Here is a 111,397-nt window from a genome sequence, read left to right on the forward strand (position 1 = left end):
TATTTATGTCAATCATACATGAGTCCTATACTTATTTTCACTGCAAGTGCCACATGATTTTGCAAAATTAACATTCTCAAAAGAAATTATGGTTCATTCACTAATTCAAGGTTAGACAAATACTTTTTACATTATTATCTCGTGCGTATAAAAAATATAAGTACCAAATGATAGGGTTTCACGCATATTATGGTTATTATGGATTTCATGTATATCACCATTTTTTTCACTATAAACCTTACACTTGTTTTTATATTAAATTAAAAAATACCATTCATCTCATTATAGATTAACAATGGGAAAAATACTATATTATACAAATAAAAAATATAAATATCAAATGCTAAAGTCTCGCTTTTTTTTTTATCACGGGTTTTACATTTACCGCTGTTTTTTAATCACAAACATCACACTTATTTTTATATTGTGAGTTGTAACATTCTAGATTCTAATATTTAAGTAATAAATAAATTACAGGCGATTTAGAAGTATAGGAAAGGAATTTTGAAATAGAGAAAATTACTGAACAAATATTGAAGATCGAAAAGTTAGAAATTAAGTAAAATAATTTAAAAATTATCTTGAATGGAATAAATTATATGAATCTAACTTATTAAAATAATAGTGACTAAAAGAAAGAAATTTAATTATTTTTAAATTTATAAATTTAAATATATACACATATACATATACGTGCGCGCGCGCGCGCGCGCGCGATTCTCATTTTAGCTCTCTCTCGTTTAGTTTCATTCATTCCTGTCGCTACTAATGGCTCTCCTTTTTAGTTAATGTCCTCTTCTATTGTAATTGTTTTCATCCTTTATAATTCCTCCTTTCATGGATAGTACTAAATGTGTGTGAGCGGTGAAATATCTCATCGATTCCCTGCACTGCATGTAGATTGATTAGAGGTCATTGCTGCTCTGAAAAATTAATTCGAACTATTCTACGAATGTTAATTATGCCTTAGCTTTGGATATATGAATATAAATTTATACTGAAACTCGAGAGTTACGAATCTAGAAATTTTATAACTTAGAATTCAACATGAAATTTAACTACTCTAATAAACTAATTAAATTATAAAGAGATGGAGTTAAAAGAGATTTTTTTGGCTCTTTGAGATAGCTTTAAGGTCCTAAAGTAATTTTAAAATAACTTTATGATAGCTCTAGGCTAATTTTTAATAACTTTAAAGCAGTGTTTTGAAAATGGGACCAGACCAAATAGTTAAATCGGTCTAGTTTCTGATCTGATTCATAGGAAAAAATTATTTTATAGGTTGAGCCGTTTCGAACCGGCGGTCGGACTGGGAACTGGATCCAGTTTCAAAAACTGAACTGTTAAAATTATGACTAATTTTTTTAATCATTTGATATTATATTATATCATATGGCTTGTTAAGTTATGATAAACTTAAAATATTTAATTTTTTAAGTTAAATAGAAATTTCATGTGTATTTCTTATATTTAGATTATTATTATTATATATATATATAATTTTTTTAATTTAATTATCATGTCACCGGTTGAACCCGATTGAACCATACAAACCGTGAACCGCTGACTTTTCCGGTTTAATGTCCAATTCGATTATGAAAATATTGCTTTAAAGTTTATATTAATATTTTTTTATATGTTTATGATTTATGTAAACTCTTACTGAAAGTTCTTCTTGCTTGGTCTAGCCATGTGATTGTTTATTAGCTTAAGGAGAACAAGTAATTAAAAATTTTTTCATGTATGTGCAAACTATAATTGATGTGATGATTTATATAAGTTTGCTCGTGTGTAAATTTATCTAATTGAGCATGACACGTGCATATAGATTAAATGATAGATTATTGAGAAACTGTAAAAACTGCCAAGAATGTGATTGTGAATGATTTAATGATGTATTATTTTTCCTTTAAAGCTTGTTTGTAAGTAGTGATTGTTGCACATGCATGATATGCATTGGTGACTGGTTGGGGAGATGATTTGATGCTAACATTTATTCATGTGATTGTTGACTACATGGTTTACCTTCATTACGCGCACAGTAGTTGGCCTTTTTTTTTCAACTTCATTCTTCAATACTTACCTGACCATGTTTGTAAAGGAGGAATGCAAAGTAGTGATACCTTATGATTGGGTTCTTTAAAAAGGGAATCCATAGTCTAGAGCTATGGCTTTATACCTTTAACTGGGTATATCTCAACAGTTTAGCTTATGGGCCAAATTGTGAAAAAGTCTATGATTCCGTTTAGCATTTTAAGATTGGTCAAAGTGATAAGGGGATATTTCTATTATTGCATATTATTATGTGTTGCATATAACTGTCATGAATAATGACCCATAAATTGTTATGCTCATAATGGAATGATGATGGTGAAATTACCTTTAGTATTATTTGTGCATGGTTATTTGTACATATGTGGTAGAGTTATAGGTCACTGAGATTTAGTGCTCACCCTTTCCTATAACATTTTTAGATGAATTTAATGGAGCAAATGGGAAACTTGAGGCTTGGCTTGAAAAAAAAAAACCTCAAGACCATTTGTGTAATTTGAAGAATAATATTACCTGCCAGTTTAGGATTAATCTTTATTATTGAGATTTATTTAATGTATTTAATTGCTCATCTATGAGATCTTGTTGAGTCTTTGATTTAAAAATAAATAATTAAGCGATTCATCGGAGTCATGGCACGGGCATCTAAGAGTTTGGCTAAGCTCAAATTTTATGAAATTGATAATTATTTTCTAGTTCATATCTATCTATCATAATAAACTTTTTTCTACCATGTTTATCTCTTTAAATGAAAAGAAATTTGGTCTTAAAATTTTATATCATGGTAACTTTTATTGGTTTAAACATACTTGCTACTGTGGTATTTGGTTAAATTTCTTGTTAGTAAGATTACAGTGTTCCATGGGCCTGACGTCTGATATAATCTCCGGAGACATTAAAAAATAAATATCACCATTAAGCCCAATTCCCAAAGTAGATTTATTGTGAAACAAACACATTTCACGTTGTTGTGTTTTGTATATAAAAGTATAAATACTAAATTATAAGTTTCACACATATTATCTTCACCATAAATCTCATATTTATCACTATATATTCATTATAAATTTTACAAGTATTTTGTATTCCAGATTCCACATAATCTCAAAAAATATTAAAAAAATTAGAAAAAGTTATTGTTCATCTCACTATAGCTCTACAATAAGATGATGCAACATTAGAGTTAGTGATTCGAGTCGACCAGGCTCAATTTGAGCCAGAATTAAGGTATCATATTCTTTTAAAAAATTTATATAATTAAGCCTGACTTTAACTTTTTTTCAATTAGGTTCAGCCTAGGTCAAAATTACAAATTTTACATACATACACAGTTGAAAATTTCAATAATTAGGTTTATTCAGGTCAGGCTCAATCTGAGTCGAGTTTAAAGTATCATACCCTCTTAAAAAAGTTAATATAACTAAACCCGACCTTAATTTTTTTCAAACAAGTTCAAGTTTGCACGAATTACTAACTTTATGTAGCACTTTACAATATAGCATGACAAACAAAGATATGAGATGTTTATGCATTTGGTGCTCATAACTTGCGACAAGTATCACATACTCATCATGTGCGGCTTAATCTGGGCCTTTCATTTCACTTTAAAATGATATCTGCTGCTCATTTAAATTAATTCTTAAGTATTTTTATATTATATCTGTTAATATAGTAATTATAAACAAATTTAAAATTTTTTATTTTTATTTTACATATATTAATATATAAATTTATAAAAAATACAAAAAATTAATAAATGTGTTTATTACCAACCTAACCACTACAAATTTTATTTGAATGATCAAATTTAATATTAAAATTTTTTGAGATTTTATAATTTAAATATCCAGACGTATTCTAGACAATTCAATTATAATATGAATGACTCAATTTAATATTATATAAATTGACTATCTAAATATGCTCTAGATGGTCTAGATTTAATATTATTTTTTTTCTAATTTTTATATTAATAAATATAATATTAAAAATAATTTAATTTAAACGAATGGCGATGATCATTCTAGAGTGAAATGGAAGGCCTAGATTAAGCCATGTATGTTGAGCACGTGGTGATGCGAATGCGATATAAGATAAAGAGAATGACAATTAGGTTTTAAAAAATTAGATCAATAATAGTTAGGTTCTTGATAAAATTTTCTAAAAAATAAATTGCACATGTCAATTCAAATAGTTTTAAATAAAAATTTATGTTACAATGCACGAGTTGCATTTAATATTTAAATATTTATCTGCAATTAAAACTAATGAATTTATAATTATCTAAATCATTATTTTTAACTTATTTTTAAAAAAATTATGAAAGATTTGATTGTCATTAATTTAATATTATGAGATTTAATTATTATTCTTCATAAAAAATACAAATAGCAATTGACATAAAAAAATGCACAAATGGCAAGGGCATTAATGTAAAATAATATTGGAAAAATAAACTGTAGAACTGCATTAATTAGCTATTATGCTTTAGAATACAAGCTGATTGATTAACGTGAGGCGTCGAATATTTTCATATCACTTGAATAGCTATATCACTATTAATGTACTGTATAGGAATAGATTGAGTTTGATTTGCCCACAATTAATTTCAATCTAATTTTAATTGGGCTTTGCCTCTCTGTGTATCAAAAAATGAAATTAAATTAGATAAGTGAAATTACAAGTGGAACCCAAAATTTTACACGTTTGATATGTTTGATCTAGCTTTCATGTGAAAGCCGATGAAACTCACTTTCCCACCCAACCCCATGAAAACCGGTACTTCTTCCATATCAAAGTTTCGATTCTTACCATTTTACCCAGTCACCATCTCTCCTGTTATCAACGCCAAGGATGTGGAAATGACTCTGGCAAGGGCGATGAGCGGCGATGACTGCCGAGCAACGATGGTAAACCAGTTGTTACTGTCCTTGATTTTCCTCTTCAATTTATGGTTCGAATTCCTCTTCAAAAATTTTCTTTGATCTCTATTAACATGCAAAAGAAACCAAAAAGGGTTGCCACCCACCTCGAAGGCTTTTTTCTTCAATTTCTATCGGCCAACTCCATCTCAAAGGATTTCTATTGGCATGTAAAATCTCAGGTTAAGATTTTTGTCAACATAGAAAAGAGACCACAAAGACATTGACCTGTGCCTTCAATTTCCTTTGATACTTATGGATTCATGTCTTCATTTTCTATCTTCGATTTCCAGTTGTTACTGTGGTGGCTATAATTGATAAGAGTGGTGGGGAGGGTCTTTCAGGCAAGGCATTGAAGTCTTTTTACATTATAAATGAATTTATTGATTATAAATTATATCTCACCTCCATCACCATATCAAACGTGATTTTAAATTTAGTTTCACTTTCAATTCCATTTTCAACTCTACTTTCACTTTCACTATATTGTACCAAGTGAGGCATTAAAGTTTCATAGTTCAGAAATGCCATAGCAAAATAAAATTGAAAAACATAATATTAAGATAATTTTAAATCTCGGCGATGACAAGATGTTGTCAATGATAAATGCGGTTGAAATAATTTTGAATTGAAATGCTGGTATACATCAAGTTGTATAAAATTTGGAACAAATGTATAGTTCGCTTGATTTCTCAGGTTGCTCTTGTGTCACATACTACAAACAAAATCAACGTTAAAAATGAATTAATTATCTTTTATCTGTTCTAACTAAAACATTATAAAATTATTCTTATGTTAAATTAACTAGTAAGTATCCCGTGCACGTATGAAAGAAATTTTTATTAGTATTTGTTATAAATAAATAATTTTTATTAACACATGAAATGGTACAACATAGTTTAATGTATTTTTTGGATTAATTAGATTGTTGGAATATATATTTAATTTTTATTTATCCTTTTTTATAGAAATAGATCAATTATTGGGTATACTACAAGACAGTGTTATTTAAATTTGAAAGGCAAAAAGGCTGCTCTCATTGATAGAAAATTCTTTATTTTAGTTATCTTTTATTACACTTCGTTACGTATGTCAAACCTGACTTTGAATACGATTATTCGAAAGTAAAATTATTTTGTTAAGATTTTAATTTTTGAAACCCGATTTATTTGAATAAAAAAGAATTACATATTAATATTTTCAAGTAAAATATATCGATTCCTTCATAATTTACCTTGATCTTTTATTCTATTTATAAAAGTTATACTAGCTTTTCTAAGGATTTTATTTTCATTTACTCAACTATTAATTAACAATTAACTACATATGTTTAACTAAAATACTCATTTTTAAGCATAGATGTTGTGCAAAATTCATTTAAGCTACCCAGAAAATAAATTTTAACTCGCACATATTTTTATTTTTAAATTCATATTTTAATTTTTTTCAGTTATATAAAATTATTTATTTAATAATTTATAAAATTAATACAATTCAGTGATATAAGTGTAAGCGGGAGAATTGAACTTAACAAAAAATTAATTAATTAATGTAAAATAAAAGATATCACTGAAGAGTACCAATAGAAGTGGGGCTATGTAAAGACTGGGCTGAGTGTCAACCTGATGCCTCGCCTGAAAAAGTGAAAATACTCCAGACTAGATTTTGTTGTCTAAAGTCGGGTCTAACCCCAGAGTAAACTAGGCTGAACCGGACTTGGTCTGCCGACTGGCAGATCAATCTATCGGACTATGTTCACCCCGTTTTTTTAATGGTTGATAAGCAGAGTTACAGAGGAGGGAGAAAAGGCATTCAATAACATATCAAGGATCGTTGAGGAAGAAGAAGCTCAGATCGACGTCCAGGATGAAGGTAATCGTAAGTTGATGGTGGGGAGGAGGAGGAAGCGTAGATCAATGGCAATCTCTCACTTATAACAGAATCAATAGACTTGATCAACGGAATCACTGGATGTGGATGATCGAAGCCCATCTTCGCCCTTCGATTCCTCCTCACACCATCTTCATCATCTTTTTCCTACTCGTGGCTCTTCATCTTCAAAGTGAAGGAAAAGGTCAGAGGATGATGAGTCGAGAAGCAGAGAGCCAAGAAGGAAAATGATTAAAGATGTAGATGATAGGCAATGGATGAGTCTGAACTCTAAACTTGATGATGCAATCCCACCATGAGGAAGTCGAAATAGGAGAAGAGAAGGCGAGTAGAGACGGCGGCTGAAGATGAATGGAGACGAGTGAAGTGGCAAGAGGATGATGCGTTTGGATAAGGATCATGTGCAGTGCAGTGCAGTGGGGAAGGGTGCATGGGAGGTGAAAGATCTTGATCATTAATACTTATCTAATTACTAATAATAAATAGGTATATAAAAAAATTTTTCATTTATAAAAATACAATCACATTTTATTTAAAATAAAATATATAGAAATATAATATTTTTGATAAATTTATTAATAATTAATTTAGACAATATAAATTTTAAGTTTAATTTAATATTATTTTTTTTATTTTTCATAAATTAATTATCTAGATGTACTCTGAATAGTTTAAATTTAATTTTAGTTCATATTTAAATTTTTTAATTTATAATTTTTTTAAAAAAATATTTTTTGAAAAGAACTGGAAATATTATCTTTATTTTTAATATTATATTTATCAAAATAAAAAATTATAATGATTATAAAAATTTTTAATATTAACTATAAAATGTCCAGACTCTAAAGTACGTTTTTATAAACATAAAAAATAATATTAAGTTGGACCATTTGGATAAAATTTTTATGGTCCAAATTAGTTATTAATAGATTTATTAAAAATAATATATTTTTCATAAATTTTTATTTTAGATAAAATGTAATTGTGTGTTTGTAAATGAGAAACTTTTTATACGCTTATTTGTTACTAGCTATTAGATAAGAATTAATGGTCAAGATCTTCCACTTCACATCCCCTGCACCCTTTTTTCACTGCACATGATCCATATCATGATGTGTTTAGATCTTTAGAACTTTTGATATAATAATATTAAAATTAAGGGGAAAGCAAAGCAACATTATGAAAAAAATAGAGCACAGACTCTGACCAAATCATGTAGTTTGAAAGTCCAAAATGAAACCTAGTCTAACCCAGTCTAGTTTGATCTTATTTTGCTTCGGGTTTTTTTATTTATTTATTTAGAGTAGACTTGGTTATGCTAGACTAAACTAGACTAATCAAGTTTTAAAACTTTTGCACAGCTCTGGAGAGAAGGCAAGGAAGCTTGCACAAATCAATTATTATTGGTCGGTTCCAACTAGTCAAGCCTATTTTTAGTTTCCAATCATGCTTGACAATTATCCACTCACTCCATAAAGATTAATATGAGCTTTCAATTGTCATAGTACAATCACAAGCTTTTTATGCAAATTTGAGTCTCTCCTGCTTATAAAGATGATAAATTTTTCAATATGATAAGAGATTTAATATAATAAAGTTTTTATTCAAATTATTAATCATTAGAAATAGCATTTACATCAAACCTAAACATCTATTACCTACTCTTAAATGAACAAGAAACTAACAATCAAATCAAAATAGATGCAATAGAACACATAAGAAGATTGATGAATAGCAAATCAATAATCAAATATACTTTGGTAGATATTTCAAGAGATGCTCATGTAAAGATTTGCTTGAAGTTGCCGCACTCTTTCTCTCTTCACCTCTCTGCAATACAAGACCATATTCAGAACTAAATTCACACGAGCTAAAAAGTTTTAAAGTTAAAACCAGCTATAATTAATTAATATTATTTTTTATTTTGTATAAAAAGGGAAGGAGCAACTAAACTCTTGCACAAAATAATGTCACTGGTGGCTAAGAAATTTCAATCACTACAGCCAAAACGGTGCCCACAATCATTTGCTTGATGCAAAAACCAGTTTCCTAATAAAGTTGCCTATGATAAATGGCTTCCTCCTCCTCCGCTTTTTTCAATCTCAATCAAATCATGAGGCATCACCACGAGAATTTCAGCAATTGACTGCTTCTTGGAGCATGCTTTCCGAAACTGCTTTCTGAGTATGGGCTCATGGACGTTATATTATTTCCTATTGGGACCCAGTTTTTGTCTGGAAAAAAAATATATAAATGAAAACAAATCGTACTTTGTTTCATGAAATTGAAGATCGTGGGTCTTCATTAAAATATATTTCAAAATTCCTAATTGGATTTCCAAAGACCATAAAAAAAAATAACAATAAAGAGAGGCGAGTGTTGTAGATGTGAAACTTGAAAGTGAGAGGTGAGAAGTTCACCGTCGTCTTGGTGCGAGCACCTGAATGTCATTAAAGTGAGGTTACCCTTGCGATGCCTTTGATGTCATTGACTCCAGCAACATCTTGTTACTTATTGGGCTTTCGAATCTACATTGGTGACCACCTTCGAGAATTGACATTTCCTTTGACTCCATTCGAAACTGAACAGCCACCACATCTTACTCATCGGCTTTCAAGGTAGCTCTGCGGAGAAGTGAAAAGAGAAAAACAAAAATGACACTGCGGATGAAGGAAGAACTATGACCTGTGGTGAAGAAATCAATGGCGGGCAATTTGAATTCTAAAATATCAATCTAATTCCACAAACAATAATGGAATGATTTTCGGCATCACTGGACGGCACGTTCGGTTAGAAAACTAAAATATCCATCTTCGACTCTTCCAAAGCATGAAGTAAGAAAAAGAGACAGAGTCGATCGTGGTAACTTCTTCATTATAAATTTTCAAACTAAATCAATATATCTAATTCATAAATAACCCATTCATATTGCGCATTTTGATTATAATTAATAATTAAAGTTAATCTCGCAAACAGGATGTGGACGAGGAAGTTATGACACTTGGAGTTTGTTTAAGCTTTTTAAAATTAAAATTTAAAATTGTGAGTTAGTTGACAGCTACAAATAACCAATTCACATTGCAAATTTAAATTATAATTTATAATTAAGATTAATTTCACAAATAGGGTTTGGGGTGAGGAAGTTATGATACTTAAAATTTGTTAAGATAAAATTTAAAATTTTGAATTAGTTAGGAAGTCATGGACTTATGGTTGAGATCATGGGAGGGAATATTTTAGGATAAGAAAAAGCAGTTGTTGTCAATTTTATTAGGGATAATGATGATATTATTTTTGAAAAATGATCTTAGAAATTAACGACGATTAGGATAACTTTTTTTTTCCCCACAAAATGATGAGGATGATTTAGAATCGCATTATTTTAACAAATGTATACATGACAAGCTTAGAAGAGGGCTCGTTATTTTTCTATTATATATATAGAGTTTTGGAGAATACTTATAGTCATTGATAATTACAAAGCCAACATATAACCTCAAATTAAGCAATGCAGCTAAATTACATTGATATTTTAAATGTTTTAACTTAAACTATGATTTTTTTTTGGTCGAAATCATTTGATATCTTCGGATATGTTGGGTTATTTGTCCGTTCCAAACTAATTCAGATTTTTGTAAACTGTGGACTTTATGATGGTAGATGGATGCTGCTGGGTAATCTTTTTAAGGTTGTGTTAATTATTATGGCTTTAAGTCGCTGGTATATCTGGTAACGCCTGTATTTTCCTAAATCAAAAGCCCTCAATCCAAATTTAAGACGGGCCCAGAAGACGTGGCCCAAAGGAAGAACAACCAACACCCACGTCTTCCACTTCCGCAGGATGTCAATGAATGCATTTCCTCCCAAATGAAGAAGCCGGAAACGTAGATTAGTCGAAACTCCCCAGCCCTAAATCCCGCCAACACGGAAGCCCGCCGATAACACCGAGGAAATAAATCATTTAAAAAGGAACCCGCGCGTTTTTTTCGATTGTCATCGAAGTTTTAGATATACAATTGAATTGAAGAATTGACGATGATTTCAAGTCCGAAAGACTTTGATGCCCCTTATTAGAGCTTCGTGCTCGCTCAGTCTGCTCTCCCTCCCGCCATTCCTCGCTACTGAAGTGGCGCGTGGTGCACTCTCGTCGGTCGATTCCTCCGTCTTCTGCCGGCGATCGGCTTATTCCCGGGTACTTACTTCGAACTTTATTTCTTGCTGGTGCTTCACTCGTCTGTGTATTAGTCCGTATCCACTGCGTCTTTGCGCTGGTCTGATGTTCACCTTTTATTTGTGAATAGTCGTAACAAAATTGGAATAGTCGCTGGTCTGATGCTCGCTTTTCACCGTCCTCGTCTAAGTTAGGGAGGTTTCCTGCCATCGCTGTTTGTTTTCTCGTAACATTGATTAGGTTTTCTCCATCCGTGTATCTGGGGCAAAGCTTTTCCCATTGATGCTTCTTCTACTTCTCTCACATCCACCACTCGTCCACATAGCAAGGTTTGTATTTCTCGACTAAACCCCGTCGGGTTTTGTTCTCCCCCTTCTTCGTAGGTATCATTGCGCACAATTAACAGGGTTCCCCTTGCTCCTTAGGTATAGCTGCATTCTACTCAGCACTTCTCTACGGCGGATGTCGGATGAGGATGGTTCAAAAATTTGATTGATTTTGTTTAAACTGGCTTCGTGAATTTTGCTGTTAACCCCTCTCCCTGAAGTAAATCATGGGGAGTGGAGATAATTTTAGCGATGGGATTGCGGAAACCCGTACTGCTCTGGCTGACTGCACGAATCGGCCCCAGAAGAGGGCGTTTTCATCGATTTCGGTTGACCCGGCTCCTGAATCTGGACATGGGTGTTGTAAGATTGATAACATTGGTGGGGATTTACATTTCTCAAAGAAAGCTTGTATCGAAGGCAGACACGCTGCGGGCGATTCGCAAGAATTGGCAAATCATGACTCAGCAAATGAAGAAAGGGACCGAAGTCTTCCCAAACTGGCCTCCTCCAAATGTGGGGCAACTGAATGTTCGAAAATCTCTGGTTCACTGGATTCCAAATTTCCTGGGCTGGAAAGATGTGTTGGACTTAAGGGCGGTGGCAGTGAAAAATCAACCGAGGACGAGGATCCTCTCAAAGCTTGCTCTTGTTTTTTCTGCTCTACTGGTAGTTTCAATTTCTCTTTATGGTTTCTGATCTTTTACAAATTGGAATATATTTTATTTGAGTACCTAAACATAGCGTTTTATGTTGATAAATAGCTGCTTATATGTGGTCGGACCTCCATTACCAGGATATCAAAGGTAGATTAAGCGGTGAGTGCTTATGGAATTTCTAAATTCCGTGTCTAGCCAACTAGCTCGGCCACATTCAATACCACAATCAATTTAACCATCGTACACTTTCCTTAATGTTCTTCCTAAAAAGAATTGTTTTGGCTAGCTTTGAAGAAGAGCCAGAAAGAAGCAGCAAAGCTGGTTCAGAAAATTTCTGGAGCGAAGGATAATGCTGTGTACAGTCAACGAACTTCTGCGGACTCATCAAAACTAGAATTGGACCTAATGGATCAGTGGAGGTCACTGTTTGGTCATATGGAGAATACCCTGGCTGACGAAAGTCGCCAGCTCGTAAGTTCCCTAACTTTTGCCCGTTTTGAGTTTCGCATGGTTTACAATCTTCAATTTTTAGTCTGGAGTGCTCATTCGCTCTTCTGTAGTTCACTATGCTGCAAGAAAATATTGAATTCGTTTGTTGGTCAAGGGTAAGAAAGTCGTATGTCAAATGGGCGCTGGGTTTGCCCGAGCCATGTTCTAATTTTAACGTCTGCCGGATCAGTAATTGGTATATACTTCTATCAATATAATTGTAGATATTCTGCTTTCTTGACAAAACTTGACTTCTATTGTTTGATTTACAATTTATAAATTTTATTTTCTTTCCCCTGATGTTTGATAATATTGTTATATATTTCAGGAATCAAGTTTTGAAAAACTTAAAGATCTGAGGGAGAGCTTCAAGAATGATCAAGAGGTGATTGACAAGAGGCGTTCTCAAAGTCGCTAGTGATGAAATGTTTCTTATGTTGTAAGATTGATATATATATATATATATATATATGTTTGTGCGCGCGCGCCCTTATGTTAGTTTGTATTCACTCACCAGTGTTTATGGGTTGTTACAACGGACAAGGTACCTGTAGAGTACTTTAAAATCATATATCGAAACGTGTCGTTTCCTTCGTCAGACGTGAAACAAATCTGCCTCTGGGATTGCTGGCATATATCTGAAGCCTTTGGAATTGGGGAATCATTGATGGTTCTGCTTCCACTTTGGTTCCATTTGGTTGTAAGATGATTAAAAAAGATATGTAAATTACATTTATTAGGAGAGGAATTATTAGTTTATGAATTGAAAATTGTGATTTATAAAATTTTTAAAGAGTATAATGATTTTCACATTTATATCATATATTAATAAATTTTATTATGCGTATCATAAAAAAATAGTGATTTAATTTATTTTTATTTTAATTTTTTTAATTCATTTTATTTTATGCTTTTTTAATAATCAAATGGGACGTTGGATATTAATAAATTGTACTTGCTGAAATTTGTTTTCATAGGTCATCACGATCAAATGACTGTCTGGTGGTTATATTACCAAGGTTATAGAAGTTGAAATTGTTTGTGATAGTACTTTATGATGGCAACTAAAGTTTGTTTTTTTTTCAAAGTTAGAGTTAGGAAATGAGTGCACTTTCTTTACAAGAGCTTCGTTTTTATAAGCTCAAGTTTTGAGGTTCAGTTTTTTTGTAAAATTATTCTTTTTGTGAAGCGTAACTTTTATTCAAATAACTCAAAGTCAAATTCATAAGCCTTTTTTAAAAAAATAAATAAATTAAGCATTGCAAATTAAAATCCAAAAATCCAAAATCAATGTACCCAATGGAAAATTCTTAATATGATCACATAGAATTAGAAAATCTACATTATAACCTAACTTCATGTTTTAAAATCAACTCAAAATATCAATTTACAAAATAATGTTATGAACATCAAACGAGAGTAGCAATATAGAACACATAACAAGAATCAAAAATTGAAACCCAACATTTATTAAAATTGATCAAAGAAAAATACATAACTATAAAATCCTTAACAACTTGGCAAAACCCTAATATCATCAACCTCAGATACATGACAAGAAAATGAAGAGGAGTGAGGAGATCGATTGAGCAATGTTACTTGAAGTCAAGATCAAGAATTAGAGGAGTGAGGGGAGCTACTAAACAACAAGCACCATGACTAGAAGTTGAGTTCGAGATCAAGCTATTGACTTAGCGTCATGATGCCATGAGCTACCGTTGTTGAGATTGAGACTGAGAGGAGTTGGGAGAGGGGAGCTAGCAATTGAGATCAAGGGGTGAGAGCACCTTAGCATCATGAATTCGTGACTACGTGAGGAGAGCACCATGATTGAGCACCCATAGCAACACTTGCAATTGAAAATTAGAGATTGCTAGGAGAGGGAGGAGAGGTGGAGATCGTGAGGAGAGGTCGAGAAGGAGAGTAGCTTCGTTGGGTCAAAGAGTGTCGTATGAGCTTAGGGTTGAAATGAGAAAGAACAGTGCACTTAGGGTTGAAATGGAAGAAGAGTGTATCATGCTAAGCCAAAATAATGTGTTTGAAATGGGGGAAGACAGAGAAATTGGGTTTGAAAGGCTATCCAAGCTAGGCCTATATTTTAAGGTTTATAAGGGTTGGCTTTGAAGCACAGTTTTTTAAGAAATTATTAATTTTTTAAATATAAATTTTTATAAAAACAGACTTAAATGAATGGCTTTTGAAGTCCAAAAGTTGTTATTTACCAACTTTATTGTGGGCTAACTAGGAAAAAGGCCCATAAATTTGAATTAGATGATGTGGTCGATCTACCTCAGCTGGTTTGTGATCTGTGAAAAAGGGAAAATGAATTCGTGAGGCAAGTTTATGGACCACTCATTGATATCGTGGCCCAGCCCCCTGGTATTGATAGATTTGAAATAGAATATCCAAAAATGAACAAGGATGCTCAGTATAAGTATGGATGAAACTGTAGCTGCTGAGCAATGCATTAACTGGAGTGCACCGTTGTTTGTGTGGTCAACGCATTTCCAATAGAGCATGAATAGGGGGGTATATTTTGTGCAACTGAGCTTAGAGACGCACATGGCGGCACATGGAACAAGAGGTGCCTCTTGACCATGCCATTATTAAAAGAATGAAGCACTCAGTTGTTGAGTTTGGATTAATTTAGGTAAGGACTTACTTTTGTCTACACGTGGAGTCACAGCCTTTTGCTCCTATTATTTTATTTTTGCTAAATACTGCATGTGATGAGTTCATTAATTAATTGCGGAATACTTCAAGAATTGGGTTGGATTGATGGAATGCCCCATGTGATTGATTGAATCCAGCGTTAGCGAAGCTTATCATGAACGGCTAACACCAAATTTTAGCAGGGGAATGACTGTTAATTCTCAAGGAATTAATTAATTTAAACTAAATTTCAATCAATTTTAAAGTGTCAAAAAGTCTCTTGGTCTTTTAATGGTAACAAATTTAATATTTTTAAAAATTCATAAATTCAACTCTAAATTTTATAACTTTGTTGTGATACTTTTCAATTTGATTTTCTAATTTTAAAAAGGTTGAAAAATAAGCAATAGACAATGAAGAATCTATTTATTTTATTGACAAACAAGCAATAGGCAAATAATAAACAATAGACTTAATATTTTTTAATATTAAATTTAAACCCTTGTATTTTCTATTAAAATTTAAAAAATAAATTATAAAATTTATCACAATAAAATTATAGAATTGGGAACCCAACTTGTAAATTCTCAAATCTGTTAGACTTAAAAATTTTTAATATTAAAGATGAATATTTGTATTTTCTGTTACAAATAAGAAAACAAGTTACAAATGTATTACAATTAAGTTGCAAAACAAGGAACAGAACTTGCAAATTCTTAAAAAACTATTAGATTTAATACTTATAAATATTAAAGATAAACATTTATATTTTCTATTAAAATTTAAAAAAAAAAGTTACAAAATTAGTAGTTAAATTTGTAAATCCTTGTCAGATTTATTATCACTGAAGAATAAGAGACGTTATTGGTGTTTTAAATTTAGTTGAAGCTTAAATCAATTGGTCCTTTAAAATTTAACTATCATTCTCCCAATTTTAACCCCTCCTTATGGCTGCTGTGGTTGACCTTAAACATTCTTAAGGCATTCCACCTAGACAATTCACTCACTCCGAGAAAAGTTTAAAAAGTTTAAATGGGAAGTGCCTTTGAGTCAGAAAAGTTTAAAAAGGAAATAAATTCAAAAGTCTGAATGGGGTTTGCGTGGCTTGAAAGTGATGCCATGTCCCACCTTTCCGTTGTGAGAAGGAATCGCGTCCAATGAAAGCGCACCCTCTCCGCTCAGCGCTCACGTTCACGTTTCTTCCACGCCACGCTTCTCGTCGTCAACCTTTTGACTTTGCCTCCACTTCCTTTATTTCAAAATTCAAATTATAACATACTTTTAAAAAAATTCACATTTTATAATAAAAATAAAATTTTATCAATATTACTTTTTAAATATTATCATCTAACAAGGATGAATCCATAAATTATAGTATGGAGTTAAAACTGAAATTTCATCTGAATGTAGGAGTCAAGCATTGATTTTTACATTTTTCACAAACAAAATTAAACTTGTTTTTAAATAAAATTTGAAGTATGGGAGGGCCACTGCCCCTTGCTGCCACCCTTTTAAATTTTTTATTATTATATATTTTTTTATATTCCTTTATAAATAAAATATTAAAAAATAAATTTGTAAAATATATTTAATAAATTTTATTTATATATATAATTTTATCTAAAAGTGTTTTAATATTTGAGACATAGATAATGTTATTCATTTTCTTATTTATTTTTAAAGAATACAAATAAATTATGTAAACTATTCTCATTTTTAAAAAAAGGGGCTTCCATCAACCTCTACTCTTTGGATATTCAATCTCTGTTAACATTTTTTTAATCCTGCAATCTTTGGTATCTTTGATGATGATTACTTCTTTTTTTATTTTTAATCTTTTTTAATTGTTTAACTTTAAAATTATATCTTTGCAATATTTTACTCTTTCCTGTCTAAAATATAAATATTTTTTATTAATTAATTTTGATCCAAAATATAAATAATTTAGTATTTGTAAATAATTTTTTATTTTACTTCTTATATTTATTTATTAATTTTGATTATTGTGTTTGTGAATTTATTTCTTCTTTCTCTCTCATTATAAAATGAAACTAAGAATAAAAGAATATTATACTCCCTCCATTAAAAAATGTAAGGTATTTTTAACCGAACTTCATCCTCAATAAAATAGTTGCCTATTTTTAAACTAATCATATTTTTCTATATTTACTTCTATTAATATTATTATCTCTATCAATAGGAGCACTTAAAAAAAATAATGATTACACTTTAAAAAATTTAAAATACTTTATATTTTTAAATATCTGATTTTTTTAAAAAATATTTTATATTTTTAAATAAAAGGAAATATTTTCATGGGAATAAAAATTCGAAGAACATATTCGTCATGGTTTTATTCGCGCTATTTAGATGTGGGCGCACCCTTCAAAGATCCCATTCCCCGTCTTTCGTCCACTGGGCAACCCCTAGGGTCCGATTTGTTTGCGGCATCTTGATTTCCTTTTAAAACAATGGCTCCTGATTTTTATTTCTAGAGAAAATTAGGGGACGTGATAATTATAAAATAATTATTCTGGTGTGACGACGCTGGCAGTGACGCATGAGTGGGCCCCAATCTTTTCAGCTTAAACTGGAAAATACTTGTATATAACATGTTGATACTTTTATTTTTAAAATATAGAATACAATATATTTTTGATATATGTAAATAAATTTATAAAAATATTATACAAATATTAAAAATATGATTTTAATTTAGAAAATATCCAACCTAACATATATATATATATATATATAATTATTTATAGTAATTCAAACAAAACATAATCATTAATTATATTTGAAAAAAATATAATTTTGAGTTCCTGTATTTTGTTCAAATACTCTTCATTTGTTATGTAAGATATTAGTTGTTTATTTTTTTACTTCACTTATTAATTTATAAATATGAGTTATAAATTATATGAGTTGACATGTCAATAATTATATAAGATTTAACATTAATTTTTTAATTATAAGTAGCAACATTAATTGTTAAATTATAAATTTTACTTATTAATTTACTAACATCAGTTGTAAATTACTGATAGATCTTGTAACTTACAAATATCAATTGTAAATTATTAAAAATTTTTATAATTTATAATTAATATTAATAAATTAACAATTAATGTTATTGATTGCTTGACAAATTTATGTAATTTACAGGGTAAATAAACAAGTGTAGTAAAAAAATTAATAACTAATAATTCTACGTAATAAGTGAAAAATATTTTATTTTTTTTTTGATAAAAATTTTTTAACTTTTCTTCTTTAAATTGAATTAAAATTTTAAAATAGTTTTAAACTTACTTGAAATTAAGTTTCAAATTTTTCCCTTAAAGTATCTGAAGCTGCGCTTCATTGGGCTTGAGTAACCACTCCACGTGGTTGCACTTACCGCTTCCAGAGCTCTCTTCCACCACATTCACACTCATCTCTATCAAAACTCACCCCACCATTTTATTTCCTGATTTCCTCTCCAATCCTTCCCTAGTCCCTACTATAGATTACAATATTTTTAATGTATAAAACATGGCATGCCAGGCGAAGACAAAAACGCATTAAGTACCAAAAGTTTGACAACTATAGAGGGTAGCCCGCCGCGGCTGTTGTCAGCAGTATTTAACCCAATTCAACGACGACACGTGTACCCCACTTCTTAGGGTGTGGCACCCCATCACGCATGTCGTTTTCCTATAGGCGGTCCGTCATCCAATAGGGGCATCCGTATCCTTGAAGTTGACGAGGCAACAGATTGGTTCGAGTAAACAAGGCTGATGCTTCTTTCCTGGCCCTGGAATCTCATCAGCACCGGGCTATATAAATCGAGGAAGTGACCCATACACTGCAGGATAGGAGCTACCAAAGTGAGGCCACCACCCAAAAAACCACGAGTGATTTAGATTTCTCATCTTCTTTCTTCACTAACCCTTTCCCTTTCTCTGATCTCCCGCTTCTGGGATCCCTCTCTGTCATCGTCTGTCCTTGAAACTGAACTTTCGAGTTTCTATAAACGTGCTCATGGTCTCGTACACATACTTTCAAAGTCCGGCGTTTCAGGTGGAGATTCAGGTTTTCTAAAACTTTCTGTTTTTCCCTTCTGTTGCAGCTTTCTTCAGCCTGTGCTCTGATTTTGAAATTGAGACAGGTCTTCTTGTATATTTGGTTTTAGATTCCTATTTTCTTTCCCTGTGATTTTCTCATCTGGTGTAGTATGGCGACAATTATTGGTATGTATACTAATAGCAGCAGCCTGGCATCAGATTTGTTAGATCCGTGTAGTGAAGATGTGATAAAATCGCTCGAACCTTTTGTGTCAATGGATTCATCTGCGTCTCCTCTCTCTTCCCTCTCTTTCCCATCTTCGCCTTCCCGCTCGATTGCTTCACCCACTTCTATGCCCAGCTATTTTCCCGACCTACTCACAACATCGAGCTCCCCCGTATTTTCTTCGGGGTTCTCGAGTAGCATAGGGCTTAACCAACTTACCCCATCTCAAATTCTTCAGATTCAGGCTCAATTCCAGGTCCGACACCAACAATCCGTCGGTCTCCTCAGCCCAAAACCCGTCCCCATGAAACGTGTCCGTAATGCTCCGAAACCCACGAAACTGTACCGAGGAGTGAGGCAGAGGCATTGGGGCAAATGGGTGGCTGAGATCAGACTCCCAAAGAATCGAACCCGTCTCTGGCTCGGCACTTTTGACACTGCCGAAGAGGCTGCTCTGGCTTATGACAGTGCTGCTTATAAGCTCAGGGGTGAGTTTGCTCGCCTTAATTTCCCTCATCTGCGACACCAAGGAGTTCACGTGTTTGGTGAATTTGGGAATTACAAACCTCTGCATTCCTCCGTCGAAGCCAAGCTTCGAGCTATTTGTGAAAGCTTGGCCCAGAAACAGGGAAGTGCAGGGGAGGCTTGTTCCGTCGCCGATTCAAAGGCTAAGGTGGTGCCGGATGACTCAGAATCGAAAAGTGATGTAGAGGATTGTAAGGTGGAGAACGCGGCTTCGTCGCCTTCGTCTGATGAATCCTGGACCGGTTCGTCTTCCCCTGAATCCGACATCACTTTCTTGGATTTCTCGGATTCCAATGATGAGACCATCGACTTTGGGCTGGAGAAGTTTCCTTCCGTGGAGATTGATTGGTCTGCTATTTGAGATGTCATCAATCTTTCTTGTTATGTGGCGTTATTCTGTTTTAGATCGAGCATGCATGCACTTGTATGTTGTTGTTCTGGACGTCATGGGCAGCAATCTGCAATGAAATTTTTGGAATTTGCAGAGGTGTTGTCCAAGACAGTGTGCAAAATTAGCGTAGAAAATAAAGAGTTCAGGAGCTCGTGTTGCTTGTTGTGCGGGTGCTTTTTAATCCATGCACGACCAAGGGAGCTTCCTCTTTAGGTCTAGGTTGTACTTGTACCAGAATCAATGTAATTAAAACCTTCCAGCATATGAATCTCATGCTAGTCTGTTTAATCTTAGGATATGAGCACATATGGTTCTGTTCCGTAATTACAGGCAGCAGTTTCGGTTATGCCAGTTACCACAAGCTCCCCAACTAGATAATTTACCGTGTTTTACTACCTGTGTCAATGGAGATGGGATCATTGCACGCAAATTCATTTGAACTCAAGGCTGAGAGGATGGCTTCAACGCCTCCTTCCTAGTCATTTCAATTAAATTGATCGACTCTGCACCACTTCCTGATTTTGGAGCATATAATAAGCAGTAACTGACATACAAAATTAAATGTTCTAATATTAACAATCGACAAAAGAGATTGGGACAATCACAGGGCTAGGGAAAAAAGATATTCACAAGCAATGATTACTAAAAATTTTCATTTGAGAAAAATAAATATTTTAATATTAACAATAATTCATTCTATATTCATCCTTTTTATAAATAATTTTTTGCCAGGCCTTTGTATATGATTCTTCCAAAAAAGATAAGTATTTAATCACCAATGTATTATTATTTTTTAAGTTGACAATATGATCATTTATTTTTTAAATAAGGAATCAGTCGCACTCTCGTGAAGCATACTTCGCGCCCAAAAAAACCAAGATAACAAACTCATAACAGATGCACGACTATTTTTTCATTGGAATGCAAAATGGAATAAAAGGAAAGATAAATAATATATATTTTGATTTGTATACGTTAAAATGACAAAAAACTTCAAACTCATGCACCCAAGTGAAAATAGAAAGGAAAACAAAAAAGATGTTTTTAATCTCTTCATATTTATTAATCGAAGTCTTGTCGTTGTTAATGGAGGGAGAGTTATGTTTGGAAAATTGTGTTATGTGGTAAAGGTAAAGAGGATTAGCGAGTAAAAGGCGTTGGTAAAAGATTAGGAGGAGAAAAATCTGAGGATGGAGGAGGAAAGAAGCATCAAAATCAAAAGGGAAGGGCTGAAGGAGTCCACTAACCATCATGAAATGATGAAAGAGGGCCGTCCCTTCCTCACGAAACCACACAACATGAATGCCACCTTCGTCCCTGTAACTGTTCCTGCATTCTTATTCTCTACTCCGAGTCAGTCTCGGCCTTAGCTTGTGGCCACAAAAATATCTTTCCCACAGTGGCGTTCACGAGCCTGAATTGATTAGAGTCAGCAACAAAAAAGGAGAGTGAAGGATGGAGATAGATGCCCAAACTTTGCGTACAAGTGTGGGTTGTGGTTGCCGAGGGGGATCAAAACAAGTTGTTCCTTCGCACCTTGCAGGTTCTGTTGACATGCCGACTCAAGAATCCATCTCATGTGCTGTTAAGATTGGATGAAGAGCATCGCGTGCTGTGAAGATCGTGTAAAGATAACATCTTTACGTCTATTCCTTACAGTATGCGCTGTCTCGTAGTGATGCCCCCTTTTTTACTGAAAAATACATTCATAATTTAAAACAATTATAGCAAATCCAAGTCAGCACAGCCCTTTCATCATCTGCAGCTTTTTGGGCAAAAAGATGGAGATAATCAAAGAGACAATAAGTTGCATATACATAGAATGAGATGATGCCCACCTCAAATCATTTTTCCCGTCCTTTCTTATCTTTTCCATTTTCATTTATATTTAACATCAACTTCTTCACGTTTTTAGTTTCCGAGATTTCTCCCCCCTGCAAATGTGGCATGTGTAAATAGCACCTTGAGCATTTGGCTTTAAGTTATAAATATTCGAAATGCAATATGAACAATTCTTAAACCATTTCTTTTTAATATAATTTAAAATTCGTAAGAACTATTGTTCGGAAGGATTAAGGCATAGACATACACCATTACGGCTCTCCCTTTAACTCCTCTGACTCCAGTTGTTTATAAAAGCAATCATGTCATCAAATCGACCCTAATTTCCATCTCAGGCCTTTTTATATGCTACAATGGGCCCCAAAATATTTACCCAAAGCCATGTACACATCAGCCCGTTTTGCATTCGACTGGATTCTTAATTCCCCTTCCTGTTTCCCCAGTCCCTACTCTTTTATTCACGTTCCTCGTGCACCTCGAAACGATTTTCATCTGGCTCAAATTTTCATCTTATTTCTCTTCACGTTAGTATGGAACGTTCAAAATTACATAATTTCATATACTTATGACGTTTATGGAAGCCCACTGAACGGGGCATTGGGGCAATATATTCATACATGACTGAGACTCATAATAAAATAAAATGATATGTTGGTGACTTTTAAGCATGTCTTGAAATCCCACGTTGGATCCAGGGGATAGAAAATAAATCTCATGAGCTTAAATAAACATATAATAAAAATATAAAATCAAATCATAAACTCATAAAAATTTATCTTTATTAATAAATAATTATTAAAATATATGAGTAAATAATTTATATATAACAAATAATCATAATCTGATTTAAATATAATACAAAATATAAAAATTTTAGAATAGGCTAACTTAGGGCCTATTTGATTTCTATTTTTAATTTTTTATTTTTAAAAATTATTTTATAATACAGTTTTTAGAAGAATTTAAAAAAAATAAAATAAAAATATGTTTGGTTATATTAATTTAAAAATAATTTTAAAATTAAAAAATAAGTTGATAGTGATGATTATAGGTGATTTATGATAAAAATTAATCAGCATAATTATAATTTTTAATAATTAAATATACTATATTTTAAAAGTAAGAAAAATAAAATGAAAATAACGTAAAGTTGTTTCTATTTTTTGTTTTTCAAAACAAAAAAAAATAAAAACAGTTTTGCAAACAAATAAATAGAAAACACTTAACCAAATAAGTTTTTAAAAATTTTTTATTTTCAAAAATAAAAAATAGTTTTTGAAAATATAAAACAAACAGGATCTTATTTCTTATATTTTTTTGTTTTCTTTTTTATTAATATTAGTTTTTCTTTTTAAGCTTTTCTCTCTCTCTTTGAACTAGTTCCCATCACTTTTATGAATTTTTATATATAATTATAATTTGATTTAAATATAATACAAAATATAAAAATTTTAGAGTAGGCCAACTTAGGTTTGTTTGGTTTCTATTTTTATTTTTTATTTTTAAAAATTATTTTATAATACAGTTTTTAGAATTTTTTTCAAAACAAAATAAAATGAAAATGCATTTGGTTACATTCATTTAAAAGCATTTTTAAAATTAAAAAAATAAATTGATAGTGATGATTATAGGTGATTAATGATAAAAATTAATCAGCATAATATAATTTTTAATAATCAAATATATTATATTTTAAAAATAAGGAAAATAAAATAAAAATAATTTAAAGTTGTTTTTATTTTTTGTTTTCAAAAACAAAAAAAAACAGTTTTGCAAACAAATAAATAGAAAACATTTAACAAAACAAGTTTTTTAATTTTTTTTATTTTCAAAAACAAGAACAGTTTTTGAAAATAGAAAACAAATAGGATCTTATTTTTTATATTTTTTGTTTTCCTTTTCTATTAATATTAGTTTTTCTTTTTAAGCTTTTTTCTCTCTCTTTGAACTAGTTTCCATCACTTTTATGAATTGAGTTCTACATGATTAACTTGCCCAACTTGATAAAAAATAAATGAACTTAATAAGTTTAATTAAATTTACATCTAGTCTAAATTTATGAATTAGTTGATACGATTTTGTAAGGTAAAAATATAAAAATAATATATTTGAAGGTAAACTTATAAAATTAATCAAGTTTATATTTAATTTGAATTTATAAATAAGTTAATATAATTTTATAAATTAAAAAAATAAAAATATTAAATTTAAAGAGCCAAATTTAAAGTTTGACAACGAGGGTCCGGGATCAAACGTTTTTGTCAGTCGAGTTGTAAATCTGACGGCATTGAATGATTTGGGCTATCAGACGAGTTGGGCCCAAATATTTATGGGTCCACTGCGGGCCTTTTATTTGGTTGACTGGAGTCTACTGGAGCCCGTTGAAATAGCTGGCTAGATGACTCTGGAAATTGTGATAGAATGTTAGAATCATGGCCGTTGACGCCATACACACGCCATTGGAGAAGCTGACATTCGTAGTTCCAATAATTGTGAGCTAGTTTATGTGACAATTTAATTTCTTTTCAAATAAAATATATTAGACTCTTGCTTAGAAATAAATAAAATAAAAGAAGATACATCAAACTTGTCGCCTCACGCACATGCCAGCAGGCGATGGGTTAAAAATAGCACGCCGGAAAAGGTGAATAGTCTCTCAGATTAACATTTGAAAATGTTGAATTTACCTAAATAAACCGATTTTCTCAATCATTATGTTTCTTGACTTTATAAAAAGTCTTTGACCAGACAATACTTACACTAGTTAGTTAGCTCCTGTGCAGTGTGTCGTAATGATAGGTGAGTGTTACGCTCTTCATCATCCTCATCAATAATTTGGAGACTGTCATGTCACTTCAGAAGAACCATGTAAATATTTTTTCATGCTTGAGTTAAGTATCATCATGTTGCAAACACGAGCCTAAAAAGAGTGCAGATATCATCTGCAGCTCTACTCCGCAACACTTTACTCAATCCTTGATTAATTAAAATTATCTACAGACCCAATATTATAAATACTAGTTCAAAAAATAGCTCATCTTAAAAAATTAATTTATTAAATAAAAGAGTTTCTCATACTTTTAAATGCTACTTAACTAATGAGGCTTTTTAATATGAGACATAGCGCTCTTCATGCTTCGTGTTACAGGCTGGTAGACATTGCATATTATTCCTCTTAAAATTTCTCTGAACCTTTCAGAAGAACTAATTAATCAAAGAACACATGCTAAACTCTTAAAAATTGTTATGCTTTGAAATTGTAATATACATATATAGGATGTGCATAATCCTGCTTAATTAATGCTGGCGATGATCCTGTGAATCGTTAAGATTTTATGCGCCAAAGATCCCTTACATATAATTAAAAAAAAAAAAGAGATGAAAATCCTTGCAAAGGGATGAGGGATTTACCAGAGAGAAAAGGGGCATATCTTGAGAATCCTGGGGATCCACATGGCACCCATAAAAGAAATAAACAAACATAGGAATTACGGGCGATCGAGTTCGAGGTAAAGGAGTTGGAGTAAACTAAGAATCAGAATCAGCATGAGCGCGCGATATATTATTAACGACCTGCAAAACAAGGAATCGTTGCTAGCTCTAACATCATCAAATCTCTTCTAATCTTTTTGAGCACGCGGATTCAACATTGTGGCATGTATTATTTGTAAAACTGTGGTCGTGCCAGATTGTGAATTATTCTCCGGAATTTAATATAAATGTTACTCTGGGGATTAATGCAGTGCACCTAGGCTCCTAATTTGCTTTTTACGAAGAACATATCATAGAAAGGGGAAAAGGACAAGAAAAACATAAAAAGTAAATGAAGCTTGTGATCCAAGACGCAGACATGGATGGCATGACGAGTGCGCCAATATTAATATGGGCAAGTTGTCAATTAAGCGCACGTGGGGTTTTTTTTTTTTTTTCGCGGTTGTTCATATGATGACGATGGAAGTATCCTAGTTTTAATAGGGGATGCTGGCTAGTCCGTGTTCACACGGAGATATCCGTGAAATTGAAAGGTAAAAAAAGAAGTATATATGGTCTAAAACAGAGAATCAGGCTGCGTGTAATGTATATAATTCGGCCTCCAAACACTTGTGTGGTCGGGACAAATATGATTCGGGGGCGAGACATATGGATGCATGTATATGTTAGTTAGGAGGGTGGAAATGATATGATTCGAATTTAATGAAGGGATAAATGGAGTTGGGGAATTAATCACCAAGGGATTTAATTTGGACCATCCCATATGGAATTGGAATCTGGAGCCTCGAATAACACACTTTTTGAAATTAATGGAACAGTGGCCCTCTCCCTGCAACCCAACCCAACCCCAAAACAATGGACCTGTTTGGCAACCTATTCTGGAAACAGTTTTCTGTTCTCCAAAACAAAAAAAAAAACAAAAAAACTTGTTTGGTAACGTGTTTTCAAAATGTGTTTTAGAAAAAAATAAAATATTATACTGAAGAACAAAAAAATAAAAACAACTTTCAGATGTTTTGGGATTATTGTTCTGAAAAATAAGGAAGAATAAGAAAAATATTGATTTTTATTATTTTTTTATTCTCAAAGCATATTTTACAAAACACCAGTTCTCAGAACAATAAAATAAAAACAGTTTCAAACAACCCTAATTTCCCTGCAATTTCCCCCTTTCCAGGGAGAGGATTTGTTCAATATATATAATATTCTGTATTATTTATAATGATTTCCTTTTTACTTAAATATTAAATGCATGTGGTGGAGTTACGTTGGTAATGGGGAAGTCTGAGCAGAAAGAGGGAAAGGGCATAATTTGCAGAGCGAAGATTAGGTCATTTTACTTTTAATTATCTTAGGAGTAAGGTCTTCTAACTTTGGTATAAGATTTTTGACTAGGAGTGCAAGGCTCCTGACAAGTAGTCTTTCTTTTTTTTTAATTTCGTTCGTTTAATTGGAGGAATATTTTGATCATTTGTTCATATTATTTAGTAAATAAAATATTAATTTTGCTCCTTCAATTGCATTTGGTCTTTGAGATCAATTTTCTTTTCAACAAGATTCTTTTCACCAATTTTTTTAATTTTGTATCTATGACTATTAATATAGAATTGAAGTGATTGTGGTAAAATTTGTGGCTCACATTGCATTCCCCCTTTTCAATTATTTTCCTTCGCGATCAACGAATTCCCCTCCTAGTCCCCTCATCTATTTCTAGCTAAAACTACATCCTTCGTTCCCTCCCTCTCCCCCCAACATTCATTTTCCCTGCATTTCATTCACTATATCATCCCCTCCAACACATGCACGCCATTCCCACAAAAATTTGGAAATGATTTGTCAGTTTGTGTGAAAAATGCCCATCTATGACTATTATATGCACAGTCACACGTGTCACCAAGTCATTTCCTTTTATTTAATATGTTTCAATACATCCACACAGATGTCAGCATTAATTTCACAGAAACAATACTTCACAACACACCCTAAACCTATTACTAAATGAATTAAGTGCATCGTAATCAATAATGATACGTATCACACACACACACACACACACACACGCATTTTCAATTCCATGTTTACGTGATTATGTGACTATACTTGATTTTGTAGTACTTGTATTAATTGTTTGATGGATTGGTACAGTCCCTTCACATATATTTTCTTGAAATTAAAGAAGAAAATATATTGAATAATTGAACGGTGATGACAACTACAGTTATTTGGAAATACCATTGGGTCTCTTTTGCACCATCGTATGTTTCTTAGGGTTTGTAAAGTTAATTAGTTGGTCGAAAAAGTAAAAGATCCAATAAAAAAAATAATGTGGAAAAGAATGAAATGCCAGATGGAATGTCGGTTTAGAAAGAGTGGGGGAGGCGTGGTTTTAGCTTTTGAAGTAGCAAGTGAAGTGATTTGATTTTCCGGCCTTAAAAAATGGCATGAGAGAAAAGAGAGAAGAGCGGCGTGGACACTGGACAGTGGGAAGTCCACCATGCCGACCTGGGGCTTCGTAGGAACGTCCCTTTCTGTCACATCCTCCAACTGTTTCCGTTGCGATACAGTTAGATCGTGTCAAATTAAGTGCCCCCCCTCAAGCTTTTTGCTTGTTGTAAAAGCCACCAAGTTTAAAAATAAATGAAGAAAGAGATATATTATCAGTTAAAGTGCGGATTTTTATCTCTTATCCATTCTCATCCCATCCCCATCCTTTTCTTCTTTATTCCTTTTTTAATTCTTAACTCAATCCTCGTTATTTACTCTAAAGTACAAACCCAAAGATAACGAGTGTGTGTGTGTGTGTGAAGACTCCACCAGCTAAAATGATATAGGTAATTGACGCAGAAGCATGCGGACGCGTCTAGAATTAAAACCCTTATTTCCGTTTCTCAAACACGAAACTGCTGTGGCTCTGTAGGTGAGAGAATAAAAATGGGGCCCACTTGCAGGACATGCTTTGATTGAATAGTTTGAGAAAAGACAGATGCTATGTTATGTTAATCGTGAATTACTATGTAAATAAATCCTATTATTATTTCGGCAACAGAATGAATGGCGCGTGGTGGACAGTGATAGGGATCGGGGACGGGGATGATCGACGTTGTGTCAAAAATAATTAAAAGATTGAGGACGACCATCAAGCTGTATCCTTTTGATCGAGTTAATTTACTGCCGCGAATTTGTTTACACATGCACAGATGGTGGGGATTCATGAACTCATGAAAGTAGTACTTTCTGTTGTTAATTCTTCTTCTTCTATAAGGTGTGCCGCTCAGAAAGAAAACGAAATCCCAGCTGATGGATGTGCGTGATAAGGAAAACCTCTCTCTCCTTGGAAGTAATATCTTGGATTATTCAACCTCATTGATGCCATTCTTTTCGATGATAAAGGGCGGGTTTAATCCTCACTCATTCACTCCACACATTATGATAATAAATTAAAGCAGTAGCTTTTTAACTAGTACCCTCCTCGTGTCAAACTCTCAACCACTTTTATCACGTATTTGTCTCTCCCTCAATAAATTTTAACGTTCTTGCATTCATTTGCCAAGGAGTGAACTTAAGTTACGTAGAAATTAAATATCATACCATAGATCCTTTTTTCTTTTTTTTGGGGCCAAAGGATGAGAGCGTAGATCATTGGGATGATTTAATTTTAACAAAATTACGAGATGAACCAAGCATCTGTTCATAAAACTGAATTATTTGGTTCTGCTCAGCTTTGAGTGGTGGACAATTCAGCATTATAACTGGCTATATTAGTCCTAATCATGTACATGAGAAGATGCGGGGTATGGTGGACTAAAGTACGTTATAATATGTTCATGCCTTCTCTTTGTTTTTCAATCTTCCCTCCTTCGAAAGGGACCATAAACGGATAGCCAGCGGAGGAAAGTAACATGTATATTTTATGAGGCGAAATAATTTATCGTAGTTTTGTACTCATTTTTGTGTAAACAGGTTTTTTCTTCCCACGATATTTCCCAATCATTGAACCCTGGGAAGAAAAGAAAACTTGCAAGATAAAACCAACAAAGCAAAAGTGTGTCAAGACAAGAGGGTGCGTACGCATCAAATAAATGACTAGACGCGCCACAATGGAAACAGGAGAGAAAACAATAGATAAATAATTATTATTGTTATTTTATGAAAAAAAGGGGATTGATTAAAAATGAAATTGATACCTACTTTATCTTTTTGTTTACATAGACCGGTGACTCCGAGTCAAGTAAATATTTTTAGAAGTAAGATGTGAGAAAGTTGGGGATTGAATGTCTATTATAGATGCAAAATAGAAAGTGATTTAATTTTATACATATACCCAGTTAAAATTAATTGCTTTCCAAAGGACCAAAAAGCCGGGGATATCTGCCATTGCTAGGTAGTAGATACCATGGCATATGCATGGTGACTGAACAAATACATTTGCACCTGCAATTAACACATGGGAGTTATGTTTTATTGAAGGAATCCACATACTCCCTTCATCTTTACATATAAAGTATTTTTAGAGACAAAATAAACTTTTAAAAAATATCCTATATATAGGAACCAAGAGAGTAGTGGCCATTGTTTTACAAATAGAATTGAACTGAACAATCAGACCGGTTGAACAATCGATCAGAGCCGTTAATAGCTTGATTTGGACAAAAAAAAAACTACTTTCATAATTGAACCATATAAGATCAAAGTTAAGTCACTATAGAGTTAGGAATCAAAGTTAAATTAAAAACTAAAATAGTTTTTAGAAAACTGATCAGTTTTAAACATAATATTAAAAAAGTTTAAAAATTTTTAAAAATTAAATCCTATTAAAAACCAAAATTATTTTTGAATAATTTACATATATAAAATATTATCTGAGACCATTTTTTTATCAAGATGTTGATCGTTATAAATGCAAATATAAATACTTTTGAATCTACTTATATCTAATTTAACCAAGATTTATTTATATTTGATAAATTATAAAATTATAATTTATAATATTGTCAATTTACGATCATGTTATCATGTTATGATACTTTATGAATATACTATCTATTTTTTTAATATTTATTTTATATATATATTTGATATTTTTTTATTTAATTATTACACTATCGGTCCAAGCGTTAGTCTAACCAATTGAATCATAAAAATCAAGAACTATTGATTTTTTTAATTCAATGTCTCGTGTAGCTTTTAAAACATTGATATCAATAATATTAAGGAGTTATATAATTAACAAGTGATAGACAATGAGGTGGAGGTTGGGGGAAAGGATATTTAAGTAAGGACAAAACATAAGCTCCTTTAATTTGTTGTACACAGAACCAACTGGGCTGTCAAGCATTAGAGGATGCGTGTATTAATTGGCACCCCGATGAACACATAGCTGGACCCTGCCGGGACATCCTTAATTAATGTGTTTATATGAATTTCAGGCTTCAAACAAACAAGAAAACCCCCGGTGTCTGATTATGCCCTGGATTCCAAGGATTTACGTAGCATTTATGTCGTTATTTATTTATTTATTTTTTTTTGTTTTGCGTGGCCGAGGAATTTAAGTGTGCATTTCTCATTGAAGAGATTTTTATATTCCCTTTGTCTCAAATTAAAATATATGTTTAGACAAAATTATATATATCAATAAAACTCATTAAATATATTTTACAATTTTATTTTTTTTAAAAAAATATCAACTTTTAAAATGCCCTATATATAATACTTCATTTATAAAAAAAATATTAAAGAAGGATAATATAATGTGAAGGTAATATTAAAACAATAATTATTAATAAAATTTTATTTTTATTAAAGCATCTTGCATTTTAAAATATTAAATCTTTCTTAAAAGTAAGGTGAGATGAAAGGAGTATAAAATAAAGTGGGATAACTATTTGTAATTGAGAGCAATGGTGATGGTGGAGCGTGTTATGTAGCCTTCAACTCCTCGAGACTGACATCCTTAGATGTGGTTGCCCTCTTTTGTTAGGACTTGGCTTCCCTCCTCTGAGGGAAGCGTCCGCCACGTCTCCTTCGCAGGATGAGAAAGTCCATAGATTCGATCCTTTTATTTTAAATTTTATTTTATATTTATTAAAAAAATGAATTATAAAAATTATAAGAAAGATTAATAAATCTGTTTATCAGAATGGACAGTTCAGATTTAATATATATAGTCCAAAGTTAAATTCTAAAAAATTGATATTTAATTTACATTATCCATGATATATCCAGGTGTGAGATTTGTCATTGCCATTTAATCTAAGCAATTGTAAGATTTGTCTACATGTATATGTGCAGGAGATATTCTGTTCGGAAAGCCAAGTTCCATAAAGTTGAAATGAAGTGTTGCTTGAGAAAGCATTTTGAGCAGATTATATTCACAACCTTTTGTTTTCTTATATTTTGACTGGGTTGCATAATTTAGGGAATGTTGTCGATCGATTGGGAATTTCTTTCTGATTTGCATAGTTGACAATTATTAAACGATTATTTGATAAAGAAACCATAGTTCGTGCATAGCTCATCTTCATCCTAGTTCCTCTACAAACGCTTTTTTTTTTTAAAAAAAATAAATATTAAACGATTATTTTCAAATAACCAATAAACAAGCCCCAGTTACTTAACAATTATTTGATAAAATTGTTAAATAGATCTCCCTTATTCAACAGTTATTTGCGAAAAACCGTTTTATGTATCCCTTTATTAAACAATTAAAAGCCATTGAGTAAAAGCTTAGAAAATATACAATACCACTTCATTCAACAATTAAAAATTATTTAATATAGATAAAAATAACTGTTTAATAAATCTTTTTTTGTGATAGCGCATCCATCATCATCAACAACTGTCATTAGTCATTGCTAGCCAGCAAATTGTCTTGATCCATCGCCAACTTAACAACCATTGGTCATTGTCATCACACCAATGATCATCAATAATCGCCTACTGCAGCCACCATCTTCCAATGATGGCAATCAGTAAACAATGGTGGTTGAATGTGGCTAATAATGGTGATCGTTGATAATAGGTAGACAATAGAAGGCAACGATGGCCAATGGTAATCAATAGCAGGCTATAAGTGATGGCAAAAGATACATTTTCAATACAATTGTTATAAAAGACAACTTTTCAATATTTATAACTAGCAATAAGCCCGTGCAATGCACAGGATATTCTTAATTTTTATATAAATTAATATTAAATGAAAATTTAAATATTGTGCAATATATATAATAATTAAATAGTGAATTTAGTGTAAATATATTATATAATTGGGATATTAAAACTTATCAATTGTCAATAACAGATATTGGTCCAAGTGAAATGAGTTATATTGTCGGTTAAGTATAGGGCCTTGAGTTCAAATTTATATGAATGCGCAAAATGTGTTTGTGAGAGTTACTTGGCCCTAATCAGCCTGACAATAAATCTAATAGAATCAAATAGTCATATAAAAAAACTTGCAATATAATTGTCACTTATCATCATCTAATCTATTTATAGTGCAACATATAAACACATTAAAACATATCTCCCATTTTTACCTTTTTCCCCCCTTTTAAGTATAATATTTGCTTGATATAAGTAGTGGTTTGAATATTACGAGATGGGATTATAACAACCATATCCTGTATCCAGTCATGAAAAAGGATAAGGATTGAATTTTTATCCCATTTGTCCCATTCAAGATCGAGATAAGATAGGAAAATCTCATAAAAAAATTAGACTTAAATTTGAAGATATAATGAAAACACTTTAGACATTGTTAATTTGTTTTGCAATAAATGTAATTTTTGTTAACTCATCTCACAAATCAACAAGCTTTTTCATTAGTTAAATTAACATGTCCCACGTGTTTCATCATTCATGCCATCTATATGTTTCAATTGAATGCCATATGGGATACTAAAATTTATACATTATTATTAATTAAGAGCAAGTTCTCTATTTTAAAGCTAGCAACATAGGTTGATTCTATCAACCAGTCAAAAAGTGGTAGGTTTGAGTTGGATGAATGGGGTTGCTTAGGAGTGGGGCATTTTAACCCCCTACAATTAATTTGCCAACTTATAGGTTAGCTTGTATTTCTTTCTTTATTTTTTTGCTTAAAATTTCAATCTACTCCCATGAGTTTTCCCTTCTTCGGTTACTCCTCCTAAAAGTCTAAAATCAATACCTTATCCCTCTTCTTTCTTCTAGATATGTGTTTTATAAATAATTAATGTTTTTTTTTACACAATCCATTGTTTTTTAAATTATAAGAACAATAAGAAAACCATTTTTATTTGAAACTTTGAATAAAAACCACATTTTTTTTAAATATGATATTATTTTTCAAGTCATTATCATAATAAATTTCCTCAACATTGTCTCCTCTGCCATAATGGCTAACTTCATTTACAAATCCCACATTGGTCAAGTTAAAAATAAACAAAGTAATTTTATTAAATATAATTAATTTAAAAAGTATTTTTTGATTTACAAAATATTTTATTAATATTTAGGTAATTAATTTTAAAAAATAGATTCCATTCATTTTAAAAAAATTGAATTAAAAAAGAAAGTAAAGAAAAAAAAAAGAATGACTGGCAAGTTGGCAACCTGCCAATCCATTTTTAGTGGTGTGGAGTGAAAAATTTCAACTCATGATTTGCCATAAGCGAACCTACAATCCCCAAGTTGATCTGTTTTCCTAACTTTATCCTTTTTTGGTGTCGGAATGTCTCATCCCATCCTAATTTGTACACAAATTAATATTTAATAAATATCAATATATTATATAATAATCAAATCATGAAATTAATTCATTGCATATATAAATATTTTATTTTATTGAAAAATTATTCAGCCTGGATATCCATGTGTCACTCTGGGAGAAAAATGTGGAGTTAAAGTGGCTTACTAATGCGTTGACACATGTGCTTGGGAGTCCTACTTATATATATATATTAAACAATTTTTTATTTTGTTTTTAAAAACAAACAAGCCCGAAAAACAGCAGATGTTCTTACTTTCTTTTCCTTCTTGTTTGCAGGCAAAGCCAAGTAAATGAAGTCTTTTCTGTCAAAGGCCTATAATATGCCAGAATAATGTAGAAATCAGAGAATTGATTCAACGGAGAACAAAGCTGGGTCGCTTTTGGGTTAGGAAAGGGTATATTTAGCCTAATTTTTTGCCATGCTGGTTCTTTAAATGTGCGCGCGAACGCCCCTTCGGACCCCTCTGAATATATTTATTTATATACATATATATATTCTTCCTTCATTTAAAAATATAAAATATTTTTAATTGAATCTTATTTTCTAATAAAATAGTTACCTACTTTTAAACTAATCATATATTTTCTTATTTATCCCTATTAAATACCTTACAATAAATATAAAGTCATTATCAATAAGAACACTTAAAAAAAAAACAATGATTACATTTCAAAAGATTAAAAATATAAAATATTTTTAAACATATAATTTTTTAAAAAATGATTTACATTTTTTAAGGGAGATATTATATATATATAGGGAGTATTTTTACTAGTTCTTAAATGGAATGGTTTTTACGGTAACAACTATAGATCTTGATGCACTCAGTGCACAGCTTCGTCGAGAAGTTTGAGGCCTCGTGGTTTGAATAGAAAGAACAATAATTTGGGGGTGGGAGAAGATGCCCTAGAAGAATGGATCCTCTAAAAGCTAAGTTGAAGTTGAATGTAAAATATTAATTGAAAAATGAAGAGAATGCAATATATAGTTAGGTGCCTGAAAGAAAGAATTAATGCTAGAAGAACGGAAAGATGCTCAGACGGAGTGCATATGTGAACACTGTGTTCAAAATTCGAGGGAAAGCTGACCCCATACTGCGCATGTGAATAAAACTGAACACGACGGCCATCTGGTAACTCCTCTCTTGTGGCCAAGTTAATAATATTTCACGAGATTCGGAAACTTGGGCGGCAAGTAACTCTGTCACATTCCCACTTGTCAACAAATTCTCACGTGCAAAATGACTTTACTTTCTGGTACCACGCTGAATTAGCTTCGCTGTCTCTCTCTCTCCGACTCTTTGAATTTCGTCACCCTTGACAGACTCGGAACACGCGAGAATGACGAAGATCCGAAATACAAGTAATATAATATTCAGGTTCTTTTTGACAAAGCAGTAATGCCAACAAGGAAATGAATCGGAAAAAAAGGGAACCAACGAATTTTAGGGGCTATTCCACTCTCGGGGAACAGTTTGGGGTGACCCAATGAAATTAAACCAAGCACCGCAAAAACTGTGGATAATTGCTACAGGTCATTTTTTAATTACCTCATTAGAGCATGCAGTAGTTAAATTATTAACTTGCTTTAAGACTGGAATATTTTTATAATTTTACCCCTATTTAAAAGCATAAACTGTGGGAGGTTGTAAATAGGAGTAATTTTGAAGATGCTCGCGATCTTTGCCTACGCAATATGACTAATATATAGAACCATTTTAATAATCCGTATTAAACTAAACTACAATGGTTCTGTACTACCACTTCGTATTGGTCGGGGGGAGAAGAATGTCACCTGGTCACCAAAATATTTATGATACAGCACATTTTTTATAATTTAAACTATTTTATAAGATGCATGTTTTAACAAATAAAGTTATTTGGTTATCGTTATCTTCGCTTAAAGGGAATCAGAATTAATTTCATGTTAGGATCTAAATTAAATCTTGCTTTTCTTTATTTCTGCATTAAAACTATAACGAGAAAATATAATTATATCGTAAATGTATAAATTGACATATTGATGACGTGGAAGCTTGAGTATATCAAGGAGAACCCCGTCTCAGGCGGATGGCCGGGTAGAAGAAGAAAGGGGTGGGGGTGGCAACATGTTGGCTCAAGTTATTAGTCTGACAGGCATGCAGGGGATCGCTTTATTTGATTGTTCAGGATTGAAGAATGAGCGAAGCAATGAAACGAAGTAGCAGGCCAGGTGGCTGACCCCTACTTGCTTTTGCCTTTAATTTCCAAGCTTTAATTTGTTCGGCTTCTTCGACACCTGTGTGGCTGTGTTTGTGTCTCCTGTGTTCATCCCCAACTCTCCTTTGAACAAGCCACCCTCATCCCTCTCATGCTTTTATGCGGTGTGCATTATTGGTTCATTCAGTATTTGTACCTTCTCCCAGCTGTGATACTCGTTCGGATGGCAAATTATTAGGGACAATATCCGAAAGGCCAAGGCAATAATGTTTCACATGAGGATCAGAGTATATGTATAGTACGGTGTCTTTTCTAGCTAGTTTTGTTTCAACAGGAAAAAGAGATTCTAAAATATCAATGTACGACCTTGACCAATTTAATAGATTTGTGAGTAATTTTAAGAAATTTCAGCGTTGGGAGTGGACTTGAAACTCGAGACCCCAGGGTATTGCTGGTAATTCAATAATCACTCCAAGGACCCAAATTGTTAGGATTTTTTTTAAAAGACTATCTCTATTTTTACCTTAAAAAATAAAATCTCCAAGTTAACTCATCCTTTGAAAAATATATTATTTAATATATTTTTGTTTAATTTGTAATTTTAAAAATATTTTTAATCTGTTAATATATTCTCTAAAAATATTTGCATTTTTTAAAAATGAAAGATAAGTTTTTATTCTGTCCATTAAGTGACTCACTTCCCCTTGAGTCTCTTCTTTCACTTTTTTTTTTTTTTTGTCGTCTTCTTTTTGTAACCCCATCTCTCCACCATAAAAAATAAATATTTGCGGGTATTTGGGCCAGCCTCAGCCGAAACGGGTTTAGCTTTAAGTGGCAATTACAGCTTATTAAAAAAAAGCCAATTATAAAAAAACACGTAATTTTCCAAAGCCTGATTTAATATTTTTTGGACTTATCAAATTGATTGGTCAAGGTTGATGGTGGAACTGTGGGAGGAAGAAAATTTCAGTGGGCGGGGCGGGAGCACATCAAATGTTGAAAACTAAAAAGGCCTACTGAACTGAAAGCCCAAGTATGGGAATAGGCTCCGCCCTGAAAACAAAAGAAAAACAAAAAGAAAAGCACGAGCGGCATAGCCATTAACATATCAACAGAAGACGGCGGGGGCAATCACTGCAATTGACGAGGGGCCAATCCCATCCCACTTTTTCAATCTTGCTTAACATGACCTTGACGCTCCGCCGGGCGGATATCGGTTCCTTCCGAAAGCCAGTAACTCAGACGGTTAGTCTATTTAAATCGGGCTCAATTTAAATTAAATTTAAAATATTTTATTTTTTTAAAAAATATTAAATATCTAAACCTGATTTTAATATTTTTAAATTTATTCAAGTCGGCCTGAATGTTTGAAATTTTTTAAAAATATTTTTTTATTTTTTAAATAATTTTATTAAACATAAAATGTTATTTTAACTTTAAAAAAATAAAATAAAAATAATTTATCAACTTTATATTTAAGTAACTTTGTTACTATTTTATTTTATTATATGTAATTTATTTATAAATATTTTTTTATTTATAAATTGATGTCTTAATTTTTTAAATATTACTCTTATCATAATCATATATAAATATTTTATATTTTACTTAAATTATATTATTTTAATTATGATTACGTTAATCTTAACTCAATTATGGTTAGATAACTGATTTAAAATTATTGTCCCGACTAGTTCAAAGTCTTTAATAACTTTTGGATAAATTATACTTTTTATTTGTATGAATATAAGAAAAATAGACATTATTATATTATATAAAAAATATTTAATTATAAGTAAAATATTATTTTTTAAGCTTTTTTCTTTACTTTTTTATATTATTTAACTCTCACATATGAAAAATTTTTATTTTAATTTATTCTTAATTTTTAAACAAGTCTAACATAAATAATAACTAAATAATTATTCAAGAATGTTATTTTATTTATTATATTTATTTAATAGTAGAGTCAAGAATTTATTCATATCTAAATTTTATTTTTATTTTAAAATTAATTATCTTATTTATAAAAACATAAAATTAATTTTTTTAAAAAATTACGTCTTAAAATATAAAAATTAATATTAAAATATATTTTAAATATTATTTTAAGATATTTATTGATTAAAAAAATATAAATATTTTTAATTTTTTTAAAAAATACCTATAATAATATACTCATATATATACAGAGAGAGTATTTTAATATAAAATGATGTAAAATTTTAAAAATTAATTAATATTTATCCTATTTTATATATATTTTTAAAATTTATTTTTTAAATTTAAATATTTAGAATAAGTCCAAACTTAATTGAATTTAATCTGAATTTTTTCAGACTCAAATATTAAAATATTAATTTTTTTTAGTTTGGTCTTAAAATTTTTTAATGAATTTGGACTGATCGACTTGACTTGAATTATCTCCCAAAGTTGTGGGCCCTGTCCTCCCAACCTCCTCCTTGCTATAAATCCACCCCACCATCCATTTCTCTCCAGCATCCTCCCCAGAACTCTCCACCCTTCTCCTCTCTGCAATCTTCCTATATACCATTCTACTGTTACTTCCTCTTCTCTCTTTCCTTCAATACCCCTCTGCCTCTCTCGTTCTTCTCTTCCCCTGGTCCCTCTTCGCTCGTTGCTTTCGTGTTACTTGCACCCGCAGCCATCATGACTCAGCAGAATGTGATGGTTTCAGACGCAAATCCTGGACTCAACATGGCTATTACTGCCGCTGTTTCCAACTCCTCCATTTCCACGGCCTCGGCTCACAAACCCCCCGCCGTTCCCTCCGGTTATATTTCCATTCCCAGGAGAAAGGTTCTCAAGAACCTTGAAATCAATGCCTGCTGGGTTGACTCCATGAGAGCCTCTTCTCCCACCCATTCCAAATCCACTTCTCCTCTCGCCGAAGAACATCGCTCTTGGATTGTGAGTTTCCCCCTCCCCCCTCCCCTCACATCACCTCACGCCTTCCTCCCTCTTTGAAAATGCTGGACTGATTTTCTTTTTATATACCCTTCCTTGTTTATTATGAAACAGCTTTGCCACCCCTCCGCATTAGACATGTTCGAGCAAATCGTCGATGCCTCCAAGGGCAAGCAGATCGTCGTGTTCCTGGATTACGATGGTACTCTCTCGCCTATCGTCAACGACCCTGATCGTGCTTTCATGTCCGATGAGGTGAGTTGTTCGCTCAAAACTACTATGTCCTCCTATTCCTACCCCCCCCCGGGGGGTCCCCTGTTGGATTTCCTGCTAATATCAGCTTTTATGATATTCCCATCAGATGAGAAAAACAGTACGAAAAGTCGCGAGGTGTTTTCCCACTGCCATAGTGAGCGGCAGATGCAGAGACAAGGTACTCTTGAGAGGCTGCTTCACATGACTTCACGGTTTCCATTTTTTTCCCATGTCTTGGCCCTCCACTAACTTGTCACCTTTTTCTTCTCCAATCATAGGTATATAATTTCGTTCGCCTGGCCGAGCTATATTATGCGGGAAGCCATGGCATGGACATCAAAGGCCCGACGAGATGCTCCCAATACAATAAAGTGAGCAACTTCTAGAATACCGTAATGTATCGTATTCTAATTTTCTAATCAAGAAGAGTTGTGATTTACATAAAATTATGATCAGCAGGGAAGCAAAGCAGAGGCCATTCTTTTTCAGCCTGCCAGTGAGTTTCTTCCCATGATAGATGAGGTTCGTATTTTCTTATTCTACTTGGTTCAATATATGTCAATTTACAAGGTTCCGAGTTAAAATTGTTTGTGGAATCGATTTTCAGGTGTACCGAGCGTTAGTTGAAGAAACCAAATCAACACCTGGCGCGATGGTGGAGAACAACAAGTTCTGCGTCTCTGTTCACTATCGTTGTGTTGACGAGAAGGTATAGTTGTAAGCCCCTACGTGGTGAAAATTCTCATGTGGGTATTGCTCAGTTCTAGACAAAGTCTAAACTTGTGCACGATACACAGAAATGGAGCGAACTGGCTCACCAAGTGAAATCGGTGCTTAAGGAGTACCCGAAGCTTCGTCTCACCCAAGGAAGGAAGGTGGGCCATAATTCTGTTTTCTTGTTTTACTCGTCTACTTTTCCCGGATTTGATTTATTTTAAAACTGCGTATCAGGGCAAAAGTTAACAGGAAAAATGCCTCACTTTCACACCTGATTTGTTTAATACAGGTATTTGAGATTCGTCCCTCTATTAAATGGGACAAAGGGAAAGCCCTGGAATTTCTGCTAGAGTCACTAGGTGAGTTCAGGTTTGCTGGCAACAACGAGCGCCATATTAAATAATCTGCACTGCAATCTGAATATAATGAATTATTTTCAACAGGATTTGCCAATTGTGCTGATGTCTTCCCCGTCTACATTGGTGATGATCGAACGGACGAAGATGCCTTTAAGGTATCCAATAAATGTTGATTTGTTGTCTCTGAGGTCTATAAAAAGAATACTAATAATTTCCTAAACCTTGGATATTCACCCTAAATTCTGTAAACTGTTTAACGATGAGCAGAAATTGAGAGACAGGGGACAAGGTTTAGGCATTCTCGTGTCAAAATTTCCAAGGGACACTATCGCATCTTACTCTTTACAGGAGCCGGAGGAGGCAAGTACAAGTGTACAACTTATCATTTGTTACTTCTTTTTTTAATACTCCCCGAGCATGCTTAAAATATAGTTCTTTTTTTTTTTTTTTGGTTTATTGACAATCATTAATGTGCATGCAGGTGAAGGACTTTCTTGGACATTTAGTGGAGTGGAAACAAGCATCTCAGCGTGCATGCTCCAAAGTGTAAATGTGTACTCTAGATGACTTGTACATATCCATACCCTGCCAATTATATTAAGCTCGGGGTAGGATATATACGTATATTTTATATAGGGCCTTTTGTAATTTTTGTTCGGTTTCGGAAGGAAAACACCAAAAATGCAAGGAAAAAGAATGACAAAAGTGTCGTTCTTATTTCCCCAAACTCTGACTGCATTGATGTAACCAGTCGACCACAGAGCAAATTTCTGTAGCTTCTGATCAGGCGCATGTAAATGCATTCAACTACTTCTGTTTTCCCTCTCCTATCACTAATTCCAATCATATACATTCTTAATAATAATTATCTTGTTTTCGGCCCCCCAAACTCAGTAAAGATTCATTATTTTATTGTATAGAATTGAACATCGATCTTCGTCGACCCAATGCGCAATTACGAGTTGAGATTAAATAATGCGGTTGACATCGTTGGACCGTGAATTTCTTAAACTGTATATGAACCAACTCAGAGATCTTAATTTCACTCATACCAGTGCCAATAATTAATCGTCAATTATTGGTTACCTTTTCTCAAAGTTTTTAGGTGCTTTGAGGGGGACAGACGAGTACTGTTAATTAATGGACATTATTCTATGGTAAGGAGAACCCAATATCAAGTCAGTGACGCTGGGAAATAGAATATTTTGGTGACAGATCGGTCATACTGTAAATAATGGATTCGGAATCTATTTTAACACGGTAATGAATTGAATACATGCAACAAGCTTGTATGCTGCACCGGAACCACGTTTTGCTTCATTATTGGCTAAAATGCCGAACCATGAATCCGGTGATGGTGCTCGCTGCTTGGGACCGCAGTTAAGTGAGGACACGTGCATTAACCAGGAGTTATACTGAATACAGCGGCAGGATAATAACTTTCCCGTCTCAGTAAGATATCCTTAAGGCGCAAATAAGATAATCATAGGCATTAATAATTGGATTTTGGGAGATTCAGGTAATGCGAGAGGACCCCTTATCAACTGTCTTGTAAGGTTTTCTATCTTGTTTCTGTAGATGACTAAAGTGGCAGTCGTGACTTGTGATAAAGACTTTTGGTGCTCTAACAAGGTTGTACTACATGCCACATTATTCAACGCTTGTATTATTGTTCCCTCGTCCGTGTCTTGACACACTGCCATTTATGGCTTTCCCTGCTCTTTGATTTCTTTCAGTGATCATTGGCACTATATATTGGATTCCGAACTCCGCGTCTATGCTACCCATGTAGGCTTTTTTCAACCTTTTTGTTATCACCACCAAAAAATCAGTATAGATACACGCACATATATAGTATAAGCTGCCCGGTTATAGATGGATCAATTATTGGTGCCCAAGGAAGAAGAATACCGAAGTAACGATTATTTTGTCAGAGCCTTTGAGGTGTTGATCTTTTTTTTTTTTTTATTTGAAATCAGTACTGGTCAACATGCATGTAAACTGGTTTTGTCTGTTGTTAAAAAATTGAGCGTAAGAACAAGGCCCGAATAATATCGAGATACTGATTGAGTTGGATGGGTAGGTCGTGTGATCACATGCAGGTAGGTTGGCCATAAAATAAAGGACGGAAAACAATTCATGTCTCATTTAAAAGGTTCTTCATTTTACATGTTTATAACAGATCCCGCTGGTAGTCCTCTTTGGGAGAAAAGCTAAGCAGAAAGATCGGGTATAATTACAATACAGGGTATGCTTTGTTGTCAGACTTCATATATACGAACCAAAGCCGCCCTGCTTTATCGGTCATAGTGGAAAGCCGAGGTGGCACCACAGAATTTATATATGAAACAATTGGAACGATGAGAAGGCACGAGAATTGACCACAATATAAGACACATGCGGAAAGCCGTGCCCTGGTGACAATGTTGTGGAAGCATGAAACAATGCACATTATTGACGCGAAGAGGGCTTATGATGGAAAAGGCGCCACGTCCAAGAGCTTTGATTATTTAAAAGAAGAAGAGGATGATGGAAAATGGAGCGGCACTAGATACTTTATTGAAGGGGGGAGTGCAGAGAAGCAAAGAGGGAGGCGATAAGATGCTTAGGAGGGAAGGAATGGAGGGGAATCTAATAAAAGGAGGAGAGTTGATAGTTAGAGTTTGTCAGGTAGGGAGGGAAGGGGTTAAAGGTGAAAGGTTAGGTGAGTGAAAGTGAAACAGAAGACAGAGGGGTTAAGGGAATCTAATGGTTGAAAGAGGAGTTGGAATCCACTTAAAAGTAGGGGTTTGATGTGAAGAGTGAAGAATATGAGCATAGATATTTGGAGTCCCGCTGCTGCTGCGTGTTGGACGTGGAAGGATGGAGGCCACCGGATCCAGATGCCACTGTTGAATTTAACTAGGCCCTTTTCAGTTTCAATTATTGGCCATATGGAAAAGTCGAAACTTGAAACTTGAAAGTGAAACCCCCCCCCCACTTCTCCCTCTCTCTCTCTTCTCTCTCTGTGTGTCAACTACCTTTCAGGTCTGTAATATCCAAGTTCTTGGCTCTTGGTTGACCTGAAGAGAATAGAAATAGTAGTATTTAGGAGCATGTCATGCGAGGGAAGAACAAGCACCTAAACTAAACCAAGCACACCAGAGAGGAGAGTTGAGAGCCCAAAGGAGGGAGATGGAGGTGTCAGAATCTATGCTGTCTGGGGACGGGGAATGGTCCTCAGAGTACACGTGTCTGAAGAGAGGGGCGAACAGGGACACGTGTAAGCCATCAGGGAATCGGTCCCCGCATTGAGGGTCGAGCCCAGGGAGGAGATCAGCGTCGAGATTAATAATTGCTCGGTTAGGTTGAGGGGCGTGTGAGTGGGTGAGTGATAGTGTGGGGAGAAATGAGAGAGGCCAAGTGGTGGTCACATGGGGGTACAGATGCCCAGCCCAAGGGGAGCAAAGTACTCGGTGCTTCTTTTATGTGAATGCTTATATTTTATATTATTATGTACTCTGCTATATGCCTATGTACTGCATCTCTCAAATCAAAGCTCTCTCCTCTCTCCTCTCTCCTTGCCTACGGATTGCCTGTCAGATAACCGCATTGATTGAGTTTGGTCCTCTCCCTCTTCATTCTTCATTGCATTACGATCACCTTATTAATTATGACTCCCAGTGTATGGTAGTAAAGTGAATTTGCTTAGAAAGAAGACGCATTTTCAACAAAGTGTGTACGGAGTAGTGATTGTGAAGCAAGTTGTTACTACGAAGAAGGCGTCCAATTGCAAGAAGATGAGTGTCCTTGGGTCATGGGTGATGTGGAGAAATTGTGGAGTTGTGTGTTGCGAAACATTAGGGCGATAATTTAAGAAGTAGCTAATTAATGTAGGAATAATTATAAGCAAGATAAAGAAAAGAAGCGAGAGGCGGGTGAATATAAAAAAGGAAAAGGCAAGATGGAGGAAAGGGACATGAATGAACCCCGAAAAGAGGGCGAGACAGCGAGACAGGGGAGTTAGGAATAGGGGGTGAAAAGGAAATGGAAGAAAAAAGAAAACAATGTTCGTGGCAAAGAGGACATGTGAGGGCAGAGAGAAAGGGTAGTTGCCATTCCCAGCCAAGCATGTGGTGAGTAGGTTAGGCATAGCTCTGGTTGAGATGATATTACAGAAAAGTTTGAGAGCAGTGGGAAGGCCAAAGCCCCTCTGGCATGAAGAAAGTGGATAGCTACCTGACTCCTGAACTTGACAATAATACTCCCTCCTTTAAAGCTTTCCTCCTTTAATTCCAACATTCTTTTCCTACCTTTTCCTTTCCTAACCCTCAAGCATATTGCATTACCACTTGAACTTGGCTCCTCTTCTCCTCTCTCACCACTCTTTCCTCCCTTGACCTTACTTTTCCTGTATATTGCATCCACTTGATGATACAGTAGTGCATCGTAAACGCAAGCATTCTCATTCACTTTACGTCATTTTTCACCTATTCTTGTTCTTACGTATATATAACCCCATTTCATGACAATTCATGTTATGTGTCTTATGATAAACTCTCATTTCATTAATTACCCGGAAACAACGGCCAATAACAACGTCTAAACATGAATTTTCGTATACTGTACGTCTTATTAAAAGAAATATGTATATCAAACCCAAGTAACCATGGGAGCAGCCTTCAATTAAAAAAAAAAAACATGTTGACAATATATATTATGTTTGAAAGGCAAAGGATATGTTTGCATTCTTCTTTATAATTAAACTGCGTTAGAAACAATACTGTAGTGCTCATTTAATTTTTTTTATTGGCCAAAATTTCAATTATTATAACAAATTTTTTATTTGAATACATTTGATCAAAACTTGGCTTAATAAATTGAAAGATCGATACAAAAATTCTCGATTTTTCTGTTGAGTGAAAGCACATTTCTGATATTCTGAAATGGACTTTTAGATTTGATTTTTTTGGGGGAGATCAAGTCAAAACAACATCTGAATTTTATTTCGTTTCAAAGTGACTCATTTATATCTAAATGTGAATATCAAACAGGCGCATGATATTTTTTAAAAAAAAAATGGTTACTGTCATATTTAATTGGAGCGAGATTACTGGGTTGGTATTCTTTAATTTGTATGTGTAGTATATCTATATATCTATGGGTAAATGTTCATGCGATGCAATATTATGCATTAACCTTCCAGTGCATGGAGAAATGTTTATCACAATATAATTCTAATTTAATTTTAAAATCAAATAATCTTACACCGATAATGGGGTGGTTTCTACTCTGCTGAGGTGGTTTATTTATACTATTTTAGGTTGCCGTCATGGGACGGGGTAAATATTACTCGAAAGTTGAATTTGGATATTGAACTTTCATTTTCAAGCCATGATAATGAACTTTCGGTACGGTGTAAAAGAGGTTCATTGTTTGCCAATTAATTGATACAGGACACAGGTGGTCTCGTTATTTCCATTTTGCGACCGCGTCTTGGAACGCTGTCAGTTATGAAGATGTTGTCCTGCGTCGCAAGTACGCTTTAATTAAGAATAAGCTCTAAAATTATGGTAAAAAAAAAAAAAAGAACAAAGAATAAGCTCTTAAAAAGCAATATTGTATAGTCCTATATACTCGCGTACTTGTGAAGATTATGACGTGCTCGTGCTCAACAAAAGGTGGAAAAGGAAAGTAAGAACAGATCTGCGGTTAGTGGCATTTGGAATTGAGGGGTCAATTGCGGAAGTTTGATTAAATTAATAAAAGGAATTAATTAGTAGATCCGGCTTTGGGGGATGTGTTTGGCAAGAAAAAGAAAAAGCTTTGGGGGATTTGGATTTTTGCTGAGAAAGGACAAACATTGCCACATCAGAATGTGTTCATAGCCTATGGGCATGTAGGGCCCAGCCTTATTAAAATTATTTTTAGTCGACTTCAGTCAATTATCGTGACAGCCATGCGTTACCCTGAGCTAGATTTGGACAAATGTAAATTTAGTCTGAGACGGGCGTGCGCATGTTGATTTAATTATTTTATTTCGGGAGGACTCATCAAAATGGTCAGTTCAAGTGGCAGGACAATACCCCCTCACTCATTGTGTCTCAACCCTCGGTACAATGAAGGTCAAAGGAGATAGTCTGTTTCTCACACATCTAAACAATTATTGGGAGGACAAGTCCTATTATAATCGAATATAACAGCACGCCATACAAGGAGGAATCGTCTGCAATCTTCTCAACAAACATAATAAGACACATTCATCCAAGTAAGGGGGGCGCTTGAATATCATGTTACAAGGTAGATTAATGCCCATAGACTATTTGGATTTGGGATTTAATTAATCAACACTAGCGGAGAATGCATCCAGAGTTACGACGGAGAAAATTAATAATATGAAGTGATGGCACGTTCAGGAGAAAGTTCGATAACTTGGAAAAGCGGACATGTGTGCTAGTTTCTGCAACTTACACAGATTGAAGAAGGAATATCCTCTAAGCTTGTCCGATTACACCCGACCCTTAACCTCATACCCGTTCGGAAGCCACTGCCTGCTTTGTCATATTTTACGCAGGGCTAAGATCATGCTACGTGGATGCTATGCCGTGACATCAATTTATATTTTTTTTTTCTATAATCAATTAATCAATTTTAATACTCACCGGCCTTAATTAGTTCTTTTCCCTCTCCCAGCAAAAACATAAAAATAAAAATAAAAAGATTCCCACTATTTATGCGAGAAGGGTTCCAGAAAGATTGGCAGTGACATAAATTGTGGTATTTCATTCGCCATCACGTCGTTCAAATAACTCAATAACGATACGGTTGAGACGGAGCCTAAGTTGGGAAGTCTCCGGCTAGTTGTAGGGGAACTATTTATATATCATCCATTTGAAAAAGGGCACCAAGTATTTATGGAGAATTGGGCTGCAATTGAAGCCCGTGGAATGATCTTGGGTGGAAAGAGTTTCGGCCCACTTCACTTTCATTGACACAAAATTGTACGACAGTTCAAATACCAGTGCAGCATGGATCACCAGCACTGTGCAATTCCGGAGACCCTACTTTGATTCGCTACTCTTGAGCTAGCCTTAGTTTTTATTTTTCATCTATGGGTTGTTTCAATTCTTCAACCTGGAAAGTGTAATAATAATAATAATAGAGCTTGCTGAATGCTGAGGATTAAACTCATGTAGTCATCATATGTCAGCAAATTGAGACGCGTCGATGGAAAATTGGGATTTACATGTAAGTGTCGGGTTAGATTTCAGTTCGGTATAATAAAGTATGAAAATAATTAATTAAATAATATATTTTAATTATAATTAATTATATTATAACGTAATCTATTTGGATACTGTTTTTCTAAAATTAATTTTAACAGAATTGAAGATGTTTGGATAATTTAATCGGAATCAATTTTAACTATATAAATTATCATATAATTTAATTCTTAAATATCAAAAATTAATTTTTTGAGGATGCAAAATTTAAATTGTATTAAGAAAAAAAAAGAGAAGAGAAGAGAGTTTAATTTTTTTATTAAATTATGTGCTTTATTTATAATTTTTTTTCAATGTTTTGTGATAAACTTTTGGCAAAAGCTATGGACGGAGGCTACGGAAAACTCATGTATTGCCTCAGAATCAATTTTTAATTTTTTTTGACTGTTTGAATGATTTTGAGAGATAAAAAAATTATTATTATTTTTTTCATTCAAACACACACTAAAGCGTTACTATCGGGCGTTAAAAGGTTCCCGTGCCCTTCACCAAGCAAAAAGATGAATAATAGGATTATTATATGTCGCGGACAGCACTTGGATTAGCTTAATTACTAGGATCTGGCACGGCATTGTTGGGACAAGAGTATCATGAGGGAGTGGGGTCACTGCTTTTCCTTTATTCTCTATTTTCTTTCATTTCTTCTTACCATCATTGTATCAAAATTTTAACGGTTATTGTTTTAATTTTACATAAAAATTTGCAAATAAATTTGAACCATTAAAATTTAATCTAAACAATTTAAGATTATGATATTTTATTTATATATTTTATGTATTATAATTTTATTAAAAATTAAGATTTAAATCATTAAAAAACTTTGATCTAATAATAATGAAAAGAAAATTAAGGAAATAGAAAATAAGAGAACAGGAGACACCCTTCTCCCAGAGTCGTATCATTTCGGAGTTTATACCCCTTAAACTTACATGCCACGTTGCGTTCCGTATCATCCGATATCATGATCGTGAAGTTCTTCAATGAGCTCGACCATTGAATTGCAAAGGACAGCAAGGACTAGGGGTGAGCACAGTTCGGTCAATTCAATCCACCAAATTATATAAAAAATTTAAATTAAATTAAATTGAAATATATAATCAAATCAAATTAAAACCAACCCGCATTATAATGATTCAATTTGATCATTCTATTCAGTTCATAAGTTTTAATTTGGATTTATAAAGTTTAATTATTTATGTATTCTTCTATCCAGTTTTTTTCCTTAATTTTGAAGGCCCAACAAAAAATAACAATCTTACATCATAATTTATGAAAAAATTAATAAGACTTAAAATTATTACACTAAAAACTAAATTATAGAAATAAAAAATTAGAACATCACACTAAATTAAAAATTACTACTATTGCAAATAGTAGAAAAATGTTTTTTACTGATCTAGATAAGGATTTATTCACATTTTTAAAAATATAAAAAAAATATAGATAACTTGGTCGATTCCATTTATTTGGTTTTAAAATTTTCAAATCGAATGGAATCAATCAACCAAATATAAAAAAAAAAAACTGAATCAAACTAAAAAAATTAAACAAACCAAATTTAATTTAATTTGATTTAATTTTTAATTTTAATTCAATTTTGCTCACTCTCAGCAAGCACTTAGCTTCCCTTTACTGAGTCCTCTCTCTGCTCAGGCGCGAAGGTGAGAAGCAAATTTAGAACGTTAAATTTTAATCCATCCAAATTTAAAGGTTTCTTTATTTTATCTTCATTAAAATAAAAATTTATAGAAATTATAAAATTTTTTATAAATTATTATCAAACCGGACAGTTCATATTTAATTTAGATGATATAATTTAATATTAAAATATTTATAATTTTTATTTTGATAAATACAATATTAAAAATAAAGATAATCTTTTACCATGCACTCTTTAAAAAATATTTTAAAAAATTATAAACTTTTAAATCTGCAATATCCAAAGTACTCTCAAGTGTGAGGACTTGAATAAAACAGAATTTAATATTACCAGCCAATTTCTCATGAGACGATAAAGCTGAATAAAACTCTGAAGCTTTTATATATATATATATAACAGGTTAGAAACTAGAAAACTTGAATGGAGATAAAAAGCCTTGGTCCAGCGCGTTTGGATAGAACGGATAATCGAACTTTTGGTTCAAATAATTGATTTTAATAAAAATTGTCCAAAGAATTAAAAAATATGATAATTGATTGTTGAATCAGAATGACATTTTAAAATAAGCTCTGAAATATTGCTTATAAATTAAATTTTACTGTTAAATAATAAATTTTACTTTTAAATAAAATTTAACAAATTTAACAATATTAAATACAATTTTATTAACAATTTAATTTTGAAAAGCAATATTCTTTTTAAAAATTTTTACAGTTAAGATTAATTTTTTAAAAATAATATTTAAATAAATTATGTTATAATATAATTAATTATAATTATAATTAATTATTATAATTAACTGAAATTTAAACAGGCTTGAACTGAAATCAAAATGCTAGTGGGCGAGTGGATGATGGGTCAAATATTTTTCAGGACGAGCGGACGATGAGAGTAAGGCCTGAGGCTTCTCGCTGGAAACCGGTAACCCTGACATGTCCGTCCTCTCATTGTTTTTAAATCCTCTCTCAAGAAAAAAAAAGAAGAAGAAGCAAGAAGTAAGGTCTCCTCAAAAGGATCTGCGAAGTCGGATCCTTTTTGGAACCGCTGGAATATGCTCGCGCGCATAGCTTGTATTAAATACTCTATTTGTTAGAGCTGTCATATAAATTATAAAGTGGCCACCTGTCAGAGTAAATGGGATATGGACAAAAACAATTATTATAACACGGCAAATAAAATTCTGGCGTTGAAGATGGAAGGTGATCCGAGATCTGTAAAATTAGACTGTCTCTGACATCCATCCGCTCCTTGTTTTACACCTGTCCCGCCTTTCACTTTCCAGAGTGGTATCCTCCAGTAGCAGTTTCCCCCACCGGTGACTTCTCAACTGTCCATGTGATTTTTCAACAATTCATTGCCAGTTTAAATTTTTGTTGAATATAATAAACTATAAAAATAATTAATTAAATAATAAATTTTTATTATAATTAATTATGTTATGATATAATTTATTTACAAATTATTTTTTAAAAATTAATTTTAATTGAATTGAAAATGTATAGATAATTTATTCAGAATTAATTTTAACTTTGTAAATTATCATAAAAGACACTTTCAAAATTAAATTATTAATAAATTTGTTTCTAATATTAAAAAAGTAAAATATGTTATTTAAATTATATATTTAATTAATTATAAAAATTTAAAATATATTAATATTAACAATTTTAATTTACGTAAATAAATAATTCTATATATCTTAATTCAAATAAATTTAATAAAAGAAAAAGATTTTATTCTTAAATATCAAACATCAATTTTACAATAATGAATGAAGATGATAATGTACAAGTTAATATCTAATGACATCATGAATATAAGCTATATCTGAAGAAGATGTTAAACACTGCTTAAAAATTTTGACAATATAAAAAATGTAGCAATGTAATAAATGATACAAAATATCTTTCTATGAATCTTTGCAACAATCTTTGTAATGACTTTTAATTTTAAATTAAATTAAATTAATATTTTTCTACCAATTATTATTTTATTTAAATTAGTTTTATAGAAAGCACTAAGTGAATGGTGATGGTGGGTAGAAACTTATGTTAATAACTTTTTTAAGAATTTAAAGTTTAAATTTTATTAGAAAAAGAAGAGAAAAGAATTTAATTTTATCTTTATTAAATTTTATACCTTTGTATACTTTTTTCTTGAACCTGGCTTTGTAATTTTTTCCATATGTTTTTGTAATCTGAACGCAAAAACTGCCTCTGCTAGCCTTGTGAAAAAATTGATTTTTTTAAAAAATTGTCATTTGAATAATTTCATGCAAAATCGATTTTTTCCTGTCAAAAAATCGGTTAATGAGCTGTCCAAACACAAACTCAGCAGTAATTTGCAACAGTGATTAGGGGGGAGACAGCTTTGGATCAACGTCCTTCTAGAATAACTTTTCTGGCAAGGAATTAATTTTTAAAAGAAAGGATCTGTGAACGACACCAAGAAGGTACAGGAACAGCATCCGTGTATTTATGTACAGAGAGGGACTTTCCCCGCGGCACCCAATTGAATAGAATCAGCAAGCAATGCTGCTCAAAATCAGCTTCTTTTCTCTGCTTCTGCCATTCTTCTTGGCCGCTCGCGCGACATCGGTGAGATCCACTCTCATTCTCTCAAGCTCTCTTTTTAATTTCCAGCAATTCAATTTAAAGGCTCTGAACTGACAAAAAAAAAAAAAAAAACCAGAGAGTGGCACAGGAGGACGAGTGCGTGTACACGGCGTACATAAGGACGGGGTCGATCTTCAAGGCAGGAACGGACTCCACGATAGGCCTCCAACTCTACGACTCCTACGGCTACGCCGTGTGGATCAAGGACCTGCAGTCGTGGGGAGGCTTGATGGGGGCGGCTCACGACTACTTCGAGAGGGGCAATCTCGACATTTTCAGCGGCAGGGGTCCCTGCCTCAAGGGCTCCGTCTGCGGCATGAACCTCACGTCCGACGGCTGGGGAGCGCATCACGGCTGGTACTGCAACTACGTGGAGGTCACCTCCACGGGGCCCCACCTCCCCTGCGCTCAGCAGCTCTTCACGGTGGAGCAGTGGCTGGCCCGTGATGCCTGGCCCTATCGCCTCTGGTCTCACAGGGATCTCTGCCCTAATTCCGCGCCTGCTTTGGTTTCCTGAATCGCTTCTCTTGTGGACGGGGCCTCCATGATTCGGCCTTCCGTTTTGTCACATTTGGATTTTCCTGATGTCAGAAAAATATGTGCAGTGAACCGGTTTCACAGCTTCAGCTTCGCGCCATGTGGGATCAGATTAGTTCATCCAAATAATAAACATTTGATTTTTGGTTGTGGATGCACCTTCCTTGCCTTGTCTTGTTCGCTGCATGGTATGTTTATCCTTTTCAGTTTCACACGATGAAACCGTCCCCACCCGGATCCGTTGTCTTCATTAAATCTGCATTCCCCAACGTTAGATGACTTCTTTATATTAATTTATAAAAAATAACTAGATATACTATAGACGAGCCGGAGTGATAAACGGGGATGGGGTGTGATCGTGACTTTAAAATTTAAGGCATTTTTTATGTGAAAATATTATTACCATGAACAATAGGATTTATTATGGATTCAACATTTCATATTCAACGTTCATCCTGTTTACTAATGATATTATATTATTCATTAATGATGTATTTAATAGTTGTTAACTCGCTACAGTCAGATCTAATTTTTAATCATCGATGATGAGTACGACTGTAATAATAAATATGTTAAAAAATATTTCGTACTTGGTAACATTAAAAAACATTTTCCTTCAAAAGATTCAATAGTTATTATGTTTATAAATAAAAGTTCAATGTTTTCAAGGGGGTAAAACATCAACGATTTATAGAAGTTGCACTTGCACCATAGTCATTTGTCCCGTTTCTTTTGACTAACATGTAGGGAGAATCTCACTTATAACTTTTAAAATATAAAAATTTGCAGCGTAATAAAATTTGAAGATGTACTGTATTTGCTCTTATTTTAATAGAAAGTTTATGTATATACAGCTCAATATCGACGAATTCTTTATGCAATATTTATAAATATATAACACATTTAGTAAACATTAATTTAAAATATGTTGTTAATTGTGGATTTTATGTTATATAAATGTTACAGGTTTACATATATTTACTGCATTAAAAATTGATAGATACTGTATTATGTGTTCATGGACATTGTCTTGTTTATCATTTACTTGTTTATACATTTTACTTTAAGTTAAATCATATCCGTCAAATGTGTCTTGCATTCATGAATATTGTGTTGAAAATTTATGAACATCGTGATGTGTATACATGCACATGCCTTTGAGACAATAGTAATTGCAATCTTTCCATCTATGATAAAATTTGCAAGAAAAACTCTTAAGTCTGTAGTACATTATCAAATATTATTGTACTTACAATACTGTATTTTTTGTGTTTAGAGGCTTTAAGCGAGATTCGTCCTTAAAAAAAATATTTGTCATAAAAGATTAGTGTTCACAGTCTCCAAGACAAGGAATAAATAAATATGTATTTGTTTTGATTTTATTTATAAATAACTTTTAACACATATACTAAAATTAATAAAAATCTTAAATTTTATTAATTTTATCTCAAAATTTAATAAATTTTCATCCTTGCTTCTAACAAGGACAAAAAGAATTATTTTTTATAATTTTTTTAACATTTAATAACAATAAAAAGGTAAAGATAAACATGAAAAATAGTGGAGTATCATTTAAATATGATCAAAATTAATATTTTTTTTTGTCTTATTAATATGATTAGAAGAGTGTCAAAAAATAAATATTTAATCTTAAAAACTCCGCCATCACAATTATTATTTTTAAAAGGTCAACAATTAATGTTAAAATAAATTTATTGGTTTCTTCTCAACAGAAATTGTGTGTGTATGACAGTATGAGATTGGTTTTTTATTGGGCAAAAATAAGTTTATCAAGAGTTCGTTTAAGGAAAGTTAATTTAAAAAAAATTAATTGTGGTAATGAAATTTATATTTGAGCATTTTTTTTTTCAAAGGTCAACTTAATAAACTACAAATTATTTAGATTAATGGTAATTTATTATTTTCAATGTACATATTGATTTACAATGATTTATAATTTTTGTTACACAAATATAATATATTAATTTTTTAAATGCAATAAAAAATTTTAAATAACATGAAATTTGATATGAAAAATAATAAGAATAAATATATAAATTTTGATATTTCAAAAAAAAATAAATAATTCAACATATATTAATATATAATGGAAAGTGCATTTAAATATAGAATTATTAAAAAGACATTGATTTTTATAATTTATCATTTTTATTATACTTGAAATGTTTGGAAAATATATGTAATAAAAAATTTAAATATTAAGTTAAGAAGTAATGTTTTGTACATTGAATTAAGGGGTAATTTGAGAATTATTCAATACCTAAATGGGCTTTTCAAAAATTTTGATAGTCACTTTGTCGAAATTCACATTCATTTGTGTTTAGAGTGAACTTTAAAAAGGTATTTTTATGTTTGTGTTTTAACCCAAACAAGTTTCTGGAAAGTGTGAAAAGCACTTTCTAAAAGCCAAATGTAATTTATTCAAACAATTCCATTACTCAGCAATGATATTAAATAAATTAAAGTATAATGAAGTTTTTCTTTTTCTTTTTTTTTGTCTTGACCAATAAAGTATAATAGAGTTTGAATAGGCTGTTAATATTGCCGTACATAAATTATACTTCACTCGAATGTAACATGCTTCTGTAACTCATGAAGCTCGGACATATTGATTAAAAAAAACAAAAAAGAACTTCTCAAAACTTAACTCCTTTGATAAATTTACAGTTCGACAACTACATGGTCACAATAAATGTTTTTAATTTACTAGAAACGTTGGGAAGAAAAAAGTTAAATAAAATAGTATTTGTGGTGAACAATAAATACTAAGCTTATCAAAGATGCTGAGTCTTAATTAATAATAAAAGAATCCTAGCTCTCTTACCATAGTTTACTCGAATGTAAAAAGATATAAGGCTTTAGTAAAACAGGTGTCTAATTTTATTAAAATATAAAAAAAAATTATAAGTCTAAATTGAAAGATTAATTGATAAATTAAAAGACTAAAAAAATATAAAATGCGAGTCTTTAATTGAGTATTGATTAGTTTCTTATATATTTTCATCTTGTATTTATAATGTCAGAGTGGTGACAGTCTCTTCCTTAAGACCTAGCACGTTTTGCCAAAAATTAAGGATTTTACAAAACTTATGGCACAGTTTTTATTCCATACTCTTTATTTTAATAATCAACTCGCTTCACCAAGATACTTGAAAGTGAAGTTCGTAAATTTCAATATTAATTGAGATCATGTCTTTTGTGCCAACTGTCTAATATTTGTAGTTAAAAATTTTTTGACATGTTTATTTATTGTGACTTTTGCTGAGCATTAAGGTTGATCTTTTTTATTTATATTAAGCTTAATACTTCAGTTATTTAATTCAACCAATCTTATAATTCATCTTGAGTGACGCATCATATTTTTGTTCCAAGAAATACAAATAGATTCCCAGACAAGCAGGAAAAAGAAATGATCAGCCCTTCACCACGTGGTGCCGATCTATATTATTTTATTGTTTGGGCCAACAGTGGCGCCCCATGTTATAAAGGGATCAATGTAATCCCCACACTACCCGCCCTCACCGCACACTAGAATGGCTCTCAGAATCAGAACTGCCTTGTCCTCTCTCGTTTTCCTCCTCTCACTCAGCCTTGCCTCCCTCGTCAGATCCGTAAGTTGTTCTCTTCGTCACCTCTCTTAAGCCAATAATTTTTGTCCCCTTCGTCGCGTGTATGAATATTTACATGGGACTGAATGCAGGACGACTACGAGTGCGTGTACACGGTGTACGTTAGGACTGGATCTATCATCAAGGGAGGAACCGACTCTAAGATCGGCCTCAAGCTATACGACTCCTATGGCTATGGCATTCACATCAGGGACCTTGTAGCTTGGGGCGGCTTGATGGGCCCCAATTACAACTACTTTGAGCGGGGTAACCTCGACATCTTCAGCGGCAGGGGTCCTTGCCTCAACAGCCCCATTTGCGCCGCCAACGTCACCTCCGACGGCACCGGCGCCCATCACGGATGGTACTGCAACTACGTGGAGGTCACCACCACCGGGCCCCACGTGTCCTGCTCCCAGAAGCAGTTCACGGTCGAGCAGTGGCTCGCTCTGGACACATCGCCCTATCAGCTCTGGGCTGCCAGGAACTATTGCTCCACCAAGCTTGATCACGACCGCGCCACTCCCGTCGATGGCTTCAGATCTGGACTCTCCATTCTGAGGCCCACTCTCACAACCGTGTGACACTGCTTTCCAATTTAGTATTTAGTAATTCATAAATTGGTCGTCAGTGTCTTGTGATGTCTTGTGTATCGTCTAATGGGAGTGGGAATCTGAGGGTTTGTACCGGTCTCGGCGTTGATCTATGCTTGTATCTGTAGCCGCTAAGTCGGCGATGCAGATCCGGCCATCGGACTGTAATCTTCAATTGAATAAATAATGCCCTTTATGGGGCGGGACCTGCCTACTTGGCCTCCGGCAATCAGACGGTCATGAGAAATGATATAAAACAAAATCCATCATTCCAGCACCTTCTACCGAAAAATAAGACATCATTATTCATTCCAAACTCGTTCTTTTAATTTCATCCTATTGCCCATCCACACTAATCTTGATCTCTTTTGCCTTTCACAATAGGTGAAAACCTAAGTATTTTTTTTTTTTTTTTGGGAGGACAGAAAAGCTCGTGTTTTTAGAGCAAAGTTGTATAAGAAAGTTCCTGGATAAGTAAAGTAAAACAATTTTTAGTAAGATGGTATAAAAAGTGGACTACAATAATATACCTTATACGCACTTGGTCATTGCCATTGGGAGGTGGCGGGCTCAATCTCCCACAAAACTAGTCAAGTCTCTTTACAATTCAAAAAAAAAAAAAAAAAGTACCTTACATTCCTCTGTTTTCTCCATATTTAACAAACTGTCATCATTGCTATGATTAAGGTCCCAAAAAAAAAAAATCATTGCGATGCGAGACATTTTTCTTTTCTTTCAGTGCCATGCTAGACTTGTTTTCCTCTTCATTCCCGCGCCATATAACGTGGACGAAACCCAACATAAGTCGAGGCAATGAATACCGCGTATTTGTTTACCCAAAGAAAAAAAAAGTGAATACCGTGCATTTGATTCTAGACCGGAAAACTCAAACAGTCATAGAGTTTCCCACACCCAAATCCTTGCAATATTATGCTCATCCTTCCGTCCATTTGGTTGGGAGGTAACGTTTTAATGAGTTCAATTCTTTTAAAAAATCAAGTAGGGTTATAGTAGAAAGATCTAAAATAAAAAGGGAAGGAAAATTTAAAACTTACCACTTCTCTATTTCTTCCCTAAGAACAATTAACTTTCTATCATTCACTCCCTTTCCCTCTAAGGCTCTCTAACTGAACAATGGGTTAATGATGAAAGTACCAGCAGCGTTATAGCGCTTGGCTTCCTTAGGGCTAGTCGGTGTCAATTTCCCCACTAATTTAAATTACATATTAGTTAGTTCATATATGATCGCCTCATCCAATAACTAGGTCGCATGTATAAACGTTGACAAGGCGAGACACAAGCATGCGACTCCTACTAGCGAATTCGAAAAAACACAGACAACTACAATGCACTCAAAGAAGTGAACGCCGCCTTTCAAAATTCGAAAAACCCCCAGTAGCTTTTCTAATTGACAAATGTTAACTCACTTTCTCTGGCCTTCTTTCCAGCTTCAGCATTATGAAAATGAAGAACAATTTCAGAAATTTGGAGTGTTCTCTCCGTAATTTGGAAAGAAAATGCTAAAAAGACCAGGACAGAGAAAATCAATTTGATCAGATGAGGTGGAAGAAGACGATACTCAATCAATAGGCAATTGGCATCACCGTCAACCCTTGACCATTCATCAGAGGCATCAAGACGTGCTTACCTTCAGTTCTTTCAATATCTCTCTTGACAAATCGTTCGCGTTATACTCAAATCCGAAGCATCTCACAACCTCCATTTTAGGGTTCAACAAATACCTGAATGTTTTTACACAATAACTGTCCATCTAAAGTCCATACATATATAAAATTACACAATGACTAAAGGTCAGAAGAGCGACTTACATGTTATGGGAAGAGTCAACAAGATAATCGCCACCGTCCTCCTCTACCTTCTTAAAATAAACACGATATTCTTGGGCCATCTGCCTGATAGCTCCCACAGGGCCAGTGAGCCCTATTATTCTTGAGTCAAACTCTGCAATTTGTCAAAGAGGGGGGAAAGCTTAGTGGGGGAGAAAGCACAAAGCAGAATTGTTCTTAGAGAAGAATTGAAGAAATTATAGACTCTGGAACTTTTGGGTGTCAGGTAATCTAACCTTTAAGGTATTCACGAAGTTGTGAGGGACTATCACGTTGAGGATCAATTGTAACAAATACCGGTAGAATCTTAAGATTCTGTTTTGATTCTTCATCCACATAAAATGCATTTTGTTAATGGTAATCAAAGAAAAACAACTTTTATAAGGATAGGGAGAGGGAGAGGGAGAGAAGCGCTGAACCTAATATATCAATTGTCTTGGCCATAATGTTGACTTGGTCCGGCCCCAGGTCGGGGGATGAGGTATACCCAAAGTAGAGAAGAACCCAATTCCCAAGAAAATTATGTTCTGTAACCGTTTTTTTCTCCGTATCAATTAGAGTAAAAGGACCCCCAATTATAGGTCCCCCAACAGTATTTCCACAACGGTGATCAGCCTGACCTGAACCAACATTAAAAGAAAATAAGACTCTAGAAATTTATCTTCCGTTTTGAAGCTTGAAAAAGTCTTGACATTTACTGAAGCGTCTAATCCAAAAATGGATAAATGTCACTAAGCTTTGATGCCTCAAACTAGAATGAGAGGACTTCAGGATGAGAAAAAAAAAAGTACTTCCACCAAACATCACTAGCAACAAGTTAAAAATATTTAAAAGAAAAAAAAAAAGCAGAGATGATGGTGCTCAACTATTTGATTTTCTTTTGCAGATAATACATCCATTTTGACACAACAGTACAAATAAAGTCAGAAATAAATGGAACTTAGACCCATTCCTAGCTCCCGGTCCCATGCTAGTCTCGAGTACTAAATTTGCAAAACATTCAACCTGTTGAAAAGGAAACCACACAAATTCTTATAAAGAAAACTACTTGAGGAACATGATGTGCCACAGGAAAGCATATACATAGTTTCAACACATGAAAATTCAATGGGCCTGCATGAACAAGCAGCAACCACAAACTCACTAAACATATATATAATTATGTATTTGTGTTGCAAGCCATAATCTACAGGAATCGGATAGCTTCGTCAGAAGACATGCATCTAAACCAGTACACTGTTTTTTTTTTTTCTTACCCTAACAGTAAACATTGTCAGGACAACAACTTTAGCACACACTATAAATGGCTGATCTAGGAAAAAGAAGTACCGTTAATTTTGCTTATGATGTAGAAGAACAAAGGATGGCAAAACAATTCAAAGAAGCTATAAAGAGAAATAAATGCCGATCACCAAATTTATTTACTTCAGACTCTTTCGCAAAGATTAATAGAGAAAACTTGACAATAGAAGTACCTTTAGGAACAGCTCTTCTCTCATCGTTATAATGGAAAAATGCTGCTATCCCCGCAAACCCTAGTATAGCAGCTGGCTGCAGAGAAACAATTGTGTGAATGATACAAGAAAACTAATGAAGTAGAAACAATATAGACAGTGATGCAACTGTTGCATGAGAAAAAAATTCATTGGAACAAATGGTGGGCAGCAATGCCAAAAGGAAGCAGGAAAAACATACAATAACATAAGTAGCCGGTGTATGAGAAGCATGTGATTCTAAATGAACTACAGAAGGAGCTTCCGGTTTTCCTTTACTTCGTTCTGATGATCTTGTATAGCTAAAAGATTGAACGCTGTTCGAGGGGCCAGACCTGATATAATTTCATTAACAATTAGAGTAAAAACAAGCGCTTGAGGACAAATGGTTCAAAAGCAACCATCTTATTGTTTCAGGATTGCAGTTTAGATAATGATTTACATCAGGAAACAGCCAAGTTAAGTTGTTCCTGGAGTCAATACTATCAATCACAGCAAATGTCAAGGGGGACTCCTAATGCTCAGGCAATTTCCAACTAAGAAAGTGATTTTCTAATTTAATGATTAAAAATAGGGGACAAAGAGAGCTCACACATGTCCGTTTCATTTCATCGCGCAAATGAACGAAACAATCGGAAGTCCGAATACCAAAGCATACATGTGAGTAACCGAGAAGACAGAAGGGATACAGAAAATGACCTTGGAAGAAGACAGAAAACCTCTCTTGTGGTGCGACGCTTGGACAAAAACAGAATAAACCTAGAAACGGGCATGCTTCGAGATTAAGGATTTCTAATTTTCCAGGAAAGCGCTAGCAATGGATTTGTGGAGGTTAAATTGATTTCTTTCCCGGGCAACAACCTCCGATGCCCATCTGTTCTTCAGCGAAACCGCTGCAGCATAGCAAGCTCAGGATCCCCGGCCGGTTCATCAAACCCCACTTCTCTTTTATTTTCTTTCATGCTTTCTGAGACCAATTAAGAACACTCCTCGAAGCCCAAAAAAAAAAAAAGAAATCGCTGCTCATTCTATTTTGGACGAGACCTAGGCCCAGAACTCGTGAAGTTGATACTATCTCCATTCCAAAGAGGTCAAGCGATGAACCTCAGGCCCATCAATTTAAGTGGTCCAACTCTAAGCAATGTAAGGGCAAGAGGATCGCTGTTAGATTGTATTTAAAAATAAAATAAAAACATGGTTAGAAAGTCTGAAAATCGCAAGTTGCGCCGGTGACAATGCCACCACACTCACTTGAAAGATATTCCCATCTTGACATTGACAAATTTGTGTGTGCACGTATATTTAAGTTGATTATATCAGGGAAAGACAGGAAGTCTAGAACTGAAAACATGTTCCCAGTGCCAACAGTCATACTGTTGTCACTCTGGGGAAAAAAACACAAGAAGGAGAAGAAGAACAAAAAAGGTCTTGCAGTTGTCCTTAAAAATTAAAATAAATGAGTTTTTTCGCTTGGAATAGAACGAGCACACCAGATGTCCATAAGCCTATAAAGAATGGCAATTTAGCAAAACTTTGGGAGGAAAACTCATTGGCTATCGTGGCTCGGAGTATCAGATCGTAAAACCATCGGTGGTTGCTCCAAACGGTGCAACCCAGGATTCAAGGAAATGGCATGCGTCATAAAAATAAATGACGCTCCTTCATTTCTTGACAAGCCAATATAATGAATGGAATGTGAAGCAAGCAAAGCGGACAGTGTTGTGTTTTCGTGTCGTTCTTAGAACTCTCGGGCTAAGTCTGAGGGGGCCCATAGTTTTGGGCTTGGTGGCTGCGTCCATCATCTCAACATATAAAACATATAAATTCTATAGAAAGTCATGTTACCCATAACATATAAAGATAAATTATAAATAGTATAAGTCATTTTTCAAACTCAATACAATATACTCTCTTCAAATTATAATATAGGACATCTTTAAAAGCCTTACTCAGTTCAAAATATAGAATATTGAACAATTTTTATAATTATTTTTTAATTATGCCATTACTTCATTTATTATTATTTTTAAAAAAATGATGTATTGAAATTTTAATTATTATCATTAAAGTACTTATATAAATATTTAATGGAGTAAAATTGAAAATATAAAAAAATTAAAAAATTAATATTTCAATTAACTTTTTTTTAATATTGTGAATTAGTTATGTCAATGTCTGACGTTTTGTTGTAGAAGGAGCATGCATGTACATGCTTAACACAAAAACCTTAAAACATGCACATGTGCGGCGCAAACACTGATACCCCCTCTGTTTTTTTATATGCAAGAAAAAGAAACTATATAAAATAGTCTGAGAAAGTCAATTTACTATAATGATTATGTGTGAAAGTAAAGAAATTGAACTAAAATAACTCATGTTAATTAACATAAGTAAGCATTAATTTTTTTTGTTAATGTAAATTATGAGGATTAATTTGAGAAAATCTGTAATAAATGTTTATAAAAAAACAAATTAAAAGTCACAGTTTCTTTAACAAATAAAAACGGAGAGAGTATTGGTTAGCTATAATGATGGTAATATAAATCTAGCAAGCACGAGAAATGGAGGGGAAACGAAAGAATGGTGAGATTAAAAAATAAAAAGTGCCTGACCCCATCATCTCGCCCGCTCTGTAGGCTTGTTCCATGCCTCCCTCTCCTCTCCATTTTTGGCTCCTTGTTCTCACTCTTACGGTCAATTCTTCTTCCTTCTATATGTACTTCTAAACCAAGCACCAAAGATGGAGCCATATTAACTTCACATGATTAAATTACAAAAAATACAATTCACTGATTCAGCTACTAGTTAACTTCCTCGCATGTTTTAGCTCGGGCAAGTAGAAGTTGCTGAAAAATGTAAAGGAATAAATCCGGGGTTTTTTTCAAGGGGTGGGAAGAAGGAAGGGAATTGGTAGAACATACAGTTAGGTGGCATTAGACTTGTCAAAACAGGGACTGGAATCGACTATTTAGAAAAATGGGTCACATTAGATTCCGACTTGAAAACTATGTTTGTCTATTCACATCGCTTTCTCCAAATCAAATCTATCGATGAATCTCGAATCAGCCTCAACAACAGATGTTGCCTCCTTTGCCGTCTCTTCCATCCTCCACGCCATATCCCCCACCAAAAACATTTATCACTTCCATTTTCCCCCTTCCCCTTTTCAATCATTCCGCTCCTCCATCCTTAATTTCATTCTCTTTTATAAAACATCTTTAAATATTGTTGCAAACAAGGATTAAGAGTTAAACAAAAGGCGGTTAATCCTTTTACCTCCAAATTATTTGATCCATCAGCGTTGTTGATTTGCGGCTATTCTCTCAATTTTCGTATCAAATGTGATGGACACTATAAATTTGATGTGCATCCATGAATATCACACCAATTCAATGGAAGATTTACCATAATTGATACGATATATGTGAGAAGACTAACATTACTTGAACGTTGAATATTCAACGGTGTTTTTTTCCCCTTTCCACTCCTGAGCAGTACTCGTTTCGTTATAATTAATTCTCCGCATTATTCCTCCACATTCACCAAACTTACTTGTATAGTTGGAACAGAATGATCGCGCATTTCGTAAACCCAATTCCATTTACTTGGAAGAAAAGTATAGTTGTCAAACAGTTCTGCATCTATTGGTTGTGTCTTTTAAGAGGCAACCTAGGAGGCTGACTCTTCAGTGTTATTTATATTTCCCTGTGTTGACACTCTACTTGACCCTCCGCCATTTCGTTTTTTAATAAACTTAATTTGATCAAGCGACCTGTGAACCTATCTACAACTTGTTTGACCTGGCCAGGCGGAATATAATTAAATCGATCGAGTTAATTGATTTTGCATGTAATACATCTTTATTTTTTTCAACTAGAAAAAGTTAATTAGTGGTGTCTAATCATACGTTTAAGAATCAATTTCCTTCTTCAAATTGCTGGCCTGGTTAGGTAAAAGCATCATTAAGAAAATTCAGCCTGATCCCCGGTCCCTTTCTGTTCTTCTACACCGCACACCGCACGTATAGGTCTAGCTAGATACAAAATATCCTCTCTAGTCTACTCAATTCTAATAATAAAAATCAGTGTTTGGAAGAACTTATGGATCAGTGTATGTACTATATATGTAGTATCCTCAAGCTTTATACTCTTCCAAATAATCCAAACATTATAAAAACTCCACTCCCGCTGTAGCAGTACAGCTTGATCGCACATCATCGAAACGAGGAAAACAGGGAAAATATTATTAATAAGAAGAAGGCGTATATTTCATTGACTAGCTAGATTATTTTTCTTGGGCCTTCATGTTATATTATTATATTTGTAATTTGTCAGGTTTAACCTTTTCTATCAATCTATTATCATTTTGAAGCTATCACGGTATCCATCTTTTTAGTTGTGTTTGATTCTTGATGGATGGTGCAGAATAATGGCAGGGAGGAAAGGAAAACAACGAAAAGGATAAAATTAAAAAGGCGAGACAAGAAAATATTCGTATGAGTGGAGCTGATTGCTGAATACTGAAGAGGCATTTCGATTTGGAGAATATATTGAGGGCGATTTGGAATGTATTTATCCCCCACCCCTATTAATCATTTCTCAGTTATTCACCATTATACGCCTGATTTTAAAATTAACCATATGCAAGCCTTGTCAAGATCATCCATTAGAGCAGAGCGTCTTTCACATAATAATTGAAAAGGCACTTTCGGTACTGACTTGAAAAAGAAAAACAAGCATACGATTCTTTTTTCTGGCGCATCGGTGCATAAACTAGAAAGTTAATTTGTGATAAAGGAGCCGGGGGAAAAATCCAATGCTGATTATAGATAGATAACTTGATACACAAACACGCGTACTTAATTAATAGCAGTTATTACACGTCCTTCTTTTGCCTTTAATTTTCTGATAGTTTCCTATTTTAATATTTTAGTTTTAAGTGACAGAAACGAGCTTTATCCATCTGAACGGAGGATCCGAGCTAATTAGGAAGATTTGTGTATTCGCGGGACGTCATTTTCCCAGTCCATTTTTTGGTTTTTAATCCGTTGTCAAAATATAAATTATTGAGCAGCTGATTTCAAGGCAAATTCAAACAAGGGGGTTCCTTTCTGCCACCTGTGTCCGTGAAGAATATATTTAATTACAACTCGATTCCACATCAATATATTTTATTATTCTTGTACGAATCAATAAATTAAGCGGCTTCTTGCTTTATCTGTTTCTTTCGCTCCCGTAGCTCATGGATCATAAATCTATCTGCCCAGTATAATTAACATATGTATACAACCCTTTGGGATACAAAAGAAGGTGTACAGTGTGTACATATCACACACACATATATATTATTTTATTTCCTATCTATGACTTACGTGACATGCAGGTTACCCCTTCCCCCTTCCACGCAGGACACGCCGTTTAATCAAGCATTTAATTTAATGAGCTCCCGTTTGTCACTTATAATTAAGCATGATCAATATATACTATACAGCTTTTGTGGAATCACATGCTTCGAGACTATTTAACCCCCCCCCTTCCAACCCCTTTCAGTTTTTTGTTTAAAAAAACTAAAAAGGCATATATGAGGTTCACATGCGGAAATAGCATTAAGGTAGACACAGACAAAAGTTGGGGTCCCTGTGTCACAGTATTCCGGTCCTCTTTTCTCGGCGATTCGATAAATCTATAATTGAGGATATGATCCGTCATCAAATCACAGGAGGTATAGCAGGCAGCAACGAGCACTGTTGATGATGATAAAATGAGGGATTAAGAGGAGGTCCCATCATCATTTCCTAATCTTTTTGATCCATATATGCATCAAACTCGTATCTTTTTAGGTGGAGCGAAGCTGAACTCATTCTAATTAAACTACTTTCACTCCTTCAAGTAACTTCATTCCCACATCATTCCTTCATCAGTTTTTGCCACATTAACTCCCCCCCCCCACGTGTCCTCATTCCTATAATTCATCACCCGTCAAGCAACGTCTCCTTCCCAACTTTTGCCCTCCACTTGTACGCATGTTTTTACATCAGTTAATTGGTATCTTCTCAGTTAATATTCTTACGTGCTCTTCATATTTCACACAAATGTAAATTTACCTCCCACATAAATCACATATCTATTATTTTTTCTTAAACAACAGACGGAGATGTGGAAAACGTGCATGAAGATGTCTCTGGAAATTAAAATATTTACGGAGCAATCAAGATTGTATAATAATTTAGAGTCAACTCTGATAGGCTGTTGATAAATCAGTATTCATCTCTATTGCGCATTTATTGTCGCTTTTCCCGCAAAAAAATAAAATAAATCAATTGACCATACGAAACTTTTGACCTGTGGTATACACCTCATCATAACTCCGGCGATCACTTCCCATTGACCGCAGGCGTCTGGCAGTCTATAGGGTTATTGTAACCTGCAGCACAGGATGCGAAATAATGCAGTAATTTTTTTAGAAAAGAAAAGAACATGAGAATTTAGAAGTTAGAACTTGGAAAAATAGTGACGGTTTGAGGACCACGCTGATGCACGTTAAGGATAAGTCAATGGTTGACCGGTGGTTAGAGGGCAGAAGAGATAAAATAATTGAGGGGGAATCAATCAATTGTATTGTATAATAAGATATAAATAACGTGTAAACTGAGGAGACGTGAGGAACGGTTGGAGCAGCTGATACAAAATCCATAAAATGGTGAAAGAAATAGAAAGTAAAGCTATATTATTCTCTCGAAACAGGTTGACTATTTTGAAGATACATGCGTCGTCTATTAGCATGAGGGGAAAAGGCGTTTTCGGTTCCGATGGTTGCAGCGAACTCATCTGATGTCGTTCAGCTGATTCATCCGTCCAGCAAGCCACACCATCCTGTAATAAATAATGTGCCATTGGACTTTTTTTTTTTCCTTTGTTTCCCCAAAACACAGTATCATCACAGAATAATACGCACCAATCAATTTGATCTCACCTAAAGCTAGAAAACTGGCTTACGTGCCATGTAAAAAGATAACCTGATTTTTCTGCTTCATCTTCCTCCGGAGTGGAGATGCACTGTAAGAGATTCTCCGTTCCTGCTTTTTCTAAACCACGGCGGTGTCTGAGATATTTTAAAATTTAATTCGTCACTCAAATTTTAATAATCAAATTCTGACCGGGTCAAATATATCGGAAAATTATGGAAGCCCCCGTTTGTTTAATATTTTTACACGTAGGCGGATCAGATTGATATATATTTTTTGTTGGGTTAGTCTTTAAAATAATTGATTTGTTTTGTGGCTTATAAATGAACTGATTTAGTTTATTTTGTACGTATTTGTATGGGCTTCTTGAAGCGTTCTGGATGGGGATGGAAGGCAACGGAGCCGCTGCCCCGCGAATCACCTTTATACAACATATACCGATTATTTTTCCTCTTCTTTTGGGAACTCTATGCAAAATATAATTCACAACCATCCCTCTAACGCGAACAAAAAATATTAATGTGTGAAAGAATTAAAGAATTGTGTATTATAGTACTTGTAATTGTAATGCGAGAGTGGTATAGTTTTCTCGGATTCACACCCGAAATCAAAGCCAGAAGTGGCACATACTTTGACCATCTACCCTTCTCGCATGAGCACGCTCCCTGGCAAGTCTACCCCACCCCAATCTCTTCCGGGAGCGAAAGCAGCCACCCTTTTAAGATAGAGAAAAAGGTCTGAGAGAAGTGAAAACCATCTCTTTCCTTGAAACCCTAACACGGGACAAAGGGATGCTCTCAAGTCCCGAGCCCAAACACCGAAATTTTATCGACTGATGCGTACGCCCTCTCCCTTCTAGTAATAAATTGATGTTTATTCTTTTCTGTACGTATATCCTTTTGCTCCAAGACAAACCAAAAAGCAACACCACCACTGTTTGGGTTGCAGATCAGAGCCTTAAAGACTTCGGTACTTTTCTGAAAGCTTTCTTTCCAGAACCACTAATATCTCTCCCTCTCTCTCTTTTTTTTCACTTCTCTCCATACCTCGTTCTGTAGCCTCCTCTTAAATGGCTATGTGTAAGTAATTCACAAAATTTCTCTGCAACAACCCCACCCCCAAGAAATAAATAAATAAATCTCCCTCACCTCAACCTCTTTTCATTTTCTGCTCTCTCTCTCATGGATTCGGCGAACAGTGGGAGTATGCAATCCTCCAGCGGCGGTGACGAAGACTACGATTCACGCGCCGAATCCATCTCCGCCTTCCTGAACAACCCGCCCGCGCACGTCGGTACCTTCACCAGTCAGCATAACCACATCCATATGTTGGACCCTTTGTCGAATTACTTCGATCCCAATCCCAATCCGAATACCGCCCAAAGATCGCCGTCGCTTTCCAATTCCAACCCGCTCCTGAACCTGGACATGGCGTGGTCTAAACCCGGTAGATCCACGGATCTTGGGGCCTTGATGCCTTCTTCATTGTCAGCACAGAACCAGGGTTTGGTGTCGGGTCAATTGGGAGGTCAAGGCAGGGGCGGTGCGTTCCCCGCTGCACAGCAAACTCTGCCTTCAGAAAGTTGTTCGCGAGGATTACTTTCGGTGTCAGGCGCCAATGATCAGGCCCACTCCAACTCCTCCAATAGCAACACGGTTCGAAACCCGAAGAAGAGGTCTAGAGCTTCTAGGCGTGCACCCACCACTGTTCTCACTACGGATACCACCAACTTCCGTGCCATGGTTCAGGAGTTCACCGGCATCCCCGCACCTCCCTTCACTTCCTCTCCTTTCCCCAGAGCCCGTTTGGATCTCTTCAGTTCGTCTGCTCCTTCTTCTGCTTTCAGATCTCCCCATTTCGACCCTCCCTTGCCTCCTTATCTTCTCCGACCTTTTCCTCACAAACTTCACTCCCCGAACCCGTTTCTGTCTCCCTCTTCTTCCTCTCCAATGCCGTCATTTCCCACTACGTCCTCCATGGTCGATCCCTTGCCTTCTAATCCCGCCACTAATTCTTCTACTTCCATTAACTACCAACTCACTTCTGATTTAGGCCTCCTGAAACAGCCTCCTCTCAACGTGAACACCATGCACGTCCCATCAGTTCTCAACTTCCAATCCATCCTCCAGCCTCCACCCAAATTCCCTGCCCAGAATTCTCCCTCCATTCTCGCCCCTAAATCTCAAGGCTCTTTGGAAATTCCTCCCTCTGCTGATTCACATCTCAAAATGGGTGTGTTGGAGGAATTGGGATTGACCCATGCCCACGTTAACGCCAACGTCGCCGGGCTCCATCGGACCATGGTTTCCTCATCATCGGACGGAGCAATGAGGAGGAGGGTCGGCATGGCTGCGAACAACGAAGGAGATGATGGATCGCTCGTGAGGTCTCTTGGTGGCGCCAACTACAGTAACACTGAGCGAGTTGGTAATGGGATAGTAAACTACCTGGCTTCTTCGGATAATTTTCATGGAGAGAAGGGGCCGGAGTGTGTTGCTGCTGTGCCGAGAAGTGAAGGTATGGTGGAATCATGGATTAATTGCTCATCTGATTAGTTAACAACATCCACCGAAAGGAAACGAATAAGAATTTATTATCTCACCAGTTCAAGCTAATGCATGAAAGAGTGAATCTACGTATTCTCATCTTATAACCAGACTTAAAACAGTTTTTTAAATCTTTTTTTCTTTTTGGGTCCTTTCGGTCCCTTCGAATTATGTGTAAATAATAGCTAGCAGCTAGTTCTTTTCCTTCTTTCTCATTTTTCTTCCATTCCTCTTCATTTTCAACTATGCTTTTGATCGTATGCATTCATATATATACTAAAGGAATATATATCTGGTGGTGGGTTTCGTATATTGTTTATTGCTGCAGGAATTTGAAATGTGTCTATCTGCTATTTAATATAGTGTCTTGCTTTGACTTGCGTGTGAATGAGAGAATGAACAACATAATTTCCAGTATTGACCCACGTCGCCTCCTAATCCCGCTGCTTCCTTCTACCTGCTTCTACTTCTTCTCCTTCCTTCTTTTCTTGTTTTTTTTTTAATGGCGTTTAAAAAATTGAAGGTTTTAGGAGTAATTGGAGGCGAGATTTGTGGAATCGCTAGCCGCCGCAATCTCGTTTTAGTGAAATCAAAGATACATTTCTTCCATGTGTCGTTTTTTTATTTTTAGATTTGTACCCATAATAAAAGCAAGAGTATAAAACACATGGACATGTTTTATATATATCATATATGTATGGGTCCATACAATTACATTCACGCTCTCATTTCAAAAGGATTTTATTTTATTTTATTTTCGAATAGAAGTTATATGACACAAACATGTCATGCTTGGACATCAACCGATGGATTTGTTACAGAGCCATGCTATTTCAGGTTTTTCGAATTTTCCGTCGTCGTGGGTATGTTGATAAAATCATAGTAACAGTATCTTCTAACATTTTGATTTATTAAGAGGCAGTGATAGATTATTAAATTGTCTGTGTTTGCAATTAAATGATTGTTTTAGATTCGGTGAGGAGCCGTGCACTAGCGTTAATTTATTATAACAATTATTTTTTCAAAATAATTTGTAGCAAGTATGTGCATGAGCATGGATTTGCTACAAATTCTAAAACAAGGGTGAATTTAAATCCTAGAGAACAAGGATTCTAAAATAAATGTGCATGAGCGCATAATCTTTTACACACAATGCAGTGCTGCGAGTATGATTAATATGTGAAAAAATGAAAGGAAAATGCCGGAAAAAATACGGTGAATGAGGCGTCAGGCCGTCTCATTCTCTTTTATTGTCCCGTTTTGCAAGTATGTGATCATATTTTAGATGACAGTGGATAAAGAGAAGGTGCGTATTGTAACTTTGCAACTCATGGACGCTACTTTTCTGCCTTGTATTCGGGTTAAGGGAATTGGGATCTTGGAAGCCCGAGTGACGCAGTTTAAAGGTGATGATTATAGAACGAACGGGAAGAAAATGCAGTGATTCAGCTGTATCTTGATAATTAGGAATTGTTGAGAGAGCTCCGTCATCGAAAGGATTCTAATGTGATTGAAGCGAGTCGGAGGATTTGAATCTGATAGAGGTTCGGGATTTAAATTCTCTTCATGTATGTAACCAAAAAATAAAATTCAAATGATATAGTTACCTTTTACGGTGTAGCACTTCATTATTGTGGCCACTTTTGGGTGCACCAGTAAAATTAAGAGATTGTTGTGAAGCTTTGGGCCATCATTCCCAATAGCATGATTGTAAATTTGTTTTCAATTCGAGTAGCAATTATGCGTGCGTGGCTGTATCATTGTCCAATGACACTCTGTGTTTCACTTTTTTTCTGAGCGAATGGTAGGATTATATATAACAAAGGGACACACACATGATAGATTCACACATGGAGAGGATGCGAGGAGAGAAAAGGCATTAATCTTTTTGCGGAACATGATTGATAGGGAAAAAAGGCCAGTGATATGTTCACACGTGACAGGCTATAAATTTCCCATTATCTGAAGCACTCTGGCCAAGAAGAAAGAGGGAAATGAAAGGGAAGCTCTGTTTTAACTTTCAAGCATGCACTCCCCTCCTCTGGGACCGTTATAATTGTGAAATAGCTAGGCTTTGGCTTTGCATGAGATCGGGGATATATACATATAATCTTTAAAAAGTGGGTAATCTTTTTCATTTCATTGATTGATGGATCATGATCTTTCTCACTTCCATCACACACATTTCACCTTTGGTTTTAAATTTAAAATGATGAGAGGGTGGGGACAAAGGACGGCCTGCTTCAAATAACAGTCCTTTTTATATAGGCAAAGGCGAGACAGCAGAATCCATCAAAAACCTTAATTTTGAGTACTTCCACAAAAAGGGATGGGCTTTTTTTAAAATGAACTAGTTAAAGACAACATCAAATACAAACTTTAATAGCCAGAAAAGACAGGCATCAGTGGCTTTTAATTTCAATCAGGGCCTTTTAATTACGCATATCCCAAATTAATTAAAATGATCGCGAGAGATTTGGGAATACAGAGGAGGCATGTCGATGTTGCTCTGATACTTTCCTTAATCTCACAGAAATATCGCGATGCTAAAGATTGGTGGGCTTAATTGCTATACATCTGGTAATGATTAGAGTGAAATTAATAGAAGTTGTAATGGATTCCAGGCCTGATGAGTTGAAGAGAATGACGGGGGGCCCATGCGTGGAAGTATTAAGTATGGAATATAAAAGCAATGATGGGCATTGTCTGGGAGTGGGTCAGCAGCAGCAGCAGCAGCATGGCCTCCCTCGTGAGCCAAAACTGGCATTCCCACTCCGGCCCTCCCCACTCTCCCTGCCTTCGATTCAAACAAACAAGAGAACATCAATTCAAGTACACGGTGCGGCATCATGACAAAGCTGTCTATGCGCACACTCCAATGTTTCATCATGTAATTAATTGTAATTTACCAAATCCTATATTCCTGCAAAATCTTGTCTTAGAGATTGCGTTGCTCATGATTCCATTCCATTTAATCGTTTTCCGCCATTTGTGCTTTTTCCATGTTCCCCCTGCCACTCTCGAATATGCGCTCTTTATGCATGACGGGCCTGTGCCGTCCATTTTTATATTCTTCATCCAGTTCGTACGCTACTTAGCTGGATTTATATATCGCTTTGGCCAATGTCGCCGCCCCTTTTCCTGCCTTTCGTTCGAGACCGATAGCATGTGTGATATGTCCACTCCCTAACAGCGCGATCGATGTTATAATATTCACATCTCACAACCTTATCCATTGATTCGGAGAGGCTGTGTAAGGCCAATGCACGAGCAGCTAGACTGATCGAATAAAGACGGCTCCCAGCGGTTTGTTAACAATGTTGGAATCACTGGATGAACAGTGGAAGCTGGTTGAGAAAAGTGAGGAGGGGAGATCAGTTGGAGTTGTTACCCGGTTGAGGGTTGATGCGTATTTGGCATTATTTTATGTCCGGCTAGGTGGGTCAGGGGTGATTTTCATGAGCCCTACTCTGTCTGCCACTCTTGCTCTTCCCGTAACCCTAGCCATTCAAATTATTAAAGTGTTCCGTCCGCCAACAACGTCCGCATATATATTTGTAAGGCTTACATTTGGCATTCTTGGACCCGACACCCTGCGTTGTTCCTGCCCATTATGTTACCCGCAAATCAAATACGCGTAACATTCGCCAATTTTCACTTCCCTCTTTTTTAACCGGTCATCTTCCTCGATCCTTAGAAGCTTCATCACTGCGAGAGTTCAGCACGGCCATGCTCAGTTTTGCTATGCGCCCACCGTTAACGACATGCATTGATCTTGGATGTGTGGATCGATTCGAGATCCCCGCCACAACACCGCGACGTCAAGTTAAACTAGCTGGGAGTAAGATTTAAAAGGAAATTAATTAGCCGGAAATAAAAGAAAGAAAGGAAAATTAAAGGCACTTCAGTGGCGGAATTAAAGAATGAATAAAGCAGAAACTTGAATATAATAACGGAGGATGAAATTAAAGAAGGGAAAAGGGGGTGAGGGGATATTGATTGCTGAAAGATTCAGAAAAGAGTGAAAAGGCGATGAGGAGAGTTTGACATTGAGATGTGATAGAGAGAAGGAGAGTAAAAGTGTGGGACATGGCAAGAGCGCCACACCGTCCTTTTCTTCATCATGTTCCCTCCCTCCTCATCATGACCACTCCCTCATGCCTCACCACTCCTCTCCATTTCAAACCCCTCCATGTATATATTTATATAAGGGAAGTTCTTTTTACATCTTGCATTATTTATGCATCATAACCCATCACTTTATTCCTCCTCTAACTCTTTTCACCCCCGCCCAAAAATAAAACTAACGTGTATATGACATATACACGTATATATTCATTGCATGTTGATAGTAACAGCTATTCTCTATATAATTAATACCAAGAAGAAGATGTTGTATGTATGGCCGCCGCATACACCAGAAATATTTACTGGGAGGGAAGGGAGAAAAAATGGAGGAGGAAGGTGAGCCCACGAATTAAGAGAGTATCTCAGTGTGATGATCACATGCATGCAGCAAGGGATGCGCGGAATACGGCGAACATGACGTAGCACCAAAATCAAGGAACTCCCAGCAGCAGCAGCAGCTTCCCCAGGGAATATCAGAAGCAGAAGGAGCTGGGTGACGCTTGCTTTCTCAATTTCACCCTAAATAAATGCTTCTCCATACGTACATACGAATGTTGGTGTCATCAATATCGACTCTATGGAGTACACACAGGCATGCTTTGCAAGAACACCACCCACGCACACTTGAGTCCTGGATTAGTAGTAGTGAGCTGATTCATCTTTTACTCTGCCTCCCTTCAAGGGTGAGGTCACCTCGCTCTCAGGCTCACGTCATAACCCCTGTATTTGGTGTCGCCGTGGATATTAATATATGCTGCATTTATTGGCAATCAAAAACGGGAAGCATTCAAAAGAAAAACAAAGACACAAAGGGTGGGGACTGGGGAGATAGAGGGAAGAAGGGACCCAGCGGAAATGAAAAAGAAAGCGATGGTGGTGGCATGGCTGTCTCTGTAAGTGTAAAGTCTGATTTAATCTGTACGGATGTCAAGCCCCATCATCACCACCCCGGATGTCAGGCCCCATCACGTCCCTGTGATGAGCAGGGAAACCAATGCCCCTTATGAATACGATGATGCACTTATTCTCTCTCTCTCTCTCGAACCATAAATAGACAAAAGTATCCACACCAAAATATTGGGCCTCCGCACCTTAAGAGAAAGAGATCCACCCACAGCTAACCATGGCTTTCAACACTACCACAACACAACTAGTCTCCTCGGCTCACGTCTATTTGGGTTTCCCCATGTCGAGCAATTTTGTTCCGCAAACCCACACTCCGAGTCACTTTTTTTTCTTCTTGTTTCTTTTTTCTTTTTAACTGAAAGAAATACTTTAATTAAACAAAAATTAACAGGTACAAACCAAAACAAACCCAAGGCCTTTCACTGTCCACTTCCTTAGCATCACATTCTCAGACTGCCTACCTAGGAAAGCTATTTCAATTTTTCAAAAATAATGATAATGATGATGATAAATACAATTTTATAAAAATATTTTATGATTTCCGTGTTCTTCTAGCTCCTAGTCCTACCTCGGCTGCTTGTACTATTTGGATGATTTCGAGAGGAATGAGAGGCGCGTGGACTTATGCGGAAATTCTGTTGTAGGCATGCATCGGTGTTATCCTCTAGTTCCACATAATCGTGGCTTTGGCAGAGATTGCATCGACTCCCTTGTAACTGCGACTCGCGGGCATGTCCCACCAAAAACACAGTATTACTTTGCTGGCTCAAACGGGGGCTTTGGTCTGGAGGAAATGCGGAGAGTAGTTTCTATTAGTGTATGTGGGCCTGTTTTACTAAGCCCAAAGCCCAATTCGTGCGTAAGCTTTTTGATAAGATTTTGTTATCTATAATTAGTCAGTTGAGTCCTTGTATTTGCTCTTTGAATACAAGTTGTGTACTCCGATTAAAGTAACTAATGAATTTCTTTATCTCTATTGTTTAGTTTCTTCTTCACTTACATAAGTCGTACCGCTTTACAATTGAAATGTATAAAGGTATTAGTGAATTTATAACTGAAAAAAATATTCATAGAATCTTGCCCTTTATAAATTCCGTTTAAAATACTGTTCCATGTATATTATGAAATACTCACTTCAGTCCCATTTTATAAAATATTTTGGTAGAGATTTACCGTATTAAAATATAAAATACTTTAATGAAAATAAAATTTTATTAATATGTTTTTAAAAAAATATTACCTTTCCTATTGTGTTCTTTTTCTTTAATTTTCTTTTAGCCCATTGACTAACAAACACTGAATGCAAATTCAAAACTCACAGAGACTAAGGAAAAATAATTTTTCTTTAACCCCATGCATCGCACCGAAAATTTTCTAGGCCCATGTAAAAACGAAGGGGCTAATGGAAATTTGACCGGGAACCATTCGCCGACATGCGTAGTGCCAGGCTCCATGAACAGAACCTCGTTCCCTTTTTCTCCTTCAGGGGCTTCTTGTTTTTCCGAGTGATACCTGTTCCGTGTCTTGGTGTTCAGTACAAGAGTTCGAGCCTCTCTCAACCCATTCTTTTTCCCCCTCCCCCGTCCATTGCATGGCAGAATACGATAGCCAGGTTGACCGATTAAGTCCTGATGAAGGTGATGGAGAATGACGCCGGGGAAAACCTATGTCCATTGCCCAAGTTGGCACGTGAGATACAGCCTTTTATTACTGTCTTTTAATTATGTCAATTTAATAATAACCGGCACCAGTTTCATTTCTCGCTAAACATGTATGAAAAGCATTACATACTTGCCGATGGATCTATTTCACTCTGCTTGTTCCCACAGGTCCTAGAAATATATAAAGGAACAGAAAAAAAAAAAAAAAACTAACAAGTGGATGTTAAACTACTAGCCCTAGCGTTTGTTTTAGTTTTGAATACTATAAGAATAAATATAAGTATGTTTCATTGGCTTCAAGGTCTGTTATGCAGTGTTAAATAAGCAAAGAATGCATGGGTGTTTTTTTTTTTTTTTTTAATACAAGACTATAGAAGAATTGTGCATGGGTGCTTTAACCTCGTGTTTAGTATTTCATAACATTAGGTTTCTTAGATTTTTGTTGGCCAAATAAAAAAATTGTTTTCTTTGGCCAAATAGGTTTATTAGATCTTGAACAACAAAAAACCCTCTCTTGAGGTAACTGGAGACTAGGGAAATTTGGAGAAACAAACTTGAATGGCAAGGATCCTTTTTGTTTGTTTTTTATTTTTGTTTCTTGAAAAAATGACAAGTTTTTTTAAGGGGTTTGAGATGATTGAAGCAGGACACATTTTATTGAATTTTATTTCTTTTTTGTGGCTTTTTATCAAAACAATAGCTCGAAAACATCGATCACGGTTCTCCATTTTTTTCCCTCTCTTTCCCTCCACTTCCCCCATCTCCACCGATCAAATTTTTTTATTAAATAATTTTTTTAAATAAAAAAATAATGAATAATGAGAATGGAAAAAATGGAGAGAAATGAAGGAAAAGGAGGTGAAGATACCTACTTTCCGAAAATACAAAGCAAAATGATTCCGCGAACTCCTAAATATGGCAGATTCCACAATATAGTGGGACCCAGCACTTGAGATCCACTTTTATGGGGCCACGTCACTTTTTATTGACTTTATTTTACAAAGTACTGACCCCTTTGCTCGTTTTCTGCGGACAATGACTATCACGAACCATACAACAATTCTTATTCTCAAAAAATCCCACCAAATCTTAAAATGAGTCTACTGCCCCAAGGTCTTTAGTTGTAATTTAAGTATTCTGTCAATTGACTAAACTACCCCTTTGAAAATCAGATCTCGCCTCTCTTCCTCTCACAATCTCTCTACCTCTCATGAAGCCCGTCGTCAGATAACCAAGGCATCTGGAAAAAGAAATTTACTAAAATGTTTGGTTATCACCTTAGTACAGCTGTAGAACTTTTTGATATATTTGAAGGTTTTATTCTTTATTAGAGAAGCAATTTCAAGCAAGTTAGTGTTTAATCTGATTCATTAGAAGCTCTGGCGCTCATCCAATCTAAACACGATTCGAATCATTCTCTCAGTTCCATAATAAAAGAGATTAGATGCCTCGCTATAAAGGATTGGATTATCACATTCAACTATGCATTTAGAGAATCCAACAAATGTGCAAATTGACTTGCTTGACATGCCATAAGCAATAATTCCAATACTTTAATTTTTGACGTTCTCCCCTTGGATGTCGTCCTTTTATGGGACTTGACTTAACTTAATTCCTTTCCTTTGCAAGGCTTGCCGTGGCCTTGTAATTCCAAAAAAAAAAAAAAAGCCTGTTGCCAGCCAGAGAGTAAGCCACCTATGCCTTGATTTGTGTTGGGAGTCAAACAGGGAGGGGGAGAATGCCATGTGGGGTTAGTATTTCAACCCATGCAGTACTTTAACACCTTTCATTAAAAGATACTAAATAAACTTAATTTGTTGAGAAAAAATATGCTTGGGTAAGTTGAGAATAGGCAAAACTTGAGAGCAAAAAATAATTGAAAGAGTTTGAAAGATGTGAGAGTTATATTGCTTAAGAACTCAAATATGTTTACAAATGAGGAGGGATGAGGTGTCTATAAGCCTTCTCTTGAATCTAGAAAATTTTCACCTCCTTGATGGACGATAGAGATTAAATCAAACTTACTACTATCGTTGATCTTCTAGAATTCTCTCTTATATATTTATAACAAATGTTTAGATATTTACATGAAAATATCTAAAGACTATCTCAAGATACGTCTGAAACATTTTAAAACATCCTGGAGTATCCTAAAATATTCTAAATATCTCAACATGCTTCTATAAGCTTCTAGAACCTTATAGATCCTTCTAGATTGATTTAAATATTTTTAGATTATTTTAGATGCTTCTAAAATATTCTGAAACATTTTAGATTCATCTTGAATGCCTTGAAATATTCTCTTAAGGTTAATTGGGAGCCTTGTGGAGGGTTCTAGAGCATTCCGAACCACTTTTAACCTTAGAAAAAATCATGGATCCTAATAAGAAGATGGGAGACATAAGCGGTGGCATGAGTGGCTGAAGACAACAACATGTGTGCCATCCTGAATTTTAATCTCTTGATAATAAAATAATTATAGATAATTGTAAGGTATAGAAAGGGAACTTCAAGATGAACAAAAATTTGCCCATTATATATTAAGAACTATAAATCTATAAAATAAGCAAAATAATGGAGAGGGGGGAGAGAATTCACCTAAAATAGGATAATACAAGGATTTAATTTATAGCTAAATGATAATATTATGGAGGAGCATACTGTAATATGCATAAATGGGCCTTCAATCTAAGCCTAAGTAGAGTCAGAAAGGAGAAGCTAGCACACCATTCATTCCTGATTTTCTTACAATGGCAACGTGCGAGAAAGAGAGAGATAAGAACCCAAGTCACTAAGATTTTAGAACTTAAGTTTGTGATCAGATATTTTAAAGGTGACTTTAGTTCTAAGACTAAGTAAATGTTTTAAATATTATGTTCTATGTATCTATTTAGTTTTTAGACTTTAGAAGTGAAAAATCCAAGGTGTGATCTATTAGATTTTCTTTAAGTCTTTTTACTAATAGAAAATTTATCTAATAATATATCTAAATCTATTATGAGATTTTAGAATATTTAATCTATAAACATGAAATTTTTGTTAGATCTGAGGACTCTTACAATAAGGTTTAAGACAAAGAATAAAGATTTGAAATAATTGGAGACTTTAAATAAATGTTTTAAATCTATGAAAAATTTGTTAGTCATAAGTACAGAGAAATTAGTACACAAAAAGAAATATGAATTTAAAAGAGAATTTTGGGTTTTGCTGAGATAACTTTAATGTCTTAGAGTAACTTTAAAGTAGCTCTAAGGCTAATCTTTTAGTAGGTTTAAATTATATATATTAATATTTTTATATATGTGCGACTCGTGTAGACTCTCATTAAGAACTCTTATAGCTTGGATTCTTATCGTGCAATTACCTGTAAGCTTAAGGAGAACAGGTAACTTGAAATTTTTTCATGTGTGTGCCAACTGTGTTTGCTGTGGTGATTTATAAAAGTATGATCTAGTATAATTTTGTCCGATCGAGTATAATACATGTATACAAACTTTATTATGAACAGTAAAGGATGTGATTGTGGAATACTGGAATCTAATGAGTTACTTTAATCATGTTAAGCATGCCTATAACTTATTGCCATGATTATGTGGTAATATATTCCTTTAAAGCTTGTTTGCATGCACTGTGATTGTTGCATATACATGTCATACATTGGCGATGAGTTAAAGAGGAGATGATAATGATGATGCTAAGATATATATAATTCACAACCACGTAGTTTGCCTCCATTTTGCGCACAGTGGTTGACCTTATGCAGCACCCCATTCCTCAATACTTACTCAGCCAAGTTTAAAGGGGAAACATGGGATAGTGACACCTCCTTGTTGTGTTCTTTAAGGAAGGGAGCTATAATATGGGTTTAAGCTCGGTACTTTTAGCTGGGTACATCTTAAGCACCAGAGCTACTTTGGTCCGTCCAACGTGTAGGCCAAATCATAAATAAACATATGGTTCTAGTCAACTATATAAGGTTGGATGGAGTAATAAGAGGGTTACCTACTTTGCATATCATTATGTGTTGCGTGTAATTATTATGAATTTTGCCCCGTGAATTTTTATGTTCATAATTAATAGTAATGAAATTTTATGTTTACCTATAGTCAATTGTGTGTAGTTTTTAACGTGTAAATATATGGTAAAATTATGAGTTATTGGGATATTAGTGCTCACCTCTCTCTTTAACATTTTAAGTAAGCTTAATGGAGCAAAGAGGAAGTGTCTGGAAGTCTGAAACTTAGCTTGAGTAAGCTTTAAGTCCCATTTCAATTTATAAGATAATTATTTTCCAGTATGTGACTCATTTATCATTTGGGTGAATTTTTGATGTTGTTTATTATTTATTGATGACTGTTAAGTACCAGTAGCTGATGCTTAAGCCTATACGAATTGCCTAACTGATTTATTTTAAGTAAATGTTTTAATATGGAATTTTAGTATCGAGACTTTTATTAAAATAAATATTTGAGTATTTTGTAGTGGGAAGTGACTCACGTGTTATCGGGATTTAATAATCCTAAGCTTTTGTGAAAATGAATAAATATTTTTTAGGTTATTTTCTATCAACCATAGTAACTTTTTTTCTATCATGATAGGGTGTTATTTATAGTTTTAAATAGTAAAGTTAAGCTTTTATAGCATTGATAGTACTTCTAACTAGTTTAATCGTTTTCTACCATTTTTTTTTAAGATCTACTTATTGACTAAATTTCTTCATAACTATGGTAGCTCTTGAAAATAAGTTTAATTCTTTTATACCATGGTTATTTAAATAAAATTATAAGTTTAAGGAATTGGTTTTTAAGCTTTCATACAATGTTAATTGTTTTTTATCGATTTAAATATTTTTATCACTGTGACATTTGATTAAGTTTTTAGTTTGTAAGGTTATGGCATTACAGCATGACTACAAAACCCGACGACACATAAATAAGGGTGAACATAATTTGAACTTGCAGATTAGACTTCGTGATCTACATTATCAAATGCATATTGGGTTTGGTGTTACTAAGTGGTGTTAGATATAACAGCTCTTAATATTCACGTCTAAACCTACTCATGATTCGCCTTCATAAGAGAAATTTTTGTAATGATTTTTGCCTCAGTTGATATCTTAATTTTGTTACCTTTTCTATTTTATCATGTATGGACCATAAGTTTTATTAAATGATTGAGAGCTCAAGTATCGCTTGGCACTTTTCTTTTGGAGTTTTAGTCTTGCCTTATACCTTTCCTTTAGTTATTGTATATTTTTTTAGTGTTTCTTTTAGCTATTTGTCACCAGTGAGGAAAAATAATAGTGTATTCATTTTGAATAAAAACTTTGCCATATAAGCTTCATTCTCTAATTCCCCCATTTGCACTGGTTTCAGGTGATTGGAGATGGCTAAAAAGGATGAATTGTGAGGAAGGGGAACTGATAAGGGACATTTTAGGTAATTGATAGAATACTTAAATTACAACCAAGAACCTTGGGATTATATACTCGTTTCAGCATTTGGTGGGACTTTTGCGTAATAAGCATTGCTGATGAAACTAGACCAAACCAGCTGGTTAAACTAACAAACCAACTAATTGTTTAGTTCAGTTTACTTGTTTTCAAAGGAACTAATTGACGAGTTAACCTGGGTAACCGAAGAATAACCCGAATTAACTTGCTTAACCCCCAGGTCAGGCGAAGTTAAGTGGGTTAATTATTTTTTTGCTTTTTGTACCCCAAAACAATGTAATTTTAGGGTTTTAAAAATTAAAAAAAAAATTGAAGCCCTGAATCGAATTCCTCTATGTTTCTTTGAGTTTGAGTTACCTTTAATTCTTCACTCCCGTCGCTTATATTCCTTTCACTAACCCTATACTTCTACTTCCTTTGGGTCTTCTCACCTTGGCGTTCTTTATTTTCTTGTCCTTTCTCCTTCCTTACTCGATTCAGTATAGCTTCAAATCTAAAGGTTGAAGGAGGCTAAAATCAACTTTGAAGGTGGTAGGATTGGTCAAACTAAAGTGTGAAAATGGAGGACTATAGAGGGAAATCGTGATTTAAAAAGAAGGGAGAGAGGAAGAGACAGAGAAAGGTGATGGAGGGAGGAGGAGTGAATATCAAAGAAAGAGAAAGAGAAAGAGAAGGAGAAGGAGTGTGCACGAAGAAAGAGAAAAAGGAAAGGAGGATGTTTTAGGATATAATCGTCATTCTCCCTTTTTTCTTGAGTTATGTAATATATCCCTTATCTAATCACAATTAGCTACTAAATCTATGGTAATTAAGGGTTTAAATCCAATAAGGATTACTAAGTATGTAATTTGTAGAAATAGGATCCTAAGTTTTTTATAATTCAAAACAAATTAAAATCACTTATCAAACTTTTAATTATAGTAAAATATTATTTCGAAAGCATAGGATACCTCAAAAAAGTAAAAAGATTCAAAAACAGTTAAAAAATATAAAAATATATAGCAGTGCGTCACAACATGTGCACATGAGCTATAATGGCTTCTTCTTTGTGCCACATGTCACGACATGTTATACATTGCAGACAAGAATATTGCTATCATTTAATAGCGATTTTAAGCAACTTTTGGCATGCTCCATTTCTTCATCTGATATCTAAACGAGATGATTTGGGTGTCTACGAAAAGCTCTTTTTATAAACTAGCTAATGGCATGAGTTTTACTTCTAAATTAAATCACACTAGAAAATTGGACACATAAATACATTTTCAACCATTTTTATAATTTTCACAACTCAAGAGTATCCTAAACCCCACACAAGTTTCAAATGCCATTCCTAACACCCAGGCCATACTAAATGAACTTAAAACTACTTATACAACACACCACATGCATATTCATACCACAATATCAATTTTTTACATCTATACCTCGCCCTCTATTTTATACCGCAAATAGAGGTGGATGTTTTAGCATTGCATTTTGAAATCAACATCCATAATCAAAACAACATCTCTGTACTTATAATAGTATTCTGGCCTTGTTAAATATTTGTCAACTTACACACAACATTCCAAGGCTTAAAATATATCTTAATTTCATTAACAACAATGTAGTGTTTGTGTAAATAATATACATCCTAATTGATAATGTTTAAACTATTATACAAAATAAAATGAGGTTAAGAGGTTATACAAAAGGAATCCCAAATTCCTAAGCCTTATGAGTCTTTTCCTTTTTTACACCAAAACTAAAGCCTAAAAAATATTAAAAGATAGGGGGTGAATCTAGCTAGTCACTCAATAATCAAAGTGCACCTACCATATGCAGTTATATATTAATTAATTTAAACATATAAAGTAAGTTGATTACTCAAAATCATTCAATGACATGTGATACAAGTTATAATTCCATAATTCACTTCACTTTCACATATTTCATCTCAAATCAAAGCGTACATTGCCATAAGACATATAGACATGTGACGGTGACCCAATTCATTAGTTTCCTGCTCATTGTCATGATTCAATGGGTTTGGACTCATAGCTTATATGGATTGAAAATTGACTTTACACTTCAAACTAGTTCAAAGAAGGGGAGGAAGGATAGAAAAGACTTACCCGAGTGATTGGGAGCTTTAAACCCTCTTATATCTTTCGCAAAATTATGCCCTAGCAAGGCTCTCTTCATTATACTCATTTTTATTTTTTAACTCTTTTGATTTCTCATCAATTTGTGTCCCTTTTTGATAGAAAATAAGTCATGCGTCGTGACGTGTGACACAGAGAGGTGCTTCCTCTTTGCTTTAGTCCATTGTCACGTTGCAGCGTGTGGTATAGAATCACATACCATTTTCTCTTCCTTATTTAGTCTACATGGCCCTCTCGACTCGGACCCATATCTTAAGGTCATTACCAAGCCAAAAAAGGTTCTTTAATGCTCTTAAATTACTCCCTACATCAATTTCACCAAATTAAACATGATTAATTCATTAGTAATCCAATGATTAAAATTTAGGATGTTACAAATTATGAGTCTTGCCAATTTGGTTAAGTATATTTTATTTCAATTGAAAGGAGAGAGAAGGGGGAAGAAGGATAGAGTAGCAATATTGGTGGTGATATATTGTGATGAAAGAAGGAAGTGGTAGCAAGGACTTGAACGTTCGGAAGAGTTGCAGGGAAGGGGGGAAAAAAAGGAACAGGTAAATTGGTCCGAGAGCTTAGTAGTCCATGTCGCAATTATGGTCTTGGATTTGATCAAACTAGACTAAAAATTCTAACTGAGTTGCTCTCATACTAGACTTTAGGTTAATGCTTAACCTGGATAGCCACCTCTTTGTGCACCCTTTTATATATTAACATTTAACTCTCTTTGTTAATTTTCCATCAAAGGGGCTTGCTTGATAATTTTTTATTTTTTATTAATTTCACCTGCATTTCTCTAATAAATTCAACACTGTCTAGTTAGCACTTTTATCATCATTTTTATCTGTATCCAAATAACCTTAAGCAATTAAATTGTCGTTTTTTTTACAAGTTATAAATAGCTATTGTCTAGTTGTTACTGCTCTTGGTTAAATGGTAAGTGCGTAAGATTTGAAGTTTGAGAGTATTTTATATATTTTATTGAATCTTTTGGTAATAAATTTCCTTGTGAGGGATTTAAATGTAATTTTTTTATTATTAGTTGAACATTTCAAATAAAAATAAAAAGCTAATTCAAATTTGGGATGTTTATTTATCAGTGCACAAAATGAAATGGAACCAAAAAGAAGTAAAACGATAATGTAATTTTGTATATGTAAAATATTTGTACACTCATTAGTGATAAAATATAAAAAAAACAATCATCGCTTATGAGTGATGGGAAAAGGGCCGCAAAATGGATTTGGGTGGACAAGAAACGAATGCGTTTGAACAATATCGAAATAAAAATAAAAAAAATCATTTTTTAATTAATTAATTAATTTATTTTTTGGGTAGTTCGACGAGCAGGATGGCACAAAAGTCAAATGTATAGACTTTGTGGGGCGGGTTCTTACGGGGACGCATGCCCCACAATAAGTCCGGCGAGATCCCGAACATGAATTATCGAAATTAAAGTCAAATCATTGATGCCTCCCTGACTAATTTCTTTAAGATCTGTTGAAAGATGCTTGCATTCACTCCTCGTTGAAGCAACCAATTAGAAGCGGGAACGGCTTCTTTCTTTTCATGGACTCCCGGTGTCGGCCAAATTTTTTGTTAATCAACTTGTTTGCCTAATTCCCGGTACTATCTAATTATCTTAATGTAAATTGCACCAGATATCAATTTCCTGCAGTGTCGGCAACCCCTTATTGTCATTTTAATTACCATCTCCATGGTAGAATAATGACCTATGAGGCTATGACTGATATAAATCTCTACCAATCCTGTGGGATATTTAATACGAAGCATTTTTAATTATTATCTCATTAAAATTCATAAAATAATTTTAAAAGAGATGTAATATTTTAATGTTTAAAAAAATAATGTACTTTTTGACAAGCATAAAATTTCACTAATTATACTATTTAATATTATTTTTTTCATATATCATCTCTCTTTAATATTTTTTTTATAAATGAAGCATTAAATAAAAATAATTTTTAAAATTTATATTTTTATTTTTAAAAGATAAGATTATAAATTGTATTCGATAAATTTTATTAATATATCTAATTTTGTCTGAAAGAGGAGAGTGTTTCAAAAGAATTGAAAAGAGCAGTCAAAGGTAGTTTATATCTTTGTATAATAAAAATTATCAGTATTTTTTAAGAGTATCTTCAAATTAAAGTTGATGTTTCTTAATTGCAATTTTTTAATATAGAGTGTCTCCGCAAAACAATTAATAACGACATTTGCAAAACAAAAAATATTGACGTCATTAATTTTTGATAAAATACTTCCTCTGTACGAAGTTATAAAAGATTTTTAGACAAAATTATACAAACTAATAAAACTTATTAAATAAATACATTTTATAATTTTATTTTTTAAAATAAGAATATAAAAATTTTATTTTAAAAATCTTTTTAATTTAATATATTATTTATAACAAAATATTAAGAATGTGTTTAGTTGGAAGGGTTTTTAGGAAAGGGAGGGAAGAGGTAAAGGAGTTGCTCTCCTCTTCTTGTTTGGTAGTTAATAAAAGGAAGGGAAGGGAGCTTATCATTTGGCTAAAAAATTGAAGAGAATGAGAGGGAAGCAACTCTTCTTTCCTCTTCCCCTAATTTTCTCCATTAATTTGAGTTTTTTTGAAGGAGAGAAAAGAGACAAATGTATAAATAAATTATTTATTTATTATTTTAAAACTTATAAATTATGTTTGGTATTAAAAAATTATGCATTATTTCCCCCTCTCTCTTGTAATTAAATAAATTTTATCACTTTATCTACAAATTTAATCTCCATAGTAAATCCGGATTTGATTTAGAGGTCCCGAGCTTGGCACCTAAAATTTTTTTTTACCACTTTAAAAAAATTAATAAATAATTTTTATTTAATATTTTAACATTTTTCATCAAATACATTAATAAAATATAATATTAATGTATTTGTTCTTTAAAAAAATGTTATTAATATAAGTTCCCTTAAAACAATGAAGTTACTGAAATATAATATAATTATTTTTAATAATAAATTAAAGTAAAAAAATAAAAATTAACTCAAAATTGATAAAAATAAAATTGTCAACGCCATTCCCTCCCCTCATAAATCAAATAGAGATCTCTCCTCTCTTTAAACCAAACACAAGCTAAACAGGGAAAATATAATTAGAAGAATGATATTGAAAAATTATTATTAGTGAAAATTTATTTTTATCAAAATATTTTATATTGTAGAATGTGAAATGTCCGATAAAAAGGTTTCATAATTTAGAATGATGAAGTATTTTAGTTTTAGAACTGTAGATATTTTATATTTCTAAGGATCTAAGGGAGTACTAACATGTTGGTTCAATTAGTAAAAATTTAATTTATAATATATCAGGGCAAAAGATCTCTAATATAATAAGCGATTTGTAATTATTTTTGAAGGTAGTTTTTAAACTTAAAGGTATATATTTATCTTGATAAATTTTCAAACCAAACTCACCTAAAAAAAAATCTAATAACATACTCCCTTCGTCTTTATATATAAAATATTTTTTAGAAATTTATTTTGTATCTAAAGATAAAGAATTATAATAATATTTTTAAATAATTAAATAATTTTACCTTTATTTTAAAAAATAAAATAAAATATTAATTGTATGTTTTATCTACTATTATTATTATATTAATTATCATATTATTAGGAATAAAATTAAAAATTTATTATATTTTTATATAAATTTAATTAAATAATAAATTTTTATTGATATATATGATATTTAATTAAAAATATTTTATATATAAAAATAGAGGGTGTATTTTCTTTCTGTACGCAGGGCATTTATTAGACTGCATCTCTCAAAGCAGTATTCGTTGATTTAGTTTATGCTGCCAAGCTCCACATCAATATTTGTCATCGGGCAAATTCACCGCATCGCAATTCGTGCTCTTCTTCGATCCAGAGAATTCAACGAAGTTGCATCATTCTTCGACCAAATTCAAGCAACCCACGAAATAACACTATAACACCACTTCTAATCTAAAAACTAAAATATATAATATCAGATTATTTTTATAATTATTTTTTAATTATATTTTTATTTCATTTATTTTTTAAATGATATATTAAAATTTTAACTGTCACTATTAAGTATGGTCGTCAAACTTTTAAGTTAACTTTTTAAACTTAACATTTTTATATTTTTAACTTATAAAATTATACTCACTCACTTATAAATTTAAATTAAATACAAATTTGATTAAACTCATGGATTTACTTCCAATTTTATCATTTTTCACATTTTCCACTTATAAAATTCATGTTAACTAATTTATAAATTTAAACTAAATGCAAATTTAATTGAACTTGTTAAGCTCGTTAATTTTTTATTGGTTTGAGCGAGTCAAGTATATATCATGTAGAAATTGATTCATTGAAATAGTAGTGCTTGGTTCAAAGAGAAAACAACTTAAAAGGCCAAAAACAATACTAATAAAAAACAAAAAATATCAAAAATAAGTTGCCTTATTTTAAAATATCTATATTGTAAGATACTCTATCAATATAGATAAATTTAATTTCATGCTATGTTTGGATATATATAGATTCGAATTTGATCCAAATCTATTGTCTGCATAATTAAAAATTTAATACAAATTCAAATTCCACCTCAATCTCTTTATAATTTAAAATAATTTATAGACCCTATTATTTTAAATCCTAACTTAGTCTCTTTTGTAATTTGACCTAAATTCATGAAGGCTTGATCAACTTACTAACTGTAATTGGATCGGACTGTTAAAGTTAACGAAAACAAGCCACCACCATTGACCAGGATCGAACGACTGACTTCCATAAGGACTAAATTGATGACGATGATCAAGATGAGACAGATGACTTTCACCAGGATCAAACCAATGGCAATGATCGGGATGGGACAGTTGATTTCCACTTAGACCAGACCGACGGCAACAGCAATGACTGAGACAAGACAGCCGACATCTATTGGGATCGAACAGATGATGATCAGGACTGGGCGTCTGAGTTTTACCCGGACCTAACTGATGGTAACAACCGAGACAAGATGGCTAGCTTCGATCAAGATTGAACAAACGATAACCTGTGGGACAGGATGGTTGACTTCCATCTAAATCGAACAGATGGTGACCACTAAGATGGGACAGCTAACTTCTACTGGGACCAAATCAATGGTAACCATTAGGATAAGATGACAAACTTCTATCAAAACCTGACTGACGACTACTATTGAGATTGGATGGCCAACTTCCACTAGGTTCAGTCTCAATAGGAGTTAGCCATTCGATCTCAGTGGAAGTCAACTGTCTTATCTTGGTAATCATCATCGATCTAGTCCTAGTGAAAGTCAATCGTCTAGTTCCAATGGAAGTCGGCTGTCTAGTTCTCGTGGTTGTCGTTGATCTGATTCTAGTGAAATGTGACTGTCTAATCGCCTTTATTGCCATCAGTTAGGTCTAGATGGAAGTCGACCATTTGGCCCCTGTCGTCACTGTCGGTCAGGTCTAAATGGATGTCTGCCGTTTGATGCCCATTGTCATTGTTGGTCCGATCTCGATGGAAGTCTATCGTCTTGTCCAATCGTCACCGATGCTACAGTTCTAGTAGGCTTTGACTGTTTAATCCTTGTGAAAGTTGGCCATTCGGACCACTGATTTTGACCAATTGTTTGAGTTTCTTTTAAATTTAAATATAAAATATAAAATTTTACTTTGGATTCAGACAAAAAATTTTGAATATATGAATTTTAAATATGAGATTTTACATATAAAATTTTAAATCTAAATTCTCAACTTAAATCCATCGTCCAAACGCAACTTCAATGATTTGTATTTCAATTTAAAATATATTTAAATTAAATTATAATCATCTTTTATTTTTTTATTATTTAATCATATATTACTAATTGCTATTTATTAATAGATTTAAACTCCAATGAGTTTACAATCTTGTTACGAGTTTAACAACCTTGTTATCAAGATACTTACGTAAAATATATAATAAAAGTGTAATTAAGAAGATATAATTTTTTTAAAAAATTACAATTTTAACAATATTTTTTAAAATCATTAATTAATTATTAATATTATATATTGTGAAAGTTGGCCAACCACTAATTTTGACCAATCTTTTAAGTTTTTTTAAATTTAAATATAAAATATAAAATATAAAATATTATTTTGAATCCAAACAAAGAATTTTGAATATATGAATTTTAAATATGAGATTTTAAATATAAAATTTTAAATCTAAATTCTCAACTTAAATTTACCCATTGAAATGCAACTTCAATAATTTGTATTTCAATTAAAAATATATTTAAATTAAATTATGATCATATTTTATATTTTTATTATTTAATAATACATTATTAATTGCTATTTATTAATAGATTTAAACTGTTATGAGTTTATAATCTTGTCACGAGTTTAACAATCTTATTATCAAGATACTTACATAAAATATATAATAAGAGTATAATTAAAAAGATATAATTTTTTTAAAAAATTACAGTTTTAACACTATTTTTTAAAAATCATTAATTAATTATTAATATTATATATTGTGATTTAGACAGAGGATAGTTAATGCAACGAGGCGGAAAGCCAGCAAACAGTAAGTTGCAGACGGCTCGCTAGTTTTCAGATTTGTGGAGATAGATTACTTTCTTCCTTTATTAACAAAAAAAAAAAAAAAGGATTTTGTCAAGATCGGGATTACAGTGAAAATGTCAATAAAAAATCGAATTGGAGTCTCCCTCTCCCTCGCGAGAAAAAAACGCAGAGCCGTGCAATTTTCATTTTCGGGCATCTGCCAGGCCGAGTTCTCAAAATAGATGCCAGCACAAAATGTCCCCTGCTAGGAAATAAAGATTAATTTAATTGATAAAAACATGACTTATATTTCATAAAAATGTAGATTTGAATTCTATTGTAGCCGTGAATAACTTCTTTGTGGTAATTCATTAATAATCTTGCAAGTGTTCTTCAATCATGAAATGTAATTCATCTAAATTTTTATTTCTATAAAAAAATATGTTATTGTAAAATCGGACAAAAATGAAGTTTTCACCTTTTTGTTGTTTATTTGATGTTTAATATTTATACGAAAAATGAAATAGCAGAAACTTTTCTCAAATTAAGTGGGGTATAAATAGGGGAGAATGCCATTCTTATGAGATCCACAGCATTAAGGCTGTTCTCAATTTTTTCCTCAGAGGTGAAATAGAGCTCATTTTTAATTCTTGACACTCTTCATTCCTCTTCAACTCCAGTCTCAGCTAAAATAGACCCCAAAACATTTTGGAGCTGTTTAAAATTATTTTTCTTTTATTATTTTAAAAACTGTTGTTTTATAAAATATATTTTGAAAATAAAAAAATAATAAAAATATATATTTATCTCATTCTCTTATCTTTTCTAGAACAATAATTTTAAAATACATAAAAATTATTTTTATTTTTTATTTTCAAAACAATATTTTATTTTTTATTTTTTAAAATCTTTTTAAAAATACGTAGTCAAACAAAGTTTTTTATTTTTTTATTTTAAAAAATATAAAATTATTTTTAAAATAGATTGTCAAACAAATCCTTTACTTTGACGTTTATTTTAGAAAAGACAAACTTTACAGAGAAAGTTGAAATTATCTTGAGATTCAGACCTTAGTTTTTTTCATTATTATGCGCTTGATGCAATAACGCGAGCCCGAATTAAATAGCGAAGGCAAAGAGATCAGCTGCATTTTGTCACTATCTTGGTGCGGCATCAACATGTGGTAGGTCCTTTCCATTCCTTCACTAACATATGACCTCCCATGAACAAGTAAAATCTAGTCACTCCCTTACTTCATCTTCTCTGTTCCGAGTTTCATATAAATCGGGGAGCAGCTCAAGGCTCTGCTCCGATTTTGTGAGCCCCCATCGGCTGTAGATCTGGAAACCGCTATACCTTGATCTCGCCAATGGCTCCACCTCCACTCTTCTACTCTGGTTCCAGAAACACAATCCTGTTTTCTCTGCTTTTCTTTCTCTTTTTTTCCACATGTATCAGTGCCCCCTGCCTTTCTCAACTTCAGAGTAAACAGTTGTCCGGTATTAGAAAAATGTTGGAGGTACAAGATGAAGATCCGCCACCGAAAAAGAAAACCGCCGGCCTGGGCCAATCCCTCAAAAACCAGACCAAGCTGATCAAGCCTAAACTGACTTCTTCCAAAAACCAAACCATCAAGACCATCCCATCCGACCATGTTTTTTCCAAAAAGACCATACAATCCAACAATTTTCCCGCCACCAAAAACCAAACCAAGCTCGCGAAAGTCAGCTCCTACAGAAACCAGATCAAGCTCTTGAAAGCCAGCTCCTCCGAAAACCAGACCAAGCTCGTCGACACTGGCCTCAAGAAGCTCAATTCCACCTCCAAGCTCAAGATGCTCAATTCCACATCAAAAACTTCAAACCCCACCAAAACCAAAACGGCTCCAATTTCCAGCAAGAAATCCTTGGATCTTCCCAAGACCAGCGACGCCAAGAACAAGACTACAAAGCCTGCCGCCGCCAAACAAACCAAATCCAAATCCAGCGATCTTCAGTCCAACAAGTCAGGAAAGAACCAGAAGGCCAGCCCGCAGAAACCGAAGAAACAACCACTGCCCAGCTGGATCGACTCAGACGAGGACGATGATTTCGTTTCGGATTTGAAAGATCTGCCCACCAAGTTCCAACAGACACTGATCCCCGACCTGAAGACAATCTCCACCACCTCCAGAGCTTATATTACCAGAGCCAATAAAGAAATCACAAAGGGATTCAGACCCTACGTCGGCAACAAATACGCACCCACCGTTGCCACCGTACTTTCGTGCGCTTTCGCTTTGATCCCTCTGCTTTTAGTGTCGCTAATCTTCAATAAAATCAAAGCTTATTTCTCCGTTCAGAAGGTCTTAATTTTCGTCCAGATTTATCTCTCCATCTACTTCTCCATTCTCTGCCTGTCCGCTCTGATCACCGGGCTGGAGCCTCTCAAGTTCTTCTACTCTACCTCGCAATCCACATACGTGTGTCTGCAGGTGCTTCAGACTCTGGGTTACTTGTTTTACATGTTGCTCGTTCTGATGCATCTCGTCCTGGTGTTCTCCACGGAGAGTGGGATGGGCTCAAAGTTTCTGAGTCTGGCCCAGACGTTTTTGGGCTTTGCCGTAGGGTTGCACTATTACGTCACGGTGTTTCACAGGGTTGTGCTGCGGCAACCGCCCAAGACCAATTGGAAGATTCACGGGATTTATGCTGCATGTTTCCTCCTGATTTGCGTGTTTGCCGGCGCCGAGAGAAGGAAGAAGGCTTACATGGAGGATGGCGGAGAAGAAGGCAAGAAGAGTTAATTAAGTTGCATTCATTAGGTTATCTCCAAAGTATCACCATTTTGAAGGCTCATGTAATACTATGCCTTAAAGGCTTGGCTTGAGGTCTTCGCCATTTGCCAGTCTGCTTTGTTCAGATTCGTTCTGTTCTAAATGGGGGGAGTTGGTGGCAATAATCCATCAACCCTGTAGTCGGTTGAACGCTTCACATGACCCTGCCTCCTCCACCAACAATTTTTTTTCTCCCATCTCTCCCTCCTTTTGTTTTGGATTTATATTGTTTATCAAGTCAAATTGTCATGGTGTGAAAACCCAAGCAAACAAGTTAAGACGAGTGGCAATCTTCCTCTGAAGATTTTTAACTTGTCTGAGTTTATAATGAGACGTTCCATTCTTTTCTCCCCCCCCCCCCGGTCGAACCGGACGTAAAATGGATTCAATTAACTCTGCAGCTACATTGGTGTCCAAAATAAAATAAAAGGTTCATTCAATATTGCCTCGACTCGAGTTACATTTATTTTTGGCGCGTCATAAGCAGAATATAGAGGGTACTACTCCACCGACGGTCTCTTGTTGCTCCTTTATGTCCTTATCCATGTGGGTTCTATAATCTGTACTATTTTTTGAGGGCTATTCACTTGCTGTTTGTGGCCACCCATTTGCAGATGCCTGCTTCAACTTTCGAGCCTCTTTTTTCTGACATTTGTTCAGGGAACTGGCTCTGTAGACGCGGCGTGTTTTTGGGCGTTGTTGTTTGTTACCCTCGCTGATTGACATCCCTTATTATCACACGCTGATATTGCTATGATTAATATTATAATTACTCAATGTGAGTCTATATCAAACATTAATTAAACAAGTTATATGATTCTTTTGGTCCACCTCCAAAAAGATACCATTTGGCAACAACTAAATGAACTGGTTATGTTAAAGGAAAATTGTTGAGCAGAACTTTCCAAGTATATCAGTCCCATAATTAATGTTGCCTTGTCAAGTTTATGGAAACATAATTTCTCAGAACACAGTGAAAGCAGTGAAAAAGAGAGGATACGCAGCATGCGAACGACTTAAGCACCAAGTAAATGCACATGAAATGAAAGAGTGGAAGCCCTGAAGAACGCGGTCACATATCAATATATTACTTAAGGATTAAAATCTCGCTTCAACGAATTGAGGGGCTATAATAATAACCTTTCCCTAATATGGAGAAAACTGATCATTAAAGAGGAAAGTTTACCCCAATCCAATTATACGACATCCTTCTCTGCAGAAACAAACAAGGCCTGTAGCTATTACTATCTGTCCCTCTCGTGCTGATGCCATTGTCGCCATCTGATTAGATTGCAGTCGCTTTCTATGCAAGTGAGTGTTTGACAGGTTCATTGTCCGTCACTGTCTAATCTCCAAGCTTTGGTACCACCTAATTATCAAAATTCTCACGCCTTATCTCTTTTTCTCAATAATTCCAAATCACCTGCTAAACACCGACCACTTCTGAATTCACGGTCACGGGTTATCAATTCCAGATAGCATTCTCTTACAAGCCCTATAATCATGTTCTTCAGTAAATTATCTTTTTTATCTAAACATATCAACTGATTGCACCGACGTCATTATAAACCAATCGAGAGAGAGAGAGAGAGAGAGAGAGAGAGAGAGCGCGCGCGTATGAAAAAGTGGGAGATGCCCAGTCGTTTCTTTGAGAAGAGCCCATCTATTTTTAGGCCTGGGTGAGAAAAGCCCGTTTCAACTTTTCAGGTGCCGGAAAAGTTTTCTTTTGTTTTTGGGTAAAAGAAAGCCCAAAGAAAGACAACTGCAGAAACAGAATTTTAAGTTTCATTATGTTATAAAAAAAAAAGAAATAAGTTTCAATACATAGTGAATTAATGTTTAAATCCCTGCAAGCAGAGAGATGTTCACATTTAATATATAACAATACTCCAAACATGATTTTCTCTAATATAAAGATAGACGTGAGTAACCAAAAGAGTTTGAATAGAACTGTAATTTTAAAAAAAATATTCTGCTGGCTAAATCCAAACAGTTTCAGGTAGCCCGTGCTCATATTTAGATTCAGTGAGAGACAATGAAACTTGATTTGAATCATCCATTTGCATCTCACAGTTAATCTCAATTATTCCTTTCTTTATTTAGTAACATGTCTGGAAGATTTCCAAGAAAACTAGGAGATAATAAAAAAAAAAAATTGCTGCAATCTTCAACACTACGCCATTGTATAGTGATGGAATTTTGATTTAACAAGCCTACTGTATCACTAAGATTTAAATACATGATATCTTACCGCATCTCACTGAATCTAAATCAAACCTTGCTTCGCATCAGAAAACTGTGATGCACGAATCACATGATTATCCACAAAAACATAAATTATGGAACAACCAATCCCAATCACGGATCCAAGCAAATGGCCGGCCCAGGCCTTCCGAGTGCTATCAGTGGCAGTGTTTCACTATTTCCCCTGGAGATGGCACTGCCAGATCGCCTCATTCGTGTCCCAGATCACAAAAGCAGTGCTCAATTAAGAGTCAAATCAATCAGTTCTATTCAGATAAAAAAAAAATAATCAGTCAGTTCTATTCAGTTTTAAGATACAAAGCTTTAATCAATCATACTATTCATTTTACCATTAATAAAGAAACTCTGCTCAAATTTCGTTGGGGGGCCAAAAAATACATCTAATTAGGAATAAAAAAAATCAGTACGAACGTGAGGCATGGGGTTCAAGCATCACATGAGAGCAGCCTATAAGAGATTTTGTAATTGTATGTGTATATTGTGTGGGTGTGTGTGCTTACAACTTACTATACTAGGATACCTAAATTTTAACTCTATCTTGTTCATGTATTTGTAGGGTTGTTTTATTGTTCTAGTAATCTTGAGGGGATATGGACAATGAAAATCATTAAATCACTGTCTAACACTCATTTCAATTATTGGAAGGCATAGGTAAAGTGATCTAATCAGCGTGCAGTTCTGACAGATCTTCTACAGTTATACTCCATCTTTAGTAATATGTTTCTGCTGAAAAATATTGCATTCTTAAAAAATGATAACGTTCACCCCTCAATTTTTACTGTTGAAGTTGAATTTTTGAGCATTGCCCAGATGAAATTCAATACAATATTGCACTCCCAAGTCCGAGACATCGAACTTGCAAGCGCCCATATGGCATGCATATATGGTCAGAGTGGAGAACATCGTTACATTGGTCAATGATTCAATTAATCACCTTTGATTCTGATTTTGCTTTTTCCCTAAATCAAACTAGCAAACCATAAAACTTGTTGCGTTCGAGAGGGATGGATCTAAGTTGGACTTGTCGTGGTTGGGTCCCTCGCCTCTAGTTCATTCCTTGCTGGTCTCATCATATCCAACAACATACAGTGTTACATTGCATTTGCTTCTTCAATTTCACTCCTTTATCCCCGTCAAAAAAATGAATTAAGGCACCTTCTTTTTTAAACACCAATAGAAACACAAGTATTGCAAACTTTGAAAACAAAAACATGGGAAAAAAACAAAGTATTTCCCATTACTCACATCTATTGTGAAATTTAAGGCGGCATTGATAACGGGTTTTGACAAAAATTATGAGATCTAAAAGCCTATTTAAACATGAATTTTAAAATATAGGTGCATGAGTTATACATTTTAGTAACTTAATTATTAATAATCCACGTAGGGTCAAAAAATCAAGAGATCTATTACTAATAATACGTTGGACGATGAATGAAAGTGCATCACCTTATTTCTTTGCCGATATTTTTAGGGTTTATATTTGTCTGCATGCCTAGAAAAAATTTGTGCAGCCTTTTGAAAGAAAAAAGTAATGGCAATTGGCATGCAAGGTTCAAAAATATGAGTTTGATGCATGCAAAATATATAAAGACTCAAACAAACAACCATGCATGTTCGTAAAACTTAAGATTTTCTAACAAGTTGCACCTCCGAGGATACCTTTGGATATCTTTGCCCAGCTAATTATTTACAACTTTTATGACCAAGTTCTTTCAATAGTAGGGAAAGAAAAGTAACTGAATTCAAAGAGAAGAGCTAGCTAGAAAGATTGCAAAAGTAAGCCAGAGATGGAAATTTGCAAAAGACACTATTATGGAAGTGTATGTAAGTGCATTGCAAACTCAGCTATAATGCACATCTTCTCGTAATAAATTAAAAAGAAAGCATCATGACAACCTTAAATGGGAAATGGGAAAAGATCCCTAGTGGCATGGTCCATAATTCAGATTATGCATGGGATATATAGAAAATGAAGACAATAATGACAACTTCAATGTACAAAGTGAATAGATGATGAGTTATGCAAAAAATGACCATCCAAGGAAAAATGGCTTGTATTGGGAAAGCCTGCTTAAGAAAGTATATCTATGTGTCTACAAACTTTGATTTTAAAACAACCTCAACATGTCTAACCCCTACCTTTATAAGATCCTCACCTCCATTACAACATATATGTGGCATGACACATCAGGATTAATTTCAAGCTTCGTGGCTCTTCCAAATCAACATGTTGATAGCCACGTCAACTTTTGTTAAACCCTATTTTCTTGATGCATTTGATAATCATAAGGATTGACCCTTTAAACCATGTAAAGTATAAAAAAAATAGTTTAAAACAATTACAAATACAAGGACCATAACGAAATGTCATGATAATTATGCACACTAAATGATCAATATGTTCCCATTGCCCTTGTTATTTTTGCAAATTCCTGGTCCTCTCTATTTAGATTTCCTTTTATATTTCTTCATTTTGTAATAGGCAAGTGTGTAAGAACAAAAGACCTTTAACACCTGTTTGGTCCATGGAATCAAATGGAATGTAATGATATGAAATGAATTGGAATGTAATGATGACTACATAAGTTTGTTTGGTTTGATATTATGAATGATAAAAAAACTTTTTTTTATTTAATTAAATACAAATAAAAGTAAAAGAACAAAAAAGGCCTGAAAGAAAACCCATTGCTTCCTCATATCTCTAGCATCCTCGGCAGTAAAATGAGAACCATCACCATTTCCTTCTTTCCTCCTTCATCTTCCTTATATGGCCAATAACTACAATTAGGTTCATTCAAGTTAAAGGGAAAGAAAGAAACAAATATGAAAAAAGCTAGTAGATTTGGAGATGATTAAAAGAAGGTGAACGAGCGACTAAAGCTTGGAGTGTAAACGATCGAAAAAGACAAATAAACAAGGCTGAGATTGTGGTTTTAATTCAAATCCACAGTTCTAGTTGACAAGTATTGCTAAGTATGTTTGGTTTACCTTTCAACTGAGGTTGGGGGCAACCTAAACCTCAGTTGGGAGGTAAAACACCCATTATCCCATTTAAAATCTTATTTGGAAGAAAAAAAAATTTGAACGAGTGACAAGACAAAAATGAGTGTTAGTAATGAAGCCAGGGAAATGAGCTTATTGACGCGCGTTGTAGAATGGGCTTTGATATCAGATTCTCTCTCCTCCTTATCTCCCTTAAAATTTCAAACTGTTCTAAAATGGACTCGCGCTCTTAGGTCCAAATCTTCAACATTCTCAGTACCAATTCCATCTTCCTGATATCATCAAAACTTACTGATCATATAATTAGGTCCATCTGCTTGAAGATCCCCATCTTATGCCCTAGCGTTGATGGAATTTGAAGAGATTGATGGCTACACCATGCAAGCATTAGACATATTGGAGACCATATTAAAGGGATTCAGCCGACTGGTGAGCATGGACCAAATTGTGAGTGTGAACAGCATCATTGCAAGAAATCATTTGACCAACGGAGGAGGTTGGTGATAACGTTGCCGTGCACATGCTTGAATAATGTGAGGAACGACGAAATGATGATGTATATGTCATATGAGGCAAGAGGGCAGTGAGCTTTTTAATTTTTAACCCTAAGAAAGAATCTTTATTAACCTTGTAAGTTTAATATATATCAATTTATTTTGCATTTTTAACTCTTCTTTTTTTAAAAATAAAATTTTAATTTACAGTTTAATATTTTTAAAAATGTCAAATTAATCCTAAAAATAAAAATAATAAAATTTATTATAGAAATAGTTTGTGCAACAATGGCAAGCCATAATTTTATTAAAAGAAATTTAATTACCAATGTGCATTTCATACGAAGTAGAGATGAAAATGTAGGTGATCATGAGCATGATATAGATACTCATGAGATATTCTTATTAAATTTACCTAGATTGTTAAGACAGATACATACAATTATGAGCATGTTTGTAATAAAATTAGAGACCAAATTGTAGTTCATATGAATTGAATATTTTATAATTTAAAAATATATTTTAGTTTATCATAATTGAATATTTTGAATTTTATGATTTAATTCAACGCTTTTAAAAAAATTAAAATTTTTGACTTATCAATGTATTTTATATTTATAATATACTTTTCTAAAAAATTGTAATTGTAATTTTAATATTTTTTTCTAAAAACATCAAATTAGTCACACACACACACAAAAAATAAATTGATGTCTAGTTATTATACATCTCAATTATCTTTTAAATTAAATCATTTAAATAAATTTTAATTTATCTAACTCACTTTTAAAAAAACTATCTAAATATAAATTATATTATAATCACATACTTTTTTTTTTAATTTTAGTTTGTTAACTTTAATTTTTAACTTTAGTTATGACTTTTTTAATCTAAATACTCACACTGTCAAAGGAGTTTTGTGAGTGTTGTCAATGGAGCAGCGTCGCCGTCGTAAGAGTGGGTCCATGGAGAAGTCGGGAGGAAGAAGAAGGGCATGGGTGTCTTTTTCCATCATGTAATTTGGATTGCATAGGTCTGGCGATGTAATACCAATCACAGTATATGATGTTATTCGTAACCCATCCTTCACTTTGTCCAACCAAACACCCTGAATCAAATAAATGCATTCAGATTACATGTAATTCTCATGCAGCGAATCCAACTAAATGAGCTATTAATCGCACCCAGATTTAATATGGCTGGGTCTCCTTTTTTATTAAAAAAGAAAAGAACAAAGGACCCACCACGGGGCCAATCGCAAAAATAAAATAAAATAATAATAATAAAAAGAAAGAAAGGAAAGAGATAAATTGATGAATTCATACATTGCACTGTTCCTGCAATAATGTTAACATGAAAGAAATTATAAGTATGTGGCCCAGTGAGCCATTTACTTTATAATTCCTTCCCCACTATCCCACGCGCGGGTTCGGATCTCACTCGTCCAGCCATCTCAAAATTCTAAACAACTAAACAAGTGCGCCTGCTGCGCCGGGAAGTTAAGGCGTGGCACGGCGCGTGCATGTCCTAACAAGTTCAGTCTTCTAGGGAAAAAATATTTGAAATATTTGGTACCAGCGCTACATTGAAACAGTGCGTCTTCACTGGAGGGCTTCTCGGCTGTCGGAACCAAAGCCCCCAAGAAGCTCCGTTGTATACCCCTGGAGTTAGACCTGCAACTTCCCCCTCCTCTCCATTAGGTGCCGCTTCTCTTATGTCTCTTCACTAGCAGGAGCTGCGTAATACAGAAATAGGGAAAACCAACACCGCCCTTCTTGGCCCTGTCCAGGCGAAGACTCAAACGAACAATAAAAAGAGGTTTCTTTTTCATTTTTCTTAAGGATTATTTTCATCTCCGTGTCTTTCCTTTGTGCCTCCGAACGGGCGTATTCGAGGTACCGGCTTTTCATTCTATCTGTTTTTGCAATTTTACCTTTTCTTTTCTTGCAGTATTTTTTGATGTCGAGTTAGTTTACAATTGGGTACATTGAATCTGTCCTTAATTTTTTCTTTCGTTTTGGTTTTTTTGGTTTCTCTGCCGTAGGTCGAATTTTCGTCTAGTGATTCGGATTCGATAGTGTTTCCCGTACTTATTTATAGCTGGTTACGTTGGATCTGATTGATGTAGACGACATTGTTGTCTGTGCATTGTTCATGCTCGTTGATTTACCTAGCTTCATAATTCGTCCTCTCTCTCCCCCGACCCTCTCTCTCTCTCGGGCATAAATTTGTGATGGACATTTCATCAAAATTGTCCACATCCGTGATTCAATGTTATAGGGCTCAACTTAATGAAAGTTGAAATGTGCTGTTTGCAGTCATTTTTGATGTAGACTGTGACAACCGACAATAATATATGCATTTTGTTTCAACAACTCCTACTTCTTAACCTATACTCTTTTGAACTGAAAATAAGCGTGTTACACAAAAGAAGCATGTAGGAATATGTTGTTGACGCTGCATTGAGTTGATGTGAGTTTTTGTCTCGTTATCATTAAAATTAGGTGTGAATTTCTTATTGGTTCGGCAAAGATTTTGACTTTATAACTAGATGAACATCTTAGCATGTAATGTATGAATTATCTGGTTCGAAAGAAATTCTTATGTTGACTGGGACATGGTCCTCTGCGAGCCCACGATTTCCAATTTCTTCGACCCGTTTTGAAGAAATTTGTTGTTAAATGAACTCAGTGGAAAAGTTTGTAAACTGAATATCTTGCATTTTCTTCCTGATATTTGGGGAATTACAGACAAGTCATCATCAATTCTTGTTCTTGAGTATTTTATGACATGTATTATGGAGCACAGTAGCATGCAGATTTTGTATCTATTTTGTATCTTTCCATTTCTGATATAGTGGGGAATAGTGATCATGTATGTAACTTCTTTGCAGTTCTGAAATAGTCCCTTTGCTTCAGCCGCCTGATGAAGAATTGACTTCTTGATTCATAAGATTGTTGCTATAACTCACTGCACATGGAGAAGATATCAACTGACTGTCCGTACCCAGGATGCTTTTTCTGTGTCATGAAGGAAGGGAATCCCAGCAAGCGGAGGGCAAGTATACTAAAATTCTTTAGAGAACTTCCATCACAAGATGATGATGGTCAGGTTCTTCCTATCAGCGGTCTTTGGAACACAGCAATGGCACATCCAAATGACCCTGAATTCATAGAGTTGGGAATATTTGAATGCATGGCAGCTTTGATATGGAAAGGACTGAAGAATCGGCGCTGGCTGTCTCATGACCAGAATATATATATTCCTTATTATGCTGCTCACATTATTGGTTCCTACACAATGAATATGGAAGAATTTGCAGAAAGTGCTATACATGCTGGGGTGATTCCTCCTTTAGTTGAACTTTTAAGAGGTAGATTAACCTGGGTTGAGCAGAGGGTGGCTGTTCGAGCTTTAGGGCACTTAGCTACATATGCTACCACTTTTCCTGCTGTATCAAGTCATGGTGAAATTCTTGAGCTCTCCATCCAATTAGCAACAAGTTCTCTTGAAATAGTGTATTCACATTTCTATCAATTTGTTGATAGAAGGCTAAGTTACCACTGTGATCTGCTCACCCGTGGCATGGGTGGAGTCGAAATGGAATCTAGGAAGGCTGAGGAATGGGCAAGTCAGTTGCAATGTTGGTCTCTTCAGCTCATAAATTGCTTTGCTTTTAAACCTGAATTTCTGCCGACCATATGTAAACCTGAATTTCTCATCAAACTCCCTGGCATGTGGGGCGGACTTGTCAATGAAAATTCACCAGCTGGGATTGGTTTATTAAGAACAATTTGTCATCACAAGCTTGGTAGGGGACCTGTTGCCAACTGCTCAGGTATCATTGAAGCCTTGTGTAATATTGCTCGGTCATCAGATGATTGGCAGTATATGGCTATTGATTGTCTTCTATGGCTGCTTCAAGATCCCAATACATGCCACAAGGTGAAAGCTTGCTCAGTTTTGCATGGTTACTTGGTTCTTATTGTGACGCTTGAATTACATTTTGTTCAGGTCCTTTTTATAATGTTAAAATACAAAATACTGATTGTTTTGGAAAGAATGCTTGACTAGCTAATGAATCAATTTTGACTCTATTGCCTGGGAATTATCTTCCTTTTAGCCTTGAAGAGAAACAGACATAAAGAGTCAAGACGAGAACTTTGATATTTTTCACTGTGCTTGAATTCTTATGACTGTTTGCCTAGTAATTTCAACCTTAAATGTGAATGAAGCACTGGGGAGTGGGAAAATAATGAATGATCTAAATGCTTAATATTATTTTACATATGCGTGTCATGAATGTCTAATGGCATTGCTTTAAGGCGTCAGTCTGTCAAGCCTAGGGTTGAGTGTCACCTAATATGAAGGTTCATGGCTTTTGTTATGCCACCAATGAGTTCTCTAAACTAGAAGTAAAATGATAATAGATTACCTCGTGTTCAGAGGATCATTCGGTTCTATAATTTCTCTTCAATTGCTTATGCTTGTGTTCTTCACTACATGACCACCACTCCAGAGGATCTAAGTTTATATTATTCGGTTATTGTTAATGCACCAGCCTGAAGCACTTAAGACTTTGGTATATATTATATGCAGGTGATTGATAAAGTTGTACCTGCATTGGTAGACCTTGCGGAAATTACAACTCTGGGTGATCACAAGAAGCTTGGTGACTCCGTTGTTAATGTTCTTCAGGATTGCTTGGAATCGCAAGGGTCAGGAAGAAGCTCAGTTAGTAGCCGCACTAAAGAACAAATTGAGGAACTACTAAATTCAAAACAGAGATTAAAATGGGAAAAAAATATGCCCAAGGAAGATCTACATATCAAGCAGGCAGCAGCACTAGTGGTCAAGCTAGAAGGGAATTCTTTATTCTCGTCAGGAAATATATCTGGAGCAGCATTGAAATACTCAGAAGCATTATCATTGTGTCCAGTGAGATCCAAAAAGGAGAGAGTTGTTCTATATAGTAATCGAGCCCAGTGTCATCTTTTGCTTCAGCAACCCTTAGCTGCCATAAGTGATGCTACCCGTGCACTTTGTCTCCATAATCCTGTCAATCGTCATGCCAAAAGCCTATGGAGACGAGCACAGGCTTATGACATGCTTGGGTTATCAAAGGAGAGTTTGTTAGATGCCATTCTATTCATCAATGAATGCTCACAATCAAATGATCCTGATCTCTCACTGAGGCAAAATAAAGTTCCTGATTATGCAGAACGCTTGGTTAAGAAGCAGATGCGTGCTGCTTGGTTATTTAGAGAGGCAGCTATCAAACACGGAGGTGTTCATAGTCAGGGTGATGGTGGTGACCTCTATGGCCCGGAGACTGATGATTCTGAATGGGAGACGGCAAGTGAAAGTGATGTGGAAAATGATAGAAGAGATGATGATATTGGTGATGACGATGATGGTAATGATTGGAAGAATGATGATGAGAGGAAGGATAAATATGATAAACCTCCAATATGAGGTACATCCACTAAGATAATTTCCTGTTAATATTTTATCGCTGTCTTGCTTTTTTAGATTATGAGTCTTTGATGGGGTATGCTATTGTCTAATGTGAGGTGCATCCATTTTGAGATAATGTCCTGTTAGTATTCTTGCTTATGCTGGTAGTTTAGTAGAAATTTTAATCAGCTCCTGATGCCCCACCCCCCCCCCCCAAAAAAAAAAAAAGATTCACTCTTAATCTGGCAACAAGAAGGTGTTTGGTGGAAATTGTTATTTGTTAATAAAACCACCGTACCCCCACTCTTCTGCACACACATCAGCCTAGGCGTTGTTGTCTGAAAGTACAAGTGTGATCTGCAGGAGATATGTGATGCATTCTATTGTGCGATGGCCTTTGCTCTTTCATGTTTGGTTCTATATTTTCATGAAGACTTCTTCTGTCCATTGTTCTAAATATTTGCTTCCTTTGTTAAGTAGTCATGCCATTGTTTTGAAATTTGGTTTGCTCCAGATACAAAGCATGGATACACTGCGCAACTTGCAGAAGAGAAATTATGTTCATAGCTTTCCTTCTTTTCGCCGATGTGATAGTTCACTATGATGGATCAAGCAGAGTTAGCTCTTGTGATTTGTTTTAACTCCGCTTGCTTTGTGGGCTTTTAAACGCAATTGTATGTCTGCCCATTCTCCCAAGTAGCGGGTTGGAAATGATGAAAGAGTTTTTGGTCTGTTCCATATTTCTTCTCCCCATTTTTTCCCGTTGATTTAAGTGTAAAAATTGAAGATCTCTAGTTTGGAGAACTGCATTCCATTTGGGTGCCGTGAAGTGTTGAGATTTGTTGAGGGATTTGTGTATATAAACCTTTTGTGCTTAAATTTTGCCGAGTGACATTTTTACACCTTTATTCTAAAGGCGGTTCTTCCGATTAGCGATATGATGAGGTTTATCATCATCTATCACTCTTCAAGTAGGATTCCGTTACACTGCAAATGACCATACTATTTAGCGGTTGTTACATAGTCATTAGTTGTTGCAAAAATTCCAGTATATTTGGTCTTTTCATGGGAGAAAACTGGCACGAGGCCAGCGTTGAGCGCGTCTTACAGGGCGAAACAAACAACTTGCAAGCCAAGTCCGCCCTTTACACCGATTGATTCTTCCTACTCTCTCAAGTTGTCTAATGGACAATTCTTCCTCGCAAGGTGCACGGAAGAGAGAATTAATGCTGGGACAACTTAATTATTTCGTTCCTTTTACTGCATGATCCTGACGGGTTATAAATGGGCCTAATCAGATTAGATAAACATTAGTTTGATTCCTCTGTACCGCGTGTCCTGGTGCATCAGCTGCTTCACCTCCATAAGTGCTAGAGGCTCCGGATGCTGGCAGCCAACAGCCTCCCCGTTCAGCAAGTTGACAGCCTCCTGGCAGTCAGTTTCGATCACCACCCTTCGCCAGTTCAGATCCCATCCCATCTTCGGTCCCCACAGCACACCCCAAAGCCTTAGTTGTGGTGTCTAAACATCACCTTAGATCTGGTTTACTTTTACTTTCAGATTTTTTTTTTTGGTTCTCCAAAATATCTTTATAGCCAACTGTCATGACACTAATAAAAACTAAATCTAAAGTTCATTTGTTTTCATTTAGTTATACATGCATGTCAAATCATAAAAATACTTTACATATTAAATTAACTTGAGAGTAGAATTATTTTAAGGAGAAACATATTTGCAAGATTTTAAAAATTGGATCGCTCATTGAATCGGACGAGGCACTAGTTCAAATGTTAATGTTTTGACCGAGGTCGAGCCGGATATGATTATTTTAATATTTTTAAATAGTATATATGTATATGTATCATAAAATAAGTTCATCCAAAATCAAAAAAAATAATATTTTAATAGATTTTATTTCATCTACCTCATTTTTTAATTTAGTATAGATAGCATTTAACAAAATTTCGTTTATTGAACAAAAAATAAATGAATAATAAATAATTTTTTTATTTTCCTCCCATGTCAAAGTTTTCCTGTCCTGCGGCCTTTTTCTACTTTTATTTTTTTGTTCCTTTTAATTATCAAGACGACGCTGCTTCCGTATTCCTTGCTCCATGCTCTATTTAATATATTAATAATATAATATAATAATATAATAATGGCATGCCTGTACGCGGAGAGAGAATACACTTCTAACACCCTTTATCTAATACAGAGGACAAAAGCCCTAACTCCATCTCCATTCCTCTGCCGCTGTCGTGACTGTAACTGCAAGATTTTGAGCTTCGCATCACATGATTTCATGGCCAATCAGATAGTTTTGCGGTCCGAAAAACATATCTATGGTGGTGGTTTGCTGTAAACTATATTCTTTTCCTGGTTTTTGATGAATATCTTTTTTCTTCTTCATCTTCATTTTTCTTCTGAGTGTCTTCCTTCGGCTCGCCTCGTCTTTTTCCAACTTGATTCTTTTGAACCGCTTAAACTAGCCACCCGATCGCTTTTTCCAGTTTTTTCGGTTTACTGGTGTTTGACTGGTTCAGATGGCTCACGGTTTTGCAATATCAACCAGACCGGACTAGTGGCCGGTTTTCAATTGGCTAGTTCGATACGATTTTTAAAACCTTCAAATAAAATATGAAATAATTTTGCAAGCCCAGAGATTTTCTTGCTATTAAGTATTTTGTTAAAGGGACAGAATTCCCCATATGTGGAATAAATGAATTTTTTATTAAAAATAAATAGAGTTTAATTGTTATTCATAGATTTTTTATTGTAAATTTCATTTGGATAATTTGTTAAATTTCTCTATTTTAACAAGCATAAATAATATGAATTATGTAAAATAAATGAGCTTTAAATATTATTTATGAAATTTTTATTGTAAATTTTATTTGAATAACTTATAAATTTCTTCTCTCTCAACAAGTGTAAGCTATATGAATTATGTAAAATGAATGAATATTTTATTATTAATAAATAAATTTTAAACATTATTCATAAAGTTTTTATTGTGAAATAAATAAATATTTTATTGTTAATAAATAGATTTTAAATATTATTTATGAATGTTTTGTTGTGTATTTTACAAGGGGTTGATTATGTTTTTTCAAAAGAAAAAAAATTGCAAAAGAAGTCTTTAGACATATAGAATTATTTCACATTTTATTAAACTTTTAATGCAAATATGTTGGTTCAAGGAGCCTATAGTGCAATTCTCTTTTTGTTTTATAAAAATTAAAAGAATTAAAATGATAATTTAAGAAAACATAAATGATTAGATTATTAAAAATTAAATTTAAATAACTACAGCTTAAACAAGGTAAATTTAAGGGATTAACAGTTTTATTATTTTTTAGTTTTCTAACCAATATGCACCCTCCATCCCATTGAGCTACCCTCAAATAGCCCATTAATATTGGAGTTTAATTAATATAGTAAATCTGTCCTCTTTTGATCAGGTAACGATGGCCTCTTATCTTTGGAATCTAATAATGGAGCGAATAACCTCTTTTCTTTATACTTGAGCAAGAGACACTATAAAGTTTTGATATCCCTTTCCTATGAAGACAATTGCTATCACCGGTATGGTCATGCGTTCGGTTGCACAAAAAGCTGTGTTCTAATCTAAAACTAATTTTTTGTCGTTTCACTTCATTTTTAAATTTTATCATATTTAGTCATGACCATTTTTTGGCAGCTTTAGTTAAAATTACCTCCTCTTTCTTTTTGATAACTAAAATTACCTCCTCTGAAGTGTCAATACTTTCACAGAGGTGGCTATTCATGTGTTACTTCGTTAAATTTTCACGTCTACATATCACTTTTATGTTGCTTGTTTTTCCCCCCTTTTTCTTTCCGGTTACATGTTTTTTCCTGCCTGCATGACTTCAGAGAACTATTAGTACATCATTTATCGTTGATCGCCAGGTGGTAGGTTCTCAAAAAATGAATTAATAATGTAAAGGCAAAATAACAGTTACTTCCTCCGTAAAAAAATGTAAGATATTTTTAATCTTTTAAAATATAATTATTATCTTTTTTTTTAAAGTATCCCTATTGATGAATAACTTTATATTTATTATAAGGTATTTAACATGGATAAATATAAAAAAATAGAGTTAGTTTGAAAGTAGGTAACTATTTTATTAGAGAGTGAGATTCGGTTAAAATGCCTTATATTTTTTAATAGAGGGAGTGGGTTCTCGAAAAATGAATTGATAACAATTAAGTCCCCAATAATTTTTTTTTGTAAAATAAGTTAAAAATATTGATTTAAATTATTATAAATTCAAGATTTTTAATTATAAATAAGTATTTAAATATTAAATGTAACTCTTAGATTGTAATAAAAAGTTTTGTTTGTAAATATTTGAATTAATATTTATAATTAATTTTGCAGAAAATTTTGTCAGACATCTAATTATCATTAATTTATTTCTTTTAAACTTAACTGTCATTATTTCTGATGTAAAACACGTGGAGTAAAGTTTGTATAAAATTTTTGAAAAAAAATGTAAAGTACTTGTATAATATAAAAGGATTTTTTTTTTTTTTTGAGGGGTTGGGGAGGGGAGGAGAGTTTTTGATTTCAGGGTTATTGCTCCCCAGTCTCCTCATTCCTTCGCGGTTGACTGATCCTAATAAGAATTTCACGTCCCTTTTTGTGCAAGGACAAATTTTTTTAAACAAAGTTTTCATCCGGTAACATGTTTTTCATGTTTTATTTGTCTTTTCTTTTTTTTTTTAAAAAAAAATCTTTACAGAGTGAAGGGAAAATTATCTAAGAATTAGATTTAAATTGAATTATTGATTGATCGATTGGATGCATTGCACGTAATTCAAGGCTTGTCTGTTTAAGTTTTTTTTAAATAAAAAACAACTTATTTTTAATAAATTTTTTTGATATTTATCACTTTGAGTATTTTTTTTGAAATAATTTAATGTAGTATATGAAAGATAATATCAAAAAAGTTTGAAGATACAGTAAAATATTATAAAATTTTAAAAAAATTAAATAAGAAATTTTTTATAGATAGAAATCTTTGAAGATATCATATAATTTAAAATAATTAAACAAAAATTATTTTTTATTATTGTAATTAAATGTAAAATAATATATATTTTTTATAAAATCTATACAAAATAAAATTATTTTTATAAAATATATAGGTTATTTAAAAATTATTTTTTTATTTTGAATGAGCTGTCCTTATACATAAAGTTTGATTTCCTATAATTTCTAAATTTAACTTAATTATATGGAGTACATAGTAGATAACTTACCAAGCGGTAATGATATGGGTGTGGATATGGTTGTTAGACTAATAAGTTTTATTGATTTCTTTATTGCTTTGGACTAATGATGATTTAGATTTAGAGTTGAAATTGGAAGGATATTTCATTTGAATAGATGAAAAACCCATAGTTGATCTAAATTTAAATTCATTTTTTATTATAATTTCTTCATAATTTCAATTCAATCTATCCATATATTATTTAAATCCCATCTATTATTTAAAATTTTAGTACTTTAACCTTTTCTTCATTTTCATGTTTTGACACTCTTGCTTCTTTTCTTATCTATCATTCTTGCTTCTTTTCTTACCTATCATTGTTGTATTTCGTTATTTGAAAAACATAAGTAAACTAGCCACTCTTAATTTTCTTTTTTCATTTTGAATTTTAATTTGTTGCTATTTTTCTTTTAATTCTTCTTCACTTTAAATACATAAATTTTAAATATAGAATCACGAGCATTCACCAATTCAAACGTCAAGTTAACAACCAGAAAGTAAGGCCTAGAAGTTTGGAAATTTGGATTAGACTGCAACTTGTTATGCGCGTGGAAGAGTCATCATCGAGAGTGTTTTCTCCCATATAATAAAACGAGGCCGGAGTTAATCTGAACAGATATCTCCTAATTACTGGTTTGTTAAGTTGTAGCACCGCTTTTTAAGAATTAAAATGAAACTGCTTGAAGATGAAATTTCAGGGGATATAGTTTTAAAGTCGCGCGGGGCAATTTATGACTTGCTTGAAACCTTTTCATTTTATTACTATGAGTAGTAGAATATGTTTTAGAAAAATAATGATGATATATATTTTTCACACTTTCTTTTACTCCCTAAAATAATAATCATAAAATACTTAAAAATATTTTTATTTTTTTATTCTCCATAATAATATTTATTTTTTTTATTTTTAAAAATATTTTTTAAAAAAGTAAGACTTATATACTTAGTCTTGTATACTTAATATTTTTATATTAAATTAAATTGTGACATGTGAATTTTAATATACTAATTTAAGTAATACCAAGAATTTATTATAAAAAATAATTTATAAAAAATTCACATATCTTAATTTAATTAAACACAAATATTTTAAAAATAAAAACTTAAGTATATAAGTTTTTTTTAAATTATG

General features: G+C 33.8%; 9 protein-coding genes across 16 annotated transcripts; 8 read left to right on the forward strand and 1 right to left on the reverse strand.

Annotated features, from left to right (window-relative positions):
• The first annotated feature begins 10,711 nt into the window (after nucleotides 1-10,711).
• On the forward strand, nucleotides 10,712-13,324 carry LOC129320705 (uncharacterized). 2 transcript variants are annotated; one of them, XM_054966266.1, is made up of 7 exons: nucleotides 10,712-11,055; nucleotides 11,165-11,363; nucleotides 11,460-12,029; nucleotides 12,125-12,178; nucleotides 12,306-12,490; nucleotides 12,580-12,704; nucleotides 12,837-13,324. In XM_054966266.1, exons 3-7 carry the CDS (start codon nucleotides 11,588-11,590, stop codon nucleotides 12,865-12,867), a joined length of 837 nt encoding a protein of 278 aa, XP_054822241.1. In that variant the 5' UTR covers nucleotides 10,712-11,055; nucleotides 11,165-11,363; nucleotides 11,460-11,587; the 3' UTR covers nucleotides 12,868-13,324. The 2 variants fall into 2 exon arrangements, with proteins under 2 accessions (XP_054822241.1, XP_054822242.1); XM_054966267.1 differs by lacking the exon at nucleotides 12,580-12,704 and having other exon boundaries at nucleotides 10,716-11,055.
• A 5,672-nt stretch (nucleotides 13,325-18,996) lies between these two features.
• On the forward strand, nucleotides 18,997-20,641 carry LOC129319219 (ethylene-responsive transcription factor ERF060-like). The gene has a single exon (XM_054964218.1). It carries the CDS (start codon nucleotides 19,377-19,379, stop codon nucleotides 20,316-20,318), a length of 942 nt encoding a protein of 313 aa, XP_054820193.1. The 5' UTR covers nucleotides 18,997-19,376; the 3' UTR covers nucleotides 20,319-20,641.
• Nucleotides 20,642-39,143: 18,502 nt separating this feature from the next.
• Nucleotides 39,144-41,722, forward strand: LOC129320550 (probable trehalose-phosphate phosphatase J). Of its 2 annotated transcripts, none has more exons than XM_054966062.1 (11): nucleotides 39,144-39,561; nucleotides 39,673-39,813; nucleotides 39,920-39,991; nucleotides 40,092-40,184; nucleotides 40,270-40,335; nucleotides 40,421-40,522; nucleotides 40,611-40,688; nucleotides 40,820-40,889; nucleotides 40,974-41,044; nucleotides 41,157-41,249; nucleotides 41,371-41,722. In XM_054966062.1, exons 1-11 carry the CDS (start codon nucleotides 39,301-39,303, stop codon nucleotides 41,437-41,439), a joined length of 1,116 nt encoding a protein of 371 aa, XP_054822037.1. In that variant the 5' UTR covers nucleotides 39,144-39,300; the 3' UTR covers nucleotides 41,440-41,722. The 2 variants fall into 2 exon arrangements, with proteins under 2 accessions (XP_054822037.1, XP_054822038.1); XM_054966063.1 differs by having other exon boundaries at nucleotides 40,273-40,335.
• A 10,534-nt stretch (nucleotides 41,723-52,256) lies between these two features.
• LOC129321027 (PLAT domain-containing protein 3-like) lies at nucleotides 52,257-53,111 on the forward strand. Its single transcript, XM_054966757.1, has 2 exons — nucleotides 52,257-52,408; nucleotides 52,503-53,111. The coding sequence occupies exons 1-2, from the start codon at nucleotides 52,343-52,345 to the stop codon at nucleotides 52,941-52,943; spliced, it is 507 nt and encodes a 168-aa protein (XP_054822732.1). The 5' UTR covers nucleotides 52,257-52,342; the 3' UTR covers nucleotides 52,944-53,111.
• A 3,326-nt stretch (nucleotides 53,112-56,437) lies between these two features.
• On the forward strand, nucleotides 56,438-57,417 carry LOC129320599 (PLAT domain-containing protein 3-like). Its single transcript, XM_054966128.1, has 2 exons — nucleotides 56,438-56,595; nucleotides 56,685-57,417. Exons 1-2 carry the CDS (start codon nucleotides 56,518-56,520, stop codon nucleotides 57,174-57,176), a joined length of 570 nt encoding a protein of 189 aa, XP_054822103.1. The 5' UTR covers nucleotides 56,438-56,517; the 3' UTR covers nucleotides 57,177-57,417.
• Nucleotides 57,418-58,324: 907 nt separating this feature from the next.
• Nucleotides 58,325-61,471, reverse strand: LOC129320598 (protein SCO1 homolog 2, mitochondrial). Of its 3 annotated transcripts, none has more exons than XM_054966124.1 (7): nucleotides 61,225-61,471; nucleotides 60,728-60,860; nucleotides 60,508-60,583; nucleotides 59,452-59,652; nucleotides 59,269-59,358; nucleotides 59,015-59,147; nucleotides 58,325-58,927 (listed from the first exon to the last, which is right to left on the reverse strand). In XM_054966124.1, the coding sequence occupies exons 1-7, from the start codon at nucleotides 61,296-61,298 to the stop codon at nucleotides 58,819-58,821; spliced, it is 816 nt and encodes a 271-aa protein (XP_054822099.1). In that variant the 5' UTR covers nucleotides 61,299-61,471; the 3' UTR covers nucleotides 58,325-58,818. The 3 variants fall into 3 exon arrangements, with proteins under 3 accessions (XP_054822099.1, XP_054822102.1, XP_054822101.1); XM_054966127.1 differs by lacking the exon at nucleotides 60,728-60,860 and adding an exon at nucleotides 59,899-60,037 and having other exon boundaries at nucleotides 61,225-61,470; XM_054966126.1 differs by lacking the exon at nucleotides 61,225-61,471 and adding an exon at nucleotides 59,899-60,037.
• Nucleotides 61,472-68,143: 6,672 nt separating this feature from the next.
• Nucleotides 68,144-71,795, forward strand: LOC129319321 (uncharacterized). Of its 3 annotated transcripts, none has more exons than XM_054964346.1 (2): nucleotides 68,144-70,006; nucleotides 71,328-71,795. In XM_054964346.1, the coding sequence occupies exons 1-2, from the start codon at nucleotides 68,671-68,673 to the stop codon at nucleotides 71,477-71,479; spliced, it is 1,488 nt and encodes a 495-aa protein (XP_054820321.1). In that variant the 5' UTR covers nucleotides 68,144-68,670; the 3' UTR covers nucleotides 71,480-71,795. The 3 variants fall into 3 exon arrangements, with proteins under 3 accessions (XP_054820321.1, XP_054820323.1, XP_054820322.1); XM_054964348.1 differs by having other exon boundaries at nucleotides 68,148-70,006; nucleotides 71,402-71,793; XM_054964347.1 differs by lacking the exon at nucleotides 71,328-71,795 and having other exon boundaries at nucleotides 68,152-70,725.
• A 20,259-nt stretch (nucleotides 71,796-92,054) lies between these two features.
• LOC129319312 (uncharacterized) lies at nucleotides 92,055-94,094 on the forward strand. The gene has a single exon (XM_054964335.1). It carries the CDS (start codon nucleotides 92,301-92,303, stop codon nucleotides 93,714-93,716), a length of 1,416 nt encoding a protein of 471 aa, XP_054820310.1. The 5' UTR covers nucleotides 92,055-92,300; the 3' UTR covers nucleotides 93,717-94,094.
• Nucleotides 94,095-100,953: 6,859 nt separating this feature from the next.
• LOC129320810 (uncharacterized) lies at nucleotides 100,954-105,870 on the forward strand. 2 transcript variants are annotated; one of them, XM_054966436.1, is made up of 4 exons: nucleotides 100,954-101,329; nucleotides 102,405-103,456; nucleotides 104,111-104,987; nucleotides 105,483-105,870. In XM_054966436.1, exons 2-3 carry the CDS (start codon nucleotides 102,488-102,490, stop codon nucleotides 104,984-104,986), a joined length of 1,845 nt encoding a protein of 614 aa, XP_054822411.1. In that variant the 5' UTR covers nucleotides 100,954-101,329; nucleotides 102,405-102,487; the 3' UTR covers nucleotide 104,987; nucleotides 105,483-105,870. The 2 variants fall into 2 exon arrangements, with proteins under 2 accessions (XP_054822411.1, XP_054822409.1); XM_054966434.1 differs by having other exon boundaries at nucleotides 100,955-101,406.
• Nucleotides 105,871-111,397: the final 5,527 nt, after the last annotated feature.

This window comes from Prosopis cineraria, unplaced genomic scaffold (genome assembly GCF_029017545.1).
Source record: "Prosopis cineraria cultivar Desert tree isolate PC_DT_omini unplaced genomic scaffold, ASM2901754v1 PC9, whole genome shotgun sequence".
In the NCBI taxonomy this organism is placed as follows: Eukaryota; Viridiplantae; Streptophyta; class Magnoliopsida; order Fabales; family Fabaceae; genus Prosopis; species Prosopis cineraria.

What these genes read in the sequence shown, in the direction of transcription:
- LOC129320705 (XM_054966266.1), top strand. Translation starts at nt 11,588, where the DNA reads ATGGGGAGTGGAGATAATTTTAGCGATGGGATTGCGGAAACCCGTACT. An exon ending in TTGTTTTTTCTGCTCTACTG is followed by an intron (nt 12,030 to 12,124) that starts GTAGTTTCAATT and finishes GTTGATAAATAG; the next exon opens with CTGCTTATATGTGGTCGGAC. An exon ending in CTGACGAAAGTCGCCAGCTC is followed by an intron (nt 12,491 to 12,579) that starts GTAAGTTCCCTA and finishes GCTCTTCTGTAG; the next exon opens with TTCACTATGCTGCAAGAAAA.
- LOC129319219 (XM_054964218.1), top strand. Translation starts at nt 19,377, where the DNA reads ATGGCGACAATTATTGGTATGTATACTAATAGCAGCAGCCTGGCATCA.
- LOC129320550 (XM_054966062.1), top strand. Translation starts at nt 39,301, where the DNA reads ATGACTCAGCAGAATGTGATGGTTTCAGACGCAAATCCTGGACTCAAC. An exon ending in TTCTTCCCATGATAGATGAG is followed by an intron (nt 40,336 to 40,420) that starts GTTCGTATTTTC and finishes ATCGATTTTCAG; the next exon opens with GTGTACCGAGCGTTAGTTGA. An exon ending in GTCTCACCCAAGGAAGGAAG is followed by an intron (nt 40,689 to 40,819) that starts GTGGGCCATAAT and finishes TGTTTAATACAG; the next exon opens with GTATTTGAGATTCGTCCCTC.
- LOC129321027 (XM_054966757.1), top strand. Translation starts at nt 52,343, where the DNA reads ATGCTGCTCAAAATCAGCTTCTTTTCTCTGCTTCTGCCATTCTTCTTG. An exon ending in TGGCCGCTCGCGCGACATCG is followed by an intron (nt 52,409 to 52,502) that starts GTGAGATCCACT and finishes AAAAAAAACCAG; the next exon opens with AGAGTGGCACAGGAGGACGA.
- LOC129320599 (XM_054966128.1), top strand. Translation starts at nt 56,518, where the DNA reads ATGGCTCTCAGAATCAGAACTGCCTTGTCCTCTCTCGTTTTCCTCCTC. An exon ending in TTGCCTCCCTCGTCAGATCC is followed by an intron (nt 56,596 to 56,684) that starts GTAAGTTGTTCT and finishes GACTGAATGCAG; the next exon opens with GACGACTACGAGTGCGTGTA.
- LOC129320598 (XM_054966124.1), bottom strand. Translation starts at nt 61,298, where the DNA reads ATGCCCGTTTCTAGGTTTATTCTGTTTTTGTCCAAGCGTCGCACCACA. An exon ending in GTTTTCTGTCTTCTTCCAAG is followed by an intron (nt 60,861 to 61,224) that starts GTCATTTTCTGT and finishes AAATTATATCAG; the next exon opens with GTCTGGCCCCTCGAACAGCG. An exon ending in CAAGACAATTGATATATTAG is followed by an intron (nt 59,359 to 59,451) that starts GTTCAGCGCTTC and finishes ATGTGGATGAAG; the next exon opens with AATCAAAACAGAATCTTAAG.
- LOC129319321 (XM_054964346.1), top strand. Translation starts at nt 68,671, where the DNA reads ATGGATTCGGCGAACAGTGGGAGTATGCAATCCTCCAGCGGCGGTGAC. An exon ending in TGCTGTGCCGAGAAGTGAAG is followed by an intron (nt 70,007 to 71,327) that starts GTATGGTGGAAT and finishes TTTAGATGACAG; the next exon opens with TGGATAAAGAGAAGGTGCGT.
- LOC129319312 (XM_054964335.1), top strand. Translation starts at nt 92,301, where the DNA reads ATGGCTCCACCTCCACTCTTCTACTCTGGTTCCAGAAACACAATCCTG.
- LOC129320810 (XM_054966436.1), top strand. Translation starts at nt 102,488, where the DNA reads ATGGAGAAGATATCAACTGACTGTCCGTACCCAGGATGCTTTTTCTGT. An exon ending in ATCCCAATACATGCCACAAG is followed by an intron (nt 103,457 to 104,110) that starts GTGAAAGCTTGC and finishes TATTATATGCAG; the next exon opens with GTGATTGATAAAGTTGTACC.